This window comes from Lontra canadensis, unplaced genomic scaffold (assembly GCF_010015895.1).
Source record: "Lontra canadensis isolate GAN:19392208 unplaced genomic scaffold, GSC_riverotter_1.0 scaffold7, whole genome shotgun sequence".
In the NCBI taxonomy this organism is placed as follows: Eukaryota; Metazoa; Chordata; class Mammalia; order Carnivora; family Mustelidae; genus Lontra; species Lontra canadensis.
Window position 1 is genome coordinate 33,517,181 of NW_022631001.1, and position 143,880 is coordinate 33,661,060.

Here is a 143,880-nt window from a genome sequence, read left to right on the forward strand (position 1 = left end):
CTCAGGTCATGATCTGGCAGTTGTGAGATTGAGCCCTCCATCCAGCTCCTGGTGGGACAGCCTGGTGTGCTGAGAACCAGGATTGCCAGATTCAGATGCATCCGGGTATGTCTGGAGCAGTTTTTTTTTTTTGGCGGGGGGTGGGTGGGGGGGAGACCAGACAGCAGTCTGTTGTCAGAAGGGTTTCCCTATTAACACCTGGGAAAGGGTCCAGCCTGTGAATGTGGCTCGCATGGCCCTGACCCCGCCTCAGAGGGAGGAGCTCTATAATGGTGAGTGAATAAAAGCAGGGCAGCTTCACTAAATTTCTTTGGGAGTATCAAAACTTCTTCCTTGGCGTTCTCTGCAATAGTGACCCACAGAGGAGGGAAGGGATGGTGGAAAGATCCTCCACCCCCAACCCCCACCCCCATGATGGATAAGCCTGGGAAACAAACTGGACACAGCTGCCAAAGCTGTCAACAGAACCAACCTATGGAAAAGGAGGGTCTCTGAAGAGTTGTCTTAAGAACTGGCAGGATAGGAGTGCCTGGGTGCTTCATTTGGTGAAGCATCTGCCTTTGGCTCAGGTCATGATCTCAGGTTCCTGGGATGGAGTTCCCCGCTAAGTGGGGGAGTCTGCTTCTCTCTCTCCCTCTACGCTTTCCCCCTAGCTCATGCTCTCTCTCTCGTTCTCTCTCTCAAATAAATAAAATATTAAAAAAAAAAAACAATCAACCAACCCAAACCAAAACAAAAACAAAAAACCAACTAACCAAACTGGTCATGACTTCCAAGTTCAGTCTGATTGAGAACCAGTCACTAGCTAACCAAAAGGCAAGGGAGATCAGAGGACCAAAGTGGTAACTTAGCACCATTCCCAGATCCTCAGCTGAGGAGGGAGAACCTGGGAGGGGCAGGTGGGCTCAGCCAGGTGCCTGTGGCCCTCAGGTTCATAGGAAGGCCTGAGGTTAGAGGCAGGAAAACCCCGTGCAGAAGGGTAACCTCTACACAGGGGTTTAGCGAGGGGTCTGCATACAGAGACAAGGCTGTGAGGAGGAGGACCTGGCTTGGAGTCTGGCTTTGCTGGAAGCCTGCCATGTAATTAGCGCCGCTGCTCTTCAGACTTGTCCTTTCAGGCCCAGGAAGGTAACACCCTGATGTTACTAGCCCTTGAATGTTGTACAAATACTCATGGTTTCCTCCACCCTTCTTTCATCTTTGTCAATAGTCCCTCTATTAAATTATCTGTTAAATCAATTATCCCAGTATGAATGTACCATCCATTTGCTACTAGAACACTACTGATACAGGGCTATTCTGTTGATGGCACTGGGAAAGCCCCCTGGGACTCTGGTTCTCAGCAACCGGCTCTGGAGACAGGATGAGGCCGAGGTTTAAGTGGTGGACCCCTGCAGGGGAGTTGTGTGAGGAAGACACAACGGGTAAGGAGCGAGACTGATTTCATTGTCATACTTCAGAGATCCCTGTTAGGAATGGAATTTGGCTGTGCATTTAGGCAGGACACATCAGGATAGGTAGAGATTAGATAGATCCAGTTGGAAGCAGGGTGAGGTGGTGCTCTTAGGAGGCAGTGTAACTGTCCCTCAGAACAACGTACTGCTTAAAATATAACCCATGAGAAACTACACTAGCCATCAAGCACGCTTAGATACAGCCTTAAGAAAAACATGTACTGGCAACAGGCCTCTGGGGGAGAGGACGATAGATGTCCTTGAAGCCAAGCAGCTGGGGACGCCTGGCTCGCTCAGGGTGGAATGCCGCCTGCTTTATTTTCCCGTTATCTTCCCTTCCCCAGAGAGCACCTGCAGTTAGTCAGACAATCCTTCCATTTGGGCTTGCTCACTGTAGGTCATGTACTATGTGACCAGACATGTTTTGCCTTTCTCCTTACGTATCTACAAGACTCATGGTCAATGTCTAATTTATTCCGGCTTCTTTGTTGGTTGTTACCCACTTTCTAATAAATATGAGACCCAGGAGGAGTTCAGGGGACAGACTTTTCTACTGTTGCCTCCTGCTCCCTTTCTCTTGCAGCTGACTTGTTTGTGCCTCATTCTTCTCCCGTGCACCTTCTGGAAGTGGCAAGGCAGAAAAGCTAATGAAGCAAGACCACAGCCCAGGATTGTTGATCACCCAGATTTTATTCTACTTGCTCTCTGGAGAAGAGCTGAGCAGAAGGCTAGACTTGGGTTGGATGAGTGATTAAAGTTAGAGCTCTTGAGGAAGGAGTAGGGTGGGATGGCTGCTCCCTGATGCTGGAGTTCCTACATGGGGTCTGGCACTAGTGGGCCCCTCTGCAGATTTGGCAGAAGAAATGAAGATGCTTAGGGACGCCTGGTTGACCCAGTTGGTTAAGCATCTGCCTTCAGCTCAGGTCATGATTCCAGGGTCCTGGGATTGAGCCCTGCATCTGGCTCCCTGCTCAGTAGGGGATCTGTTCTCCCTCTGGCTGCTGCTCTCCCTTCTTGTGCGTGCTCTCTCTCTCTCTTTGACAAATAAACAGATAAAATCTTAAGAAGAGAGAGAGAGAAATGAAGATACTTACAAAACAGCATAGGGAGGACATTCTTCTCCACTGACTACAGAATATACTCTCATGGAAGGAATGTTTGAGAGAGACAGTACTGGAAATACTCAGAAAACCCAAGGGGTTGGGGAGGGTGGGCATGAGGAATTTTAAGACAGCTTTGTTATAAATTTAATAAATGCTGGAAAAGTGACAGGATTTAGAAAAGTTAATTTAAAAAAACACCACCCTGGAGCACTAAATCTGGTTTTATTTACCCAGGCCATGTGGTACTTCCCTTAGTAAACTAAAGAATTTATAGACATTGGAAATTGAGGTTTTATTGTGTAAACTTAGAACATTCAATCATGAATACATGACAGAAATAACGTGGAGGGAAATGGCTGCAGTATTATTCCTTTAAATTCTCCCAGGGCCTTTGCACATGCTGTTCCCAATGTCTGGAACCTTCTCATTCCTCAGGTCGGGGTTTCTTGTTATGCCCTGATATAATTCTTGTACTTTTCCTTTACAGAACTAGCACTATTGGAAGTCATGCTTTTTTTTTTTTTTAAGGATTTTATTTATTTGCCGAGAGAGACACACACATACACACACAGAGAGCACAAGCAGAAGGAGCAGCAGGCAGAGGGAGAAGCAGGCTCCGTGCCGAGGAAGGAGCCTGATGCGGGACTTGAAACCAGGACCCCAGGATCACGACCTGAGTGGAAGGCAGACGCTCAACCAACTGAGCCACCCAGACGCCTGGAAGTCATGCTTTCATGGGGTTGTTTGATCAGTGGCATTTTTTACTCCTTAGTCGATAAACCTCCATGAAGGCAAGGGCTGTGTTCTGATCACCATTGTTGCTCTAAAACCCAGGGCCTGACACCTGCCAGATGCTTACTAGGTATTTCACTGATGACTGCCTGAAGAACTTTTAAAGCATGCCAAGTTAAGACGGGCTTCCCAAGTAAGAGAAGGTAAAACATAACATAATTTTGGTAACCTGGGCCTATGTGGTCTGCATTTGTCCATGTGAAGACATTCTTCTGACACCATACTAGTAAAATGGGAGCATTTTATACCAGCATGGTAACTGCCTATACTGGGACTTGATGAGGTGAGGTAGTGAAGCCTTTACTTGGGTAGAATCCTGCCCTTGTAGCATGAAACACAAATAACTCCTTTGATTTCCCCCAAATTGCCAAAAAGCTTTCACTTGACTCAGAGGTCTTGGATCTTAGAATGGCTGCTACAACTATGCAAACATCATGGCGTCCTGACTGACCCGGAGAAGTTCTGAGAAGTTCTGCACTGTGTTGGTACTTTTCCTGCTTTCTTTGATGTGAGATTTTAGGCCTGTTATCATCTAGTTAATCATGAAAGTCTATGGCAGTTATATTTGGAAAGGAAGGCTACGCCTGGGCAGAGTTGTATGTGAGAGAAGAAACACCAGGGTCATTGGTCAGTGATTCTACGAAGCTGCTCAGTGTGGCCCATGGGAGGTGAGTGGACGTCTGTTATGGTGGCTTCGTTAAAAGCCATTTGTCATATGCCTTCTGACTTTAACTCTCCCTTCCTTCCATCTCCTTTCCTCCTCCCTTCCCTTCCTCCCTCCCTTCCTTCCTCCCTCCCTCTCTCTCTTTCCTTCTTTCAAGAACACTTACCATGAGATTTACAGTCTTGAAAGGTTTTTAAGCATATAGTACTATTATCTATAGGCACAATGTTGAACAGCAGCTCTCTAGAATTCTTCTGACTTGCATAACTGAAATTTTATATATGTTGATTAGCAATTTCCCATTTCCCCCTTCCCCTAGCCCCTGGCAACCACCATTCCATTTTTTGCTTCTATGAGTTTGACTATTTTAGATAACTCATATAGGTGGAATTATGCAGTATTTGTCCATCTGTGTCTGGTTTATGTCACCCAGCACAGTGTCCTTAAGGTTCATCCATGTTGTTATCCATGTCAGAATTTCCTTCTTTTAAAGTCTGAGTAATATTCCAGTGGATGTGTATATCATATGTTCTTCACCCATTCATCCCTTGATGGACATTTAGATTTTATCCGTATCTTGGCTATTGTGAATATTGCTGAAGTGCTAATATCTCTTGAGATCCTGATATCAATTATTTTGTAGAAGTGGGATTGTTGGATCATATGGTAAAAAACTCAGTAGCAACCCCCTTCCCACCACCAATAACCTGATTTTAAAAAGGGCTAAAGACTTAAATAGACATTTCTCCAAAAAAGACCTCCAAAAGGCCAACTGGTAAAATTGTTCAACATCACTAATCATCAAGGAAATGCAAATCAAAACTGGGGGGATTCTCTGGAATGTGATGGAGACATGAAATATGCAGATGGGCCAGTGACTGGGACTTCTCTTTCAGGGACAGTTGACAGATGATAGATACTGGTGACTTCCAAATGATTTATTTTTCTTTCTCAAAGGCTCAATCTTTAGAAAAATCATGAGTGATGGGAACTTCTGTCCACCTTGAGCTGTAAGGGGCTTGTCTAGTAATCTGTCCAAGATTTCTGCAGGTTTCTGGGAAGAGCTTCTGTGTCATAATGACTTTTGGATTCTCTTTCCTTGTTATGTGCTAAACCTTTTTTTCTTCTGGCAACTGCCTTCTTTTGTTTTCTGGGTCCTTTCAGGGTGGAACAGAACTCTTCCTTCTTTGTTCCCTCAGGGAACCTCTTAAGCAGCTTTGCCTGAAGGTTTGTGGAGAGTCAGATAGCTGACAAAGAGCCCTTTGCCCTGTTCACACTTAATGATGCAAAGCTGTGAAGTAACAGTTTTTTAAAAATTCAATTTTTGATTTTTTTGTTCTTTCACCTATTTTTTCAACTATTTTTTATTGTAGTAAAACATTTGGAACATAACATTTGCTATTTTTAACATGTACAATTTGACATGCATCATTCAATGGCATGAATTAGGTTCACAGTGTTGTGCAACCATCACAATTTTTAAAAATATTTTATTTATTTATTTGACAGAGACACAGTGAGAGAGGGAACACAAGCAGGGGGAGTAGGAGAGGGAGAAACAGGTTTCCCGCTGAGCAGGGAGCCTGATACAGGGTTCAGTCACAGGACGCTGGGATCATGACCTGAGCTGAAGGCAGAAGCTTAATGACTGAGACACCCAGGCATCCCAACCATCACAATTTTTAAGTTTTTGACTTCCCAAATCAAATTCTTTTCTTTGGAAGATTTATTTATTTATTTGAGAGAGAGAGAGAGCGCAGATGAGCAGGAGGAGGGGCAGAGGGAGAGAATCTCAGCAGACTTCTTGTCCCACTTGGGGCTTGATCTCATGACCCTGAGATTATGACCTGAGCTGAAATCAAGAGCCAGTAGCTCAACCAACTGAGCCACCTAGGTGCCCCTCCATTCAAATTCTCATACAGAGTCCTCCTTTCTCACCCAAGGTGTTATTATCTCTAGTGAGATCATAGTTAGGCTCATTCAAATGACAGGAATTCAGGAACTGGAAAAATCCCTATACTTCCCTCTGATAAAATTTCAGCTACTCCCATTCCTCCAGATGTTCCTGGTAGCACCCACGGAGCTGAGGGTGGATTGGGTGTTGAGTACTGTCTGGAGTTTAATGCTCAGCTGGTAAGCAGACACTGAGGGAAAGGATAGCTGCACACTCTTGCTCCTGGCTCAGCCTTTGACCTTGTCACTCACTGAATGGTTGGGCGGGCAGTTCCAAGCCAGGGATTAGGAAGAGGACAGCCTGAGTTAGCAGAATGCTAGAAGCTACAGGCAGGAGGGATCTTGGGAATGAGTATGACCTAAAGGGTGTGTGTGTGTGTGTGTGTGTGTGTGTGTGTGTGTGTATGCATGTGCAGGGGGTAATACGGAAGTCTGTATCTCTGGGAGACAGAGGTCACAGCCTCATCTGAGACTCTAGATTCTGCCCACCACCCTCTTACTCTTCCCAAATAATTCTAGAGGACCACAGTCATGCTAGAATTTGACATTTGACTTTCAAATTACAAGGTAAAAGATGAAGGGAGTTGGGGGGCAGATGATTTGGGGAGTTCCGACAATGGGTTAAATGTGCAAGGCTGTCTGAGGCTGTGACTTTCATTGTAGAAGTTCAACTGCAGAGTCTCACCAGAATGGTGCTATGGCTGATGGGGGAGTTTCGGAGAGTATGAAAGACACACAGAAATGGGAATGAGCTAGAGGTGAGCTGGAGCAATAGCTTAGGATTATCTTGTACAGAGTCCTGGAGAGAAGGCAGAGACAACATGCCATTCTTAGATGGGGAAGGGAACTGCTAATTGCCAGAGATCATGTGTCTATGAGCACATAGGCATGTCCTGGGGAGTGTCAGCCCCCTGACTACTAAGAGAGAGAGAGAGAGAGAGAGAGAGCATTCTGTGGCCATATGCTGGGGGCTCGAGCCTCAAACATCCACTAACTGACCCTCCTTACTGCAGTGCCAACAGGAGTGACTCTAAGCCCAAGGTCTCCAGTCACCCCCAGACTCAACACCAGTCCCACCCCTGAGCTCTCCTCTCTCCCTCTGCTTCCTGTCACAACAGCTCCATTTCCAAGACGGAGTGCATGTGCTCTGGGTCCAGGGCCCAGCTCTCATTCACACTAGTTTTTTGAAGTACTCAGTTTTGACTCTCTCCTTTCTAGAAACCCATTTCAGAAAGAAGGAACCAGCTGTTAACTGTAAGGGGACTCTTCTGCCAACTGTCCATCTCCAGCTTGCTCAGGGCTGATTGATGTCCAGAGACTTAAATTCCTGGGGGGAAGGGTATGAACTTCAAATTGGAGTGAGAGGCACTGGCATGGCACTGGCAAGGGGCCACAAGCCCCTTCTGTGCCCAGAGCCAGGAGCACTGCCTTGGGCACTCTTCTTCCAGCCTCCATGTACTCCTGATATACCTATTTCTGTCTGTTGTTAGACCATATACCATGATTTCAGTCCACTCAATGAGTAGAAGTCCCCAGGGCACTTTGGTTTGAAAACTGGGTGTATTTGATGAGGCTCTGTTAATGCACTCAGAAGCAAAGCCCCTTTCTCACTGTCCCCTGGGGGGAGATTTTGGCTTCTATAACCCAGGAGACTATAAAATGAGACAGAGAAATTGGGTATTTGGAGCCTGCTACGGCCATCTTGGATGTGGGTGTACGTTATGTAACAATCACCCAGAGGAGAGCATTAGTGGGGTGGAGGGTGGAGCCAGATCCCAAACACCTCTGGGTTGCCAAAAATGCTCGAATAACACCCACCCCCAGTGGTATTAGGACTCAGAGCACTGTTGGAGGTAATCCACAGCTCTGATCCCAGTGCTCTCCAGGGCGTTCAAGTCTGAATGACTGGAGCAGATGGGAAGAGAGCAGGAGAGGACTCAGGATGTCTGCCACTGGTGGCGGAAGCATGGAGAGAGACTGGTGGTGGGTCTGCTAGGGATGGGAGAGGGGGCTGTATGGGTAGCGACTAGTTACGTGGTATTCACATGGAACCGAGGCAATGGCAGGGATGGATTAAATCAATGGTCTTCAAAGTGGGTGTTAGGATGATCCACTGGCATGTAAAAGAAAAATTAAAGCTTCTATTTATATTTATGTTTGAGACTCAAAATAAAGAAATAAAGGTTCACCTTTACTTACTATGTGGATTGACATGGGCGCCATAACTCATCCCTTGCTTCTGGTGTCCACATCATGTAGTTAAGGTGTCCTCAGGGAAGAGGGGAGTTCTACTCCCCAGGAGAAGGGGTGCTCTCACTGGTTCAGTTGCTTTTAAGTGAATCCCGAAGTATGATGAATTATTTGTATCCCAGGTGGTAGAAAGATAGATTATATCATCTAATTATCATTTAACTAAGCTAATTCTCACGAAAGGAACAAGTGGCTTGAGAAGAGTACTGCAAAGACATCCACAGATTGAAAATAACACGAACAGTGTGAGCGAAATCAAACTCAGAAACATGGCAGGGCTAACAGTTTCCAACTACTCCTATGAGATCCATTATGATGTCTCTGAGAAGGGAGTAGACCAGAAAAAGCTGAAATTTACGAAAAAGACTGCTTGGAATAGGGATCTATATCACTGTAATTAACTAACCTAAGGGTATATTGGGCCCTGAGGTATTGGCTAATGATATAAATGCTCCATTCATAATCAACAAGACGTGTGAATTCTACATGACCAGAGCTTGAAGACAAATCTTTACAATTTTTAAAAAAAAATTAAAAAAAATTTATTTATTTGACAGACAGAGATCACAAGTAGGCAGAGAGGCAGACAGAGAGAGAGGAGGAAGCAGGCTCCCCGATGAGCAGAGAGCCCGATGTGGGGCTCGATCCCAGGACCCTGGGATCACGACCTGAGCCAAAGGCAGAGGCTTTAACTCACTGAGCCACCCAGATGCCCCATAATCTCTACAATTTTTTGAGGAGGAATATTCCAAGTCCTGCAGCACTTAGTTGTGTACTTTGTGAGCTATCATTAAATGCAATAGACATGTCTAAAAATCTCTTTTGAGCAAAATCCCTTTTACTTAATAGTAAAAGGCAAAATGTCAGTCAGTGTCATTGGGAAAAACCTCTGTTGTATTTGCCATTGTTAAGGGGGATGGAATTAGTACAGAGAGAAGAAAGTGATACCAACAAATGCGTTCTGTTGAAAGACACACAAGAAACACTATTGAAGATTTGAAGACAAGGTTTAGAACACCTGATGTGTGTACACATTGCTGACATGTTTTCCCTTACCCTTTTGCCATACTTTTCAATGATGACATTCATAAAGAAATACTTTTTGTAATCTACTAAAGGAAAGATGTTTACAACCTGAATGGCTTATAACATGCTGTGGGTTTTTTTTTCTTTTAAAGATAATTTCTACATTTGAGAGAGAGAGAGAGAGAGAGAGAGAGAGCACCAGCAGGGGGAGGGCCAGAGGGAGAGAATCTTCAAGCAGACTCCTCACTGAGCCCAGAGCTAGAAGCGGGGCTCAATCCCAGGACCCTGAGATCACGACTGAGCCAAAATCAAGAGTCGGACGCTAAACTGACTGAGCCACCCAGGCGCCCCAACACGCTATGGTTTTTATGTGTAAAAGGAACCACTGAGGGAGTGGCTGCCCTGACTGGAACACAAAACTGGGAGCTGGGAGCAGCGAGGGCCTACACACGAAACTCATCCACTGCATTACTCATTCATAAATTCTTGATTGTAATTGAAGTTGGAAGGGCACACAATACTATATGATGTCAATCACATGGCTAATTTGAACAAAATCTTAAGTACAGTAGCATCTTTACAATACTTCGTAATGAAATATGGAATGAGACTATGAAATCCTTCATATTACTCAAAGGTTTACTGATTATCTCAAGGTGAAGAACTTAAACACTGTGGAATTTAAGATGAGCTTAACAGAAGGACCAAGGATTCCAAATATGCTGACCTCTGACGTGTGCTGGCTTGTGACTGTCACAGATACATGCATACACATACACACAGAGAGTGTATCGTTTCAGATAAAGGTGATATTTTTGCCGTGAATATAATTGTGTTTTAAAGGAATCATGTTATAGGAAAAGACTTTTGAAAACTGATGTTTGGAACTGTTTCCATTATCATGTGATTTTAGTGCCAAAATAGGTGTGTCATCGTCACTGTATAGACTATTGGGTGTTGTATGTTAGTGATGAATCACTGAATTCTACTCCTGACACCAATATTGTATTCTGTGTTAACTAACTGGAATTTAAATAAAAATTTGAAAAGAAAAAAAGTAAAACAGAATATATATGTAGTCACGTCACTTAGCACAGTGGGCTAAGTGTCCAACTCTTGGTTTTAGCTGGGGGGTGTGATTTCAGGGTTGTGAAACCTGCTTGGGTTTCTTTCTACCTCTCCCCTCTTCCCAGTCCCTCAAATAAATAAATAAATAAATAGTCTTAAAAAATAGACGGTGTCAGCTATAGTCTTCATAATTAAGAAATACACTTTTAAATCCATTTTACTATCTTCCCAATGAAGAGTTTCAAGAGTTTAAAAAAAAAAAAAATCCCATCATTAAGGATAGTCACAAAAGCAACCGTTGAAAAAAACATCATGAGAACGTGGGCTTCACCAACAAAGAAGAGCTTTCTGGTGGAATCTCACATTTACAAAATCGGTAGATGGAATTTAAATGAGAATTATGATATACTAAGTGTAGTCAAAGAAAGAATTCTCCCACTTGTGTCTACTTATCTTTTGAGCTATCTTTTTTGGGGGGTGGGCAACAACAGCCTTAGGACTAAGTACTGACATTAACTGAACTTAAGAACATACTTTGTAGTTTCACGAGATATTAAACTAAGATTTATTAAGACCATTTTTAATCACGTTGCTCTCCCTCAACAGATTTTTGCTAATAACTTAAAAGTGAAAGGAAAAAGGTCTATTGTACCATTCATTAAACATGAAGTATTATCTAAACCACATTCTTTGACATCCATTTTAGGTATGCTGCATAATATATATTAATACAATTGCATGTGCATATCATTTATAAATAAGTAAACTGTAAATACCAGGCTGTGAGGGAGAAGGAATAAAACTGGGTGCTTAAGGGAGGCCACTTTGTGACAACAGTTGGCACAGGGAAGACACAGTGGGTGCTCACTAATGACTGGTTCCATCTCCTCCCTTGGTGACAAGTTTGATGGGAGAGATGATAAGGAGGGAGTCAAGGATGGCTCCCCAATAGGGCCTGGAGAGGAAGGTGGTGCTATCATTCACTAAGACTGGAAACACAGGAGCAGGAGCAGGTTATGGCACGTTCTTGGGAGGAAATTAGGAGTTTGAGTTTGGGACTACAAATCTCCAGTGGAGATGGCCCCCAGGAAGCTGGATTTGCCTCCTGCAGCTCTAGGACGTTCTGTGTCGGAGGTGAGGCTCAAAAGTCATTAGGGAGAAGGAGGTTGCTGAAACCATGAGACTGGGAAGGCCTGCAGAGTGATCGAGGAGACAGGCTGCGTAGGTACCTGGCGGAACACCACAATGAAAAGCCGGGCCTCCAAGGCCGAGAAGGTGTAGTCACCAAGGTATGCAGGAAATTTGGAGAGAAAGCGGCGGGCGCCAACTCTGGAAACTTTTGTACTCCAAGCGATCCAGAAAGGAAGGCGTGGTCAGCAGGCTCAAACCCTGGAGAGAGCAGAGGGGCTACAAGGCACCCGCTGGATTTAGCAACTAGGAGGTCAGTCGGGACTCGGAGGGGCAGGTGTACAAGCTGGAGAGCAGGGGGAAGGAGTGAGTATGGGAGTGTGAGCGCGTGTGTGTGTCTGTGTGTGTGTGTGCGCGCGCGCGCGCGCGTGCTGGGAGGGGCAGGAAGGTGATCCAAGGAACTAGGCTGACACCCGGCTGATGCTTGCGGGTTCGTTCAGCTACAGGGAGTAAGTCACCTGTTTGGGGGCCGTGACCCCAGACTCTCACCTTGGGAAACGTCATGGCGAGGGAGGAGGCTCGGGCAGGTCCAACCACGGCGGCGAGCGCTTTCTGGGCCCGGCGTGTGGCCGCGGAGGCGAGTTCGAGGAGTCGGGCTGGAGGCTGACCCCGGGCTGCGGCGGGCGCGCTTCCGGCCGGCGGGGGGACAGGGCGGCCACCGCGCCCCCGGCGCTCTCAAGTTTCCTGTTGGCAGCGCCGCCCGGGTGCCTCAGGTAGCGGCGGGCAGGCCTGGTTGGTGGGTGGCGGGCAGGCAGACCTGCGCGGCTGCGGCGGCCCGGCCCGCGCCCTTCTGCTGCCCGCTCGTCGCCTCTCCGCTCCGCGCCCAGGTAGGGCACCGACCCGGGCGGCGCGCGGCTGGCGGGCTTCTTCCGCGAGGAGGCGGCTCTCCTCTTCCCCGCGGGCCGGCGAGGGGCTCGGGGGTACAGGGGTGCGGGCGCTCCCGCGCCGCGGCGCTGCGCCAGCAGAACACTAGGTCCCCGCCCCCGCCGCGGGCTGCACCGCCAGTGCCCGCTCAGCCGGCTGGGGGCGCGGCCTGGCCCCGGCCGGGCCCGGACTGGCTGTGGTACCGGGCAGCCCGCTGCCATGCGGGGCAGCCCCTCCGCGGCGCTTGCGGTGCGCCTTGCCCGGCGTGGCCAACTGCCCTCCAGCCCCGCGGGCCGCCCCCTTCAGGCCCACGGCTGGGCCCTGGCCCCGGCCCCGGAGCCCGATGAGTGCGCTCGATGCTGCGCTGCTGACCTTGGGCCAGCGCCCCGCGGCCCCTGCTGCCCAGGACGGGAGCCCGAATCCCCGGAGGTCGGAACCTTGGCTCTGGGTTTCCCAGGCCACCCTGGCGGCGGCGCCAACCCCGGACTCAGCCCTGCCCTGGCTCTTCCCTGTGCTCCTGCCGCTGTCTCTGCGGTGGCCTGGGCTCCAGACTCCTCAGGTGAGCCAGTCTCATCTCATTTCCCTGGCGGCCTACGTTGGATTCGAGAGGTTTATAGAAATTAAGGGACCCGGGACAAGCTGCCCCTTAAGGTCCGGTACAAGTTTCTAGGTGTTTGACGTCCAGCCAGATGCCCACTGCTGGAGTCGGCTTTCCACCTAAAGGCAGGGGGATGGACAGAATGACAGGGTGTGCGTTCATTTGAGGCCTTCATCCTTACCTCTTTGGCTGCCTCCCAGCATGGGAGGTGTACTGGCCTATGAAAGTCTGCTTTCTGCCCTTGAACTTCCTGGTAGCTGCTTTGCCAGCAGAGTTCCTAATGGCTCCTCTTGCCTGGCAGAGGCCTCTGGGGGAAGTTTGGAGAGACCCTGGAGTAGGAGAGGCTTGCTAACTACAGTGTCATTTCCCCAAACTTTTAGGTCCTTGCATGTGTCTGGAAGCTTGGGGGTTACAAATTAGCAAAGGAGCCAGGTGAAAGCTGGAAGGAAGGAATTTTAGCATGGTCCTGAGCCTATGAGGTGGTGACTAACATTTGGCCAGCTTCAGGGCAAAGCTGATGGTGGCTGAAGCCCTTATGGGAGAAATTCCTCCCGTGGCTCTGCAGCATCTTGGCTGAATGGTAGTTGAGCTACTGAGTCAGAAAGACAGAGCTCCTATTAGCTCTCACCTCTCCAAGTATTGGCAGCAGGTTTGGAGTCATAAGCCTGGGCTGGCTATTACTCTGGGTGAAACTCTGAGGGGCTGGCTTGCTGTGAAGATGATGGAACTGGGCTGCCCTGTCTAAGAATCATGGAGTTTACATGAATGGGTTCCCGGGAGCCTCTTGGATCTCTTGGCCCCAGCCTCAGCACACCCTTAGTCCTTCTGAGATCCGAGATGATGGATGAGTAGCTTTCAGCTAGGTCAAAAAGTTCTTTGAGAGGTGCGGCCTCTTTTTCTTGTCCTGACACTGGGTAAATACATAGCTCTTCAAATGGCCTCAAAGTCAAACCCAGATCGTGAAAATATCACGGGCAGATAAAATATAGATAAAATATAACCATGGGATGAAGCAGGAAGATATCTTTTCTCCCCTAAAGCTCATTGGCCTTTCTGGTTCTTCTCCCAAATATATTAATCCCTTAGATCTTCTGTGTGCTAGCTGCATATGGAGGAGAGGAGACCTTGTCTTTGGGCTTTGATATATAAGGGGCCTGGGGCGTAGAAAGATGGGCTCATGGTCGGAACGCTGGCCGTGCAAAGTCAGCAAGAAGTATCAATCATGGAGGAGAAGGCCGTTTCTCCTGATCTGGTTTCACATTTAAACATGGTTTCCTTCTCTTTGCTCCCAAATAGGAGCTTGAGAGAGTGCCTGGCACATAATAGTGCTCCATAAGTAATGTTGAATAAAAGGATTCAGTGCCTAGATGAAACTTCACTTTTGGTTTCTTGTACCCGAAACCATGATGAAGATGACGTTGATAAATGATACTTATAAAACATATACTACGTGCCAGCTACTATTCTAAGTCTATTCTAGCATATTTACACATTCTAACTAACTTAATTGCCATGGCAACCTATAAGGTTGGTACTGTTATTATCCCCATTTTATAGGGAATAAAACCGAGCCAGAGAAACTGAGTAACTTGCTCAAGGTCATGCAACTAAGCCGTAAGACAGGATTCAAACCTAGGTAGTCTGGCTTGAGCCTATATACGTAACCATTTACTGTACTGACTTTTTTTTTTTTTTTAAGATTTTATTTATTTATTTGAGAGAGAGACAGTGAGAGAGAGCATGAGCGAGGAGAAAGTCAGAGGGAGAAGCAGACTCCCCATGGAGCTGGGAGCCCGATGTGGGACTCGATCCCGGGACTCTGGGATCATGACCTGAGCCGAAGGCAGTCGTCCAACCAACTGAGCCACCCAGGCGTCCCTACTGTACTGACTCATGAGATTGCCATAGATAGATTAATCACTTAACTTGTTCACTCATTCATTCATTCAATGATTATTTACTGATACCTACTGTTTTCTAGGCAGCAGGGAGATATAATAGTGAATGAGGTGGTCAAGGTCTGCCATGAAGCTGGTATTTAGCCATTAAGCCCCTTTGTCCCACTCCCATGAGAGTCATGCACATCTCAGAAAGATGAGAAGGAAAAATGAACCCTTAGAGACAAGCCCAAAGCATCCTTTCAGAGGAAGGGAGAGTATTATCTTCCTCGGTGAGACACAATTCGATTCCAGCCTTTCCTGTCCTGGTGTTTGTAAGGGATACGTAAGCGGTAAAAGTGAATGCAGTTTGGTCTCCTGGGCAGGAGATACAGGCCCTGGGCCTGGTAATCACAGCTTGCCTTAATTTTTGTTCAAAAAGGAAATAAGGCTTTGAGCTTGGGACCCATGCTCCTTAGTCCAAGGAGACTTCTAGGCCATGAGGAGCAGTGACATATTGGGCTCAAGATGGACTTGTGAGGTCATGAGCGAAGTTTGCCCTCCCAAGGCAGAGTTACAGTTGGCTCCTACACTGCCACAGTTCTGGAAGCTCTTCTATCTCTCTGGCTCTAGCAGGACCCTTGGCCATTGTCCCAACCTCTATTATCTTTTTTAAAAAATATTTTATTTATTTATTTGACAGAGATCACAAGTAGGCAGAGAAGCAGGCAGAGAGAGAGGAGGAAGCAGGCTCCCTGCCGAGCAGAGAGCCCGATGTAGGGCTTGATCCCAGGACCTGGGATCATGACCGGAGCCGAAGGCAGAGGCTTTAACCCACTGAGCCACTCAGGTACCCCCCAACCTCTATTATCTTGACTGAGCTGCTGCCCACCTCTGTCCAGACCAGATGGTGTGGATCTCACATCCATACCTTAGTGTCAGGAAGATCGCTTTCTCTATGCTGGAAAATGAAGGCTCAGGTGGAAGGCATTTTCCAAAGCCTGTGCCACAGATATTAATAGGTCTTTTTTCCTATGGTGGCAGTAGTGAGAGGCTTAAGTAAGTATGTTGGGCTCAACTAAGTCAAACAGCTTTCTTTACTAAAGGACTTCTGATGATGGGGCGTCTCGGTGGCTCAGTGGGTTAAGCCTCTGCCTTCGGCTCAGGTCATGATCTCAGGGTCCTGGGATCGAGCCCCACATCGGGCTCTCTGCTCGGCAGGGGCCCTGCTTCTCCCTTCTCTCTGCCTGCCTCTCTGTCTACTTGTGATCTCTCTCTCTGTCAAATAAATAAATAAAAATAAAAAAAAAATAAAGGACTTCTGATGTTTAGAATCTGCTAGTAGAAATTGTGCATGAATCTCCACAAGGGATTATGGTATGCAGTATTTTCCAAGCCTTCTGACCTTATATGTTCTACACACCACACTTTGGAAAGTGCTTCTTTAGACTGAGGCTGTCCATGGTCTGGTTACAGGTGCAGAATAGAATTCCCTGAACTGAATCCAGGTAGATTCTCAGATGTATGGGCTAGGATGCTCCCACTGCAGACCCCTATTGTACCTTCCCCTCCCCAAAACATTTCAGCAGAAGGACTCACTTGCCCTTCTTCCCTTCTGACAGAACCGTACTAAGGACCTGGATGTTTTTCCCTTATGCTTTAAGTTCGTTTAATTATCTAATGAATAATTATTACCCTCCCTCTAGGTTGCTTGTAGCTTGCTGATCTTACTGTTTGTGAAACAGCTGTGAGGACAGGTGGGTTGTAATCTCTGGGTAGCTAAAGCCCAGCGGCAGCCAGAGGATCATGTGTCAACCCTGTAATCCCACTCTGCACACACAGGAATCATTATGTGGGCTTGGGAAGGCGCAATCTCACGATTGGACACGAGGAGGTGACTCAGGTCCAAGTCAGTGCTAGCACTAGCCTCCTGGTAAACAACTGACCCATCCTTTCTGGGCTCTTGTCCCCAGGATTTCAACAGCATCACAGAAATAGCCGTTTTGCTCACGGTTACTTCTCAGACCCACACCATTTGTCTAAGTCACGGTACCGTTCTAAGCCTTGCTTTCAGAGGACTGCTTCTGTGGCTTGCTTGAGGCCACGCTGCCATCCCCAGGGAGAGCAGCAGCCGCGGTGGCCAGGGGGTCGAGGGCAGCCAGTGCCCAGAAGGCTCCTCAGAGCTGGAGGCCCACGTGGGAGTCAAGAGTGGCAGTAAGAGGAGGAGGATGGGGTGGGGGACGTCTGGTGGGTCAGGAGGGATGGCCTTCCATTCTGGTGCATGTGTGTGTGTGTGTGTGCGTGTGTGCGCATGCACTGCTGCACTCATGTTCTGGTAGAGCCTGTCAGGCTGCCCAGTCACCTGGGACGTCAGGTCTTTCAGGGAAGAAAGGAAGCAGAGGGACAAGGCATGCCAGACTTTCATCCTAAGCCTGCTCCTGTACCGAGGAGTCTCCTCTCCCGGAGTCCCTGTCCTTTCCCGGGAACCAGGGAGCAGGTCAGAGTCCTCCACTCTTTTAGAGGAGCAGGGGAAGGAGGAACTCTGTTGGCAACTGGGCTCAGCGCCTCCCTGTTGGTCCTGGGGTGCCTCCTGGGAGGCAGAAGGCCTGGGGGGCCTTCTGAGGGAAGGCGGGGGCAGGTTGTGGCCTAGGCTATCCCCTGGGTAAAATGAACCTGGTGGCCAGGCCAGGCCTGCGGCGGGGTTCGAATGGAAGCAGCCGAGGGGACGGTACGGCCGGTTCCTGCCGGGCTGTCAGGGGTCTGGTCCGCAGAGGGAAGCTGTGGCTTATCTTCTGTGTGCGGTCAGGAAGGCCAAATGCTCAGCTGGGTCGGGCAGCCTCGGCTTTAGCTTCTGGCTCCAGAGAGGGCCACGAACCCAGCCAGGACGCTGCACGCAGCAGCCGCGGAGAGTTGGCATCACCTGGGCCCTTTAGGACCTTTGGAAATTTTCCACTTACATTTTGTATTCATGGAAGAATTTCCAGCCCAGACGTTTCCTGCTCTTGCTCAAGGCTGCACACAGATATGCAAAGCAGAGACCTCCCACCCCAGCCGCAGCAGGCAGGACAGGCTAGCTGCTGTCACACTGACTCAGCTCAGCCTCCCGGGTGCACACGGCCCATGGCCCAAGCGTGTCACCCGTGTGGCGTCCTTGGGGCCAGCCATGGAGACTCCAGCAGCAGGCTCAGGTCTGTGTCATGGGTGCTGACGTGGGAGTGTGGCAAGAGCAAGAGATGGCTTCTTTTGTCAGGAGGGGATTTAAGGAGTCCTGTGCTTCCTTTCTGGAGGGGTTATAGTGCCATGAAAAGCTGTTTCTTGGCACTGGTGGCATTCTATAGCTTTCTAACCTTGGGCCACTTCTCCAAGCCCATCAGAGGGTGTCATTTGTAACAACGTGATAAGCTATACCCTAGCTGATTGGCTTTACAGTTAAGCCTGCAAAGCCGGTGGCTTCAACTGACAAACGGTTGACAAACGGTTGAAAACCAGGCTTGAAGAAGCAGCTGGAGCTGAGCCTCCGCTTAGCATCAACAGAGCTGGCTTTTCTGGGCATGTCTGCCCTGCCAGGTGTCTCTGGGTCTGCGAAGAGAGAAGAGCCATGGAGGGAGGGGTTGGCAGGTGGGAGCTGTCTGCCCAGGATGTCCAGAAGACAGGGTTATAACTGGCTCCTGGGGCCCACTGTCTTAGCCCGGCACCCCAGCTGGGTTCCTTGGTCCATACTGTGGTACGGAATGAAGTCTCCCCGACTTATTTAAGACACCGGTAGTAATTCTGCAGGAGATGGTTATGGGTTCTGCGACAAAAGGGATCTAGATGGGAAGTGTCCTCGGGCCTTTGATGTGTCTTGGGAATCCAGGGTGAGGAACTATGGGATGGAGCATCTCCCTGATAATTGACCACAAGACCTGTTTCACCAGCAACAAGTCGATCGACTTTTCATGGGACCCACTTTGGAAAAGGCTGATTTAAACTATGTAAAGAAAAGGGAAGATCTTATGTAGAAAGATACCTCCAGGAAAGTAGGTTTAGTTGACTTCAGCAAGGTAAAAATGCTTCGTGGAAAGACATGGCAGGATCTGGCAGAAGAGTCCTCAGACACGAAGGACGGCCCCCCTCCCCCTGGCCTGCCAACCCCATGCCCATTTCTGAGGAGGCCTGGTGGGCTGTGGCTGGTTCGTGCCTGGGTGTGTTTGTAGGGGTAAGGGCTAGGGGGTAGGAAGGTGGTGGTGGGCAGGTTCTGTCCAGGGCAAGAGCTAACACAGAGATGGGTCTCAATGGTATAATTCCCTTAGCTGGCCTGTCTCTGATGTGGGTTAAGTGGGAGAAGACCTTAATTACCAAAACCTGGGATGTAGAAGTTCACAATTTTTTTCCTATTTTCCTTTCTCTTTAAGAAACTCTTTAGGCTATTTTCTCTCTATCTTTTTTGTGTTTGTTAAAATGACATTATAACAGTGTTAGGGGCACCTGGGTGGCTCAGTCGGTTAAGCCTCTGACTCTTGATTTTGGCTCGGGTCAAGATCTCAGGGTCCTGAGATGGAACCCCCTCATCAGGCTCCCTGCTCAGCAGGGGTTCTGCCTCTTCCTACCCCTCTCCGCCCCCTCTCATGCACACACACTCTCTCTCTCTCTCTAAAATAGATAAGTAAATTTTTAAGAAATGGCATTATAACAACATTAGTGATAAAAATCAGATATTGCCTCACACACAGGCAATCCTGCCATCTGGTCATTTGAGTGTCTGTCCTGCAGTGATATGAAAATGCATCCCCTTAAGGATGCATTTTCATATCACTGTACTCAAAGCATGGGTAGAGTTTTATGTATTAATTTTTTCATGTACTGTCATTTCACAGCATTTTTATGTGATTGCACTTTCCTCATAATTATAATTTTGGTTGCTTAACTTTTTTTTTGTTTTCAAGTGAGCAAGCTCTCATTTGGACATTTTAAAGCTACATACAAATAGTGCAGGTAAACGTCTTTGCACTTTTCCTTCCTGCAGATTCTTTTCTTAGAAGCCATTTCTGGAAGTGGGTTTACTCTATCAAATGGCGTAGATGCTTGATGGCCCTTGCTGTCCCTTGCCTGGGGCCTGTTTGATGTCTACTTCGGAGATGCCCTGTGAGGTTTTGGAATTCTTTTTTTTTTTTTTTAAGATTTTATTTATTTATTTGACAGACAGAGATCACAAGTAGGCAGAGAGGCAGGCAGACAGAGAGAGGAGGAAGCAGGCTCCCCGCTGAGCAGAGAGCCCAATACTGGGCTCAGTCCCAGAACCCTGGGATCATGACCTGAGCCGAAGGCAGAGGCTTTAACCCACTGAGCCACCCAGGTGCCCCCGGTTTTGGAATTCTGTAGTTGACCCACAGCCTTAGGGTTGGGGGGACAGGGGTCCAGCTTTGTTCTCATCTACCAGTTCCTCCTGGCTCTAGTTCTTTGTCTTCCTCTCTATTTCTCTCCCGTCACCTTCCTCTCCAAGCCCCGTTCTGATGGTTTCCAGCTTCCCCTTCTGTCTGCTATCAGGATGTGGGCATCTTCACAGTTAGCTCTGGTCCCCTTCCTCCATGCAGGTCAGGCCTTTGCTGTTTTGCTTTCTGCCCCCACAGACTGGCACAGTTGTGTGCCAACTTCCTTCCTCCTCAGCAGTGCCCTCCCACTGAACACGCTGGAGGGGAGAGAGGCCCAGGAAAGGCATGGCCCTGTGGGTGGAGGGAAGGAGGAAATTGGCTTCACAACCAAGGGGACCACAGATGTACTTTGACAGGTGTTGCTAGCCTGCTTTCTTCTTCCTGTCTGTGTCATGAATGAGGCCCAGTGGCCACAGAGAAGACCAGAGCAGCAAGCCTCCCTGAGCTTTGGAAACCCCTCCGGTACCTAGAAATTACAGCACTTAGAACTGAGAGGGCCTTGGAGACTGCTTAGTCTTTATCTCACCGTGGAGAAAACTGTGAGGCCCAGAGAGTGACTGTCCTAAGGTTGCTCAGTGAGCCCCTCCTCCCCCGTAATTGCTTCCCCTCCTGGCGACACAGCATCTGGGTCCTGCCTTACCCTCAGCTTCCTCTCTCACTAACTAAACCACCTCTCTCTTTAAACCATCCTCAAAGAAACCATGGTAATAGGTAGACAGGATACTCCTTGTCCAGAGCTGCTCCGAGGGAAGGGGGCTCGTTGACTCGGGATGCAGTATTCACCCATTCCATAAATGTGATGCTGGGGACAGTGAGGAGACCTCTCTGATGCCCAGGTGGACAAGGAGAAGCTCCAGGGTGCGGTGGTTAAGAAGATAGACGTGGGAACCAGGTGCCTGGGTTCAAATCCCTGAGCAGAGGCTCAGAGAGGAAAGGGGGGGCGGGGCATGGCAAAGGCTGAGAACAGCACAAGTCTGCCCGCTTAATAAAAATGTTACCCGGGCACATTAGCTCTCTGTGCCTTCACTTTCTCATCTGTAAAATGTGAATAACAGGATTAACTGAATGAATAAATAGAAAGGGTTTGGCAGCGTGTACTTAATACGTCCTCTGTACAGGTGGAAAGAAAGGAACCACCCAGGTAATTTAGGCCACCTACTGATAGTAAGAAAGTAGTAGGCAGATAAGGCATGCTTCTTTGAGGAAGTGAGTTTTCACCTGGGCTGTGAAAGGTAAAGAGTATTCATGACTCTAGACCTTTCTTTTATTTGCCGTGTCTTGTTCAAAGTTCCGCAAAGTCTGGGAGATGGTAGAACCATGGCAGTAGACTGCTTCTTTTCAAAAAAAGGCCTACGTTGCATGTGAGGAAGAATGAAGCTGTGGATTCCCTTGAGCACTGTGGTCATCTAGTAGGACCTTAGGCTAGTCATTAGACCTTTGGGCTTTAGTCCTCCCCTCTGTGCAGGAGGGAGTGAGGTTTGGTCATTGCTGTTCCCAGACGGCCTCTGGATAGTCTGCAGAAGGGGAGCCTAAACTCTCTTCTTCCTTCCCTGTTGTGGAAACAAAGCCCGGAAAGGTGGGACTGCCCAGGTGCTGTGGGTTCCTTGAGTTCTGGAAAAAAGAATCACACATAGACAATTCATTCTTGGACTTCTGAATTTGCTTTCTCATGAAATGTGAGTGGTGCTACCCTCTTCACATCTAATGACTTATGAAGGTAGTTTTTTTTTTTTTTTAAGATTTATGTATTTATTTGATAGAGACAGAGAGTGGGTGGAGGGGCAGAGTGACAGGGAGAGAGAATCTTAAGCAGACTCCTTGCTAAGCATAGAGCCCAATGCGGAGCTCAGTCTCATGACCCGGAGATCAGGACCTGAGCCAAAACCAAGGCTCAGAAGTTTAATGGGATGTGCCACCGAGGCGCCCCATGGAGCTAGTTGTTAAAATTGGCCTGTTGAGTTTGTTCTGGGGAATTCCTGAACAAGACAACTGACCCCAAGGGCCAGGCCCTTATTTTAGTACCTTCTCCTCCCCCACCCCACTGACTCAGGCCACCCAGGAATTCAGGAAGGTTAACGCTTGTTTCTTTCTCTGCTAGCCGAGATGCCGCGCCAGTTTCCCAAGCTGAACATCTCTGAGGTGGATGAGCAGGTCCGGCTCCTGGCTGAGAAAGTGTTTGCTAAAGTGCTCCGGGAAGAGGACAGCAAAGATGCCCTGTCCCTTTTCACCGTCCCTGAGGACTGTCCCATCGGGCAGAAGGAGGCCAAGGAGAGGGAGCTGCAGAAGGAGCTCGCGGAGCAGAAGTCTGTGGAGACGGCGAAAAGGTCTGTCCCCACGGCCCAGCACCCATGTGCACAGTTGTGCAGTCCCTGGCAGGCTGTGGGTGTGTGTCCTGAGATGAGCTGGTCTCTCCCTGGGAGCTGAGTTTGTTTCTTAACCAAGTCCACTCAATTTACCACTCATTTCTTGAAGAAAGTTTCAGTGCCTGGGTTGAGTTGGAAAGATCAAGACCGCCATTTTCTCTGCTGCTGTTTGAATAACAAATCAGGTGCCTAAACACACATCATTTGCAAATGATATTTCCACGTTCTTACTGGAAATTTGAGGATTTCTTGGGAAACACCAATTTTACTTCTTTTCATCATTTGACAAATGCTTGGTGTTATTAAATGAGTCCATTTGCTATTTGCCAAGTGCTGTACTGGGCACTGGGGATCACTAAAGAACAAAATAGATACAGTCCCTGCTCTGTAGAGCTTACAGTTAGTTGGTCTAGACCATAATTAAGGAAGGGGACAAATTAGATAAAATATGGCAAGTTCTGATAAGGGCTGTATCAGTGAGGGTCTAACAAGAAAAAACAGAAGCCACGGAAGTACTGGAAATAGGATTTTAATGCCAGGATGGGTACGGAGGTGGTAGAGAACCGAGAAGACAAGCAGAGGACAGAGAGGTGGGCCAGAGACCAGAGACGGTAGGAAGCAGCTCCAGTCTAGGCTGGAGGGATGATGGGAAGAGGTGGTGTTGTTGGTGCCCAGGGCCCGGGGTGGAGAAGTTGGAACTGTGGTGGCCTTTTCATGGAAAATGAGCTAAGGAGGAGAGGCCACAGCTACGCAGATGCCTTGAAGACAGGAGATGCTTCCAAGGCAGAAATGGAAGCAGGAGATACCTGGCTTTAATCCTTCTGGCATCTTCCAGTTTCTCCCATTGGTTACCAGTCAGAAGCCAGCTGACACAAAGCTGGAAACAGGGGAAGATGAGGAGTGGATCTGAGGACAAACAGGCCTGGTGTGGGTGCTATGAAGTGGATGAACAAGGAGTTTAAGGACAGAGAGAGAGAGAGAGAGAGAGAGAGAGAAGGAGGGAAGAATCTCAGGCTAGAGGCAGTGTCAGGACACAGGTCAGACTGGCCTTGGGCTCCCTGAGAAGAAGTTTGGATCTTAGTTCAAGGGCGATGTGAAGTCCTCATCCTTTCAGTTTATCTCACGCAGCAGAGTGCGATTAAAGAAGAAAAGAGCTCCGAGAAAGCATCTGGTGGGGCTTTAGCTGGGTGCCTGCCCAGCCAGCACATGGCAGACCTCAGAGCTAACGAACACAGTGGATATTGAACCCTACCTGGGACCTCATCAGCAATCAGGTTCTTCCTAAGATACTTCCTTATTTTTAAAGGCAAGCCCCTTGCTTTCTTGGTAGTTGAGAATTTCAGTCTTACCTTAATGTAAGGTAAAGAAGTGAAAAGTTGAGTACTGGTATAAAGGCAAGAACAGAGTTTCACCATGCAAAAGAAGTGCTTTCCTCCCTCTGAGGGGCTCTGAGCCCCCAAACTGAAGGGGTAGAGGGTGCCATCTGTCAGCTGTGAGTGCCAGCCAGTGCTGGGTGAGGGGTGGTGGCTGTCGGCCCAGCAGTGTGCTCATCCCAGGAGGGTCAAGAAGAGCAGGACTGTGGAGACCTCTTCCCCCTTGCACTGGCTTAACAGAGGGCTGGCTTTAGGAACTGAATGGTGTGCAGGGCCCTCTGTGTTTTATGAATCGTGCATTTTAGACCCTTAATAATGAGAAGAGAAGTCCTGGCATTTTTTTTGTTATTAGGAATAGTGGGTTTCTGAGGCCGCTTTCCATTACAGAGTGACATCTGCAAAACGAGGTTGTTGTCTTCTTATCGATGCCCAGCCTAACAGCAAAATGGAAACCTTCTTACTCCGGTCCCCATGGTGCTCCAAGGTTTCCAGAAATTCTTCTGTAGGCTCCTCTCCAGAAATCATGTTCTGTCCCTCCTTACCAGGATCGGTGGTCTCAGTTTGCATCTCTCTGGAAGCTCCTTGAGATTGGCCTCTGGCTCCCACTGTATCCCCAGGATCCACCCCGGGACTTAGCCATGGTGGTGAGCAGTGGAGGGTGGCAGAGAAAAGATGTCCTGTTCTTTCACTGCTGCTGCAGATACTACATCAGAGCAGCTACAGCTCTCTGGACCCCTGTGTTCTGCCACTCACTAGAATTTTCTGTGACCTTGGAAAATTAGGAAAACTCTCTGTGCTCTAGTCCCTTCCTCTCCTATAAAGTGGGAATGGTAACAGTAGCTACTTTTGTGCGGTGTTGTGAGGAATGAGGGGATTGACATGGAAGGGGCTTAGAACAGTGCCTGGGTCACAGCAAGCCCCATGTCGCTGTTCATGGCTTGCCCGACTCCCTACCGAGGAGACAATGGCAGCAGATGCTCGGTGCTGGGCTGCTCAGTGAGCTTGCCTTCTTTAACCCCCACATCAAGCTGATTCTCTGGATATTCTTACTGAGTTCCATTTTGTAGATTAGGAAACTAGGGGTCAGAGAGGTGAAATTAACCTGCACGAGGATGTGTAGCAAGGAAGTGACAGAGCAGGGACTAGAACACATGTCTTTGGAATCTAGAACCCCAACTTTGATCACGAGGCTCTTCCATCCCTGGCCAGGGGTGAGGTCTTTGTTTCCACCTATAGATGCTGGAATGACATCTATACCCTCGCCAGGGTATAATTGCTGGCTTTTGAATGAAAGGAGGGGAAGCTGGGCCAAAGCTCCTCACTGCCCACTGGCTTTTCTCCCAAAGGTTGGACTGGTCCCTGCACTTACCGGTGGGAGATCCCAGTGGTGTTCAGAGTTGTACGTCCCTAATTCATCTTTCAGCTCGGCTGCTCAGTTCAGGCACCGTTATGCAAATATTCATATGTGAGCCGTCCCTGGAGGAACTCTCTCCCCAGCTTCCTCTTTCTTTCTGGTGCCTCCCTGACATTCTGAGGTATAAATGGTCATATGGAGCCATCCTGCAAGGAGCCCACAGGCCCGGAGCCAGCAGCACATCTCCAGATACCCTGAGTCTGTGGTTTTGTGTTTCGAACTGCGGCATGAGAAAGGGCATCCAGTTTGGAAGAAGCCCTTCCTCATCCTGGCTCCTCTGACAAGCCTGAATATTTCTGGCACTTGAGAAGGCCTTTCTTTACAACCATTGCCTTTTCCTCTCTTATTTAAAAAAGAAAAGAGAAGAGAAGAGAAGAAAAGAAAAGGACTATTGTAGGTCTCATGTAAGGGCATAAACTAAAACCAAGACGTAAACCAGCTTCTTGTAAAAGAAGAAAAACTGGACAGTGAGTAGGAAAGATGAGTAGCTGCGGCCTGGAGGCTGGCTGTCCAGGATGGCAGCAGCTCTAAGAGCAGAGCTGGGTTCAGGTATCTCCCTTCTAGGAGGGGGCCGACTCCAGGAGCCAGTGCTCTGGGCTGCTTCGAGAAGCTCTCCTTTTGCCGGCTAGACCAGATGAGGAGAGCAACAAGGGCAGCATGCCACAGGGTCCTGCCTCCTTAGGAAGATGACATTGGGACTGTTGGGAGTCCCAGGTCCCTGTTGGGTCTTGGGGGCAGGTCAAGGTGAGATGGTGGGGCAGACAATCTATGGAATCAAAGTTGGGGGGCAGAGAAAAGCAGACAGGAGAAGCGAGAGGTACCCAGAAGCTATCCCTTTGTCCACACGGAATCCTATCATCTCCCTAGTCAGAGCTCACCTACTCTGCGAAAGTACAAAGTTGCAACTTAGGGCAACACTGATGGCCACACGAAGAATATGCAGCCAAAATGTACATTAGTGCTCCCTAGCTCTCCTGTTTCTTCTTTTTATGCAGCTTTATTGAGATATAATTCCCATACCATACAATCTACCCATTTAATGTGTACAATTCACGTGTTTTATTATATTTGCAGACTTAGGCAACTATCCCCACAATCAACCGTAGATCATTTTTATCAGCCCCCAAAGAAACCCTGTCGTTTTCAGCCGTGATCGCCCCAATACTCCCATCCCATCTCTTATTTGTTCTTTACAGAGAGTTCTAATAACCTTGGTTGGCTTGTTTCTTATCCTGTGACAGATTTTAAGGGGGGAGATTAGAAGTGGGGAGGGGGATCTCCATGGGCAGGGGCGCAGAAGGGGCATGTGGCGATGTGAGCTCAGGCGTGGCAGTCAGTCCTGGGAGTTCGGATGACCGCCCTTCTCTGACTACGGAGTGGCCTCGGGGCGAGGCTCTTAACTGATCGGCCCCAGTTTCCTGATCTGCACGAGGATAATAAAGCACCTACTTTGCAAGAATTAAGTGAGCTAATACGCATGACTACTTAGGACAGTGCTTGGAACATCATCAGCGTTCTCGGTTTGGATTTGTCATCGTTATTACCTGACAGTCGACAGTGAAGGAGGAAGTCATGAAAAGCGACACAAGAATTCGAAGCACAGCAGTCTTGGGACAAAATGCCTCTAAGCTCATGACTGGGTAACACAACAATGACCATGAGTCATGGAGAGAATTTTAAATTGTGTTTAGCATGCATTGATTAAAATATAGGAATTATGAATTTCGTTAAAAAAAAAACCACACCATAACTGGCTATTTTTTTTTTAAATTGAGTTTAAGGGGACTAGATTTTGTCTGAAAAAAATAGCTTTCTAGAACAGCTACTTTCCCAAGTCAAATAGATAAACCAGTATTTGTTAGGAATTGAGCGTAGTATAGCTATGGTGTTACTAAATCATTCTGTTTAATGAAATTTCTAAAATCAGGGGTAGGTAACTTTTTAAATTCAGGGCTGTTAACAAAGGAGCTTCATTTATTTTTTAAAAAAGATTTTTAAAAATTTACTTATTTGAGAGAGAGAGAATCTTAAGCAGGCTCCATGCCCAGCATGGATCCCAACATGGGGCTCCATCTCAGGATCCTGAGATCAAGAACTGAGCTGAAATCAAGAGTCCGGTGCTCAAATGACAGAACCACCCAGGTGCCCCAAGGAGCTTCATTTAAAACAGTTTGATTCATTTGTTTTTCACGTTAGGAATAGAGAGTATTAGGTCTATTTTAAAAGATAGTAAAGATTGTACTTCATTTTGACCTCTGAGGTCTTTTGGGAGGAAGGGCAGCTGGGAAGGACTGGGGAGAGGGAAGAAGGGAGCAGGCAGGCAATGGAGACCCACATTTGGTCAGGAGGGAGCCAAGGGAGACAGTGACAGGTGAGGGCAGGTTATCAGAGGGAAGTAAAGATGGTCTTTATGCCTGACAAGCTTCAAGTGTGCAAACCAAAGCTATGCCACCTGGGCAGGCCACTGGCCACTTGGTGTGTGCAAAGAGTAAGAGCTGTCCACGGGGCCCAAGTGCCTGGCATCCTTTCTCAGTGCCCACCCCTCCTGGGCATGCACCATAGTCAACTGTATCTGCTTTCTCCTTTCTGGATAGACTGTGACCTCAGGTCCAAATCATTGCTCCCCTTTTTAGACCATGGGTCCCCACTTCCCCAGGAATCAGTGCAGTGATGGTGGAAGCAATGGGGGACAGTGGGGGATGCCTGTCCACCAATGGCATTCAGATTCACACTGGTAATCAATCTCCATGTTGTTTGGGACTATTGCCCCAAACTTTTCAAAGGGTAATTCTCATCCGGAGGGGTAGAGGCTGCCAGAGTGATCTGAGTGCGTGTGTGTGTGTGTGTGTGTGTGTGTGTGGTGGGGGGTTGTTCAAACAAGCCTGCCCATTCTGAGTGTTCTCCTCTCCCTCTGAGAAAGAGGTAGGGAGACTTCTCTGTCCCTGCTGCTTCACTGCTCTCAACGCCAGTCTGATCAGGTGTCTCTTGGGATCCCCAAATCTTCAGAGCATCTCACACACCAACTGTGTTGTGTGATGACAGCCTGTTGAGTGGTCTGGCCATCTATGCCATCATCAGCCAGACCCTAGAGTCTGGGGTAGAGTTTCTCTCTGTCTACCCCTGGGGCCTGGCACTTGGTACTTTATTGAGTAAAATGAGGTCTGCATGTGGCCCCCTGACTCACTGTACACAATTGAGAGCCTTCGGGGGAAGGTTTGTTCTGCTGACTGGCCCTGCCCCGAAACCCTCTGGACAGACCACACAGGCCAGCGTGCTTCAGAGGGTCCCTGGAAAGATGCTGGCTGTTCTCTAGAAGATCAAGGAGGGCCTTGAGGTCTTAACTTGGGTTTAGCATATGAACCAAATGTTGTTATAGAAAAGTTTTGGGGTGCCCCGGAGCTGAGGAGGTCTAAAGAGTGGGGCAGAGTAAGGGATGGGAACACAGTGAATGGCAGGGGCAGCCAAGGGCCATAGAGCTGGGATAGGAAAGGTACCAGATAGATGCTGAGAGGTGCTGTAATAGCAGCCCATGCGACCAGTTCACGTCCTTGTGTTGAGGGCCTGTTTGGGCAAGAAGGTCTCTGTGGCCCAGGAGGATCATCCATTTCCAAGAGGACAAAACTGCTCCTGGCCCTTTGGGCCCTCAGGCCTGGCCTGGAGCTGGTATCCTCACAGTCCCACACCCTGCCAGCTCTTTGGCAGGACTGAGTCTCTGCCAGGTGGATATGTGGGTGGGGGAAGGAGGGGGCCTGCCAGCTGTGACAGAGAGAGCTGGCTCACTCTGGTGCCCCAAGGGCTAGCACGAGGTACAACAGGTGGGACTGTGGACAGACAGATCTTGGCCCATCATAAGGAAGTGCTTTCTAACAGTGACAACAGATCATGTTTTGTTCACCTTGTTTGTGTGCTTAGCACTGGCCTGGCCCAGAGTAAGTGCTTGGTGAATATTTTTTGAATAAATGATTGATGGCTGATGTCTTGTTCAGAAATGTAATGAGCTGTTTGTCAGTGGAGGTGTTTAAGCAGAGGCTGCCTTAGTGAGGGGACTGGGATGTGTAGTTTAAAATCCTTTTCAGCCAAGACCATGGTTCTCTACTTCAGATAAAGCTTATGCCTCCTTCTTTTATTACTGTTATGCATGTGGGGCTTCAGATGGTCTTGAGAGGGAGAGAAAGACAGGTGTGGGGACACACACACACACACACACACACACACACACACACATTCAGTCACACAGTTGCTGCTCTCTACCTTCGTTGGCTGAGCCTTGGTTGGCTGGAATGGATGTTACATATGGGCCTATGGTAGACAGAATTTCTGAAATGCCCCCGCCATAGATGGTCTTCTCTAATCTCCAGACCCTCTGAACATGATTAGACTATAGAATATGGCACAGCAGCCTTACAGCCGCACAGAGCTGGTTTCTGCCAACCCCGTGCATGAGCATGGAAGTGGCTTCTTTCCTTGAGTCTCCAGATAAGAGCTCAGTGAAGCCAGAATCTTGAATTTGGCCTTTCGATACCCCAAGCATGGAGCCCAGCCAAACTCACCCAGACTTCTCACCTACAGAACTGTGAGCCAATTAAGGCTTGTGGCAATTTGTCATGCAACAATAGAAAATAAATACAGGGCCCTCTCCTTGGTCTCCATTTAGCTTTTCCAGTTTGCTGAGATACAAGCTTTGTGCTTGGCTCTGGTTACTCTAAGCCCTTGCCCCATCCATTGACAAACCTGTCCCTTGCGCCTATACAGTCGGAGCTCTCAGCCCAGGGATGTTCACCACTTGAAGGCCAAGCAGAGCCATAATGATGCCTTCAAGAAGAGTTCTTTAGGCAGCAAGGGGGTAATGGCTTCCCCACTGAGGCAGAAAAATGTGGATATTCCTAGGACAAGCCTGGTGGGCTCCTGGCTTAGGCAGCCTTCCAACTTCCTGAACGCAGCAGGCTTTATTACTTTTCTTACCTGTTACTCACCTCAGACATCATCTTGCTTCTGCTTGGTGAGACCAGCCCTTGGGCGGTGTTGGCTGAGGCATGGGGTTGGGGGGGTGGGGGAATGTTGGCAAAGAGATAAAAACCATGAGCTGGCAGGTATGTGAGTGACACAAACGCCAGAGTCTCATGGGATCCAGCTGAACTGGTCAGAATGTTAGAGGGGGCCCAGAGGCTACAGGGGCTCTTCCTGTAGGTGTGAACGTCCAGAAGATGCCAAAGTGTGAACTTTATTGCTCAAGGTGAATCTTGAGGAAACCACTGAGGAATGACTGACTGGCAAGAGTGGACATCTTCCTTGGGGCAGGATGCTTAGCTCAGCTCTTGGAGTGGGTGGATGGCAGGCTGGAGAGAACCTGAGCTGGAGGCTCCTGGAGTTCAGGCAGAGTTTCTGGAATGACTCAGTGCCTCTGTTGTGCAGGGCCATGGGCTGGGCAAAGTACAACTCCGGAAAAGGGGCTGCCTCTACTTTCCAGGTATAAACAGCCTGGCCCCAAACAAGGGATGACAACAGGTGGGCATATAAGGACCAGGGAGCCATGGCAAGTGGTAGGTGTGTAGACAGAGGAGGTCAATGTGGTTCCTGAAAAATTGGCAGTGGGTCTGTGAGGAGACCTGGCCAAGTGTCAGGAGAAAGATAACTGCTTCCAGGTGACTCATAAGGCCTCTTTGGAGATCAGGCGTTTTCCCACCCCTTCTGGGTATCATGGTGTCTGGAGAAGAGAGGGGTTCTACGGGCTCTGATGGGTCTCTGGGTCCTTTTCTGGTGGCTATGGGCCCTGGCTCTCCTGCTGGGCCCTCAGCTCATTCCTGGCATTGGATACTCCTGGGTGGCAGTGTTAGGGGACCGGGGTCATTAAAGACAGAAAAAGACAGGGAGAGGGGAGTGCTCATGGCTTTGCCTCATAGTTTCACTTTTAACTCCCTTCCTGGGGATCCTAGGACTTGGTGATGTCTTTAGTTAATGAGGAAGGTGAGTTTCATGAATCACTGCAAATAAGCATAAGCTTGTGGCCTTGTAAACCACCTGTGCCCACTTCCCCAAGAATTGGTGAAATCATCTTTCTGTGCTAAGGTGACAGGTCCAGAGGGCCCTGAACTTGATGCTGACCACTCTCTTTCCCATAATAGAGATACAGGTCTGTGCCTGCCCAGCAGTGGGAGCAGCCAGGATGGCCCATGTCTGGCTTGAGGAAGGAGCAGGGGTGACAGGATGGAGCAAGTTCTTCGGGAGGCTGAGGGCTAGCTGCCACCTTGCCGTGTGACCTTGGGCAAGCTCTCTTCTATTTCTGGGCCCCTGACTCCTTCATGAAAAAAAGAGGTGGGACTAGTGGGTGGTCATGCTCTCTCCTGGTTCCAGTTTCAAACTTTGTGAACTACAGGGTGGGTGTCGCCTGTGACCCTATTCACTGTCCTTCCTGAGCTGTTCACATGCTGGAACTTAGAGTTTGGGTGACTTGAACTGGTCGTTTGGTGTGAGACCCTGGCAGTGTGGTCTGTCCTCTGTCTCCCAAGACAGTTGCTTTCTCCAAGCTTCTGTGTGCTGTCCAAACAGACCAGGGCCATGCTCAGTGATCCCAGGGAGGGGTGTTTGGAGGGCTGTTCTGTATCTCAGGCGGTGACGTGTGTGAGAAGAAGGCATAATTAGCAACTTCTTCATGGTAGGGCCAGCACCAATGACGAATCAGGGGAAATTCTCCTGCCATGTACATAACAAAGACTATAACTTGCCCCAATTCCTGGCTGATGTTTCCCACTTTTCCTTGTCCTTGGCTTTTAGAAAGAAAAGTTTCAAGATGATTCGGTCCCAGTCCCTGTCTCTGCAAATGCCGACGCAGCAAGATTGGAAGGGCCCCCCGACAGCCAGTCCGGTCATGTCTCCCACGACTCCTGTGTTCCCTGGTGCCACTTCCCAGCCCACGCCGGTGCCATATGCCATGCCCGAGTTCCAGCGGGTCACCATCAGTGGAGATTACTGTGCCGGGGTAAGGCCTCTCCCGCTCCCCACTCTCTCCCTGCGCATGAAGGCCAGTGTGCCTGTGCAGAGGCCAGGGTCCTTGGGCCACTGGGGACATCCCTTGTGCTGAAGCCCGGTCCGTCTGCGGGGGGCCTGGGAGGTGGTGGGCAGGAGGCACAGGAGTCTGAAGACAAGGAGGGTCTTAGTGGAGGTTGTGAGGTGCAGGTGTGGCTAGGGCACTGCTCATCCCTGTGAGAGGGGCCGAGGGCTACGGGCTGGCATGCTGTGCCTGTGGCCTGCAAGTTCCTTGTGTTCTGTGGGTCCAGAAGGCTGTTCTCTGTCCCTGCAAGCCATGGAGGAAGATGCCAGCTCGGACCCTTGAGTGTTTCCAAATGTTGAGTGGACTCCACGTCCAGGCATTGACTTGTTCGTGTGGAATCAGTCATTGCCGGTTCAGCTCCTCCATGAGATTCGGCTCAGTATCATTAAATACAGGCTAGACCCTCCCAACCAGGAAGGGGGGTCCTGATGAGAAAGTGAACACATAACCAAGTCGGTTAGCTCAGTCACTGAAAATGTGCTAATTTTCCTGGTTGGATGATGCATTTTTATTGCTTCCTTCCTGAAGAGAAGTATCACTTAGTGCAGTTCTAAGTTTGGTTCTCTCTTCCTGGCCCTCAACCTGCTACCCGCACCTCCCCCTCCCCCCTCCTTCTTCTTCTCCTTCTTCTTCTTCCTCTTCCCCTTCTTCTTCTTTTTCTTCCCCTTCTTCTTCTTCTTCTTCTTCTTCTTCTTCTTCTTCTTCTTCTTCAGAGAGGGCGCACACACATGCAAGGTGGGGAGAGGGGCAGAGGGAAAGGGAGAGAGAGTTCCAAGCAGACTCCCTGCTGAGCGTGGAGCCCATTGTGATGTGGGACTCCATCTCACATCCCTGAGATCATGACCTGAGCTGAAGTCAAGAGTTGGACACTTAACTGACCATGCCACTCAGGCGCCCCTGAAATATTTTATTGTTTGAGGCTACCCTTGGTTTTGGCTTTCTTATGTGTATCTACAATTAATTGGGCATGTATAATTTGTTTATCTTTACATAAATGGTAGTTTACTATACACATCTTACTGAGTCTAGCTTTTTTCACTTAACAGTACATCTGGGAGATAATGCCATATCAATAGATAAAGAACATCCTTGTTCTTGTTCTTTCTTTCTTTCTTTCTCTTTCTCTTTCTTTCTTTCTTTCTTTCATTCTTTCTTTCTTTCTTTTTTTTTTTTACAAGTGCCTAATATTCTTCTGTGTGGGTATACCACACTTGAAATTCCTACGGATGGGAATTTTGTTGGATTGGACACAATCACAATGCAGGCCTTCTCTGAAGTCGCAGCCTCCTGACCAGGAGTCCTTGGTGTCGACCTGGCCTCTGACATGTGGGCAGGATGGGAGAAGGGGGAAATAGAAGCAGGCTGGCAGCCAGCTGAATGGGATGATGTTGGCCTGGTGCAGTAGCTAGCTTCTTTCCATCGGTCCCCTGGCACAGAGCCCCTGAAATGGACAGTTGGTCCCCAGAGAGCCATGAGCCATGAGAGATAGGCTGACCTTGCAGATCACCTTGACTCCCAGTGGGCCTGCTCCCAGGCATGGGGCCCGTGGTATCTTTGAGCTGGTTGGTGGCTGCTGGTCCACTGGGATCCTGAGCACCCTTTCTGATACCTTTAGCCATGGTCCGAGCCCCTTGCCCTGCTGAGTCCATTGGCTCTGCCAAGTGTTTGGCTTTGTCATCGGCGGGGACATATTTTTGTCTAAGGTTCTAAGATGTGTGTGTCTATTCACCTATTCCTGCTGCTCTCAGAAGCCATCCACTGGAAGGTCTAAAATGGAATTAACACACCCTTATGGGGACGCTTGGAAACAGGAAAGGAAAAGCTACTTTTTTTTTTTCTTTAAAGATTTTATTTATTTACTTATTTGGTAGAGATCACATGTAGGAAGAGAGGCAGGTGGTGGGGGAGGGGCAGGAAACAGGCTCCCCGCTGAGCAGAGAGCCTGATGTGGGGCTTGATCCCAGGACCCTGAGATCATGACCTGCGCCAAAGGCAGAGGCTTAACCCACTGAGCCACCCAGGCGCCCCAGGAAAAGCTACTTTCTTAACAAAAGCTAGGAGCAACACTGAGTGAAAGTATAAAAACATGCATGGGAAAGCTATGTACCAACTTCCTTCCTCTGAACCTGGAGTGGGGTGAAAGAGCTGGGAGGGGAGGGTTTTAGCTGTATCTGTGATGATTTATTTATTCAAATATATAAGAGATCTGGAATAGTCATGAAAAACATTAAAAGTTTTAGCTCTGGAAGGTAGACACATGGGTGTCTGTTGTATTATCTTCAGTGCTTGTCTGTGTATTTAAAATATTTTCGAACTAAAAGTGATTTTTATTTAAAGCAGTGAGGAAACTTCCAGGAACCCCTCTCCCCCGCCCTGTGCTCCACCAGCATCTTGGACCTCCCTCTGCTGTGGGTCACTTGTGTCCTGTTATGACTCTCTGTTTAGCTGCTTGTCTCCCCAGACATGTTTGGGTTTCTGCCACACACCTCCTTCCCAGACAGACGGGGTCGAAGGAGCCCACTGGAAGGTGGGCATGTATCTCTCTCTTCCATCATTGAGAAACAGGCAGCTCCGGGGAGACAGACCATGCTTAGTCAGATCAGAATCTGAAGTCTGACTTTGAAACTTCCGGCGAGTGATTTATCCTTGTTTCCCCCTCGGTAGGATGGGTTGCGGTGAGGACCCAAACAAAATCCAACACTTGGCCATACGTGCTTGTGGACTGGGTGAATTGGTGATTCACAGACGAGGCAGAAGCCAGGGGATGGCAAAGCAGCAGACTGAGCCTGAAGAGTTTTTATTTTCACCTCTGGGGGACCCCTGGTTTTTCGCAGATGAAAGTGGTGAGCCTCACCCTCATCAGGGATGTGGTCCAGGCCCTTTTCACACTCAGGGTGCATCAACAGGGCTGTGGCTTAACCAGCTGCATTTGAGGCCAGTCTTGGGGTTGCAGGCCGGAGCACTTCTGGATCTCCAGCAGCCCTCATTCTCCACCTGGGCCAGGGGTCCCCGGGCTCAGTCATTCACTAGGACACCTCGGACCCAGCCCAGAGGTGCCTAGGACTAGGATTTATTACAGTGATCGGATGCAGAGTGAAGTCAGCACAGGGAAAAGGTACAGACAGGAGAGTCTGGAGGAGCCCAGACGCCTCTCCCTGTGGCGTCAGCAGAACACACTTCATTCCTTCAGCATCGACTTGTGACATGTTCGAAGTATCGTCTACCCTGGAAGCTCATCAGAGACTCAGCACCCAAGGTTAATAACCTTGTCTTCCAGACTCCCAGAGAAAACCAGGTGTTTGGCATAAACCGTAGTGTTTGTGCAAACCACTGAGGCCGGATGAGCCACTCCTGTTAGTCAGCGAGTGGTGGGCATGACGCTGAAATGCAAGTTCTCAGCCGTCAGCTGAAAGCCAACTTCGCCGGAGATCTTGCTATGGACAGTGGTCTCAGTCCTGCTATGTGGACTCTTCTCTGCCCACCCCCTTCTGCAGATCACTGTGGAGGACTATGAGCAGGCTGCCAAGAGCCTGGCCAAGGCCTTGATGATACGGGAGAAGTATGCCAGGCTTGCCTACCACCGCTTCCCACGGACCACTGCCCGCTACCTGGGTCATCGGCGGGGAGACACTGTGCCTCCAGAAGAGGGTCTCCCAGGTAGGGCACTGTGGGTGTGGGACATGGGGGTCCTAAGAGGGGCACAGCTCAAGAGTTGGTCAGGACTTCTTACTGGCTGGATGTATTTGGCCCAGATGGTGTTTTAAGGAGAGGGCCCTGGTTTTGGCTTCCTACACCCATGTTTGCTGGTTCCCCCCAGCATTGCATCTGCATGCACTGTGTGCTCTGCCCTGGGTAGAACTGAGCTATAGAAGTTCAGAGAGAGGTGAAGGACAGTCCCTGAGCTTGATAGTCCCCCAGAGAGAGGCAGTCTCATCCTGGATATTTACAACAACACCATTAGACAGTAATGCTGAATTTGCTGACGGGGTGGGATAGAGTGGGGGGTAGATGCAGAGCGCATGCTCTGGGAGCAGGGAAAGTAGGCTCTGGAGTCGAACACACCTGCGTTCTGGTCTTAGCTCCATAACTTTCTTGGGCAAGGTATTTCTCCAAACCTCAGTTTCTCAGTCTGTTAAATGGGACTAATATCTCTGTCCTGGGTCTGTTCTGAGGATTGAATGAGAGAGTGCACGTGAAGTACTTAGTGCAGTATTGGCATGACTGAACACTCTGAGTGAGTGTTCAGTCAATGGTAGCTGCATTTATGCTGCAGAATTGGGGGAAAGAAGAGATCAGAGATAGGCAGGGTGGTTGGTGGGCGACTCTGGCCTGAGAAGGACCTAGGAGCAGTAGAGCCTGTAAGTTGGGTAAAATGAATGAAGACAACAAGAAGCCACCATCTACAAAGGTGGCACCGGAGGATCAGGCAAGAGCCTGCTGGTCTGTGCCTGTGCCCAGGACCCTGGCTGTCCTCTGGGTGTAATAGGTGCCAAGAGGTCTTCTGTCTGGGTTTTCCTTGAAGCTCTGAGACCTGGATGTTGAGCATCTGTGACTGCCTGGGACCCTGGTTAAATCTCAGCCCTTCTGGTTCCATTTCCCTGAGGCAAGACAATGTCGCCTGCCTTAGTCTTCGCAAGGGCCAACAGAATACCCAGGGGGCCTGGGAATGAGACTGGCAAGGCCGAGGCTGTGTCTTCCTGCAGACTCCTGGCACACCTTAGGGACTCCTGAGCTGGCCGGGGGCTGTGCCTAATGTGGGCACATGCTTTAGCCCCTGCGATGCCTCACATCTGCTCTGGGGTGGTCTGTTCCGAGCAGTGCCCGGGGGATACCCAGGCAGGTCACTTGGCCTTGGCTGCTTTCTTTGATGAAGAGTCCCAGGCTTCCCCCTGCCTGGGCTGGCAGCTGAGCAGCTGGACCCTGTGGAGGGTTGGCAGATCTACTGCCATCTAGCATAAGCTCTGTTCCTTGGCCGAAGGCAGAGCTTATCTAGAGTCAGGAGAAGTCATGAGAAGAGTGATGAGAATAATGTTGTCTAACTGATGGGTCAAGAATTACTGTTACAAAGCCCCTCTTATACCCACTTTTGCAGCCTTCACAACAGCTGGTGAAGGCAGGGGGTGTTAGTCTCAGATGAGCGGGGGCAGGACCAGAGAGGTGAGGTGCTTTGTTGAGTCTCATAGCTGGGAAATGGCCAAGAGGCATTTTCGGCTTCCTGTGGGCTAACAGCCCTGGGGACTGAGAGCTCTGTCCTTGCCATTCCCAGCTCTGCGGTGGGGTGTGGGTGGGTGGGTGGGGGTGGGGGGGGGATGGGCTGCCTATTCTGTGCTTATCTGGGGAGGAGGGGGACCCCCCTTCTATCTAGCCCCTTGGCTGCCCCAGGCTCAGGAAGATGTGGGAGGACAGGGACAATTATTCCCACTGGGCAGTCCCAGGTGCTGCCTGTTATTTTATTACAAGACACAGCGGCCCTTTCCAATGTGCCTGGTGTCCCTGTCATGTCCAGGAGGCTGAAGCTCATTTCAGTTAAATTAAAAACATTTACTGACTTGCCAGCCATGTGCCAGGGACTGTTCTAGGAAATGGGGATACAGTACTAAACAAGCCAAACAGATAGGTCACAAGATAAGTAAGTGGAATTATTGCCCATAGTGGCAAATGCCACAGAGACGATACAGAGGAGGAGGGATACAGGTGATGTCAGAGCAGGTAGGGGTGGCCGGGGTGACGAGGTTTTAGCTGAGATGATGAGGATAGTCCTCCCTGAGTAGGTGACTTCTGAGCTCACGTGAGCTCACGAGGTCAAGGGCACGTTGCCATCACTTAATCCTGTTTTGCAGATTTCCACCCTCCCCCTCTGCCCCAGGAAGATCCTTACTGTCTGGACAATGCTCCCCCAAACCTGGACTACCTGGTTCGCATGCGGGGGGGCATCCTCTTCGTGTATGATAACAAGAAGATGCTGGAGCGCCAGGAGCCCCACAGCCTGCCCTACCCCGACCTGGAGACCTACACTGTGGACATGAGCCACATCCTGGCTCTCATCACGGATGGCCCCACGTAAGCCCGCTCTCCCTGAGTCCACCTCTCTGCATGGCAGCTGTTCTGTAGGAAGGGGCTGTCAAAGGCCAATCAGGTCCCCCTTTTACTCCCGGCTTTCCTGCACTTAAATCACCCGCTTTCCCCCGTGCTTTGTGGGTTCCTGTAACAGTTTTCCATCACAGGCTGATGTGACAGGTACGACCTGTCTCTTCTGCATCCTGGAGCTGGAGCTTCTGCTCATCGGGGCCAACCTGTGCACCTTACAGTGGCGGTTCTCCCTTTCCCCAGGCAGGGCGGCAGCCTTGCCAAGATCCAGCCCAGGGCATCATAGATGGTGGAGGAGAGAAGACTGTTGCTTTGGTTGTTGGGTTTTCTGTGTGTCTGGAGGGGAGAGTGCAGGGAGCCTGGGAGCTTTGTGCCTTGACCCCCAAGATGCCCGCAGGCTCGGCTTGAGCTAAGCTGGCAGGCTGTTGTCTCCCTACATTGGGCCCCTCCCTTCTTGCTGAGCACTTCAGCTCATCAGTAAATGAGGTTTGGCAGGCCTGGCCCCTGAGCCAGGGTGTGGCTGTGCTGAGTGCCGGGCTGAGTGCTGGGCCAGGAGCCGGAAGGGGGCAGGGAAAGGGTGCGGTCACTGCCCAGGAACCTCTCTTGCCCTGCCTTCAGGGTTTGCTGGGAAAGCTGTGATGCCAGTTTCCAAGTGAGGAGAGTGGGTCCCAGGGGATTGGGCAGAGTGGGTCTCAGGCCTCACTCATCTGAGGGCAGAGCTAAGAACCGCTCTGGAGGCTTGCCGCTGCTGTGTGAGGAGGAGCTTTGCTGGAAAGCCTGGGGAGGGAGAGGAGGGGCAGGACCCTGGCTATTTTAGGAGGTTTGTGTGTGTGTGTGGGGGGGCTTATTCTATCCAAGAGGTTGTCCAGGCCAGTCCAGCAGGGAAAGGGACTAGGTGAGATGGCCTTTGAAATCCCTTCTGACTGCCTCTTCCTGCTTCCTCTGAGCTCTGCACTGGGGCTTGGCTCCGTCGCCATGATGACACTGTTTCAGGGTGGGCAGCTGCTCCTTATGAAAGGCCGAGTGATTTCATGCCAAGGGAGCTGCTGTTTGTTTGGGGGTCACAGGAAGGAGGGTGGCGTGACTTGTGGTTGAAGGTTCCTTGTGGCTGTGGCACATGGCCAGGTCCCTGGGCTGGGTGTGGGCCTGGAGCTGGCCAGGAGTGGTGAGCCTTCCCACCTTTGGCGGACTTTGCTGGCTGGCGGGAGCATTAGTCCCTGCAGAGGTTTCCATCCTAGTAACAAACATCTCTACAGTCCTCATCTGCTCAGGATACAAACACCTCCTCCGCTTGTCCTGAAACCTCAGAGTTGAAGGGTCTTCAGGTCTCGGGGTTTGGGGAAGGTCATTACGTCACAGGATGCTTCCTCCCCATGCCAAGTTTGGCTGTATTACTGAGTTTGGCTGTATTACTGAGATTCTGGGCAGAGGTGGAATTCCTTTTAAGGACTTAAAGGTGGCTGAGGATTGGTAGGAAGACAGAAGGAAGGAAGGGATAAGGAGGGAGACCTTTATCGAGCATCCTCTCTGCTCAGTCTTGGGTACTGCCATTTCCATATGTGTTCATGGGAAACAGAGGTTTGGGATAAATTGCCGAAGCTGGAAGTCAGAGAACCTGCACGAGGTCTCAGGGTCAGCTTTGCGATGCCCCAAATGGACTGTTCATTCCTGTCACAGGGCACAGTCCAGCTGGGTCTGCCGAAAGCTGGAATGGCCATGCCCCTCCCTGCTGCCCCCTGACCTTCCACCTGAGGGCCTGTCCCCACAGCCACCTGAGGCCTCCGAACTGAAGAGCTCCGTGCGACTTCTCCTCAGCTGTGATTTCTCCCCCTTCCCCACCCGCAGGAAAACATACTGTCACCGGCGACTGAACTTTCTGGAATCCAAGTTCAGCCTGCACGAGATGTTAAATGAAATGTCTGAGTTCAAAGAGTTGAAGAGTAACCCACACCGAGACTTCTATAACGTGAGAAAGGTGCGTCAATAGCCCACTACTGAGAGCCACCCCTCCCAGGTCCCCTCCCAAACCAGTGGGATGCCCTGAGTCAGTCTGGGGCTGGTCCCCTATGTGGCCTTCCTTGGCCAGAGGAGTGTGACATGTACGTGTGCAAGGAAGACTGGCGGGTTGCCTGCCTGCTGTCGGGCCACGCCTCAGACTGTACTTGGTGTGACTCTAGGTGGGAACTTTTGTCCATGTTCTGTATCTGTTGCAGTGGTACCCTGTGACTTGGAAAATACAGTACAGTCTGTTAATTGCTCCTAAGACTTGAGGCCAGACTCCTTTTAAGGTGGAGGATGTATTCATCATGGAGAGAAAAGGCTGTTAAAATCTCTTTGGACTTGGGAACTTGTGGTTTGCTTCCTTCTGGATCAGGAGTAGGGAAGGATCCCGTGTGCTCCTGTCTTGCCTCTCCCCTAGGGTACGTGAGCCTAGCCTGGGCTCGGGTGTGTGTGTTAAATAGTCCTGGCCTCCAGCTTTTCCATTTCTTCCACTAAACTAATATCACTGCTAAGCCTGGGGTGTTTGATGTTGAACGGGAGTCACTGCCTGTTCCCAAGAAGTTCCCAGCCCAGTCCTGTCAGTGTGAAGTGTTGTGGCGGGAGTGGCTTCCAGGAAGAGCCTAGAACTGAGCCGACTTGAAGAGTGCATAAGACTCAGCCTGGGCAGGGGCAGAGGGCAAGGGAATGGAAGGGATGGCATTCCAGGCAGAGGGCGCAGCTGAAGACCGAGAGGGAGAGAGTGCTGTGCCATGGGAGAGGACAGACTATGTCCAGTGGTGTGACAGGAGCTCAGGTGTGAGCGACAGTGTGGTGCTGGGCTGTGGGGAGAGTGAGGTGAGAGGTATGTGAGGTTCTGGACCATGTGGGGGCCCCTGGGTTTCTCAGAGGAAGCAGGGAGGGGCCATGGTCATACTCTGGGAGAGAAGCTCAGGGTGAAGGTAGGGATTAGGCTTTGCCTCGTGGCCCAACCTAGCTGACTCACAGTGGGCTCCTCATCTCTAGAGGGGCCTCTGTTGCAGATGTGACCCTTTGATGACTGCCCCTCCCCGGGGTCAGCTTTGAGAAGGGGGTGTTAGTCAGGGGAGGATATGGCTCATCTGTGGAACCCAGGCCTCCCTGACCTGATTGAGAACACTCAGCAGTAATGAACAGACCGCCTCCCCGAGGGTCACTTCTGTTAAGCCTCATGGGGTCTGGCATGGACTCCCACTTGGAAGGGACCTTCAGAGGGCGAGGTGGCTTCAGCTCATGGGCTGTGAGGCTTATGGAAATGTCTCAGGCGTTCCAGGTAGAGGTGAGGGGCTGTGTTAGAAATCAGCCACCTGGCATTCTCACCCCCGAGCTCTGTTTGCTCCTTCTCCGTGAGGCTTAGGTACTCAGGTAGGTGCTTCAAGGCACCATGCCAACTCCTCTCAGCTCTGCTGAAATGCACCAGGCCCAGGTAGGTGCCCGGGGAAGTTCCTTGCCTGGCCTGTGCACCCCAGCCCTCTGCATGAACACTCTGGTCCTGGCAGCTTCCCGCTTCCTGGGGCTAAAGGGGTCCTTGCTAACTGCACTGGCTCAGACACTGTTTGCTTCTGAGGTGGGGCCCCCATGGGTGTTCCTAGGCCCACTAGCTACTCTCTGGCTGTGATACAGGAGAGAGTCCTGGTTACCTACCCCTAGGTGTTCCCTGTCAGTCTGGGGGTAAATGTGTTCTCTGGATAGGGATGACCTTGACCCCTGTGCTGTGACTCATCGGCCTGTTCTCTGGCACCACAGCAGTCCATAAACATGGGCCCGGATCTGCTCCAAGTCAGGCCTCTGCCTGCCCTTCCCTGCATCCTGGTTGCTGGCTGCTTTATCTGGCCCTGGAAGCTTCTTCGGTGGGAAGAGAGCCGGTTTTCTGAAACTCAGGGTGGGCTGGGAGGGTGGCTCCATATTTCCAAGGTAGCTGTCAGTGGTGGGAGGGCAGGCTGGGGCCGTGCCCGGAGGCAGAGGCTGTGAGTGGCCACAGGTGTGTGGGGCTGGTCTTTGTGAATGTGTCTGTAGCATCACAACATCACAACACCGCACGGCTTAGGACACCACGTGGCCCGGCCGGCGGGACTGTGTAACTGAGACATTTGTTTTTTGCTCAGAGCTAAGAACCAGGGCCGAGTGTGTTTACTGCCGAGGACTTGGGTAAGATTGGGCTTTCTTCACGTCGGTTTAAGTGTCATATCAGGCAGAGCAAACCGGCTTCATCTTCTGTGCCTAACTTGACCAGTCGGCCGTGGCTACTCCCACAGCTTAGTGAAAATGCTGCATTTGGTTACTGATGTCTGACATGGCTGGGGGAATGGCCAGTGTTGGCTCAGGGACCGGGGACCAGGCAGCCCTGTTTGTAAACTGTCCTGTTGTGAAAGCCTGGACCCTATGTGAAAGCGGGAACACACTGGTATCTTCCGGTGAATTGAAAACATGGACATCCCATGACGGGCTCTTTTGCGTGTTCCTAAAATAATCACCTTGGACCTCTAAAGTTTGGATTGGATGCTTTCTGGATTGTCCAGTTGTTTTTCTCCCTCATCTTGTGACCTGTGGGGTAAGGACAGCCTGCAGCGTGTCACTGGTATGCGAGAGGACGGAAGCAGAAAACCCAGAATGTGCTATGTCATGCCGAGGTGGTTGAGTCCAGCTGTGTCCGGCTGAGCTAAGCCTGGCTGGCTACTTGGGCATCCCACAAGATCCCCGCCTGTCCCTGAGGTGACCAGATCCTTGCATGGTGCTTTGGGTGATGTTCTGGCTTTTGGTGCTTTGAGTGGTTTTATATCTTTAATGGCTAGTGGTCTGTCTCTCTTGTCGGAAGGGCAGGATGAATGGCAGGAAGGGCCCCGATGAGTCAGTGATGTGGCCAGTGACATGGGCTGGCAGGTATAATGTTCACAGAGATTCAGTAGATCAAATGTCCAGTGTGGCACGACTTGGAGATGCTGGCCAGCTGTGGACCACATTCTCTGGTCACAGGTCAGCGCCTGCCTATCCCAGCCCTGGCAGAGTGCCCAGTTGGCTGCAGCAGGAAGGAATAGCACAGTCCTGGCCTGGGAGGCTGTTGCCATCTCCCCGGGGACCTCTCTGAGGCCCCCTGGGCTCAGGCCCGGGGAGTCAGGATGCGCACTTCGACCTTAGGTCATCCCTCAGCCTGGCCAGGGCACCACTGCATCCGGGCTGCCCGCTGAAGGGAATGTTCCACGAGGGGTCAATGGGAAGAATGGCATTTTGTGGGGCATTTGGCGGGCCCTTGGGGTTACATGAGGATGTGGATATCATCATTTGTTCATTTGTCCATCCATTGATTCAACAAATAAGTCCTACTAGGCTCTGGGATAGGCGTTGGAGACTTAGATGCAACAGCTGAAGCCCCTGTGCTTTGAGGCCTGTGCTCCTGGTCTAGTGGCGGAGTCGACTAGTCTGTAGACTGAATTGGGAAGACATGTACGGTAATGGGAGCGTGTGTGCTAGCTTTCCTGGCTGGGCGGGGGAACAGCTGGTCAGTGTGCCGGGGTGATCAGGACTGGCTTCCAAGTGGAGGAGGTTGTAAGGGATCCCGCGTAGGTGGATGAGACTGGTGAGGGGCTAGAAGACCTGCCCAGAAGAGGAGACATGTGGGCCAAGGGACACAGTGCAGAGTAGCACAGTGCCTCGGGCCCCTGTTAGTGCTGGGTCATGGCGGGAGCACAGGCTGGGCAGCAGGAAGGAGGGAATTAAGGTTGGAAGTCAGCCTTGAACCCCAGGCGAAGGCATTTGGTCTTTCTCTTGAAGACTTGGGGGCCACTGATGACTCGTTAGCAGGGGAGTGGCCAGATCCCATCTACATCTTAGAAAGATCTCTGGCTACCATAACGAGGTTGAGAGGGCGGCAAAGCTAGAGGGAGGACCAGTTTCAAAGTCTAGAGGAGACTCCGGGGGGAGGGGTGCAGTTCCAGGTATTGGCGGGACTATGGGTGCTGAGGTTTCGCTCACCACTTTGAGGCTGGGACTCCCCGTCTCCTTGCCAGCGGACGTGGGGGTGGGGCTGGCTCACGGCTGGTGGCGCTGTGCTGCAGGTGGACACGCACATCCACGCGGCGGCCTGCATGAACCAGAAGCACCTGCTACGCTTCATCAAGCACACGTACCAGACCGAGCCTGACCGGACCGTGGCCGAGAAGCGGGGCCGCAAGATCACCCTGCGGCAGGTGTTCGACAGCCTGCACATGGACCCGTACGACCTCACCGTGGACTCCCTGGACGTCCATGCGGTGAGTGAGCCTCCCATCATCCTGGGTGGGTGCCCCGCCCCCAGGAAAGTGGCCCAGTGGCTGTACCTGGGAGACGCTGCAGCTCTGTGGCTTCCAGGCATGGAGAGGTGAAAGGGAATTTGGTCTCAGGGAATCACAGGGCCATGGGACAGGGGGAAAGGGTACGCGACCTGGAGTCAGACAGGTCCCAGTTCTAACTCCCCTTCTGCCAGCTGGGAGTTTTAGGCCCTTAAGCAATTCACTTACGCTTTTATTGCCTTGCTTATAAAATGGGGAATGCCATGTGCCTTGTTGACGGGACGGTTATTAAAAGACTAAATGATGGTGCAGAAGACAGTATGGAGTTTCCTAGGAAAAAAGTTAAATACAGAATTGCCATGTATTGCAGCAATTCCATTCCCAGGAATATACCCCGAAGAACTGAAAGCAGGGACAGACACACATACATGCACACCCAGGTGGACAGCAGCATTGTCTCCAATGAATGCAGGGACAGACACACATACATGCACACCCAGGTGGACAGCAGCATTGTCTCCAATGGCTGAAAGGGGGAAACAACCCCAGTGTCCATCAGTAGGTGAAAGGGCAAACAAGATGTGGTAAATGATTACAATGGAATATGATTCAGCCCTGAAAAGGAATAAAGTACTGATACTCTGATATGGATGAACCTTGAAAACATGACGCTAAGTCAAAAAAGGCAGACAGAAGAGGGCAGTTAATGTACGATTCACCTGTACGAGGCACGCAGAGTAGGCAAATTCATGGAGACAGAAAGGAGAGTGGTGGTTACCAGGGGCAGGAGGAAGGAGTCATGGGCAGTCATCGTTTAATGGGCACAGGGTTTCAGTTTTACGAGATAGAGAGTTCTGGAGACGCAGGGTGGTGATGGTTGCGCGATGTAATGAATGCATTTAATACCATTGAACTGTACACTTAAAAATGGTTAAGATGATAATTTTGCATTAGGTATATTTTACCACAATAAAAAAATCTTTGTTAAACAAAAAAAAAAAACATGGAATGAGGTGATGTGGAGAAGGTGCCTTACGAAGTCCAAGCAGTAACAGACACTGTGTTACTGACTGTTCAGTAGTCTGGTGTTTTCTGCTCACTCAGCCAGCTGGGCTCCTAGCCATGGTGCCTTGGAGCACTAGGTCCCTTGGTCCCCACAGAGGGCCCCACTAGAGGACCCCCAGGCTGGCTGAGTGAGGACACACGGCCTGGCTCCGGGACTTCCCACGGGCTCATGCAAGAACGGACAAAGAAGACATTGGTCAGCACGGCCACACATAAGGCCACCTCTTGAAGGCCTGGAGGGGGAGACGTGGGTGAATATGAACAATATGGCGACCTGCCTGGTGGTCTCCTCTCTCCAGGGTCGGCAGACCTTCCATCGCTTTGACAAGTTCAACTCCAAATACAACCCTGTAGGGGCCAGTGAGCTGCGTGACCTCTATTTGAAAACTGAGAACTACCTGGGAGGAGAGTACTTCGCTCGGATGGTCAAGGCGAGTGAGCCCTGGGCCTCTTCAAGCCTCCCGCCTGACCCAAGATGCCTGACAGCACCTGCCTGCGGAGGGTGGGGGCGCTGTAGGCCTCCTGTTTTCTCCTCCCCGAATCCCTGCAGGTCCACCATCCAGCGCGGGCATGTACCTAGGGTGCCCTGGCTACCAGCTCCTGAGCACGGGCGGGCTGGTGCTGCAGGTGCCCACCGCAGGCCGCAGGAGAGCAGGGTATCCTAGTGCTCACAGTGTCCGGGTCACCGCCCTGTCTGCAGCCTGACTTTGGCTGGGGGCATCTGGAGATGCTTCTGCTGCCTGGCCTGGTTATGCACAGCACCGTGCAGAGGCCTTCCCTCCCCCAAGAAGGAGCCTTTCCTGGGGTGAGGAGCAGTTACATGGCAGCTAGGGGGTGCAGATCAGGTTTCCCCAGCCTGGGAGCTGGTGACAGAGGAAGCTGCTGGATCCAGCAGCTGGCCTGCTCTTGGGCTGACCCGAGCTCTTCTTGGTGCTAGGAGGTGGCCAGGGAGCTGGAGGAGAGCAAATACCAGTACTCAGAGCCACGGCTTTCCATCTACGGCCGCAGTCCTGAGGAATGGCCCAACCTGGCCCGCTGGTTCATCCAGCACAAGGTCTACTCGCCCAACATGCGCTGGATCATCCAGGTGCCCCGGATCTAGTAAGTGAGGCGGCTTGCTGTCTGCTGTGCCCTCTGGGAGTCCACAGCCAAGTGAGGCGGCTTGCTGTCTGCTGTGCCCTCTGGGGACACAGCCCATCGCTCATGCGCTGCTGGGTCTGCACTATTCTGGTGGGGCTGGTGCTGGTGCCGGCTTGGGCCTCTCCTCCCTAGACATTGTCCCATAGCAAGGGGTAGTCGGCAAAGCTCCTTGTGTCACTTCAACCCTTGTTTGTTGACAAACAAGCCTGTGCAAGGCCTAGTAGGAACCACTACCCATCTTCTCACTGGGGTATGAGGGTGAGTGATCCTTTTGCCTGAGCCCCTGGGTGTGACCAACTTAGTGGTAGCCTACACTGCTGGCTCTCTCCATGGCTATGATTCAGATGACCACTGGCTTCTCCCATCTGGCTGGTGTGGGGCTCATGGTCCCTCAGTGGGCTGGGATATGCAGTGTAGGGGAAGTGAGCTGAGGGGCAGAGAGTCTGGATCACTGATAAATTGGTGAACTCATCTCTTAGACATTGGGTCAGCCTGAGTCCCCAGACCCCACGCCCAGCATGGCCTGTAGCCTGGGAAAGCTCTCGGGTGGGCGGGGTGGATGCTGAGCTTCAAACCAGTGCCTAGTGTTGCAGACCTTGCTGGGAGCTAGAGAGGAGAGGAAGGACATGTGTTCAAGCTGCATCTCTGGCTCTGCTCTGGGTGTTTATATGGGAACACAAGCTGCTTGAGAAAAGGATGGGGCTGTCCTCCCACAGGCCAAGGGGTTCACTTTAATTAGCAAGTCTCTGTTTTCCCCCAGTGACATATTTAGGGCAAAGAAGCTGCTGCCAAGCTTTGGGAAGATGCTGGAGAACATCTTCCTCCCCCTCTTTGAGGCCACAATCAACCCCCAAGATCACCAAGAGCTTCATCTTTTCCTCAAATATGTAAGTGTGGGTGGTGCTGCAGGCGATGTGCACAGCGATGGATGGGAGAGAGGATTCCAAGGGGGCTGGGTCAGACTTCCCTTCTCAGATCCTCTCTCACATGTGCTCCTGAATGGGCAAGAAACTGAATTTCTAAAATAATGAGTTTGCTCCATGTAGCGGAAGTCCCCTTCTCGTCAGGGGCAGCCCTGGGGTGTGGGTGGGGTGTCAGGGAGACAGCAGTAGGGAAAGACTGGGGTGGAGTCAGTTCCTGGCCCGGTGGGGCTGGAAAGACTGGTTCCTGTCCCCCGCAGCACCCAGCAGCTGCCCCAGGTCTTTAGAAATGCAGACATTTCAATGCTCCTGCTTTTACCTTGAAATAATGTTTCTCCCGTCTTGTTTGGTTGAGTACAGGAGCCCGACAACATATGTTTTTCTGACTAGTTACGGGAGAGGGAAAGAAGGAATGGAGAGGATACCCAGAAAAGGTATGAGTGGAGCAGGAGCTGATCCCTCCCTCTGGGTTCCCAGAGTGGAGGTGGCTGTCACAGTGAGAAGTGAGCCCAGAATGCCATGGAGGTTTTGGGCGTCTGACGGGGAAGAAGGAGAGAAGATTCCAGAGAGCTAAGTGGATGGGGGAGGGCTGTTGAGTCTGTGTTTGCGTTGAGTCTGCCAGGAATGGTTTAAACAGGCGGGGGGACATCACTGAATTTATGTTTTAGACAAACATCATTCTGGCTGTTGTGTGGAGAAAGGCCTGGAACAGAAGCTGGCTGGCGATGGGTGGAAAGGGGCAAGAACAGAGTCAGGGGCCCCACTCCAGCAGTGGAGAGAGATGCTGGGGGCTTCCTGCCGCGATAACAGCTCATGGTTGTTGAGTGTTTGGTGCCTGCTCCCGGGGTCCTCGCTACAACACGATCTCACTTCAGTCTCAGGACAACCTTATGTCACATCATTTTGTTGGTGTTAGTGCTAAGCGGAATCCTCACGTGCTTGCTGTGTGTAAAGCACTGTTAAGCACTCTCCATGGACCGTCTCATTTAATTCTCACAGCAGTCCTGTGAAGCTACTAGCGCCCGTTCACACAGGAGGAAAAGACAGGAAGCTAGGAGCTGGCCGAGCGGGCATTAGCAGGCGGGTGTCTGATCCCGAGCAGGGGTATCGTCCATGTGCTGCAGGGCCTCCCAAGTAGGAAAAGTGAAGCACAGGCGGATGGCAGGCTGGGGCCTCTGGGCACGAGGTGGGCATCGCTGTAGTATTGACAGGGCTTGGGCAAAGCCTGAAGGTGGGCTGAGGGAAGAGTCCAGGGTGCCTTCGGGGGTCACTACCACAAGTGGGGGAAGAGCAGGCTCGTGGAGCAGGAGTTGGGGGTCGGACATATCTTGTGCTTGGGGGCACTGCATCTGTGGGATACAGAGCTCGGGAGAGGGGCTGATGTTACCTCCATGCCAGGTCCTGGAGAGTCCAGATAGGGCATGGGGCTAGTGAGGGCAGGGCGGGGCTCCCTGGCCTCCCTGGCCCCCAGCCCCATCCAGGCCGTGCTGGGAGCTGTGGTGGCAGTCCTCTTACTGCCTTTGACATGTGTTTCTATGACAAAGAAGTCTCTGCCAAGGCCCTCATAGGTCCCTTGTTCCTCGAGACACCTACTGCCCATATAGGAATGGGAGGGACTGGCAGACCTGGCTGGGGCTCCCCAGTTTGGGCCAGCTGTGGAACAAGGTGGACAGTCTTCCAGAAGCCCCTTCAAAGTGCCGCTGTGGCTGAGAAGCTACAACTTTTGTGGGTTCACTTTGGTCAAGGTCTGGGACCAGGTGACCAGGAAGCCAGTGACTAAAGGCAAAGTTTGGGCCCCAGCTGAGGAGCAGCTGCTGTGGAAGGACAGAGGGCTCAGAGGGCAGAGTACCTCCCTCCTGGGGACCACAGCTCCGCCTTCCACAGGGCCCTCTTGGGTGGGACCCACCTTGACTTGTTTGTGAGGCATCTAGGCTGGTTTCCTGTGGGCCCAGATGTGCATCACAGGGGTGTCCTCGACTTACAGCCCCAGAGTCTAGACCTGGAGCCCATTTAGGCTCAGAGCCTGGTTGTCTTGCGAGGGTAAGCTCCCTGAGCATTTTGGGCCTGGTTTGTTCACAGACAAGACCTCCCTCACAGGGTGGCTCTGAGGGTTACCTTAGCTGTTGTGTGGTGAGTGCTTAGGGCCTGGCATATAGTAGGCTGATGGGAAACACCGGTCCCATTCCCCTCATAGCCACTGTCACTGCTGCTGATGGCCGTTTCTGCTAGCTACCCTGCGGTGCTCCTCCTTGGCACAGCAGAGAGGTGGGTGGTGGGTATGGCTTCCACTGGTCACTTGGTGCAGCCCAAGTTTTCCCTTGCCATCACCATGATCACACCAGGGTTTGGCACTCTCCAGGCTGGCCTCCTGGGTACATTCAGAAGCCATGGAGGGACGGGCTGTGGGCTTGTGCCCACTCCCTGTCCTGGGATGGACATGGCCTCAGGCTCCGCAGTCCCCAGCTGAGGTATGAGCCTGGGACGCCAGGATTTCAAGGCCTCTGGCAGCTCATCAGCCTCAACTTGAGACAGGACTGCTCCTCCCGCCCAGGTGACAGGGTTTGACAGCGTGGACGACGAGTCCAAGCACAGCGACCACATGTTCTCAGAGAAGAGCCCCAGCCCAGACGTCTGGACCAGCGAGCAGAACCCTCCGTACAGCTACTACCTGTACTACATGTACGCCAACATCATGGTGCTCAACAACCTCCGCAGGTGGGTGGGCCCGGCCCCGCACACGCCCGCGTGCCCCTTGCCTCACACCCCGTGACGCGCCTGGCACCCAACATGGGACTGTGGACACGATCGTACACAGTGCGGCCAAGCTGTACCTGTACACACGGGTGCATCTGCGTGCCCCCCAGCTCCTGTGTGTACCTGTCTGTTTCTGGCCTGACACAGACACGGGACGTGCCAACACACGCCCGTGTTCTTTCCACGATACCAGCGGTGTTCATGCACGATGTGTGTAACAAGTGTGTACCTTCTATGTGACAGGCGCTGTCCCGGGCACAGGACATGTAATAGGCAACACCACGGACTAAACCCATGCCCACATGGAGCTCCCGGCCAGTGGCCTCACCTGCACAGTCTCCCATCAGTGCACACACACACACACACACACACACAGGGCGACTCTGGCAGGAGTCGGGAGCCCAGGGCAGCCCACGCGGACCTGTTCATTCCCCCTTGCAAGTCTAGCCTCCCTCCTGCCCCCTGCTGGGCCATGGGGCCTCGCTGGCTCAGGCTAACCCAGTGTAGTCTGTGGGTAAGAAGGTTCTGGATGGACCGGGATTGAAAGGAGATGGCCCGGTGTTGGGGAGGGGCAGTCCAGACTGAGCTTCTGGAGGTAGGGGCTTGAGTTCTAGCTCTGCTGCTGACCTGCCCAGGGGTTCTTAATGCCTGACTCCACCCTCTGGGTTTAACCAGTTTTATGACCAAGAAGTTGGACTTGACGGTTTCTCATGGCCGTTGCTGCTCTGAAGGTCTGTGAGAGCCTGGGCTCCAAGGCCTGTTGAAGAGCAGAAGGTGAGGAATGAACGGGGACAGAGCAGGGTCTCTTTCCACCATTCCGTCCCTTATCTGTTCCCCATGGGTTTGGGGGGAGGGAGGTGGCATCCTCTGGTTCTGAAGATCCCTGGACCTGGCACTCTATATTTTGGGAGAGGTAGTTTCCAGAGTGCCCGTGACAGCTGTGTTGACTCTGCCATGGGCAAGTCTCTCCCCCTGGAGCAGGCCCTGAGCTAGGGGTATAGGCCCCAGGCCTGTGGGGCCCCTAGTAGGTTGAAGCAGGGGTCCTTGCTGACCAAGAGCCTCACTTCTGCAGGGAACGGGGCCTGAGCACTTTCCTGTTCCGGCCTCACTGTGGGGAGGCTGGCTCCATCACCCACCTGGTGTCTGCTTTCCTGACCGCTGACAACATTTCCCACGGGCTGCTCCTCAAGAAGGTAACCAGGCGACTCACGGAAGCCTACCCTGCAAGGCTGGTCCTGCTTTGGCCTCCCCTGGGGAGGAGTGGGATCACCTGGGCTCCTGTCTGCCCCTGAGAGGCTCTGGCCAGTGACGTTAAAAGGCTGGGGCTTTTTTCTGGGTCGGGCTGTCCATTGTCATCTTGGTTTCATATTTAATTATGAAAGGAATATAATCAAACACATTGCAATTTGGATTTTCCAAAAGATGGAGAAATGGGAAAAAAATCCTTATTGCTATTACTTCAAAAGAAATAGCCATTATTAGCTTTTTGGTATTTTAGAATTCTCATCTTTTTTACCAAAGCATATTTCTTTTCTTTCTTTCTTTCTTTCTTTTTTTTTTTTTATTAAAGCAGTTCTTTCTTTTCTTTCTTTTTTTTTTTTTAAAGATTTTATTTATTTATTTGACAGAGATCACAAGTATCACAAGTAGGCAGAGAGGCAGGCAGAGAGAGGGAAGCAGGCTCCCCGCTGGGCATTGAGCCCGATGCAGGGCTCGATCCCAGGACCGAGATTGTGACCTGAGCTGAAGGCAGAGGCTTAACCCACTGAGCCACCCAGGCGCCCCCCAAAAGCGTATTTCTAACATGCTTGTTATTATGAGCACAGGTTTTTTGTTTGTTTCTGCTCTTTGAATAAGCATTTTTCTGTGCTGCAACATAGTAGTTATGTTCATTCTAAAGGCAGTTAGAAGGATGGCCCACACAGCTTGGACAGTTTATAATTGATTCAACTAGTCTCCAATTGTTGGACAGGGTCCATCCAATTTTCCACTTGTGTAAATAATGCAGCTACGAACTCTGCCCATTTGGTCTTCTCCATAGTTTGGATCACTTCCATAAGAAGGATGTTTGCTCAGACTTTTCTTGTGCCCTGATCCTGGGGTGGGGGGTGTCCCAATTCCGTGAGGGGCAGGTAGTACATCAGAAAACCACTCTAGCCTGGTCAGGCCTGCCCCTTCCCATCTCTGAGGCGCTGGAGTGTTTACAGACTCAGCCTGTATGTTTGTGGTCAAAGCAGCAGAACCACCAAAGTGGGGATCTCTCGGGCCGACCCACTGGGGGAAGTGCCTGGGGGAGGGGGAGCAGAGTGTGGGTGGCCTGGGGGCAGCCTGGGGCCTTTCAGCTGCCTTCCTGCCCTGAGCTGGGTCTTGTTGGGAGCCAAGATGGGGCAGAGGGAAGCCCAGGAAGAGAGGGGAATGAGATGAACTTGCAGGGAGGGTGGGGTGTGTGGGGTCTGGGTGCCCTGCCTTTGGGGAACTCTGGGCTTGGTGAGGGAATTGCACAGACACCACCCAGACCCTGAGGCTCCTGCCTACCCTTCCTCCCTCCCCTCTCTGGCACTCATCACTGAGTTTGGTGGTTCTTTTGCAGAGTCCGGTGTTGCAGTATCTCTACTACCTTGCTCAGATCCCCATTGCCATGTCTCCTCTTAGCAACAACAGTCTGTTTCTTGAATATTCCAAAAACCCTCTGAGGGAATTCCTGCACAAGGGACTGCATGTTTCTCTCTCCACCGACGACCCCATGCAGTTCCACTACACAAAGGTGAGGATGTCAGGCGCCCCAGCAGGCCCCAGTCCTGGCCTGTCCCCCACACTGCAGGCCCTGGAGCGCAAACTCAGTTCTGCTTTTGGGGTGGGGCTTGGTGCCCAGTGAAGGCAAGAGGTAAGCTCCTGGTGAGCGAAAAGTGTTCCTTCCAGGAGCCCTGTCTTTGGAGTTCTTGGACCCTTGAAGGCCCAGTTTAATTTTTTGCCCTCTCAATTTTCCCTTTCTTTAGCATTTACTATCTCTGTGATCTTGGTTAAGTTACTTGATCTCTATCTTATTCTTCTTCACCTGTAGAACAGGGATGCAAATGTCTCTATGTCTACCTCTGTTTTATTGTGAGGATTCATAAGATAATGAACCATAGTCTATTTAATAGAGTGTCTGAATATAGCTAAACTAAAAAAGCTAACATTTGGTTAACATTATTATTATTAGAATACTTGGGATCTGCAGGGCAAGGGAAGAGGAAGGGAGAGATGAGGCCATGCCTGGGTACCAGCGAAATAGAAGTGCCTGAGTCTTCTAAGACAGGCTCTCCAAGCTTTGGGGCTCAGGACCCCTTTATACTCTTAAGACCTTAAAGACCTTCAGAAAGCTGTTGATTACATGTTATATCTAGTGATTTTTAAGTGTATTATAGAAACTAATGCGAAATTGAAAAATATTAACTCATTTAAAAATAGCTTTAATAACTCTATTACATGGTAACATAAAGAGCAATTTTTACGAAAATTAGTCACATTTTCCCAAAACAAACAAACAAACAAAATGGCATTGGGAATGGCATTGTTTTACATTTTTGCAACCCTCCTTAATGTCTGGCGTAATAGAAGACAGCAGGATTCTCGTATCTGCATCTGCATTCAATCTGTTATGATGCCTTGTTTTTATCAAAGCATATGATGAAAATCTTGCCTCACAAAGATAATGGTTGGAAGAGGGATGCCCTTTCAAAAGGCCTCGGGGACCCTGGATCTCACTTTGAGAACCGCTGCTCTTGGTTACAGAGGCAGTGGGGTGTCCATGAGCTTGTGACCAATGGCAGACATCTCAAATCCTAGGGGATAAAGTGAAAGCACAACTCAAACCTAAATCCCCTTGGATTACTGTCTCACCGTCTGATCATTTCTCATTCTCTGCTTGTCATACTTTATTCAGATTAACTTTGATTTTTGGACAATCTTCAGAAAGTGATGTGAAAAAGCAAGGCTACAGAGCACGTACTTAACATGTGCGTGACCAGGGAGACTGTCACAGGAGAGCAGAGGCAGGCATCCCTATGCCTGCCACAGGGCTTCAAGCATGTGCCGGTCAACAAATCCACGTGGAGGCGTTCTCTAAGACATCTCTCTTGGGAAACCTGCGAATCTGCCAAAAATGCTCTTAGGAGTTCATCATTTAAGGGGGTGGTGGGGTGGGAATGTTGTTCGGTTATCCAGGTGCCAGACTTTAAAGAAAAAGTAAAGCTGCAATGTCTGTCTGATGTTTCTAGCTTTGGAGATGTGTGAAGGATTGAAAGGGGATATCCTACTGTCTAATACATTTCCTTTCGGTGGGGGATCTAGGAAGCCCTTATGGAAGAATATGCGATTGCAGCTCAAGTGTGGAAGCTGAGCACGTGTGACCTGTGTGAAATTGCCAGGAACAGCGTGCTGCAGAGCGGACTGTCGCATCAGGTATGGGCGGTCACGGTGCTGTCCTCCGTCCCTCCTGTCCAACACACATATGGTGGGCGCCCGTGGCAGGCCTGGCACTTTCTAGGCGCTGAGATCCGTGAAGACAACAAGCAGTGTGTCTGTCACACTGAAACTCATGTCCTAGAGAAACCTGGGGAGGCTTCTGAATTTTCAGGGAAGCTCTTTGACCCTTTCAGACCTCTCCTCAAATGTGACCTCCTCTGAGAGGCTCTACCCGACCGCCGTTCTACAGTAGCCCCATACTTGCCATTAGTCTCTATCCCTTTGATCTGGTTTCCTTCAACATTTATTACTACTGACATCGTAATATGTAGTTACGTGTTTTGTCTTTCCTTCCAGAAGGTGAGTTCCATTACAGTAGTTCCATTGGGCTGTTTTGTTCAGCATTATATCCCTAGGGCCGAGAATAGGCACATAGTGCACACAGAAGACACTCGGTCTTTCTTGGATAGTGAATACTAGTACCTAGATTGAATAAAAAGTTGTAGGGATGGAACCTGGACATCAGTATTTTTACAGCTCCCAAGGGGATCTGATAGGGAGCCAGGTTTGAGAACATGGTGTCTTAGGCTCCCGGGGCCCTTCCCTGCGTGACATCACTGGTACAGGAAGAAGCTGCTTTGGTGCCGCTCTTATCGGATGCTGATGCAGAGCAGAGCTAACGGTTCAAGATTCAATTGTGCAGACCTGCTTCCTAAGACCGGGCCTCCCCAGAAACACCTGTTTGGCCCCCTCGGCTCTCAGGAGGGACTGAGTCTTCATGCCTTCATCTTGCCTTCTTAATTGCCAGCGGCACTGGGGAGAGGGTCTTATTATTGTCTCCTGATCAAGGAAAGCACATTCAGAAATGAAGGGAATGAATGTGGGTGTCAGGGCGACATCCTTGAGGACACAGAGGCTGGGAGAATTTTTAAGAACCCCATCGGGAACCATGTCCTGGTGGAGGATCAGGGGTACTGGTTTCATTTGGCATGGCCAATGTCAAAGCTGCCGTGTGGTTATAGAAATCAAACCTAAGGTTTATGGTTTCATTTGTACTTTTCTGGTTCCACAGGAGAAGCAAAAGTTTCTGGGACAAAATTATTATAAAGAAGGACCTGAAGGAAATGATATTCGAAAGACAAATGTTGCTCAGATCCGGATGGCGTTCCGATATGAGACCCTATGCAATGAGCTCAGCTTCCTGTCTGATGCCATGAAATCAGAAGAGATCACGGCTCTGACCCACTAGGTCCAGCAGTGGACATGCATCTTAACTTTTTGGTTTAATTTCAAGTCTGCTGAGATTAACAGTGGTCAACATACCAAACTAGGACAACTCTCCACGGAGAGGAGGCCTCTAAAGAGCTTGCAGACCAGTGATTTTGGTTGCACCGTTCACTTTAAGATCTAACATGCCCACTTCTGTTAGTATTTCTGAGTAATAGATGGTGACTCCTCCTTGGGGATCTGGGAGCTGGACACTTGTCTGTACTCATTCCAAATTTTCCAAATATTTCTCTTGAAACCGCTAGTGCTTGCACTGTTGGGGCCAGATCTTCCAAGGTCCAGTGCCTACTGACATGAGGTCTGTGTGGTTTTCTGCCAAAATCCTCTATAGACCCTGCAGGCTGGTTGGTAGTTGTTCATTTCAGCCTCTGGCTGGCTGGCTGCCTTAAACAAAACCAATTTCAAAGCTCCCTTTCATAAAGGAACTACTTTGAAAGAATTAAAATAGAAAACTTCCTTCTTGACAATTTGCATTTTTTATGAATTTCGTACACTGTTTTCTTTAGCCCTCCACCCTCCTTTCTATTTAGGAAGCCAAATGTGCACACCAAACCAATCGCTCCTATTCTGTGTCTTGGTTTTCTCACCTGGAAAGTGAGGGTTTGGACTAGGTGAGTGGTTTTCAGATGTTGTTCTGTGAATCCCCTCCAGGGCGGGGGGGAGGTTCTGGGCGCCGCCTTCTTCAAAGCAACTCTGCTGTCATCACTGTGACACTGGGCCTTCTACATATTTCCATTTGAACTCAGGACTGTGGAAAACATGGGATTAGATGATCTTGGTTCCAGTATTCTGATGGGAGCCCAATTACCATTGTATTTATGAAGAGTGAGGGCCAGGGAGGTGAAATCTGTTTGAGGTCACACAGATAAGTAACAGGAGCAGAACTAGTTTCCCCACTCCTTATCCAGTCCTTTCCCCACTATTCCATTAGATCTCACAGATGTTAGATTTTTTTTAATCACTATAACCTCTGCTTTTTTTTTTTTTTTTTTTTAAAGGTGAAATGTCTCCCTTCTCTAACATGCAGACTTCTTCAGAAGATATAGGTGGTCCCAGGGGCCAGGTAGAAAGCACTTTTTTTTTTTTTTAATTTAAAATCAATTGATTAACATATAGTGTATTATTAGTTTCACAGATAGAATTTAGTGATTCATCAGAAAGCATTTTTTAAGACCAATCTGAATTTAAGCTTTACCAATGTACTCTTCATCTGTGTTACTAGTGCCTGGTACTTAGTAGGTGCTCAATAAATGTACATTGAATGAATTTCTCTTTTGGCAACTTTTTAAGGACATGTGCTCCAAGTATTCAACAAGCTGCTCAAAGACCTTTCTGTCTATTTCTGTGGGCAAATGCAGATTATGAGAGGCCCTTCTGAATTATTATAGACTTAGAAGAACTCTATTTTTGCTTATGAAGATGCTTGACTTTAGATTGTCTTGTCCTGTGACTTTATAATGCTCATCCCTTCAACTGGTTAACTTAGCATACAGAACAGTAAATGTAGTCTTTTTATTAGGCAGACATGTGTGCTCTTCCAGCTAATGATGAAATTGACTGAAAACCTACATTTATCTTACACATTATTTTTGAAAAACCCCCATTTGTATACATTTGTCCTAACATAGCAATTATTGTACAGTTTTTCATTGTCATTTTATCTGTACCAAGTATTTATTTTTAATTATTAAATAAAGTCTGTTAGGACTGTGGCTCAATAATTTAAAGCTATTTCAAGTTAATACTATTTAAAGCAAAACAAAACAAATGAATAAACAAACAAAAAACAGAATCAGACCATTAAATACAGAGAACAAACAGATGTTTGCCAGAGGGAAGGGGTGGGAGGGTGGGTCACACAGGAAGGAGAGTGGGAGATACAGGTTTCCAGTTATGGAGTAAGTCACAGGAATAAAAGGCACAGCATAAGGAATATGGTCAGTGATACTGTAATAACATTGTATGGTGACAGATGGTGGCTGGCTGTACTTGTGACAAAGCATAATGTACAGAGAAACTTAATCACTACCTTGTACACCTGAACTAATGTAACACTGTGTGTCAACTATATTGAATAAAACATTAGAAAAAAGGGACATCATGAAAAGTTACCAGTAACTACTAACTTATCTTTCACTAAGACTCAGACATGGATGACTTTCACAGTAAATACAAATTTTAAACTGAAGTTCACTAGACCCAGAAGGTAAATCTTTACTATCTTTCTCCTCAAACGTCAGCCCTCTTATAGTTCCAGAGCAAAGCCACGTGTTCCTTTCCCCTGGATATTACTTTATTCAGGTAACACTTGTTCGATTTTACCTGTCCTGCAAACTTTTCAGATACCTTTTTCAATAGCACTTTGCATTTTTATCACATCTTTATACCTAATTGGCCTGGGGGGGGCGGTAAATCCCTACTTTCTTTTGTTTTCACAGTTGGAATCAAAGGCAAGTGTACACTAGCTCACGTTTCTAGAAGAAAAAATTTTGAGGCACGTATCCCTTACTCTAACAGGCTCAGGTTCATGTATGTGTTACTTCAGACTGCACTGTTGAAATGATTGATGATACTGCTCTTTGCCACATGAAAACAAATCACAGCTCCTGGGTTGGTATGTACTGAGGCCTGTCCTGGCCTTTACTTCCTCTTATCCCGGATTAAAACAGAGTTGCAAGCACATCCTTCTGGCTTCCTCTTTGTTTCTGAGCGCTGCCCTGGTGAAACAATATTCATCTTTTTTGGGGTTTTAGACACGACTGAAAGTGGAATGTTGGTAATATACCTAAGCATTCGATGCCTGACTATGACTATTATAAAGGACAAGTGTAACTAACTGCAATGAAAGGAACACTAATCAAAAAAAAACATAGTTTCTTGGAAATTTTAAAATCCTCAGCCTTTAAATAAGCATTTTATCAGAAAGATCAAGGATGCCGGAGAGTAAGGCTATACAGAGCTGCAAGATTATCAATATATTTCTGAGGAGGCTTTTATGTCTCTTGATACCAAAATGTGTACTTCTTCAAGATGATGTACATCAGCAAATTCAATGATAAACTACCATTCCTTCTTATAAAAGGCTTTCCTCTTCTCAGCACTAAGATTCTACCTTGCTTCTCTAATTATATTCTTTATAATCATTTTGAAAGTGATTTTACAAGGTAAACATCAAAACTAATTCAGGGTGGAGTATTTTATCTATTATTTTTTACTGTCCTACAGGGAAAAAGGCATGAGCGCAAATGAGTCTGTTGCCAACTATTTGTATTATATCGTCATTATGTTGCCCATCACAATGTGGGTGATCAGCTGACTTCCCTCATCTCCAGCTAGTTTTTTTAATTCCTGGGTAGACAAAGTAAGCCTGTCTTACTTTCTCTCATGAAGAAAAAAAACAGTTAAAAATGCAAATTCTTCAGACTGCCTTTTAATGAATCCAACTTTCCACTGTTAAAAATCATGGAACCAAAAGATATTTTCAAGCCGCCTTATAACCCAGATATATATTAGGTTTAAGGAAATTGAATCCAATTTGAAACGAATTTTAAAACACAGCACACAAACATTACAACTCCCCAGAGCACAATACAAAATGGTCCTCTAAGAAATATAAACATTTAGTATATAAGAATGTGAAACTATGTAAGAAAAAAGTTTCTCCAGTAAGCTAAAATTTACTTGCTAAAGATTATTTATTGCACAACATATCAGTTTGTTCTAAGAATAAAGCAGATACTATTATTCTCAACTTCTAAATTCAGTACCTAGTCAAACTAAATTTTCTCAAACTAAAGTTCTATAGCATTACAGTATGAGTAAACTTCTTGTTACTGAGTTAGGATAGGGAAAACTTCATAACTTATAAAACAAATTCCTTACAGTTCATGAAAACATTTCACAGATCCTACAAGGCACACATCATATCTCCTATTTTAGTAAGTGCATTTAAGTACTTCATATTTGGAAAAAAAGCTGTACAGAATACAAAAAGTGTACATTTCATCCATTAAACAAATTTACAACTTTTATGATTAGTTTTAATAGTAGAACCTACCTAACATTCACATCTAAAGAATTATCACCCAGTTTAATGGAGTGAGCAAAAAACTGTGCTCATTTATTTAATAAGACTAATAAAACACTTTCTATTTCACAGTAGATCAGTTAGTATCTTGGAGCTCATATTGGAAAGTAAAAAGGTTTGGGCAACATCAAGTCACTGGGCTTAATGCTAAATAATTCCTCGAAAGGTGAAGGATTCTGGGGGATAAGATCATTGGCTATACCTGGAAAGATCCAAAAACACGTACAGCAACTTGGCTCATTTTCAGAAACATTCTTTAATTAGGCAATCTGAGTTAGACTCAGCAAGTCTAATCCAAAAGGACAATTTAGAATCTTAAAGCTGGAAAAAGATCTCAGACAACATCTACCCTAAGGTTTTCCAAATATGTCCCATGGAATACTAAGACTTCATTGAGGAGAGTCAAAGTTCTGCAAATCTGACTTGAATTTAATTAAAACAATTAAAAAAATAATTTAAAAAACAACTCCTATCATATGACTACATTACTCACTAAATTTGAATATCCTGGATATTACCAATGCATTAATAAATGTTTTTATTGGTTGACTTTATAATATTTATTATGGTATATAAAGTTTACATAAGGAAATTTTTATCAATAAAATATGACTTTCATATAGAGGGGTGGGGTGTGTGTGTGTGTGTGTTCGGGGTACAGCATGTGTGTGTAGGGCTTCTGAGTAAGATTTTATCTGAAAAAAAAAAAAGAGGCTGTACTTCTGAAATAAAATAAGAAAATACTACGGATGAAATCTCAGTTTCTAAAGGAACCTACAAACCAGCAGAAGGGACTTTTTTAAGGTCACACAAACCATCAAGTGCATTGCCAGGTTGGTATGCTAGAGCCCCTGGTACGCTGCCTGTATAAACATCCATAGTGAGTGTTCAGCTATTTGATACCGAGCTGTCCCCATCATAAATGTCAACCTATTAGTTATCAATATTTTTTGGGTAAAATCAAGCTACCTTTGGTCAGACATTCTGACATTAAATAAATGAATTATTTAATTTGCATGCCTATTAAACCCCTAGTATCCAAAAATTCTGCCATCAATAAGCAGCAACTTAAATTGCATACTTTGGTATTTTGGAAAATAGTATCATAACTTACCAATAATAAGTCTGAAAAGTTACATGGAATTTAACACACCTTTTAAAGGAGACATCAGGTTCTAGTTTCATTATATGCTAAAATGTTAATGCTTAATATAAAACAAAAATTTTACCTTATAAGCAGAATTTAGTAAAAAAATGTAGTGTCACTGAAAAATCATAATTCCATTATGACTATACTCTCTGAGTATTTCAAAGTACCATGAAACAGCAGAAAGCCAATTTATCTCCTAATTTTCTCCATGTTTATGGTACATATGTTTAAAAGCCTACACCCTATTTTCTCTCTTAATAATATTAGAAATTTGAAGACTTGGAGACCTCAGAAAGATGCCTTCAAAGTTAAGAAAATAAAAGCACCATGAACCAATATTGAATGTTTTATCATAATTTGGAAATACAAAATTCAGGATCTGAATTGAAGAAAAATTTCCTTCTAAAACTCCAAGGTGCATGAACATTATCAAAAGCTACTTAGAGCAGTTTCCCCGCTGTGGGAAAGCATTTCCAGAATAGCCAAGAAGATTCCCCAGCAGAAATCCATTTATAAGGTAAAATCACGCCTCACCCAAATTATACAGCATGAAAAACAAACAAACAAAAAAGATTTGAGTAACAAACGTGTAGTTCCAAACACACTGCTAAAGTTATGAAACAACCGTGGATCATTTCAAGTAAAAATTATTAAAGGAGCAATAATTAACCACAAGGGGGCATACACACTCCTTAGATTCCAGCAGAAAGACTAATTTAAGTAGTAACATGCACTTTGATGTAGTCTACATTTTCAGTCACTTCAAATTTTCTCTCAGATGGCTACAACTTTTTGACATTCAAGGTTTATTTTAAACCTAACTAAATAGATTCCAGAATACTCCTGCCCTGAAAAATAGTGTTTCAGAAGCCTCTGGAAATGTTGCTGTTACCTCAGCAAAGAATTCAAGAGCAATTAGTTCTAATATATATTAGAACAGTAAATAATAGAAAAATATGGTCTAAAACAGTAGCAAATTTTAGTTTACTATAAATGGAAGACATGGAAAGTTTATCAAAAGAAATGGAACAAATTGTCAGAATAGCGAAAATAAGAGGGAAGGGAAAATTGATTTCTCTGTGTCTGTACCACAATATCCCTGCATTCTTCTTCCATGACCAAAACGTTTGTAGCTCATAATAGCAAAAGAAGACCTTCACCCCAAGGTCATGGCCTATGGGGCTGGCCTGCCTCATCGGCCATGTTAAGAATATAGTTAGCCATATCGTCTTCAGTGGGCGCATCTGATACCACCCAAGATTCATTTGCTCCAGTCATCTGCAGGCGACAAATAGGGCAATTCCTGTGTCGATCACTCCTATCAGAGAAGTCAAATAAAGAACAGTTTGTTTTCTTTTTCTTCTTTTAAAAAAAACCGGTGTGTTTGAAAAGTAATACACGTACAATGTACATGGTTTTAAAAAAAGTGAACAGCAATAAAAGTATACAGTGAAAAGTAAATCTCTTCTTTCCACCCCGATCTTTAATTCTTATCCCCAGGGGCAACTACTGTTAGTAGTTTCTTATATACTCTTCTAGGAAAAGACTAAGCATGATTAAACTTATGTGTGTGTGTGGGTTTTTATATATATATATATATATATATATATATATATATATATGCTTTTTTTTTTTTTTTAAACTTGTCAATATATCTTAAAGGCCATTATGTAGCAGTATATGTTAGAGCTATCTGTTCTTTTTAAACATAACACTGTATGGACAGGCCACAATTCATTTAATTAGTCTCCTGCAGAGGACATTTCAGTTTTCCCCTACCTTTTGCAGCTACAAACAAGGGAATGGAAGCATTCAAGGTTTAAAATAGAAGATGAACCTTATATGTAGAATAATTTTTCCAATAGGGAAAGAAATTATTATACATGATCACTTGAATGAGATTATGTTTTCTGAAGGGATTTTTTTTTTTTGTCTTGACAAATATTTTTTTGGAAATTTCAAAAATACCACATTTGAGCCAGAAACATGTCATGCAGGGAAAATGTTTTTCTCCTCATTTCTCAGTGAAATCTGAGACCAAAGTAATTAAATTATATCAATTGCTTTGGCTTTTGTACAAAAATTTAGAAATCTGTTCCAAAAACTAAATGTGAAAGCTAGAGCTGGCATATATTTTTCAGATTCATTTCTGGTTCCTCAGAGATATTTTATTATGATAATTATATGTTCTTTTCTGTGCATAAAAGTTACAATTTTGATGGTTAACTTCTGCTTCTGGCCAAAAGGGAACAGATTTATCTTCCCACTTAATTAAAACACTGGAAATAAACATGAAACAAGACTTTCAATACTGGACATCATCGACAACACAGGACAGTCATCCCTGAGGATGAGAAGCAAGAAGGTGAGCCCCAATCACTAGCTTATTGCCTTGAGAATCTTTAGGCTGTGCAGCAAGCAGGAGAAGCCCAGACGGAGACTGGCAGACTCTCTGAGTTGAAGAGACACAGCTGAGACTCTCAGGAGGCCAAGGCAGCTAGAGTTCACAGGGCAGAGTACTGAAGTACTTAAATGCAGAAAGCTGCACAAAGGGAGAATTCTGGAATCTACTGAAGTTCCCCCTAGAGTACAATTGCATGTAAGGAAACTACTTGAGGCTCAGGAACCATCCAAAAGGATTTGAAGGAAGAGTACCCAAAACTCACATAAGGTTTGGGATATTGCCTTCTCTCACCAGACAGACTGGAAAGCCTCCTAACTCCTGGAGCATTGAGCAGAGTGACTCTGAAGGGCCCTGCCTCATTAGTGGAGCATAATTAGCTCTCAACTAAACACTACTCTGGTCCTGTCTAATAAATCACAAAAGCAAGACCCAAAAGGATCAAACTGTTTCCAAGTTACTATATTCCAGAACAAAGCTCAAGGATATTTATAGGAATACAAAAATACCTAGTACCCAAAAAGGTAAAAATCACAATGTCTGGCACCCAGTCAAGAACTACCAGGCATTGGGTGGGAGTGGTGGGGAAGAACTACCAGGCATAAAAAGAAACAGAAAAATACAACCCCAAATAAAGAGGAAAAAAAAATCAATCAAAACCAATCCAGAGCAGACACAGATGTTAGAACAAGCAGGCAAGAAAATTAATGGTTATCATAACTGTATTCTCTGTGTTAAAAACACTGTAGGAAAGACCAAACATATGAAGTAGAGACATGGAAGATATTTTAAAAGCTCAAATCAAACTTACTGACAAAGTAAAAAATATATTGGATGGAACTAATGACAAGTTAGACATTGCAGAAAAAAAGATTGGTGAGTTGGAAAAGACAGACCAACTGTAACTATTCAAAATGAAATACAGAGAATATGACTTCAAAAAGGAAAATAGCAACAGTGAGCTGTGGGACAACTAGAAGTGGTCTAATATATGTGTAACTGGAGTCCAAGAAGAAGGGAGAGGACAGAAAAAATATTTAAGAAAATAATGGCTGAAAATTTTTCAAAACTGATGTTACAGTAAACCCACCAATCCAAGGAGCTCAATGAACCCTATGCACAAGGAACACGAAGAAAACTACTGGAAGGCATATCATAATTAAACTGCTCAAATCAATGATAAAGAAAAAACCTTTAAAAGCAGCCACAGGAAAAAGGGCAATATTACCAGGGGTGCCAGGATGGCTCAGTCAGTTAAGCCTCCAAATCTTAGTTTCAGCTCAGGTCATGATCTCAGGGTCCTGGGATTGAGCCCTACATTGGGCTGTGCTCAGCAGGGAGCCTGCTTGTCTCTCTCCCTTCCCCTCTGCCCCATGATTTCTCTCTCCCAAATAAATAAAATCTTAAAAAAAAAGAAAAAAAGATAACATTACCTACAGAGGAAAAAAGATTAGTGTGATAGCATATTTCTCATGGGAAACAAGGCAAGAAAAATGAGGGTGGAGCAACATCATTAAAGTACTGAAAGAAAAACAGTATCAGTCTAGAATTCTATAACCAGAAAAAAATATCTTTGAAAAAGGATGTTCAGACATTCAAGAAGGTCCTATGAAATCTACAGAAAAGCTATCAGAACTAGTAAATGGATTTAGTAAAAGTTCGTAGGATACAAGATTGATACACAAAAGTCTAATGTATTTCTATACACTAGCAACAAATGATCAGGAATTGAAATAAAAAATATATTTAAAATAGTATAAAATTTAAAATAATTAAGGATAAATCTGTCAAAGATATGCAATACTGAAAACTACAAAAATTGATGAGAGAAATGCAAGAAGACCTAAATAAATGGAGATGTATACTGTTTGTGGACTGAAAGACCCAATATTGTTAAGAAGTCAATACTTTCCAAATTGATCTATTTACTTAATGCAAAACCTTTATACGTTTTTTTGGTGGAAACAGAGATTGATTCTAAAACTCATTCTGAATACAAAAGAATCAGAATAAAATGACAAAGAAGAACAAACTAAAGAAGAATTCACAGTCCCTGATTTTAAGACTTAGATCTAGAAAGCTACATTAATCAAGGTAGTGTGGTATTGGTATGAAATAAACAGATCAATGGAACAGAACAGAGTCCAGAAATAGACCCATGTGTATTTCAACAACTGATTTCCAATAAAGGTGAAGGGGCAATTTAGTGAAGAAAAGAAAGTCTTTCCAACAAAACGTGCTAGAGCAACTGGATAGCCATAGGCAAAAAAAAAAAGAAATTTAATTGGTACCTCAAGCTATATACAAAAAAGTAACTCAAAATGGATCATAGACCTAAATGTAAAACCTAAAACTATCAAACTTCCCCAAAACAGAAGAAAATCCTTGTGACCTCGGGTTAGACAGATTTCTTAGATAAATCACTGTGCATAAATCGCAAACTGATAAACTGGACCTCATCAAAATTAAAAACTTTTACTCTTTCAGAGACATTCTTAAGAGAATGAAAAGACAAATCACAAAGTGGGAGAATATATTTGCCAGTCAAATATCTGATAAAGGACATGTATTCACAATACAGAAAGAACTCTAAAACTTAATATGAAAACAATCCAATAAAGAAATGGGCAAAAGATGTGAATGGACACTTCACCAAAGAAGACATACAGATTTAGCATATACAATGATGCTCAACGTCATCCGTCAGTAGGGAAAAACAGACTATAACTACCATGAGACAACACTACACATCTATTAGAATGGCTAAAATTAAAAGGACTGACCATACTTACCAGAGAGGTGGGGGTGGGGAATGGGTGAAATGGTGAAAGGGATTAAGAGTACACTTATCTTGATGAGTGTCGAGTAGAATATGAAACTGTTGAACTGCTATATTGCACATCTGAAACTAACACTGATGTTAACTATACTGGAATTAAAATTAAATAAAAAGAAAGAAAAAAAAAAGATTGACCCTATTAAGTATTGGCAAAGTTGTAGAGCAATTAGAACTCTCAGACATTGCTGGTGGGAGTGCAAAATGGTACTACCACTTTGGAAAACAGTTGGCAGTTTCTTAAAAAGTTAAACATATACCCACCACATGATCTAGACATTCTACTTCTAAGTATTTAACAACAACAACAAAAAACCAAAAACCAAAAACCCAAAATATATGTCTGTAAAAAGACTTGTCTACTAATGTACATAGCAGCTTCATTTGTAATAGCCAAAAATCAGAAACAACCCAATGTCCTTAACAGGTGACTAGATAAATAAACTGTGGTATATCATACAATGAATACTATTCAGCAACAAAAAAGGGAGCTTCTGTGGGGCACCTGGGTGGCTTAGTCATTTGAGCACCCAACTTTTGATTTTGGCTCAAGTTGTGATCTCAGGGTCATGGGATCAGGATTCTCTCATTTTCCCTCTCCCTCTGCCCCTCCTCCCACTCATGCTCTTTATCTCTCTCCAAAAATAAATAAATAAAATCCTAAAAGAAGGGGAAACTACTGGTAACATGCTACAACATGGATAAATCTCAAAATAATTACACTGAATGAAAAAAAAAGAGCACATGCTATATGATTTAATTTATAAAAATTCTAGAAAATCCAAATTAGTTTTGTAGTGACTGAAAGCAGATTAATCCTCATCTGGGGACTGGAAGGAAGGGCTGGGAAGGAGACTTTACAGTGAGGCACAGAGTCACTTTTGGGGTGATGAATTTGTTCATTATCTGAATTGTGATTTTTAAATGGGTGTGTACACATGTCAAAACGTATCAAATTGTACTTTAAACATATGTAGTTTATGGTATGTCAATTATAAAGTCATCTAAATGCTTCATTCTTATTTTGTAAAATAATGAACTTGACTAGCTGATCTCTAAAGTTCCCTCCACGTCCAATAATCAGTATTCAATGATTCATATTATTCCTTTTAATCAAAGATAGAGGAAAAATACAGAAATGAGGACAAAAACGAAGAAAGAGGGAAACTCGTGATTCTAGACTCAAGTCAGGCACAAATCTTAGACCAACAGTAAACTGCCAAAGCTAAGACACATTTCCACATTTTATAAACTTTAAATATAAAAGTATTTTTAAATAGAGAAGGAAGCATGTCATACAATTCAAAGTACTAAAGAACAAAATCTCTTATACTTAAATACAATATTTTTGTATTTTTTGGAGTTTACTCATATACACTTTCTCATTTGACCTTTGCCTATCCCACGACGGCAGCAGATAACTTACCATTTATCAATGCATTTCTGACAAAAGCTGTGAGCACAAGGCAGGATGAGGTCAGCTCGACCATCCATGCAGATACAACATTCCTCCTCATCAGTCAGCTGCTTCACCCTGCAATGTGAAAGCATAAATCTTCTCTGTTGTCATTATGCTTTAACTTTGTCTCCATTGCCTTAGAAAGGATTATCAAAAACCAATGTACTCTCAATATAAAGCAAAACATGACTCATGCAAAATCAGACTAAATTTTAGGGATAACAAATATATTTAGGGAAGAAGTACTAAGAGGGACAAATTTCTTAAAGAAAGTCTGGGTAATAGATAAATACTGTGAAGATCAAAAAGAATATACGAATAAAAACTGGAAATACTCAAGTCTTTCTGAAAATAATAGTCCATCTAAATCATATCACATTTATATAAATGAACTCAACTGACAGAAGATTTACTTGCCATGCAGGATACAAAGCTCTCTAAAATATGGACCTTGGCCTTGGACATTACCATGCTGATGCTGATAAAGGGCATATACATGAAAGAATAACTTAGTCTGAATAACTGGGGCTACACTTCCTATCTTTCTCTGTCCTTAGGGAGCTCTTTCATCTTGGGAAGAGATATTGAACCTTCTACTCCAGCCCCAGTGTACGGCACCCCCAAGTCAGCAGAGTGCCTTTGCATGTGGTATTTCCTTTTCCTGGAATATCCCTGTGAGTCTGGTAAACTCTAACGCTAGTAACTTAGCTCAGAATATCTTCTCTCCGCTCTCAAAACCAATATTTGCCTCAATTAAAGGACTTTAAAATATTGCATTAAAAAATATATTCCTAATTGGCTGCTAATTGATTGCTCTAGCTACAGACTCAAAGTTCTTTGAATACAGGCAGTTTGTCTTAGGTTCTCAATAAATGTTTCTTTTTTTTTTTTTTTTTTAAGATTTTATTTATTTGTCAGAGAGAGAGAGTACACACAAGCAGGCAGAGAGGCAGGCAGAGAGAGAGGAGGAAGCAGGCTCCCTGCCGAGCAAGGAGCCTGATGCGGGACTCGATCCCAGAACCCCAGGATCATGACCTGAGCCGAAGGCAGCGGCTTAACCAACTGAGCCACCCAGACGTCCCTCAATAAATGTTTCTTAAAGTGATTTTAATTTGCTTTTATCCTTCATGCTGTTCTATAATTTTTAGGTTTTCTTCATCAAGCATGTATCACTTTCATAATTATGCAAAAGTGAAATGTTTCAAAGTATAGTCACTAGACTATAAACTTCTTAAAGGCAGAAGTTATCTCTGACATGTTTTTATTCCCTACTGTGCTTGTACTACTATATACAAGACATTGAAATACCACTGTAGTTGGTGGGAATGCAAGCTGGTACAGCCACTCTGGAAACCAGTATGGAGGTTCCTCAAGATGTTAAGAATGGAGCTACTCTACAACCCAGCAATTGTACTACTAGGTATTTACCCCAAAGATACAGAGGTGGTTTAAAGAAGGGGCACAGGCACCCCAATGTTCATAGCAGCAATGTCCACAATAGACAAACTGTGGAAGGAGCCAAGATGCCCTTCAACAGATGAATGGATAAAGAAGAGGTAGTCCATATATACAATGGAATATTACTCAGCCATCAGAAAGGATGAATGCCCACCATTTGCATCGACATCGATGGACCTGGATGGGATTATGTTAAGTGAAGTAAGTCAAGCAGAGAAAGACAATTATCGTGTGGTTTCACTCATACGTGGAACATAACCAACAGCACAGAGGACCACAGGGGAAGGGAGGGAAATCCAAAGCAGGGGGTGGTATCAGAGAGGGAGATGAACTATGAGACACTATTGACCCTGAGAAACAATCTGAGAGTTTCAGAGGAGAGGAGGGTTGGGGGAGGGGATAACAGGGTGATGGGTATTGAGGAGGGCACGTGCTATGATGAGCACTGGGTATTATACTTAACTGATGAATCACTAATACTACATCAAAAGCTAATGATGTACTATACAGTGGCTAACTGAACACACACACACACACACACACACACACAAGAAATACCACTTTAAAATTTGTCATTTTGAACATAAAAAAGAATATAAGCAAATGTCAAATATGTAAGTAGTAAGTGCTAAGAAGGAACAAATGAGTATTAATGAGTATTTCAAATTTGTTGGAAAGATGAGGTTGAAAAGCGACATACCTTTGAGAGAGGACATTGTAGGTGAATAAACAAAGTTGTTGAGGTAGGAAAAAAAAATACTTCTGGAGTGTGTATGTAACAATCTGATCCCTGAATGTCAAAATATGTTTAAACTTATTCTTATTGGCAAACTAGAATCAGAGTTTGATCAAAAGAAAAGTGAACCCCCACTGAAATTGTATTTAGGAAGACTAATTGGGAATGCAGTATGGGACATTCTAGAGGGAGGAAAATCAATCAGATCCTTACTTCAGCAATTCACTTGGGAGATAGGGCCCAGTAAAGGGACATTACAAAAGACACATTGTCAGGATGTGGGTAATAGGTTAAACCTATGGGCAAAAGAAGGAAGACACTGAATCAAAGTGGGGAAACTGAATGAAACGTAGATGGACACGCATCTCATTTTCTAGATATATTCAGTTCAATGTTTCCACATCTCTTAGGTGCTACATTCTGGACCAGACCCAGATGAACTGGGTCTCTGCTTTTGAGCAGCTTATAATTTGTCTAAGGATGTGTCAGTAGCAGAGACTTAACTGAATCCAAAACGAGGGACAGAGTTCTGAAGGTTAGAAGGCTGTGAAGAAGAGCACTGCTCTGGACAGAACTAAAAGAAAGCACAGGAAACACAGAAGCAGCCAGCGGAAGCTGTACAATGTTCATTTGATTTCTTGATACCTTCCTAGCAGTACACTAACTAGAAGAAGGAAGGAGAAAGGGTCTTGCTCTAGTTGTCCTTGTTACACCACTTGTAGAATGGGATATTGAGTTCTATGGCCTCTACCCTGAAAGATATTTTGACAGATAAAGGATTTTCCAGGAAAGCTTCTGGGATAGGAAAGAGACCCATAGAACAAAGGCCAAAGGAAGTGGGGATGCTCATTGTGCAGAACAAAGGACCAGTGAGAATCTGATTAATGTTTTCAAATATTTGAAGGGCTGAAGAGAGAACAGATTTGTTTGGTGGGATCCAGAGGGCACTGCCACTTTAAAATAATGAAAAAAACAACAACAACAACAACAGTGAACTCTTACATATTACTACATGCCAGGCCCTGTTGTAAGCATTTTACATATCTTGACTCACTTAGTTCTCTCAAGAATCCTATGAAGCAGATATTGTTGTTATCATCCTCTCTTAAAAAAATGAGGAAAAAGAGGAAAAATAGTTTAATAACTTGTCCAAAGTCACACAGTTAGGAGTAGAGTCAGGATTTGAACACAGGCAATTTCGTTCTAGAGTCTGTGCTATGCTGCCTCAAGAGAGTCAGATTTTGGCTGTCCTGAGGAATATAATGCGAAAGGGAACATTTCACAGTGATTAGAGCCATCTGTGTAAGAAAAGGCTTGTGTCTGTGTGGGACTGAGTCCCATATACCTTCAGATGTTCAAGTACAAGCTGGACAAAATGTGACAAGACTACTACTCAAAGTCTTACTGGTGGATCAGCAGCAGTGACTCCATGTGGGAGCTTGACAGACTCTCAAGTTCCTCCTCGAAACCACTGAATACAAAGTTTAAGAAGCTCTGTGGTACAGTCCTTACTCATTGGAGAGTAATAATGCAGAGGTTAGGGGCATGGTTGTATTGCCAGCCTCATCTGAATGTGAATCTCGGCTAGGCTAATTTTTAGCCATGTCATTTATTTCTCTAATCCTCAGATTTTCTGAAATGGACCAGTAATTGTATCCCCTTTGGGGTTGTTGTGAGGATTTAATGAGTTTATATGTAAAGCACTCATCAAAATGCTTAATACACTGTAAGTACTCAATAAATGTAAACCATTAACAAAAACATGTATCAGATATTAAGACTAAACCAAATAAATATCCTTTAAAACACCTTCAACTTGAAAAGTCTGTTTTTCTATGAACTAGAGTATCAGGGTAGAACTCAAAACCAAAAACATACAAAGGCAAGAAGCAGCCCTAATCTACCAATGAGGCACTAAGTTTCCAGGGATAACACCCTTACCTCTTTCACTGAGATGACTACAAGAAAAAAGTATTACTTTCATTTGCTACCACACAGTTTAAATATCCTGGTAAGTCCTAGTCTCAGCTTTCAAGATACTTAAAACAAAACAAAACAAAACAATAACAACAACAACAACAACAACAACAAAAACTGCCATTCTGAACAGGGAGAGGAAGAAAAGCAGAAAATCAGACACCTGTCTGTGAAAGATTAACTTTACAAAATACAGAAAAGAAAACCCTAAAGACTGCCTATCATGTTCTAAAACTCACTTGGCATTTCAGTACCACTTGTACAGCCCAAACCCAGAAAACCAAACAATCCTATAATGATAAACAGAAAATGATAAATGGAGATACAGATTTACCACAATATAGTTTTGGAAACCAGTTGGCTAAGAATGGACCAGAAAATGCAACTGTAAATCAAGCAATAAAAGAGAAATTCTTGCTAAGCATATTCTTAATTTTAAGGTAAAAAATACTGTCAATACAGATTTTTGCTGTCCATTCAGGATGACAATAAGACAGGATGTCAACATGTCTGGACCCACGTAAGACTTTTTCCAATGAGGCATTTACAAATTTAAATTATGGTCATGGTTGTCAAATGGCAACAGGTGGAAGCTTTCACATGCCAAGAGCATTACAGAGAAGGAAAAGAAAGTTTAGATAGAACAATAATACATTAGGCCTGAGTAAACAAGCGCCATCAAAGAAAACTCTGGCTGACTTCATTTCCTTCTGGTAACTCAGTATATGCAGTTCGTACACCAACTACTTTTTCATTCCTGAATGGTCTGCCAATATTTACAATTTTTAATGCTCCAATTAGTCAGATATTTAAAAGGAAAACTGGAATGATTTTGCCAGATTCTTAGACCTAATTCCCTGAAGGGCTTTGACTGTCTAATAACATAAATACCTGTTATAAGAGAGATATTAATATCCTCTGTTATTAAATGCAAGCATGTAGAGTGGAGAGTGCATTCATGGAAACTGGGTTGAAAGAAACATTAGCTGGTGTGAGCCACTTTAATTTTTCTTTAATTTAGCACTCTAACAACATCCTGAAGCACAGAATAATCCAAAAGCTTATCTGGGATACAACACAACTGAGATAAAAAGTAATGTGATTCAGAAATCACAAGGGGACCAGCAAAAGTATTACTGTGATTTCAGTATTAGAAAACAAGAGAAATATGGTTCTTATGCATTCTATACCTTCCCATCCAAAGACTAGCCTGACAAGATGTTACAGATGATGAGTTTTCATCTTGGTCTTCAGAAGTGGAGCTCTGGGCCAATACTCCTGATGCTTGACTTGTGATGTCTTTATAAAGCTGAATAAACTGGTACAAATTCATGATCCGTGATGCTTCTACAATGCCAGTGCTTTTGTTGATCTAAACATAAAATTAAAAAAAAAAAAAGGAAAGAAAGAAAAAAAGTTCATAATTTCTCTGGCCATTTTTTAAAAGTTTTTATTTAAATTCCAGTTAGTGAGCATACAGTGAAATATTAGTGTCAGGTGTAGAATTTACTACAAACAACACCTGGCGCTTATCGCAAATGTCCTCCTTAATCTCCATCACCTAATTCACCCATCCCTCTTCTCTGGTCAATTTTTCCCAAAAAGGGGGAACAAATATTTAGTCAAACACCGTAGGAAATAAAAGCTTTCAAAGTCTGCAAATTACCTAACAAGAGAAAGAGTCTGAGCAAATGAAGTGGAGTTCAAAGTACTTGCACACATTTATCTCATTTGATGCTCAAAATAACCCTGTAGGGTTGATTAGGCATCACCCTGTTTAGAGTTGATGAAGTCAGATAACTCTCCCAGACCTAAAAAATGAATTTTAGAGATCAGTATTGACAATTCTTTTTAATTTCTTTTTTTTTTTAAAGATTTTATTTATTTATTTGACAGAGAGATATCACAAGCAGGCAGAGAGGCAGGCAGAGAGAGAGGAGGAAGCAGGCTCCCTGCTGAGCAGAGAGCCCGGTTCGGGCTCGATCCCAGGACTCCGAGATCATGACCTGAGCCAAAGGTAGCGGCTTAACCCACTGAGCCACCCAGGCGCCCCAATTCTTTTTAATTTCTTAAAGAATTTAACTAAAAGATTTATTTGAATCCAACACCCACATGCCATTCTACTATACTTGAAACAACTACTTGTTTTCTGGAATATCTTAAGTTCTAGTTTTTGCCAGAATTTCCAAACTAAAGCAAGAAAATTACATTAAAGTAAATGTTAACAAAAAGTGGTTGAGTTCTTCCCAGGAGGCTATTTTGCATTTTGGCGAGCACCCCTCTTTGCTTTGGCAAAAAATTCATTTAATACGAAGTGGAACCAGTGGCCTACAGATTGTACCTCTCCTCACTTGAGCTTACATTTTTTTTTTTTTTTCTTTAAAGATTGTTTTCATTTGACAGAGAGATAGAGTCAGAGAGCACAAGCTGGGGGAATGGCAGAGGGAGGGGGAGAGGCAGGCTCCCTGCTGAGCAAGGAGCCCAATGCAGGACTCAATCCCAGGCCCCTGGGATCATGACCTGAACCGAAGGCAGACACTTAACCAACTGAGCCACCCAGGCAAATCCCTGGAGCTTACATTCTTTTTTTTTTTTTTTTTAAGATTTTATTTATTTATTTGACAGACAGAGAGGCAGGCAGAGAGAGAGAGAGAGGGGGAAGCAGGCTCCCTGCTGAGCAGAGAGCCGGATACGGGACTTGATCCCAGGACCCTGGGATCATGACCTGAGCCAAAGGCAGAGGCTTTAAACCACTGAGCCACCCAGGCGCCCCTGAAGCTTACATTCTTAATGTGAGGAGATATTTGGGGCAAGTGTGAGGTAAGAGGTAAGGAGAGAAAATATTGCTTTCATAAGACTTAGGGAGTCATAGAGCGGGTCATATATTTTCTTTTGAAGTGATCAAAGTAAATAGGGTTGAAAGGGTACTGTTCTTGGAAGAACCTGAAGTAATCAGTGACAGACTAGCAATGTGAAAGACTCTGTTTGTTTTTTTTTTTAATTCATTTATATTATTATATGTAGTATGCTTTATTCTCCTTGCTTACAATATTCCATTGTGTAAATATGCTTCACTTTACTCATTATAATATTCAATTTCATATATATGTATAGTTATATACATATAGGAATGTGTAAGGGTGAAATTATTTCATCATACAGTGTTCATATGTTCAGCTTTATTAGATACTCTCAAGTATTTTTAAAAGTGATAACAAAATATACCCCCAGCAATAGTGTCTAAAAATTTGTATTGCCTCACGTTCTCACCAACACTTTGTGTTATTAATCTATTATTGTTATTATTCATTTTAGCCATTCATCATGTTATTTTATTTTCTTAGTTAACTCACTCCTTTGATCCTCTACTATGTTATTTTAGTAACTGCTATACAGTTTATTGCTTTATGCTTTATAGCCATGCATCTTTATCTCACCAGTCTACATTGATGTGATGGTATGACACTTCAGCTATGATAACCTTAAACAGTACACTTTCATTCTCCCCCTCCCTTTACTTTTATGCATTTGTTGGCATACATTTTCCCTTTGTGCAAGTTATAAACTCCGAACTACATTCATGTTATTTTTGTTTAAAAATCAATTATCTTTCAAAGAAACTTTAATAACAGAAAATATTCTTAAATTTTTGACATAGCTAACATTTTTAGTACTCATTGCCCATTGTGTAGGTATATATTTCCATCTAGCATGATTTTTCTTCTGCCTTAAGGACTTCCTTTTAGATTTCTTGCAGTGTGGGTCAGCTGGTTATGGGTTCTTTCACCTACTATATGCCAAATTTAGTCAAATTTGGAAAATTTTTGGTTATTTCTTCTTCAGATATTTTCTGTATCTTTTTTTTAAAGTGTTTCTTTTTTTTTTTTCTTTTTAAATTTCTTTTCAACGTAACAGTATTCATTGTTCCAGGTGGTGGGTATTAAGGAGGGCACGTATTGCATGGAGCACTGGGTGTGGTGCAAAGATTTCGTTTTTTTAGCACAGGGGATGGTAAGGAAGACTATGGGAACAGAAGCAATGAAATCTACTAAGTACATATCAAAGTTAACAGAACAAACAATATCAAAAAAAATTTACAAAGAAATGAATGCAAGAAGAGGGAGAGAAGGCCTTAAAATTGTGCAGAGTAGGTTCTGAAATGTGTTCATGGAACTGGGCATAGGGGAAGGTGAAGTAGATAGGTTACATATTTAAAAAATTTTATCAACATTTCAGTTTGGAATGAAAATAATAATAGTTGTAACTAACATGTATCAACTGTTTATTATTTGAGAAGGCAGTGAGAAAAAACTAAGAATCAATTATGAATCAGATTCTGTACTGTGAACATAAATCTCTAAAACTGAGGATATTTTGGGAAGGTAAAATCTATATGGAGATGCAAATATGTATGATTTTTTGTAATAAAAGATTATATGTGAGACAGAGGACAAAAATAGAGAATCAAAGGTGACAGGAAATCATAGAGGCCATTACAACAGACTTTCAGAGCTGAGGAAACTAGACGAGACTTCCTTTGGAACTGCAGAGTTTGGAAGAAATAAGGGAATAATTCCTATAAACTTGGTATTTAATAGCAAGATTGATCAAACTAAGCTACTATAATCATAGGATTCATGCAACGAATATTTACTGAGTACCCATTATATGGATATTATGCACATAACTATGTACTGTGTACACCGTTCTAGGCACTGGTGACCTAGTGTGTATAAACAAAATCCCTGCCCTCACGGAGGTTACACTATAGGCAGGAGAGACAAAGTACAGATCAGGTGAAATGGAAATAAGTGTTATGGAGGAAATTAAATGGAGAAGAAGATATACTGAAGGGTTGTAGGGAAGGCGTCACAGAGAAGGTGATATTTAAGAACTGGAAAAGGAGCAGGAATGAGTCATTTGAGTATCGGGGGAGAGATCATTCCAGGTTGGAAGAATATTTCGAAGTGTGAAGGCTGTCACACAGAAGTGCACTGGGTGAGGAACACAAGGAGTCCAGCCAGGAGTGCAAGGGGGCTGGACTAGAATGAGAGAGGGAATGAGAGTGGTAGAGGATAAGGGTGGGGGGACGAGGTGAAACAGAACATATAGGGCTTCGCTAATCATAGTAATAACTTTGGTTTTTATTATAAGTGCATGGAAAGTCACTGGAAAGTTCTGAGCCAAGGACTAATATGATTTGATTTCATTTCAGATTATATGTGGAACAGACTGGTTGCTGTGCTGAGATTAGACAGAATTATGGGGGCAAGGGCAGAAGCAGGGAGACCAGTTAGGGGGTTATTAGCATAAGCCTTGTGAGAGATGATGGTCGCTAACAATAGGGTAGTAGTAGTGGAGATAGTGACAACTGGCCAGATTCTGAATATATTTTGAAGAGAAACCCATCAGGATTCATTTATGGATTGACTGTGGGATAGGAGAAAAAAAGAGAAGACAAGGATGGCTGGTGCCAAGGTTTTGGTCTAAGTAACAAGATGGATGAAAATAATACAATTTATGAAGTTTCTTAATAGCCACCTTAGTCTATAATTTTAATTAACCCATTAATTTTTCTAATATTATTCCCACAAAATATTTCATTCAAACATCATTTAATTTTTTATAATGAATTAAATATTGTTTGAGGGTAATAATGATAGCCGATGACAGTCAAGAAAAGGTCTTTTTGTAAATACAGAAGGTTATAGTACAATTGTTTAGTTGCTTAAGATTAAGAAATTAGAAATTTCCTCTCAATCAGGTTTTCACATAGGATTTCAATTTTTTTCTAATGTTAACATCGACTTCTCATAGATTCTTTCAGTAAGAACCTAGGGAATGCAAATAAAACATTTCTTTGGAGTAGATCTAAAAATCAAGAAAAATTACACAAATGAGAACTCTGCCTGCCTACTGAGAGAGAGAGAATCTCAAGTAGACTCTGTCAGCGTGGAGCCTGATGCCGGGCATGATCCCATGACGCTGAGATCATAACCTGAGCCGAAACCAAAAGTCGGATGCTTAACTGACAGAGCACCCAGGCACCCCTGTATAGGTCTTTAATATTTGTGCTTTTCTATTTAGAGTCTTAGGAAAGCTGTTTAAGTGCATACAGATGTAATGGTTAGAGATACTGAGGTGAAAGGAATTTGACTAACAGTAAATTAACATCTTAAACATTAATTCTATGTTTGCCAAAGAGGAGCAACAGAATACCAAGGGATCGGAAGCCCGATATTCATATTCCCACAGCTCTCTACAGTTTATACTGGCGTCTTCAACATGAGCTGAGTACTTTATGAGGTAAAGAGGGAGAGAGAATGTAATTTAGGTATTATACTGTATCAGTCAACAAGGAAAACTTAAGCCTATCCCAGTCATTTAAAATGAGAGTACTTCTACAGATTTTTGTTCACTCAGCATATACTGAGTTCCTACCAGATGCAAAGCAGTACAGGCCATAAGAATAAAAGGATGAATCTAGACAGAGTTCCTGCCCTCGGGAACTTACTATCTACTAGGGGAGCTTAGAAACTAAATAATTTTATTCTTAGTGTAGAATTTAGTTTATGAAGTATAAATAAAATACTATTGGAGTTTGGAAGAGGCAAGAGAATTTCTATTAAGGAAGACTTTATGGATGAGATGGTATTTGAGTCGGACCTTTAGAGACATTAAGTCTAACCATGCAGGAATAAAAAGATATGGGAGAAACTATCACCTGATTACCCACAAGCCATTCCCACTTTTCATTGCCAGCAGAGCCCTGATTTTGTTTTTGTGTCTCTCACTCCCTGAAATGACTCGAGAGTCAGTCCTGGTTAGTCTAACCTAAACCAATCATGGTAATCGTAGCTCTTTGGTCAATGTATAAGAAGGGGACACGAGCTGATAGTGATCCAATGAACTGAGAAGAGGGATCTGCTAGGTCTTTGAATTAACCAATCTGGGAGCCACTTTGTATAAGGATTTCTTAAAAACTGAGAAAATACATAGTGTTCTTCTTTAAACTAGTGTAACAGGAGTTTTGTACAAGCTGACTTGTAACCGATAGCAATTTAAATGAGGGAGGAATGGACTCGCTGAAGGAACCAATGAGCAGAGGCTCATTTCCCACCGTGTGGGAAAGTAACAGCTATACAGCCTTTAATTAGTTAACCCTGGTGAGACTGGAGTGCAAAAGGTGATAGTGGTAACTGAAACAGAAAAAATAGTCTAGGTTGGTAGATTGTTTAGGACCTTGAATGTCAGGTTAAGCTGGGACTATTCTGTTGCCAGTGAAGAATTGTTGCTGGGTTTTAGCCAGGAAAGTGATCTGATGAGAGCTGTGCTTTAGAAAGGTTATCCTAGAATTAAGAGAAGAGTCTGGAAGTCTGGGATTAATCATAGAATCTAAAGTAATCTGGATGAGAAGAGAAGCCTGAACTATAGTTACAGCCCCCTACAGGGCATGGAATCTGTCTTATGGATAATCTGAAAGTGAAACCTGGTAGAGAGAAAATTACTGTGGAGAAGGCAAGAAAAGGAGCCAGAATGTCTGTTTTTCAGAAATAACCTTTAGGGCTAGAGTTCTTATAAATTCACCCTTGTGTCCTTTGAAGTTGACTTTCATATAATCCTGAACATTATGTGCTGTATAAATTTGCAGCTGTGGGATGATGGGAGTATGGGAGATACTGAGCCTGTCTGAATATATTTTACAGGTTTTTAGCTCACTTCTTCATTTCTTCTTTACTTTATTCTTTTGCAAAGTCAAAAGCTGAGGATTCCCAGAGTTCTTTAGAGAGTATGTGCATTAATAACACTGTAAAAAGAAAAAACCCTAATGAATTTAACATAAATATAAAATAAACCCAGTAACAAAAACAAGCAAAAAAAAAAAAAAACCCAGAAAATGGACAAAATATGCGGTTGGTATACAAGTTTCGAGTCTAGGAATCCAAGTATAAATAGCAAACAGGATGTTGGATCAAGTCGTTGGTATTTCAATGTGAGTTCTGTTACTATGATTTGTAACATATTATACACTGTATAAAGTTACACTGCTGCCCACACTAGTACCACATTAGCTACCTCTGTAATAAATAATACAAAAATTTTTAATGATGGTTCTCTGACAGCTATCATATTGCTCTTCAACGTTTGGATTTTAAAAATAATCAACATAAGGAAAACAGCATGGCAGTTCCTCAGAAAGTTGAAAATAGAACTACCCTACGACCCAACAATTGCACTACTGGGTATTTACCCTAAAGATGCAAATGTAGTGATCTGAAGGGGCACGTGCACCCGAATGTTTATAGCAGCAATGTCCACAATAGCTAAACTATGGAAAGAACCTAGATATCCATCAACAGATGAAAGGATAAAGAAGATGTGGTATATATATACAATGGAATACTATGCAGCCATCAAAAGAAATGAAATCTTGCCATTTGCGATGACGTGGATGGAACTAGAGGGTATTACGCTTAGCGAAATAAGTCAATCAGATAAAGACAACTATCATATGATCTCCCTGATATGAGGAAGTGGAGATGCAACATGGGGGGTCTGGGGGGTAGGAAAAGCATAAATGAAACAAGATGGGATTGGGAGGGAGACAAATCGCAGGAGACTCTTAATCTCACAAAACAAACTGAGGGTTGCCGGGGGGCGGGGTATGGAGAGGGTGGTGGGGTTATGGACATTGGGGAGGGTATGTGCTATGGTGAGTGCTGTGAAGTGTGTCAATCTGGCAATTCACAGACGTGTACCCCTGGGGCTAATAATACATTATATGTTTACAAAAAATAATCAACATAGGTAAATGTTTAGTGTGGATAGACCGAGCTAAATGGTATTAAACTATGTTGTGTATTCTCTCTAAATCAACTGTAAAATTTAACAAGTGCCATTCACCTTCAGGCACTTAGCCAAGTATGGAATTAACATCTCTCTGTCTTTGCTTCTCTAAACTCTTTAAAGTTCTTTTACTACTTAAGTTGATTAGAACATCTAATTTGATCAAATATCCATAATCAATCCTTCTACACTTAAAGCATAGTACTGGCAATCGACCCACTGGGAAAACATGGCATATTATTTGGGTAACCTCCAGGGTCCATGACACTAAAGTAAAAAAAATGTTCTTACCCAGTAGTTCTTTACAGATTGATCAGGAATGGAATTCAGGGCATTCATGAATGCTCAATTTATTATTTACATGCATATGGATGGTTTTATTGTTTGTTTTAGGGCAGGAGTTGGGGTAGGAGAAGGCCTAATAAAATGCATTCCTTCATTTTCAACAAAAGGTTTATGGCCTCAAAAAGATTAATTACCACCTCTCTAATCTACCCATTGGTGGATGAGTCTTACTCATACTCTATGACAGCTGCTATTATGTTTTTTAGCAATACTCAATCACCTAAGATTTAAAAACCAACTAAAAGACAGTACACTGATGGTGAAAAATCCAGTCTGTAACTAAAAATTTCTAAAAACAGAAATGAAAAATCACACAAAAACCAAAACACAAAACTAAAAATACTCAAATCTTTCTAATGGATTTTTAAATTATTAAGTGAATGAAGCTATTCTTCTTAAAAGAAATGATCTCCTAAGATAACTTTAATTTTTAGGGAGTCATCTTAGAGCTAAGTAGGGTATCACCTTAGGATTCCACAGCCAGCTAAAATCCGAAAAGAGAGGTAGAATGGTAAGAGGTTACTACCACCTCCTTTGATTATAAAAATCTCTGCTATATGGCAACTGTATAACCAATGAGATTCAAACAGTTAACTGGGAAGGCAATAACACTAACAAAACTGTGTTTTATAGAGTTTTACAAATAAATGTTAATAATTAACAAGTTATTAACATTTATTTCTACTATACTACACAATTAAATGTGGTTCTAATCACCAAAAGAATTTAAGTTCAGAGTTGGAAGTCTCTATCATTCTCACCTTGGTACAGACCACCCGTACAACGACTTTCCAAAAGGCAGAGGAATCAGACCCAGGTTGTACCTCAAAGAGAAGATGTTTTTCCTGGCCAGAAGCCACTTTAGCAGTTCTGCAAAGAGAAAACACATTTGCTAATTTTATGAAAAGTCTTATAAAACAATGGAGCTATGAAACCAGATTCAAGAAACACTTTAAAACAGAGAAAAAAATTTGAAGAAAATACAGAGACAGATAACAATAATGATCATAGTAGATTCTTAAACACTGGGATGGAAATGTTTTGATTATAAACATACAACTACGTTTTTAACATCAACAGCATAGCTGACAGAATATTTACAAATCTTTTTATGCCCTTTCTCAATGATTTTTACTTTATTTATTATTAATTCTTATTATTTAAGATTTTATTTATTTGAAAGAGAGAGAACGAGAGAGACAGCATGACACCGGGTAGGGTCAGAGGGAGAAGCAGACTCCCTGTTGAGCAGGAGGCCAATGTGGGACTCGATCCCAGGACTCCAGGATCACAACCTGAGCCATAGGCAGTTGCTCAACCAACTGAGCCACCCAGGTGCCTCTCTCCACGGCTTTTAAATGTTTAACAAAGACATCTAGAAAAAACATGCCCAAGGAATCAGGTACTTAGAGAAGAAATTTAGCTAGTTTCACTTATCTACATTTTGAGTATTGCCTTAGATGTATAAAGTATGAAAAAATCTTGCTCTTGGTTGAGTCCTAATTTAAACAACACACACCACTCTGAAAATTTTTTTTACAATTTGGGACTGGATCAAAGCAAATGATTTTGAGACACCTTAAATACAGCTTTGCTGTTTTCCTCTAGCAGAGTAATTTTAATTTAGAGAGCCATAGGATTCTAGCATAAAAATATAACTTTTAGAAGATTCAGTATCTTCTTATTAATGCCAATTTAAATTAGATCAAAGATATACTTAAGTATTGTGGCTCCCTTTTATCATTAGTCACATTTCTCTTTGAGCACCAGTGGCGATATCACTTTTGAACTAAACGATGTACAGCTAACTAGAGGCCAGTGACAATGAAGCAACTAACCCTAGGTAGCAAAGTCTGCCAGTGAAAGTAATTTATCTGCGCTAGTACCCAGCTATTTCTAGCTATCAAGCCATTCTTCTTCTGTATAGATTTAACTTTATAATTCTCAGGCAGCATTGCCCTTGTGAAACGCTCAAATATGACCCATGGAAATCAGTTTTAAGAACTAAATCCAGTCAATGTCCTACGCTAAACAAATAAAAGTAAGATATTCTTTACCATCATTTTTGTACTACACAGTAAGCTTAGCTTGTGTATCCTTTTACATGACATACTTATCTGGCATTTAAAGCCAAAAGGCAAAAATTTAAAGAACAGATGGTTTACGTATGTAAGTTCTAAGACTCTAAAGGGATGGCAAATGTTATTGACTACTCTTCATCAGAATCAAAACAATAAACTTAAAAAAGCATTCCATTCATGATACTATTAAATTCTTAATCCATTTTTACTCCTTAAGAATATGGTCCCAGAAGTAATGCCTCAAATATTACCATTTGGATAATTTAATAAGTAAATAAATAAATAAATAAATAAAATAAAATGCCAGAGTTTTGTGACTATATTTTTATTATAAAAGATCAGACAATACATAATTATACACAGTAAAATGTACAATCTCCCTTTCCTGCCTCCCTTTTCACCAATTTCCCAGAAACTTAGTGTGTATACTTAAGAGTTTATTTTCTATGAATTTATATGTATATTCATACAGGATCCATCCATATATCCATACAGGATTTCTTTCTCCTTTTTTTTTTTTAAATGAATGATATCCACTGTTTCTTTTTATTTTTTAAATTCTTTTTAAAAAAATTTAAATTCAATTAATTAACATTAATGTATTATTAGTTTCAGAGGAAATCTGATGTTTCTAAAATAAACTATCTTCTAAGATAACTAGCTTTTAAGACATTCTTTATTCTTCATGACTGGATAGTAACAGTAGATTCTATTTTAATAGCTTCTATAGAGATCAGTATAATAACTGATATAATAAAGGAAAAATTCACAAAGAAAAGGCACAGTTCTATTAGATATGTACTTTTAGAAGGCAGAGAAATTTAAATTCCATCTTAGAAATCTATTTAAGTGTTAAAGAGATTTGAAGATGGTATAGCTAATTAGAAAATATTAATTAAAAATACCTTATTCCTTGGTGGTGACAAATGAATTATTACTATTTATGTGTTTCTCTGGCAAAAATAATGCTCAGTGAACAAACACAGAAGATTTATTTATTAACTAGATGAATTGGCTGATGTATAGAAACCTGAGTGCCCTTTGACTATACCTGGAAGCTTTTTCTAGAGTGGTTAATTGGCTTATTCTCTTCTATTTTACATACCTTTAGTGCTTTCAAATAAGAATCGATTTATAAGCCTGTGTTTAAAATTCAATTTTAAGTTTGTTTGGTTCATTGTTCCTATATATGTTTTAAAATAACCACATAGCAGGTCTTACAGTAGGTACTCAATATATATTTGCTTGCTGCTACTGAAACATTCAGTCTTACCAATCAGTATTTCTGGTTACCTCTTACACAGTCATAGTATGTGGGGCATGTCAGATAGAAAAAATAAAATGAAAAAGAGCAAGCCTTACATATCATTAAGTTCTGCTACTCTCCCAAGAAATTCTTCATAAGTTAAGGAGCCACTTTCTCGAACCAATATGACATGTTTTGCTACTTTTTCTGGTAACTTGTTAAGAACCAACTGTGTCTGATCTGAAAATTGCTGTCCCATGATGAAAGGATGTCTTGAAATCCAGAAACAATGTTGCTTCACATAGTTATCTGTCAAATATATATAAAAGTTACTTTTATATACACTATAAAAACAGCAATATACTCATCACTTCAAGAAAATAAGAAAAACTAGGAATACCTTTAAGTGAGAGTTCAGTAGACTTAAATGTATCTAAGGTGGAATTTATTTAAATGACTATATATTTACTTTTTAATGATTTTTTAAAAAAAATTTTATTTACTTGTTTGACAGAGAAAGAGAGAGAGAGAGTACAAGCACAAGCAGGGGGACTGCAGCGGGAAAAGGAAAAGCAGGCTTCTCTCTTTTTTTTTTTTTGCCTTGAACACTAATGACCACAACCAGTGTTTATTGAACACTTGCTGTGTACCAGGCAGCCCTCGCAGCCACCCTGAGAGGTAGATGCTATCCCTCTAAATGTGGAGAACTGGGTGTAGAGTGTAGGAAACCCACCCAGAGCTGCAGAGAGGAAGTGGCACAGCAGGAACTCCCACCCAGACAAGGGAGCACCTTGCATTGGCAGGGAAACTGGCTTCGGTGGAGAAGCTCTTTCCCCACTCCAAGAAAAGCATAGAGGAGGTATCTTCAGAAACCTGCAGGCATGGGGACTTCCTGCCTCCTGGGGATAAAGGGAGAGGCAGCTCTGAAAGCAGGTGCCCCAGGTCTAACCTCATAGCCACTGTTGTTTTAAAGAGACCACCCCCAGAGACCCCCTCCAACCCCACTTCGCCCCAGGCCTCCCTCTGGGGCTTGATTCAAGGATCATGGGATTATGACCTGAGCAGAAGGCAGACGCTTATTGGACTGAGCCACCCAGGTGTCCCTAAATGACTATATATATATTTTTAAAAATGCATATATATATTTTAAATTAACATATAAAGTATTATTTGTTTCAGAAGTACAGGTCTGTGATTCATCAGTCTTACACATTTCACAGCCCTCACCACAGCACATACCCACCCCAGTGTCCATTGCCCAGACACCCCACCCTTCCCAACCCCTCTACTCAGGCAACCCTCAGTTTGTTTCCTGAGATTAAGAGCCTCTTATGATTTGTCTCCCTTGCTGGTCCCATCTTGTTTCATTTCTCCCTCCCTTCCTCTATGATCCTCTGTCTTGTTTCTCAAATTCCTCATATCTGTGAGATCATAATTGTCTTTCTCTGACTGACTTATTTTGCTCAGCATAATACCCTCTAGTTTCATCCACATCATTGCAAATGGCAAGATTTCATTTCTTTTGATGGCTGCATAGTATTCCATTGTGTATATATACTACATCTTCTTTATCATTCATCTGTTGATGGACCTCTAGGCTCTTTTCATAGTTTGGCTATTGTGGACATTGCTGCTATAAACATTGGGGTGCACACGCCCTTTCAGATCACTACATTTGTATCTTTGGGATAAATACCCAGTAGTGCAATTGCTGGGTCATAAGGTATACTGTTCATATTCTTGACCACTATGATATATGAAGATATATAATCATATATAATTACATCAGCCAGATAACATTTGTTGTTGAATTACTTTATTTGTAAATGTGCAGCTTACTTTTGATTGTAAAATATATGCAAATTAAACAGGTTTTTGGTTTGAAAACCTAAGAAAATTAAAATATTAGGTAATTTAAGCACCTCCCATTTTCTGCTTAGGAAAGAAAAAAAGACAGCATTTTTGCTTTTCAACTTTTCCAGGTGTTTTAAACTTAGAGTTTATAAAATTTGTTTTCTAGGTATGAAGGTGATATTCTAGTTAAAAGGCTAGATTACTACTTTAATAATCTACTATCAATATAGATCAATAAGTTGTTGAATTGACTTAAAAAAGTAATCACAAAACATTTATTGAACAACTAAAGTCTTGAAAGATGTAAGTCTATGAATTGTGGCTAGAGAAGAACTGAATGTGTTTATTCTACAAAGTTTTTTCCTTTGGTAAATAATGATTTATCAGAATATTAAGTATTGAGAATATGGTTAAAATAGAAAATAAAGTTTAGTATTTTTATCTATGCTGACTTATTCTGTAACTTAATATGAAAATCCCTGTTCATCACAAATACTACTACTAATAGTAAAAGCAGCGAATACTTTTGATCACTCCCATTGTGATCTTCTGAAGAGACAATCTTCTAAGTACTTTACATATATTCATGAACAGTCATTCAAATCCCCATAATTACCATTTCATAGATGAAGAAACAGGATAGTTAAGGAAACAAGCACAGAGAGGTTAAAATAACAAAGTCACATAGCTGATAGGGTTTTTTTTGTAATATAAAGTTAGAAGAAGAAAAAAGCAGGAGTGCCTGGGTGGCTCAGCTGATTGAGCTGCGACTCTTGATTTCAGTTGGGGTCATTTTCTCAGAGTGGTGAGATAAGCCCTGCTCCCCAGCGGGGACTCTGCTTGAGATTCTCTCTCCCTCTGCCCCTGCCCCTGCATGTGAGGGTACATGTTCACACGTGCATTATCTCTCTAAAATAAATAAATAAATATTTTTAAAAAGAGAAGAAAAAAGAATTACAATTAAAATGATCTGATTCCCCTCCCCAAGAAATTCCATTTTATCTACTTACCAAAAACTATCATTTTTATTGCACACAAATTAACGCTCATATAAAGCAGGTTAAATAGTAACAATTTTATAGGAAAAGTTTGCCAGGAAATCTGTGTTATTATTTAATTAAAACATAATAAAGGTCTAACTCTTTTTAATACCTATTCATATTTTATTGATTTATATTTTTTATTTATATTTTATTTAGTTACAATAAGTAAATAAAATTTATTTATATATTTTATTTATTTATATTTTTATACATATTTATGAAATGTGTTTAACTCTAAAATATAAAACCATTTACAATAAGAGTTTTCAGTAACCATAAATATGTAAATTTGCTTTTGGCATTAAAATTTAAGTTACTGTTCTTGAGATTTATTCTTTCAGTCACATTAAATAAAGGAAAAGTAAAATTATACCTAAAAAAGAAAACCCAACAATTACTGTTTTGAATCTGAACCTACTTGGCAACAATAAATATTACATTACAGAGATAAATGAAAGGAAGTCATTGAGGAAGACCCATGTCACCAAAAAAATCTCTGAAGGCGAAATTATGTATTTTAAATATAGCCAAGTGGATTCATAGCAACTGTATCCAAAGAGAAAGATCTTAGTTTAGAGATGGTCTCTAGGGTATTCAACATTAATTTCTGGTTTCATAGTCTAGTAAAATACCGAAGTCCCATGGTGTACACATTTATTTTTATTCTCAGTAAAGACAGTTTCCAAAAATAGACAAAATACCCCAAAACTTAACAAAAAACTTAAAGAGAACCATGTATAATTTGGAAAGTAGAAGAATGTTAAAATAAGTCTTTCCCAAGAAGGCAGTAACTTCACACTGACATACACCACACATATACATGCACATTTTGTCCTTATTTTTCTTGTTCTAACTCAAACGTATAAAATATAAATGTATAAAATGTGTAAAAACATCATCAGGAGTTGGGGTTGTAAACTGGTGTTGGTAAATGGCCTTTTTAAGGCCATGGAGATACAATAGTGAGCAAAAAAAAAAAAAAACCATGGTTCTTGCCATCATGGAGCATATGACAAAGCAGGGAAGAGACAACAATCACACCAATAAATAAATTATAAGATGAAAAAAGCTAAGCCAAACAAGTACAGGGTGCTACAAAAGCCTATAAAAGGGAGGTCTGACCTAGTGTTGTGTCAGGGAAATCCTTAGGCAAACATTTTACTTGAGATCAGTTAGCCAAATAGGGACAAAAGCATGGAGAGGAAAGGACATTTTAGGCAGAGGTTATAGGCAGAAGTCTAATGTATGAAGGAGCATGGTGCCTGAGAGTTAATAAAAAAGGCTAGAGTGACTCAAGTAGAGGGAGAGGGAGACCAGTACCAAGTGATGGTTTGTTTACCGTTTTACTGACGACCTGAAACAAGCCTGCAAGCCTGCCCATCGAAGTGGATGGCTAAAATTGGTCTGAATGAATGGTGTCCACTGAGTCCTAGGATCAAGATTGAAACTGATAATGATTTTCTGAAATGGAATAAGTTGTGTCATATATGACTAAAAGTTAAACCCTGAATGTTTTGAAAAGTCAACTGCACAAAAACACACAGATAAGATGTGCTTAAAAGCAATTAAAATATAAAGTGTGAAGGTTTCAGTCAAAATAAGTCAGCAGTAAAATAAGGACAAGATGATGTTAAAATAGCCCTAAACTCTTGCTAGAAGCAGATGTCCAGATCAAGACCCTAGTCCTATTGTGCTCTGTAATGGGTCTACCACAGTGAAGTACTGTAATCAGCCCTAGGCAGTTAAAAGTTTATTTATTTATTTATTTATTTATTTATTTATTTATTTATATTTTTAAGGCAGGGGCAGGTGAGGGAGGGACAGAAGAGGAGGGAAAATCTTAAGCAGGTTCCATGCCCAGTCCAGAGTCTGATGCAGGGCTTGATCTCACAAACCTGAGATCATGAGCTGAGCTGAAATAAAGAGTTGGCCGACTGGGCCACCCCAGGCACCCCTAGGCAGTCACATTTTTAAAGGGTATTAATCATTTTAACATAACTGGAAGAGTATACAAGATGTTATGGATCTAGAAAAGGGAAAAAAAAGTGACTTATTCTAGATAATAATTCAGTAACAACCAACTGGTTTGTTCTAACATTTGGAGATATTTCATGTAAAAGAGGAAGAAAGATTTATTTTATATAGTTACAGTGAAAAGAATGGCCAGTAAGTGTGAATTAGGCAAATTCAGGTCAAATAAAAAGTTCCTATCATCCACAATTATCCGGAGGTATTAAGGGCCCTGCTGTATGTCAGTTTGTTTTCATTGGAAGTGTGGAGGTGTTTAAAGATTAGAAGTTCATCTAATAAGTAAGTTTTAGAGAAGACTTTTGCTTGGGTGAGAAATAGAGTAGGTGACTTCTAACCTAGTATTTCATTCCCAAAGTGAAACCTAAATTCCCTCTAGCTTTCATGTACGAATCCAATCCAAATACTGTAAAAAATTCTAACTAACTAGGCTGAAAATTTTAAATTACACCTACACACTTAACAAAAAAAAAAATTAAACTTTTGAAACATATGATCTTAATATTTAAGAAAATATGTAATAATTTAACCAATGTGCCTATCAGACAGATATTTAAAAAGAAACCATGGTCACTTATTTATTGAGTTAGAAAATAGTCCCTTTGTTTCTGCATTGTTTTGATCTGATGGTCTAACTTTGAATAAGGTTTATAATTTGAGGCAGCATGTTAACTTTTTATCCTGTAATTGCAGTTGGTATCTGGGAAACCTAATCACTAACTCCTGTATTAAAAGGTGACACTATTTAGACGCTAAGAGAGCCTGGACAGTGGTTCTTAACCTGCTTCAGTGGACAGGGTCTGGAATTTACAATTCATTTTGAATACCATAGAATAATGATAATGATTAATTTTAATATGCATCAGTAGCATAAAAATATGGCTCTGTCATCTATATGCATTATAAAAACAAACCAAAGGGGCATGTTCACAAAAACAGTCTGTTGTGGCCACCCTCTAGCCACCCGCCACAGGTTTTCCAGTGTCCCTCTTTGGTGACTCGGCACATTCTTTTATAAAATAGCACATATCATCAGTTAGGTCACTTGACCATCCCTCTCTGTGGGCTTCCTGAGGACAGAAGCTGTGTTCTCTCTTCTGGTAGATACATAAACATACAATAAATGTTTATGAACGGACAAAATAAATATTGTTGACAGTATTTTTTATTATTGTTCACTTAGTATTCTTTTGACTTGCTAATTTGTTCATTCATCTATTAATCACTTGGAGAGAAGTTGAAATTTTAAAAATATAAGAAAAATATAAAATTGAAAAAATTGAAAAATGTATCACTAAATTAACATGTATATAAGTTGAGAAATATTCATTATTTGATATTATCAAATAATTACCTCTAGATCATGCAGTAATAGTATAGCATAGGAATATAATTTGCCAATTACTGACATAGAATTCAGCAAAAGATAAATCTCCAGTAAAAAGATTCAAAGAACTAGCAGGTCTCATACTACTATGCCACCTATAATTTTGTACTTTCTGGCAGGATATAAAAACACACCTTGCTTTATTGCACATGGCTTTACTGTGTTTCACGAATACTGCCTCTTACCTCCCACCCTCAAGTCGAAGGTGTGTGGCAACCCTGCATGGAGCAAATCTATTTGGAGCAAAAGCATTTGCTCACTTCATTTCTTGTAACATTTTAGTAATTCTTGCAATATTTCCAATTTTTTCATTATTATTTTATTAGTTATGATAATCTGTGATCAGTGATCTTTGAAGTTACTATTCTGATTGTTTTTGGGTGCCATGAACTGCACCCATATAAGATAGCAAACTTAATTGATAAATGTTATGTATATTCAGATTGCTCCACAGACTAGCTGTTTCCCCATCTCTTTCCTTCTACATTAGCCTCCCTATTCCCTGAGACACAACAATATTGAAATTAGGCCAGTTAATAACCCTACAACAGCCTCTAAGTGTTTAAGTGAAAGGAAGAGTCACTCATCTCACTTTAAGTCAAAAGCTAGAACTTATTAAGCTTAGTAAAGAAGGCATGCCAAAAGCTGAAATAGGCCAAAAGCTAGGCCTCTTGTACTAGTTAACCAAGTTATGAATGCAAAAGAAATGTTCTTGAAAGAAATTAAAAGTGCTACTCCAGGTTAAACACAAATGATAAGAAAGTGAAACAGCCTCACTGCTGATACAGAGAAAGTTTAAGTGGTCTAGATAGAGGATCCAACCAGCCACACCATTCCCTTAAGCCAGAGCCTAATCCAGAGCACAGCCCTAACCCCCTTCAATTCTACGAAGAAGGCTGTGTGTGGTGAGGAAGCTGCAGAAGAAAAGTCTGAAGTTAGCAGAAGTTGGTTCATGAGACTTAAGGAAAGAAGTCATCTCTGTTAACATTAAAGTGCAAGGTAAAGCAGCAAGTGCTGATACAGAAGCTGCAGGGAGTTATCCAGAAGATCTCAGATAAGACATGAGGGTGGCGGCACTAAACAACAGACATCCAGTGTAGATGAGACAGCCTTCTCCTGGAAGAAGATGTCAGCTAGGACTTTCATAGCTAGAGAGGGGAAGTCAATGCCTGGTTTCAAAGCTTCAAAGGACAGGCTGACTCTCTTATTAGGGGCTAGTGCAGTTAGTGACTTTATTTACTTTTTTAAGATTTTATTTATTTATTTGAGAGAGGAAGAGTGCAAGCAGGTGCAGCTGGCAGAGGGAGAGGGAGAAGGTCAATCCCAGGACCCTGGTATCATGATCTGAGTGGAAGGCAGACGGTTAAGCAACTGAGCCATCCAGGAGCCCCTGTAGTTGGTGACTTTAAATTGAAGCCAGTGCTCATTTACCATTTCAGTCATCCTACAGCCCTTAAGAATTATGCTCAATCTACTCTGCCTATGCTCTAAAAATGGAAGAATAAAGTCTGGATGACAGCACATCTGTTTACAATATGGCTTACTGAATATTTTAAGCCTACTGTAGAGAGGTACTACTCAGAAAAAAAGATTCCTTTCAAATTATTATTGCTCACTGACAAAGCATCTGGTCACCCAAGAGCTCTGATGAAGATGTACAGTGAGATTAATATTGTTTTCATGCCTGCTGACACAACATCCATTCTATAGCTCATGGATCAAGTAGTAATTTCAAGTCTTATTTGTTAACATTTTGTGAGGCTATAACCACCACAAGACAGCAATCCCTCTGATGGATCTGGGCAAAGTCAAATGAAAACCTTCTGGAAATGATTCACCATTCTAGATGCCATTAAGAACATTCATGATACATAGGAAGAGATAAAAATATCAATGTGAACAGTAGTTTGCAAGAAGTTGATTCTAGGGGCGCCTGGGTGGCTCAATGGGTTAAGCCTCTGACTTCAGCTCAGGTCATGATCCCAGGGTCCTGGGATCGAGCCTTGCATTGGGCTCTCTGCTCAGCAGGGAGCCTGCCTCCACCTCTCTCTCTACCTGCCTCTCTGCCTACTTGTGATCTCTGTCTGTCAAATAAATAAATAAAATCTTTAAATTTTTTTTTAAGATTTTATTTATTTATTTGACAGACAGAGATCACAAGTAGGCAGAGAGGCAGGCATAGAGAGAGAGAGGTGGAAGCAGGCTCCCCGCTGAGCAGAGAGCCCGATGCGGGGCTCGATCCCAGGACCCTGAGATCATGACCTGAGCGGAAGGCAGAGGCTTTAACCCACTGAGCCACCCAGGCGCCCCATAAATAAAATCTTTAAAAAAAAAAAAAAAAGAAGTTGATTCTAAAGGTCATGGATGATTTTGAGGGGTTCAAGCCTTTAGTGGAGGAGATAACGCAGATGTGGTGGAAAGAGCAAGAGAACGAGAATTAGAAGTAGAGCCTGAAGATGTGACTGAATTGCTCCAATCTCACGACAAAACTTCAATGGATGAGGAGTTCCTTCTCATGGATGAACAAAGGAAGTGGTTTCCTGAGATACAATCTATTTCTGGTGAAGATGTTGTGAAGACTGTTTAAATGAAAACAAAGGATTTAGAATATTACATAAACTTAAGCTGGTAAAGCAATGGTAGGATTTGAGAAGTCAATTTGAAAACTGACTCCAATTTTGAGAACATTACATGCTAGAGAGAAATCATTCATGAAAACAAGAGTCAATCAATGAGGCAAACTTCATTACTGTCTTAGTTTAAGAAATTGCCATAGCCATTCCAACCTTCAACCATCACCTTGACCAATTGATCGCCATCAACACTGACATAAGACCTTCCACCAGCAAAAAAAAAAAAAAAAAATTATCACTTGCTGGAAGCTCAGATGATGGTTAGCGTTTTTTAGCAATAAAGTATTTTTTAAATTAAGGCATACACTTTTTTTTTTTAGACATAATGCTGTTGCACTTAATAGACTACAGTATAGCATAAACGTAATTTTTATATGCACTGGGAAACCAAAAAATTCATTTGACTCGCTTTACTGCAATATTTGCTTTACTGTGGTGGTCTGTTACTGAACCTGCAATATCTCCAAGGTATGCCTGTAATGTGCTTTCAAAAAACCAGGATTGAAGGATTTTCTAAGTAAAGAATAAATGTTATTTTGAAACTCATAAGAATATCAAGAATTCCAAAAATGCCACATTCTCTAGTGGGTGGTAAGATACACGTGATCACTTCTTTTTCTAACAAATGAATTGTTGTAGTTCAAATATTCATTACAAAGATATAAAAATCACATCCTGGGTAACTGGCAAAACAAAAAAAACGAAACAAAGCAAAAAGCTCCATGAATGTTTAAACCATATCCATTCATAAAAGGATTAAAGCAAAGCTAAGAAGCCTAAAAGTACAGTAAAATGACTATGTGACAAGTACTGTAGAACTTAGCAAACCTCTCTGAAACCTGTTCTCCATGAATTTTTGTATTTACTTCTTTATTTACAAAAATATTTATAATTGAAATAATCATCAACTACATTCATTGTTAAGTTAGCTTTAACATCAGTGGTAAAAACTAAGTTCTAAAAACTAGATCCTTAAGGGTACTATTTATTTTACTACTCACTGCTTAATCAAATTCTAGATCTGTAACCAGATATCAGCTGGTCTGCAAGACAAGAAATTAATAGCAGCTATTAACAGGTTCATAAGGAAACAATTAGACCAGTTACTATAGGAGCTGGAATACTTTTTCTGGGCTCAAAGATATTTTTTTTTTTTTTTTAAGATTTTATTTGTTTACGTGACAGAGAGAGAGAGAGATCACAAGTAGGCAGAGAGGCAGGCAGAGAGAGGGGGAAACAGTCTCCCCACTGAGCAGAGAGCCCTATGCGGGGCTCCATCCCAGGACCCTGAGATCATGACCCGAGCCGAAGGCAGAGGCTTAACCCACTGAGCCACCCAGGTGCCCCTCAAAGATCTTAAGAAAAAAAAAAAAATTAAAGAAAGAAAAACTACCAAAAGAGAGTACTTGAGATTAAGACTATGGATTTCTGATAGCACTGCTGTGCTTGTTAAATACATTTCATATTTAGAAAAACACACTAACTAGACTTGTAAGAACTCTCTCTGGACCTCCCCTGCCTTTTTGGGAGAAGGGGAACAGAAGTGTGTTAAGTGTTTAGACATGAAGTAAGAAGGATCAGGCTACACAGTTCACTTATACCAAATGACAACACATTTTGAAACCTAGGATCATATTCTGGAGGAAACCACTAAGAAACCACAGTCAGGGAGAATCAAAGTGAAGGACAAAAATCCATACTACTTTTGAGTTTTCAATTCAGAAAGCATCATTTCTTAGGAGTGACTTCAGTATAGAAGTTACTGATTTAGGATTGTTGATCCATGGCACCTCATAGCCCAGATGAAATTCTGAATGGACAGAGAAGAGCAGAAAAATAACTTTATGCAGAAGATCTAAGACTTACAAACCATAATAAGTGTTGTTAAGGCAGCTTTATAAATATACCAGAGGAAAGAACTAAATCATTTGGCAACATGAAATAGGACAGGGCTGGAATATGAACGTAGACTGAAATTTAATAAAAGGGCTAGGGATAAATTTGAATAACAGCAGTAAATCCACATTTGGTAACACAATACACATAAAAGATTAAATCACTGCAAACGCTAACACAGAAGGCTTCCTTTCCGAGAATAGTTAGTACAATTATTAGCAAGATAACTTTTTGTCTCCGATCGGGCCGAGGTAGCTGGTTCGATCAGGCAAGCCCTTTGGGAGGACGGGCAGTGTAAGGTAATTTAGCAACCGGGGGCCGGCTAAGCAGACCCACTGGCCATTTCTGAGCTATCGCCCGAGGCAAGGGTTTCTAATCTGGAGTGTCCAGTGCGGCAGGGACACACAGGTTTCTGTAGCATCGGTGTGTTTGCTAAGCACACCCGCCACCCTCTGGCCATCCTAGCCGCCTGTGCCCCTCCTCAAGCGCACCTGCACTTTTAACCAACAGCTACATCCGCTGTCCCACCGACTGCGCCGGCGGCAATATTCAAAAGCGGTTTCCGGCTCGAGGAGGACACACTTTCTCCTGGTTCCCCAGAATCACCCTTCCTACCGGACAAGACATCTGCAGCCCCGGTCACTGGAAACTGGTTGGGGAGATAGCGTCCGCGGAAGGGCCTCCCAAGCCAGCGTTGCGCCCTAAGCCGAGGCCTAGGAAGGGTGGCGGGGCCAGGCCTGTTTCCCCAATGAAGAGCCTCTCGGCAGCTGAGGACTGGCGGATGTCTCTCTTCCCAGCCCTAGGGTCTTGGAGCAACAAGGAAGGGAAATGGCGAAAGGACGGCACTGGGCAGCTCACCCCAGGTTCAAGGCATCGCGCTTCCGGCGGTGGCAGCTCCGCCTCAGCCCGCCGCTCAGACCCGCAGGCGGCGGGGACACCGCCTCAGCCTGCGACCGGGTCGCACCTCAGTGACGCAGCAGCTCTGCCCCTGCCCCCCCTCCCAGCCTGTTGCCTGGAAACGGTGGCCAACCTCTCAGGACTGTCCTTTGCTCCCGCTCTCTCGTGCCGCTTTGTCTGAGAACCTTCGACCCCCGAGCCCCATGAGGCCATCTGCGTGGGGAGGGTGGCGGCCCAGAAGGGGGCGGGTGAAGCCTCGCCTGGCAGGTTCCTTGAGGCGCGGCCCTGTGAGGTGGACTTGCCTCTGGCCTGGCCAGCTGCCGCCTCTCCTGGAGACATCTCCCCAGCAGCTGTCGAGGGCCCAGCTGTTGACAAAGGCCGCACTGTAAATCCCGGTTTGGACCGGGGTTGGAGTCCAAACCCCGCCTTATTAGGCCTCCAACCTCCCACTGGTCATAGCTACACAAAGGTAATCTTGTTACTTTACCCGGAGTGGGCCGATTATACTCACCTAGCTGCAGTTAAGAAGCGTAGAAGACTAGAAAAAATTAAAATTCTAGAAAACCAATTTATACAGTAGAAGACTGGGAAGTATTTAGCACAGGGTCCCCATCTCACAGATGGCATCTCATAGGTGGCAGCGATTATTATGAACACATGCTGGTGATACTGTTGCTGTCCGTTAAGCACGTATAGTATGTGTGTGTGTGTGTGTGTGTGTGTGTGTGTGTGTGTGTATACACACACACATATATGTATATGTATGTATATGTATATATGTATACACACACACACACACACACACAAATAGTATGTTGTGGGCCACACACTATATATAGGTCACCTTCCAGGCATTGCTCTTGTTTAAATAGTTTGCTCAAAGTTACATAGCCAGTAAACAGCAGAACAAGGATTTAAACTCAGATTTAAAGGATTTATGGTAGATTAAACTAAATTAAGCTACTTAGCAGCTAATTTAAACTATTCATAATTCTTAATGTTTGGGCACCTGTCCTTCAGTCATTTGTAGATTTATCCTGTGAAGAATTAATCCTGCCCTCTAATAATGGATAATATTTATTGATCATTAGAACAAGACCTATTCTAAGTACTTTAAAGGTATTAATTTAAACCTCATAGCAATCCTATGAGGTAGGTATTATTAATACCTTCATTTTACAGTTGAAGAAACAGGAAAATCAATTAAATTCTCTGAATTCTAAAACTCATAGACAACAGGATAAGAAAAAAACCTCAGTTACTTTGGATTTGGCAAAGATTTCTTAAATATGGCACAAAAAGCATAAACCATAGAAGGGAGAAAATTAACAAATTTTACTTTATCAGAATTAAAACTTCTTTTCAAAACATACTTAAGTAAAAAGGCAAGCCATAGAGTGGGAGAAGGTATTTGCAAAGCATATATTAGATGAGTTCTATCAGAATATATAAAGAACTTGTAATTACAAGTCAGTAAGCAAAGAACCAAATTTTTTAAATTGGCCATCAAATTTAAACAAGACACCTAATCGGGGCACCTGGATGGCTCAGTGGGTTAAAGCCTCTGCTTTCGGCTCAGGTTGTGGTCCCGGAGTCCTGGGATCGAACCCCGCATTGGGCGCTCTGCTCGGCGAGGAGCCTGCTTCCCCGCCTCTCTCTCTGCCTGCCTCTCTGCCTACTTGTGATCTCTGTCTGTAAATAGATAAATAAAATCTTTTAAAAAAAGGACACCTCATTGATGAAGATATATTGATGACAAACACATGAGAAGATGCTTAGCATCATTAGTCATCAGGGAAATGCAAAGTAGAAGTACCATGAGGTATCACCATGCACCCTGGTCACAGAATGTCTAAAATTAAAAAGGCTGATCATACAAATTTGTTGACAAGGATGTGGAACAATTGGAATTTTAATCATGTAACTATTTTGGAAAGTTGGACCATTTCTTAAAGTGGAAATTTGGCCATTTCTTTAAAAGCTAAACATAACACCTACCATATGATACAGCCACTCCACTCCTAGGTATTTACCCACAAAGACTATAAATATTCATTTCAGCATTATTTGTGATAGGTCCAAACTAGAAACAACCCAAATACCCATCAACTGGTGAATGGAAACAAATTGTGGTATAACTAACTATACAATGGAATACTACTTGACAATAAGAAGGGATGAACAAATGATAGACTCAGAATAGATTTCTGAGTGAAAGAAGCCAGGCAAAAAAGAATACATACTGTGTGATTCCATTGATTTAAAATTCTAGAAAATCCAATTTATAGTGATAAAAGATCAGTGGGATGGGAGGGATGAAAAATGAGGTGTTGAGATGGATGGGAGGGCAGTATCACAAAGGGGAAACATTTTGTAATGATGGACATGTTAATTTTCTTGATTGTAGTGATGGTTTCACAGATGAATACATATGTCAGAACTTCTCAAATTGTATATTTTTATCATACGCAGTTTATTATATGCAAATTATACCTCATAAATTTAGAAGGGAAAAACAACCTATTTAAATTTTAAAAGGCTTTATATTATAGCCTAATCTGAGCCTGGGAGTCAGAATATCCCTGCATTGCTTTAAAATTCAAGTAGTCCTTTTTATATTTCATAGAGAGTGTAGTGAAGATTGCACTATAGGAGAGATTACAAGATTAAAATACTTAAAAATTAGTATTATTATCAACATCTCTAAATAATTTATTCTCATCATAAGAGCTTTTCCCCCTGAATTTGCCAAAGCGTAATGATTTAATTAAAATAATAAAACCTTAAGACAGTAATAAAGATTATCTTAAACATTGTAATAGAAGAGATTAGAAATTCTGAGATAGGAATTACGAAATCATTTTGTAGCAGGCTAAGGAAACCTTTGTTTTTTCTACGTATAAAAAAGGTGTAGGAAAGTGTTTGTAGGGAATAGTAAATATAAATAGCAAGAGTTATGGAAGAAGAAACCACTAAGTTAATTCTTTTATAAGAGGAATGGATCCTTTTGCAACGAATCTTATAATTTGTAATATGTATTCAGATTTTCATATTTTACATAGGTATTTACCCATTAAAATACAGAGGCTTCAGGATGCCTGGCTGGTTCAGTTGGCTAAGTGGCTTCCTTTGGCTCAGCTCATGATCCCAGGGTTCTGGGATAGAGTCCTGCATGAGGCTCTCTGCTCAGTGGGAAGTCTGCTTGTCCCTCTCCCTCTGCCTGCTGCTCCCTCTGCTTGTGCTCTTTCTCTGTCAAATAAATAAACAAAACCTTTAAAAAAAATACAGAGGCTTCGATAAAATTGTAGTAAACACAGCCCTGTCGTGAAGACCAGGAAAATTTGAGAGACTTTTGAAACTCTTTTTCTAGGAAAGTATGTTGAATGCTTCCTGCTTTTTGTAAGGTTATTAAACATCTGTGACAGGACCGTGGGAAAATATGAGGAAGGACCTGAGTGATTTTGGATTATAAACTTTTTAAATTTCCTTTATTTATTCATAAAATCATGAAGTTAAAAGAACTAATACATCATTTAGTCCAACATTCTTCCTTTGTAGATGAGGAAACTAAGCTCCAAAGATGACAAGTGATTCACCTAAGGAGCACAGAGCAAATTAACTAAACTGGATCCAGATTTCCTGGCCACTAGAGTAGTGCTTTTCCTCAATACATTACTGCTTTTAATTATATTAGTGTAGAATACAGAGGAAAAACTGGCTACCTGTAATTAAGATTAGAGCTTCATCGTATTCTAGGATGATGCATTTTGAGCTTTTTAAAAAAATTTATATATTTTTTAAAGATCTTATTTATTTGACAGAGAGAGAGATCAGAAGTAGGCAGAGAGGCAGGCAGAGAGACAGGGGGGAAGCAGGCTCCCTGCTGAGCAGAGAGCCCCATGTGGGGCTTGATCCCGGGACCCTGAGATCATGACCTGAGTCGGAGGCAGAGGCTTAACCCACTGAGCCACCCAGGTGCCCCCCTTTTGAGGCTTTTATGTCTTTTCTGGTTGTTTCTTCTCAAACTCTGTCCTCAGTTTTCTGCTTTTATTTTTGAAAATTTGAGGAACTCAGGCACTCATAACTTCAATTATCATCTGTATTCAGATAATTTCCTAATCAACATTGCCTGTTGTTATCCTTCATCAGTGTTCTAATCCTGTATTTCTGTATTTATATAGAGTATCTCCCAGAGGAATGAATATACTACAGTAATGGGCACCTGAATTCAACAACCTCCTTATCAAAGGAGCTTCAGTATTCCTTCTGGTCTCCCAGACTAAAACTTATGAAGAGATTTCTTTCTGTCTCCTAAAGCATTCTGTCATGCTGTCCTGTACTTTCTTTATAATTTCTTCTAGTTTTATTTTTTTAATCCTTTTTTTTTTGATAGAAAAGAAAGAAATGGAACTCGTGGGCATGAGCTGAAACCACTATGCACAGAATTTTTCTAAACAGTCTCCATTGTGCTCTTAAATTCTTTCAACTGATGAATCAGACCCATCCAGATTATGTAGGATAATCTCCCTTACTTAAAGTCACTTGACTATGGACTTCATTGCATAGACAAAATACCTTCACAGCAACACTTAGATTAGAGTTCTTAGTGTGTGCCAGGTACCAAAAGTATTCTATATGTATTATCTCATGTAAACCTCACAATAGCCCTAAAAGATAGATATCAATATCATCTCAATTATATAGAAAACAGTCCTACAAAGGTTAAATAAATTGCCCAAGGTCACGTAGCTCATAAATGGTAGAGCAGGGATTCAAATCCACTATCTGATTTCAGAACCACAAGTTTTAGCTACTTCATTATATTTCTACTATTGAGCTTAACCCATTCCATATTACCATCTCAATATAAGTTCCTTGGTATCTGACAGATAGATTAGTATAACAACATCTTAGCCAATCAACTTATTCTGAAACATATTTATTCGGTCCATCTTGTATCTTGCTGCCAAACTAAGCAACTTAAAACATTGCCTTTATTAAGTCTATACCATAAAGTTGCTGATGTTCAGTATTAGGCCAGAACATATCAAGAAAATGGAACCCAGTGTTTGGGAACTTATTTTAAATGGATGATTTTACCATCCCATTGCCTCAAAGATCTACCTGGATTTTGAGGAGAGTCATTCTATATACTGCCTACCCCCATTATTACCATGTCATTTCAAACCACCTCCTAACACTCTCCCCCACAATCCTTTATTGCTATGGCCTGTGGTCACTGATCTCTGCAACTCTTTTTTTTTTTTTTTTTTTATTTTTTTTTTTATTTTTTATAAACATATATATATATATATTTTTTCCCCCAGGGGTACAGGTCTGTGAATCTCCACGTTTACAAACTTCACAGCACTCACCATAGCACATACCCTACCCAATGTCCATAACCCCCCCCAACCCCCCTCTGCCCAGCAACCCTCAGTTTGTTTTGTGAGATTAAGAGTCACTTATGGTTTGTCTCCCTCCCAATCCCAACTTGTTTCATTTACTCTTCTCCTACCACATTAACCCCCCATGTTGCATCTCCTCTCCCTCATATCAGGGAGATCATATGATAGTTGTCTTTCTCCGATTGACTTATTTCGCTAAGCATGATACCCTCTAGTTCCATCCATGTTGTTGCAAATGGCAAGATTTCATTTCTTTTGATGGCTGCATAGTATTCCATTGTATATATATACCACATCTTCTTTATCCATTCGTCTGTTGATGGACATCTAGGTTCTTTCCATAGTTTGGCTATTGTAGACATTGCTGCTATAAACATTCGGGTGCACGTGCCCCTTCGGATCACTACGTTTGTATCTTTAGGGTAAATACCCAGCAGTGCAATTGCTGGGTCATAGGGTAGTTCTATTTTCAACATTTTGAGGAACCTCCATGCTGTTTTCCAGAGTGGTTGCACCAGCTTGCATTCCCACCAACAATGTAGGAGGGTTCCCCTCTCTCCGCATCCTCGCCAGCATCTGTCATTTCCGGACTTGTTAATTTTAGCCATTCTGACTGGTGTGAGGTGGTATCTCATTGTGGTTTTGATTTGTATTTCCCTGATGCCGAGTGATATGGAGCACTTTTTCATGTGTCTGTTGGCCATCTGGATGTCTTCTTTGCAGAAATGTCTGTTCATGTCTTCTGCCCATTTCTTGATTGGATTATTTGTTCTTTGGGTGTTGAGTTTGCTAAGTTCTTTATAGATTTTGGACACTAGCCCTTTATCTGATATGTCGTTTGCAAATATCTTCTCCCATTCTGTCAGTTGTCTTTTGGTTTTGTTAACTGTTTCCTTTGCTGTGCAAAAGCTTTTGATCTTGATAAAATCCCAATAGTTCATTTTTGCCCTTGCTTCCCTTGCCTTTGGCGATGTTCCTAGGAAGATGTTGCTGCGGCTGAGGTCGAAGAGGTTGCTGCCTGTGTTCTCCTCAAGGATGTTGATGGATTCCTTTCTCACATTGAGGTCCTTCATCCATTTTGAGTCTATTTTCGTGTGTGGTGTAAGGAAATGATCCAATTTCATTTTTCTGCATGTGGCTGTCCAATTTTCCCAACACCATTTATTGAAGAGGCTGTCTTTTTTTCCATTGGACATTCTTTCCTGCTTTGTCGAAGATTAGTTGACCATAGAGTTGAGGGTCTATTTCTGGGCTCTCTATTCTGTTCCATTGATCTATGTGTCTGTTTTTGTGCCAGTACCATGCTGTCTTGATGATGACAGCTTTGTAATAGAGCTTGAAGTCCGGAATTGTGATGCCACCAACTCTGGCTTTCTTTTTCAATATTCCTTTGGCTATTCGCGGTCTTTTCTGGTTCCATATAAATTTTAGGATTATTTGTTCCATTTCTTTGAAAAAAATGGATGGTACTTTGATAGGAATTGCATTAAATGTGTAGATTGCTTTAGGTAGCATAGACATTTTCACAATATTTATTCTTCCAATCCAGGAGCATGGAACATTTTTCCATTTCTTTGTGTCTTCCTCAATTTCTTTCATGAGTACTTTATAGTTTTCTGTGTATAGATTCTTAGTCTCTTTGGTTAGGTTTATTCCTAGGTATCTTATAGTTTTGGGTGCAATTGTAAATGGGATGGACTCCTTAATTTCTCTTTCTTCTGTCTTATTGTTGGTGTAGAGAAATGCGACTGATTTCTGTGCATTGATTTTATATCCTGACACATTACTGAATTCCTGTACAAGTTCTAGCAGTTTTGGAGTGGAGTCTTTTGGGTTTTCCACATATAGTATCATATCATCTGCGAAGAGTGATAGTTTGACTTCTTCTTTGCCGATTTGGATGCCTTTAATTTCTTTTTGTTGTCTGATTGCTGAGGCTAGGACTTCTAGTACTATGTTGAATAGCAGTGGTGATAACGGACATCCCTGCCGTGTTCCTGACCTTAGCGGAAAAGCTTTCAGTTTTTCTCCATTGAGAATGATATTTGCGATGGGTTTTTCATAGATGGCTTTGATAATATTGAGGTATGTGCCCTCTATCCCTACACTTTGAAGAGTTTTGATCAGGAAGGGATGCTGTACTTTGTCAAATGCTTTTCAGCATCTATGGAGAGTATCATATGGTTCCTGTTTTTTCTTTTATTAATGTGTTGTATCACATTGATTGATTTGCGGATGTTGAACCAACCTTGCAGCCCTGGAATAAATCCCACTTGGTCGTGGTGAATAATCCTTTTAATGTACTGTTGAATCCTATTGGCTAGTATTTTGGTGAGAATTTTTGCATCTGTGTTCATCAAGGATATTGGTCTGTAGTTCTCTTTTTTGATGGGATCCTTGTCTGGTTTGGGGATCAAGGTGAGGCTGGCCTCATAAAATGAGTTTGGAAGTTTTCCTTCCATTTCTATTTTTTGGAACAGTCTCAGGAGAATAGGAATTAGTTCTTCTTTAAATGTTTGGTAGAATTCCCCCGGGAAGCCGTCTGGCCCTGGGCTTTTGTTTGTTTGGAGATTTTTGATGACTGTTTCAATCTCCTTACTGGTTATGGGTCTGTTCAGGCTTTCTATTTCTTCCAGGTTCAGTTGTGGTAGTTTATATGTCTCTAGGAATGCATCCATTTCTTCCAGATTGTCAAATTTGTTGGCATAGAGTTGCTCATAATATGTTCTTATAATTGTCTGTATTTCTTTGGTGTTAGTTGTGATCTCTCCTCTTTCATTCATGATTTTATTTATTTGGGTCCTTTCTCTTCTCTTTTTGATAAGTCTGGCCAGGGGCTTATCAATCTTATTAATTCTTTCAAAGAACCAGCTCCTAGTTTCGTTGATTTGTTCTATTGTTTTTTTGGTTTCTATTTCATTGATTTCTGCTCTGATCTTTATGATTTCTCTTCTCCTGCTGGGTTTAGGGTTTCTTTCTTGTTCTTTCTCCAGCTCCTTTAGGTGTAGGGTTAGGTTGTGTACTTGAGACCTTTCTTGTTTCTTGAGAAAGGCTTGTACCGCTATATATTTTCCTCTCAGGACTGCCTTTGTTGTGTCCCACAGATTTTGAACTGTTGTATTTTCATTATCATTTGTTTCCATGAATTTTTTCAATTCTTCTTTAATTTCCTGGTTGACCCATTCATTCTTTAGAAGGATGCTGTTTAGTCGCCATATATTTGGGTTCTTTCCAAATTTCCTCTTGCGATTGAGTTCTAGCTTCAGAGCATTGTGGTCTGAAAATATGCAGGGAATGATCCCAATTTTTTGATAACAGTTAAGACCTGATTTAGAACCAAGGATGTGATCTATTCTGGAGAATGTTCCATGTGCACTAGAGAAGAATGTGTATTCTGTTGCTTTGGGATGAAATGTTCTGAATATATCTGTGATGTCCATCTGGTCCAGTGTGTCATTTAAGGCCTTTATTTCCTTGTTGATCTTTTGCTTGGATGATCTGTCCATTTCAGTGAGGGGAGTGTTAAAGTCCCCTACTATTATTGTATGATTGTCGATGTGTTTCTTTGATTTTGTTATTAATTGGTTTATATAGTTGGCTGCTCCCACGTTAGGGGCATAGATATTTACAATTGTTAGATCTTCTTGTTGGACAGATCCTTTGAGTATGATATAGTGTCCATCTTCATCTCTTATTATAGTCTTTGGTTTAAAATCTAAGTGATCTGATATAAGGATTGCCACTCCTGCTTTCTTCTGATGTCCATTAGCATGGTAAATTCTTTTCCACCCCCTCACTTTAAATCTGAAAGTGTCTTCGGGTTTAAAATGAGTTTCTTGTAGGCAACATATAGATGGGTTTTGTTTTTTTATCCATTCTGATACCCTGTGTCTTTTGATTGGGGCATTTAGCCCATTAACATTCAGGGTAACTATTGAGAGATATGAATTTAGTGCCATTGTATTGCCTGTAAGGTGACTGCTATTGTATATTGTTTCTGTTCCTTTCTGATCTACTACTTTTAGGTTCTCTCTTTGCTTAGAGGACCCCTTTCAATATTTCCTGTAGCGCTGGCTTGGTGTTTGCAAATTCTTTCAGTTTTTGTTTGTCCTGGAAGCTTTTAATCTCTCCTTCTATTTTCAATGATAGCCTAGCTGGATATAGTATTCTTGGCTGCATGTTTTTCTCGTTTAGTACTCTGAATATATCATGCCAGCTCTTTCTGGCCTGCCAGGTCTCTGTGGATAAGTCTGCTGCCAATCTAATATTTTTACCATTGTATGTTACAGACTTCTTCTCCCGGGCTGCTTTCAGGATTTTCTCTTTGTCACTAAGACTTGTAAATTTGACTATTAGGTGACGGGGTGTGGACCTATTCTTATTGATTTTGAGTGGGGTTCTCTGAACCTCCTGGATTTTGATGCTTGTTCCCTTTGCCATATTGGGGAAATTCTCTCCAATAATTCTCTCCAATATACCTTCTGCTCCCCTCTCTCTTTCTTCTTCTTCTGGAATCCCAATTATTCTAATGTTGTTTCGTCTTATGGTGTCACTTATCTCTCGAATTCTGCCCTCGTGGTCCAGTAGTTGTTTGTCCCTCTTTTGTTCAGCTTCCTTATTCTCTGTCATTTGGTCTTCTATATCGCTAATTCTTTCTTCTGCCTCATTTATCCTAGCCGTGAGAGCCTCCATTTTTGATTGCACCTCATTAATAGCTTTTTTTATTTCAACTTGATTAGATTTTAGTTCTTTTATTTCTCCAGAAAGGGCTTTTATTTCTCCCGAGAGGGTTTCTCTAATATCTTCCATGCCTTTTTCGAGCCCAGCTAGAACCTTGAGAATCGTCATTCTGAACTCTAAATCTGACATATTACCAATGTCTGTGTTGATTAGGTCCTTAGCCTTTGGTACTGCCTCTTGTTCTTTTTTTTGTGGTGAATTTTTCCGCCTTGTCATTTTGTCCAGATAAGAGTATATGAAGGAGTAAGTAAAATACTAAAAGGGTGGCAACAACCCCAGGAAAATATGCTTTAGCCAAATCAGAAGAGATCCCAAATCGTGAGGGGGGGGGGGAAGGGGATAAAAAGAGGTTCAGAAAGAAAAAAATAAAATAAAATAAAAAAGAAAAAAGAAACAAATAAAAAAAAGAAAACCAATAATGAAAAAAATATAAAAAGGAAAAAATATATATATATTGGGTAAACTAGTTAAAAAACGTTAAAAAAGAAAAGGGTAAAAGTTTAAAAAAATTTAGCAGAAGAAGAGAAAAAAATTGAAAAAGAAAAAAAAATTAAATTAACTGCAAGGCTAAAGAATCATGGGGAGAAAGCCATGAGTTCCGTGCTTTGCTTTCTCCTCCTCTGGAATTCCGCTGCTCTCCTTGGTATTGAAACCGCACTCCTCGTAAGTGAACTTGGTCCTGGCTGGGTTTCTTGTTGATCTTCTGGGGGAGGGGCCTGTTGTAGTGATTTTCAAGTGTCTTTGCCCCAGGCGGAGTCGCACCGCCCTTACCAGGGGCCGGGCTGAGTAATCCGCTCGGGTTTGCTTTCGGGAGCTTTTGTTCCCTGAGCGCTTTCCGTAGAGTCCGGAGGACGGGAAGGAAGATGGCGGCCTCCCAGTCTCCGGCCCGGAGGAGCCGAGAGCTCGGTGTCCCACTCCTCAGTGCGCCCTCAGGGAACAGCGCCCAATTACTCCCGTCTGCCTGGCCTCCGGCTGCGCTCCGAGCTCACCGAGCCTGCGACCGGTTCAAGGTAAGCCCGAGCTGTGAGCTCACTCCTCGGCTCCGTCTCTGTAGCCGGCTTCCCTGTTCTAATACCTGCGAGCTCTGCGACACTCAGACACCCCGATCCTTCTGTGACCCTGCGGGACCTGAGGCCACACTGGCCCCGCGTGGGCTTCACCCCAGTTAAGCCTCTGGAGCGATGTCCCTCAGCGGAACAGACTTTTAAAAGTCCCGATTTTATGCTCCGTTGCTCCGCCGCTTGCCGGGAGCCGGCCCCTCCCCCCCGGGGTCTGTCTTCCCGTCCCTTTGGATTCACTTCTCCGCCAGTCCTACCTTTCAGCAAGTGGTTGATTTTCTGTTTCTAGAATTGCTGTTCTTCTCTTCGATCTCCCGTTGGATTTGTAGGTGTTTGCAATCTTTAGATAAGCTATCTAGCTGATCTCCCGCAACCTGAAGTAGTCTCAGCTGCTACTTCTCCGCCATCTTGACTCCTCCTGATCTCTGCAACTCTTTATAGTTCACTCTCCTTTGGCATACCTCATCTTCACTCACTCCAAACTAGCTTCCTCTCTCCCTTAGCTACCTCAGTTCGACCTCAGGAATTCCCATTCTCCTGCCAACAACTCCTCTGTCCTTACTTGCTTTTCCTTTGAACACTTTCTGCCGTACTGAAATCAGAGGAATCTACTTCTCTGACAACCTTTTTTGGCTAGGAGACAAGTTAACATTCTCTTCCCTAGCTGTCACATCAGTGCTGTAATACTATCAATCGGCCGCCTCTCCTTTAAAATCTTCTAGCTGGAAGTCTGTTTTTTTGTTTGTTTTTTCCCTAAGCCAGGTAGGCCTAATAACTGCAGAGCAAAGAAGTCATGTCTCTCCTTATGCAAGTGCAAAACTCAAACTTTACCTTTATCAGGTATAACACAAGGAAAGATCAAGCCAGTGAATACTGACAGGGCCAGGGGAAATGAAGTCAGAAGGTTCAAGAACAACAAAGAGAATACTTGCTCCAAGCCTGGGAGCTATCCACCTTGGTCTTTTGGGTCCTTGTTGCCACAGACAGACCAATGGGAAATGACAAAGTTTTCTCCCAGAGACAAAAACCCGGGTCAGTTTATCACTCTGCTACATGGAAAACAAGGACTAGAAGCAGCAAGTTCATAATTATATTTCCCAGGTTATCTAAAATATGTCCTTTACAGGTAATAAATTTGTACTCTCGGGGCGCCTGGTTGACTCAGTGGGTTAAAGCCTCTGCGTTCGGCTCGGGTCATGATCCCAGGGTCCTGGGATGGAGCCCCACATTGGGCTCTCTGCTCCTTGGAGAACCTGCTTCCTCCTCCTCTCTCTTCGCCTGCCTCTCTTGCCTACTTCTGATCTCTGTCTGTCAAATAAATAAATAAAATCTTTGAAAAAAAATTGTACTCTCACTACTTTTTGATTGTTATAGTTGAAATTTCTTTTAATTGAGAATAGTCCTTCTCCCCCTCCTTTTTTCATACTAATACCTTATTGCAGAAACTGGGTGTATTGGGGTTCACCAGAGAAACAGAATAACTAGGAGATATATACTAAGAGATTTATTGCAAAGAATTGGCTTATTCAGGGGCGCCTGGGCGGCTCAGTGGTTAAAGCCTCTGCCTTCAGCTCAGGTCATGATCTCAGGTTCCTGGGATCGAGCCCCACATCAGGCTCTCTGCTCAGCAGGGAGCCTGCTTCCTCCTCTCTCTCTGCCTGCCTCTCTGACTACTTGTGATTTCTGTCTGTCAAATAAATAAAATCTTAAAAAAAAAAGAATTGGCTTACTCAGTTTCGAGTGCTGGTAAGACAAGATAGAAATGGAACTCGTGGGCATGAGCTGAAACCACTATGCACAGAATTTTTCTAAACAGTCTCCATTGTGCTCTTAAATTCTTTCAACTGATGAATCAGACCCATCCGGATTATGTAGGATAATCTCCCTTACTTAAAGTCACTTGACTATGGACTTCATTGCATAGACAAAATACCTTCACAGCAACACTTAGATTAGTGTTTGCTTGAAATAACTAGGGACTAAAGTCTAGCCACCTTGACATGTACAGACTATCACATTAGGTCAGTTGTTGTATAGACTATTCCTACATTCTGGATTTATGTGTTTTCTTCCTTGTAATGCCATTTGCTTTGTCCCCTCCACCCCCATTTTCTAGAAATGAAGTTTGGCTTTAGAGGTTTGATTAGATTCAGACTCCATCAGACTCTTCTGGCAAGAATACTTTATAGGTGCTACTGTGTGCTTCATGTTACATCAGGAAGCCCACAATATCTGCTTGTCCCACTTTAAGACTGATCATTGGGGTTCTCATCAATATTTTATCTAATAATTGTATCTATTAGGATGGTAGTCTGGATCCATTTTATTAGGAATTACAAAATGGTGACTCTCTAATTATTTATCAGTGTCATTTCTGTTAAAAAAAAACAACAACAAAACAACTTTTCAATGAACTAGGGCTATTTGGTTACCTTGAAATACTGTCCATACAGGAAAGTCAAGAAAAATGCCAAATTCTTTACTTTTAAGGACTTGGTACCTAATTACTAGCAATCATGTCCAATGTGTGGAATTTAAATTTTTTTTAGTATAACTATAAATTTGTGGGTTTTATATATTTGATCAATTGCACTTAGTATTACTTTTGTTGTGTAGTTCCATCTTTAGCCAACTGTAATCATATCATATTATCTTTTTGACAAGACAACTTTCTTGCATTCTGGTCCCTTCCTGGCTTATCCTCTATCTTCTAGACCTGGAATGAGCCATTCCTCCAAGGAGTTCTGGATCCTTTCAATGAGAAATGATATTTAGAGACTACATTCTGGTTTCTAGATATATTTCATAGCTTTAGATTGTCATTACTTCTAGTCCTTTTCAAAGGACAGAGTTAGGGAATATATATCTTTTGTTTGTTTTTTGGGAATATATATGTTTGAAAAGAAAGTAACAATTTAGAGTTCATACTGTTATTCCTAAATTAAATTTAATATTACAGGGTTTTAAATATAACACTGATTTTAATAGTTTTATCTCTTTAATCTCACATTGAAAATATTATTACCTAATAACATTAAGTAATCATTTATATTATAAGGTGTAGAAAATAGATTCAAAATAAAAATAACAGTATTACTACTGACTATTTGGTTACTGAGTAAAGTTTACATGTACTTACTGCTCTATTTGCCCTTAAAATATGTATTGCTAAAATATAGAGTCAAAATAGCTGTGTTCTAGGCCCTTGGAATAATTCTTTTTTTAGTGGTTCCTCAGTTTGTTTTTTTATTTTTAGAAATTACTTAAGTTTACTTCACTTTTGAAATGTTAAAGTTTTCACTGTTTCCAAAGTTAGAACTACATAATAAGGCATATTTGGAGAAGTATCATGCCTATTTCCAGTCCTCTACCCTGTTACCTCATTTTCTTATATTTAAACATTTTGGTCTTTCTTTACAAGAGTTTTGCAAATATAATATAAAAATATAAAATTTAGAATATAAACAAATACATACAAACAAAATTTAAAATATAAACAAATACATACACACACAAATAAAAATGGAAGTAAAAATATGTTTGTGCTTTCCACACCATTCCTACAGAAAGTATAGTGCTCGGTGACTTCTTTTTTTTTCACTTAATGATATATCCTGAAGATCACTTAGTAATTAGAGTAATTAAAGAATATATATTTTAGAGATTTACCTCATTTTTTGACAACTACATAGAATTCCAACATATGGATTTATCATAGTTTCTTCAACTAAACCCCTTTTGATGAACATGATTGATTTTACCCATTGAGTTGAACAGTGAATGATCTTTTATGTAAGTAATTTCCCTTTTTTTTGCCAGGTATTACCAAAGTGCTCTCTAGGGGAAGAATTCTCAGCAGCAATGTATGAGAGTGCTCTGTGCACCTGGGTCAGAAGAATATTCTGTCACATTTTTTAATTTGTGCCAATCTGTAAAAATGGTATAGCAGGAATTAGTTTAAATTTTCATTTTTCTTATTATGAGTGATAGTGAGCTGATTTCTTATGTTTAAGAGCCATTTTCATTTTTATTGTGAATTGTCTATTCTTTTGTCTATTTTCCGCAGTGGGTTAAATTTTTTTGTGTGTTTAAGAGCTCTTCATGTATTAAATATTTTAGCCCTTTTCTATGTTTTAAATAGCAGGTACCTTTCCCCACTTTATCACTTGTCTTTTGACTTTGGGATTTGGGGCCATGCAAACTTTTTTATTTTTATGTGGTCAGATTTTTCAAAATATATGAATAGTCTAGGCTTCATAAAGATATCAATCATGTCCTTATTGCTTCTGGATTTTGCATGATAGTTAGGAAGATTTTCTTTTCTTCTAGATTATAAAGGAATGCACCCATATTTTCTTCTAGTAGTTATAAGGTTTCATTTTTTACATTTATTTTTTTAAAGATTTTATTTATTTATTTATTTATTTATTTATTTATTTATCAGAGACAGACAGAAAGCACAAGCAGGCAGAGTGGCAGAGAGAGGCATAGAGAGAAGCAGACTCCCCACTGAGCAAGGAGCCCAATGTGGGACTCAATCCCAGGACCCCGGGACTATGACCCAAGCCAAAGGCAGCAGCTTAACTGACTGAGCCTCCCAGGCATCCCTCATTTATTACATTTAAATCTTTGACCCATCTGGGATTTATCCTGGCATACTATGTGAAAGGTAGATCTGATTTTATCCTTTTTACTAAGTGATTCTCCATTTGTTCCAATACAATTTAGTCCATCTTTCCCCCTCCTATCTTATTTGTCCCCTTTTAAAAACCATATATTGGGTGGCCCAGTTGGTTAGTCTTCTTCCTTTGGCTCGGGTCATTCAAGTCCCATGTCAGGATCCTTGCTCAGCGGGGAGCCTACTTTCCCTCTGCCTACCGCTCCCCCTCCTTGTGCTCTCTTTCTCTTTCTCTGACAAATAAATAAAATCTTTAAAAAATAAAATTAAAACCATATATTGCATTCTTATACAAATTTAGGTCTATTTGTGAGATGTCTTTTCTGTATACTGGTCTTTTCATGCACTAGTGCTAGTGCACTTGTTTTGATTATAGATATTTTATAAAACATTTTAATATCTCATAGGGATAACTTCTCCCTCTATTGCTCTTTTTTTTTTCTTTTTTACTCTTTGGAAGAGAGTTCATCTGAAGGGAAAAGGAAGTCAGGCCATTATGAATGACCATGTAATAAAGCCTCAGATGGGGAGTAAATCCTTAGATGAGTTAAATGGAACAAGGCAATTTTGACTAAATTTTGTCCATGAACCAATTCCCATGAAACTAAATCTAAGTCACAGATTTATAGAGGGATGCTCGTAAAAACTGCAAAGCTGTCTGCACTAAAATGACAGTATATTAGCTTATGATAAGTACTGCTATAGTCCAATGCGGGGCTGGATCCCAGGACCCTGATGTCATGACCTGAGCCCAAACCAAGAATTAGCCACTTAACCAACTGAGCCACCCAGGCACCACTGCTGTGTCCATTTCTAATGGAGTTAAGTACAAATGGAACAAGAAGTACTAATTCTTATCTTGTCATACACTAGGATTGGTAGATAAAATACATAATATTCAGTTAAATTTGAATTTCAGTAAACAAATAATTTTTTAGTGTAAGTATGCCTCAAGTATGCCTACTTCACATGTATATGGGATATACTTACAACAAAATATTATTTGTTATTGACTGAAATTCAGACTTAATTGGATTTTTCTGGTATTTATTTATTTTTTTTCCTGGTATTTATTTTGCTAAATCCCACAAACCTAACTAGACACATTTCTTAACTTTAGGAGCTCAAGGATTCCAGTGCATCAGCACTAGTGTCAGGCAATGGTAACTGCAGTAATACCTGGCAGAGATGATGGTGCCTGAAGGTTTTTGTGGTAACTGAAGGGAAAGGCAGCAGTCTCTAGTAGACAAGTCATCATCTGGTGAAGCAACACTGTTACTTGGTAGGTGCGACCTAGAATATATGCAGGGAAACAACAGAAGAATTTGGCATAGTCAGTGGTTCCTTGCGAGTGTGGCAGTTCCCAGAGGGTATAGAAGAAGGGCTTAGCAGAGGCAGTGGTACCTGGTAGCTGTGGTGATACCTATAGGAGATAGTCATGATGTTTGGTGGGAAAGAAAGTAACAAGCAGACGTGGTGAATGCATCTAGTAGAAGATATGATAATACTCACTGGAGTGTAATTAGGCCAAGAGCAGTGGGAAGAAACTTAATGCCATGTAAAAGGTGACCATAGTTGCTTGTGAGCACATCTGAGTGTCCTACTTCTGGAATAACCCAGAGTTACTTTTTTTCAAGAAGCAGGATTCTGCTTTAACAGACCTAGAGAAATGCAGGTTACGTAGGTGCTTCCCAAGTCATCATTCTGGTAAAAGAGAATAAAGGAAATATAGGCATTGTAATAAGGGTAATTATGTTTGACCCTACCCAGACTTGGTTGATATCAGCCAATAACCTCCAGTTCAGGGCTCTCTGTAGAAATTTTGAGCATAGGGCTTTAAACCTGGAGGCTTAAGTAGGATCCCGAAAGAGAAGGACACAATAAGAACCACAAGTCCACTTACCTAGCCACAAAAATAAAGTGGAAGTGATAGACAAGGATGGATACCTGGCCTCTAGGGACCAGGCCCTGCCAGGGTCTGAGACAGAAAGCAGACCATTGAGTGCTAGGGATAGTACTGGGCTTTAAAACAAAATAACTCTACCTACCAGTGAAATGTGATCCAGAAGAGATCTTGGCTATTACCGATTGGGTTAGTACTCCCTTTCCTATGGGGGAGTGGTATTAAGAAGGGGACATATAGAAGTGGGAGCAAGGATGGGAATATTCTCTTGCTTATATTAAAGATTGAGTTGTTCCCCAACTCTGGTTGCCACCACATGACTTTTTCCTCTCGCAGATGCAGGGGACCCAGCTTACTCTAAGTGTTATTAAAGTGAAATTTGATGGAGTATTTTGATACTTTGACTTACCTGCACTGGGGTGTCAGAAACAGGGCAAGATCCCCCACAGGCAAAGCCATGTTTCAGTCCAAATTGGGATCAGGTTTGCTTCTTCAGATACTAGTCAATACCCATGGTAAGTCCACATGGTCTCTGTTGTCTACTAACAGCATACACCTTGTGCCATCCTCTCTAGATTTACAACTCAAACATATTTTCCGACTTGATCTAATTAAATTGAGACATCGCCTGCCCATAGTTCTACTACATAGAAATTTCTGTTACATTTTTCCACTTAATAGTGTATCTTTAATAGATTTTCTTTGTTTTTGTTTTTTAAATTAAATTTAGAATTTTAATTCTAGTATAGTTAACATACAGTGTTATATTAGTTACAGGTATAGAATATAGGATTCAGCAATTCTATACATTGCTCAGTGCTCATCATGATAAGTGTACTCTTTAATCTCCATCTCCTATTCCACCCATCCCCCTGCCCACCTCTCCTCTGGTCACCATCGGTTTGTTCTCTATAGTTAAGAGTCTGTTTCTTGGTCTCTCTCTCTTTTTTCCTTTGGTCATTTGCTTTGTTTCTTAAATTCCACATATGAGTGAAATACTCTGGTATTTATCTTTCTGACTGGCATTTTCACTTAGAGTTATACCCTCCAGATCCAACCATATTGTTGTAAATGACAAGATTTCATTCTTTTTTATAGCTGAAAAATATTCTAATACACACACGCACACACACACACACACACACACACACACGCACACTGTATCTTCTTTATCCATTCATCTACTGATGGACAATTGGGCTGTTTCCATAATTTGGCTATTGTAAATAATGCTATAAAAAATAGGGATGGTGCAGGGTGCTTGGGTGGCTCAGTCGTTAAACATCTCCCTTCAGTTCAGGTCATGATCCCAGGGTCCTGGGATTGATCCCCGCATTAGGCTTCCTGCTCGGTGGGAAACCTGTTTCTCCTTATCCCACTCCCCCACTTGTGGTCCCTCTTTCACTGTGTGTCTCTCTATCAAACAAACAAATAAAAATCTTAAAAAAAAAAAAAAGGGATGGTGTAGGTATCCCCTGAGTTAGTGGTTTTTTTTTTTTTTTTTTGTATTTTTGAGTAAATACCAGTCATGTGATTACTGGGTATTTTTAACTTTTTGAGGAACCTCCATACTGTTTTCCACAGTGACTGCACCAGTTTACATTCCCAGCAGTGCCCAAGGGCTCCTTTTTATCCACATCCTTGCCAATACTTGTATTTCTTGCGTTTTTGATTTTAGCCATTCTGACAGGAGTGAGGCGATACCTCATTGTAGTTTTGATTTACATTTCCCTGACGATGAGTGCTGTTGAGCATCTTTTCATGTGTCTATTGGCCATCTGTGTGTCTCTTTCAGAGAAATATCTGTGAGTGTCTTCTGCCCATTTTTATTTTATTTTATTTTTTTAAAGACTCTATTTCTTTATTTGACAGACAGAAATCACAAGTAGACAGAGAGGCAGGTAGAGAGAGGTGAGGAAGTAGGCTCCCAGCTGAGCAGAGAGCCCAATGCGGGGCTCGATCCCAGGACCCTGAGATCATGACCCGAGCCGAAGGCAGAGGCTTTAACCCACTGAGCCACCCAGGCGCCCCCTGCCCATTTTAAAATTGGATTTTTGGGGGGGGGGTTGGTGTTGAGTTGTGTAAGTTTTTTATATATTTTGGATACTGTTTACTGATATGTCATTTGTAAATATCTCCTCCCATTTAGTAGGTTGCATTTTAGTTTTACTGATTGTTTCCTTCTCTGTACAGAGACTTTTTATTTTGGTGTAGTCCCAATAATTTATTTTTGCTTTTTTCCCCCTTGCCTCAGGAGACATATCTAGAAAATTGTTGCTATGGCTAATGTTAGAGAAAGTGTTGCCTGTACTCTCTTATAGGATTTTATGGTTTCAGTTCTCACTTAGGTCTTTTTTTCTTTTTTTTAAGATTGTTTGTCAGAGAGAAAAAAAGAGAGAGAGAGCGCACAAGCAGAGGGAGAAGCAGGCAGAGGGAGAAGCAGGCTTCTGATGAGGATTCCCATGTGGTACTTGATCCCAGGACCCTGGGATCTTGACCTGAGTCGAAGGCAGACACTTAACTGACTGAGCCACCTAGGCGTCCCTCACATTTAGGTCTTTAATCTATTTTGCACTTATTTTTGTGTATGGTGAGAAAGTGGTCCAGTTTCATTCTTTTTTTTTTTTTTTTTTTTTTAAAGATTTTATTTATTTATTTGACAGAGAGAGATCACAGTAGACAGAGGCAGGCAGAGAGAGAGAGAGGGAAGCAGGCTCCCTGCTGAGCAGAGAGCCCCATATGGGACTCGATCCCAGAACCCTGAGATCATGACCTGAGCTGAAGGCAGCGGCTTAACCCGCTGAGCCACCCAGGCGCCCCTCCAGTTTCATTCTTTTGCATGTAGCTCTCCTGTTTTCCCAATACTATTTGTTAAAGAGACTGTCTTTTTCCCATTGTATATTCTTTCCTCCTTTGTTGAAGATTAATTGGCCATATAACTGTGGGTTTATTTCTGAATTTTCTGTTCTGCTCCATTGATCTATGTGTCTATTTTTTTAAAGATTTTATTTCTTTATTTGACAGACAGAGATCACAAGTAGGCAGAGAGGCAGGCAGAGAGAGAGGAGGAAGCAGGCTGTCCATGGAGCAGAGAACCCGATGCGGGGCTCGATCCCAGGACCCTGAGATCATGACCTGAGCCGAAGGCAGAGGCTTTAATCCACTGAGCCACCCAGGTACCCCTATGTGTCTATTTTTATTCAAGTACCGTACTGTTTTGATTATTACAGCTTTGTAATATAATTTAAAGAAGAGTGGAATTATGATACCTCTGGTTTTGTTTTTCCAAGATTATTTTGACTATTCAGGGTCTTTTGTGGTTCCATACAAATTTTAGGATTGTTTGTTCTAATTCTGTGAAAAATGCTATTGGTATTTTGATAGGGATTATATTAAATGTGTAGATTCCTTTGGGTAATATAGATATCATAACAATATTTGTTCTTCTAACCTATGAGTATGGAATATTTTTCCCTTTCTTTGTGTCATCTTGAACTTCATCATTGTTTTATAGTTTTCAGAGTACAGGGCTTTTACCTCCTTAGTTAAGTTTATCCCTAGATATTTTATTGGTTTCGGTGAAATTGTAACTGGGATTGTTATTTTATTGCACTTTTTGCTGCTTCATTATTAGTGTATAGGAATGCAACAGGTTTTTCTACAATGATTTTGTATCCTGTGACTTCACTGAATTCACTTATCAGTTTTAATAGTCTTTTGGTGGAGTATTTAGGTTTTTCTATATATAGTATATCATCTGTAAATAGTGAAAGTTTTACCTCTTTATTACCAATTTGGATGCATTTTATTTATTTTTCTTGTCTGATTGCCGTGGCTAGAACTCCAGTACTACGTTGAATAAGAATGATGTTCTTGTCTTGTTCCTGACTTTATGGGAAAAGCTCTTAGTTTTTCCCTATTGAATATGATGTTAGCTATGGGTTTACATATAAGACCTTTATTATGTTGAGGTATAGTCCCTCTAAACCTGCTTTGTTGAGTGCTTTTATCATGAATGTATGTTGTACTTTGTTAAATGCTTTTTTTTTTTGTATCTATTGCAACGATTATATGGTTTGTATTCTTTCTCTTATGGGTGTGATGTATTATGGTGGTTGATTTGCAAATATATACAGATAGATAGATAGATAGTTGTATCTATCTATCTATCTATCTATCTATCTATCTATCTGTATATACTTGCAAATCAATGGAACATTTTCCAGAACAGATCACATATTAGGCCACAAAATAAACCTCAACAAATTAAAAAATATTAAGTCATTCCATGCATCTTTTCTGACCACAACACCATGAAACTGGATAGCAACCATAAGAAAAAAATCTAGAAGAAGCACAAGTACATGCAGGTTAAATAACATGCAACTTACTAAACATGAATTGGTCAACCAAGAAATCAAAAAAGAAATTTAAAAAAATTACATTTAAGTTTAAGTATTGCTACTCTGGCTTTCTTTTGATGTCTGTTTGCTTGATAAATGTTTCTCCATCCCCTCACTTTCAATCTGCAGGTGTCTTTATTTTTTTTTTTAAAGATTTTTTTTTATTTATTTATGACAGAGAGCGATCACAAGTAGGCAGAGAGGCAGGCAGAGAGAGTGAGAGGGAAGCAGGCTCCCCACTGAGCAGAGAGCCCGATGCGGGACTCGATCCCAGGACCCTGAGATCATGACCTGAGCCGAAGGCAGAGGCTTAACCCACTGAGCCACCCAGGCGCCCTGCAGGTGTCTTTAGATCTAAAATGAATCTCTTGTAGGCAATATATAATGTTTTTTGTTTTGTTTTGTTTTGTTTTGTTTTTTTGTCAACTCTGTCCCTCTGTGTCTTTTGATTGGAGCATTTAGCCCATTTACATTCAAAGTAACTATTGATAGATATGTACTTACTGCCATTTTGTTATTTGTTTTGTGGTTGTTTTTCTAATTTGTGTGTGTATGTGTGTGTGTGATACTTTCTTGCTCTCCTTCATGGTTTGTTGGCTTTCTTTAGTGAATACTTGGTTTCTTTTCTCTTTATTTTTTTTTGCATATCTATTACTGGTTTTTGATTTGTGGTTACCATTTGGTTTGTATAAAACATCTGAATATAGCAGTATATATTAAGTTGATGGTTGCTTAAGTTTGAACCCATTCTTTACTCCTCTCCTCCCCATATTTTAGGTATATGGTGTCATATTTTGCATCATTTTATTTTATGAATCCCTTGACCGACTTTTACATATACACTTGTTCTTACTGCTTTTGTGTTTTTTACATCTCATACTCTCACTTATGGTCTTTCTTTTCCACTCAAAGTCCCTGTTAATATTTCTTATAGGACTGGTTTAGTGGTCATAAACTCTTTTAGCTCTTCTTTATCTTGGAAACTCTTTATTTTTCCTTCTATTCTGACTGATAACCTTGCTGGATAGAGTATTCTTGGCTGCAGCACTTTGACTATGTCTTGCTACTCCCTTCTGGCTGGTTTCTGCTGAAAAATTTGCAGATAACCTTATAGATATTTCCCCTTGTATGTAACATCTTCTTTTCTCTTGCTTCTTTTTAATAGATTCTTTTAAAAAACCTAGTAATGGAGATTAACATAATATGATTTTAAGATATTTTGTTATGATACAGGAGTTTTATGCAATTTGTAATATCTTAGTCTTTGCTATTACTATTATGATTTATGATGTTGACTTTTGCTGAAATGATGATCTTTAGAGATAAAAGAATATGTATATGGAGTTTTCTATTAGGACTTTTCATATTCATAGAGATTTTTACTTTTAATTGATTTTTTCTTTTTTTTATGATAAAAAAGACATTGATCAGAATGTCTTCAACTTAGCTAAAGACCAAATCCAAAAAAATAAGAACACAATTGGAGTAGTAAAAAATAAAAGTGTGGAAATATTCCAAAGGGGATCTAACTTCTAGAAAATGTTTGTATTAAGTATGTAGAATTCCAGATTGCCCGGAAAACATCCTAGATTTCAAAGACTAAAATAAAAATCTAGAGATCAGGAAACCAACGTTTTGTTAATATTTATTGGCTTTGTGGTTGTTGAGGCACCTCAGCTTTCTTTGACTTCACCACAGTTCAAAACACATTTTTGTTTAATTGTTTAATTGTTTAATTTAATTTGTTTAATTGTTTTTTTAATTGTTTAATTGTTTAATTTAATTGTTAAATACTAAATGAGATTGCTCATAGCAGTGAGTCAGTAGCCTACTCAGAGTAAAGTTCAAATACAATTGCCTTTATGTATTCTTCTGGTTTGTTCACAACTGCATTCTATACTAAAGGTAAAACATCAAGATGAACAATATTTAGGTAGACAGAAGCAGTTGGCCCTATAGTGAATGATCCTAACACTTAGTATAGATAGCTGGATAAAGGTAAGACTCAGAACTCATGAAATCCCAAAGAATATATGCATTCATTCATTTAACAACTTTCACTGAGAACCAACTAAGTAGTGCTAGCTTAGCATGTACTACACAAGTGCTAGAGATAAGAGGAAAAAATAAAATATGTATACAACTTACAATAATACAATGTAGCATTATATAAACAAATTGCAAAGAAAAGGAATGAAAAAGATTCATTAATGTGGTGGGAGGCAGCCTTCTAAAATGGCTCCCAGTGATCCCTGCCTTCTGGTATTTATGGTCTTGCATAATCTCCTCCCCTTAAGTGTGGTCTGGATGTAGTACAGCTTGTAATTAATAGAATAATTGCTAAAGTAATGGGATGTCACATCCAAGATTAGATCTAAAATATGATTTCCTTCTTGCTGTTACCCTCTATCTTTGGCTCTTTCTCTAGCTGGCTTTGATGAAGGAAATTGGCATTTTCTGAGCTGCCCCAATGGAGAGTTCCACATGGGAAAGTACTGAGGGCAAACTCTGGCCAACAGTAAAAAAAGAACTAAATCTTGCCAACAATAATATGAATGAACTTGGAATTGATTCCTTTCGAATAGATCCTTGAGATGAATACAGCCCTGGCCAATATTTTGATTGCAACTCTGTGAGGCTAGATTCTTGAACTTCACTGCAGAAAAGCCCATTATCTCCATGATCATGCTTGCCTGTAGCAGTGGCTGAAGTAGCATAAAGTTGGTTCTTCTGTCTCCTTGCTCATGTGGTCATGCATTATTTGGTAGAACTTATTTGATTTCAGAAGTCCAACTATAGACAGTCTGGGAAGAGTAGTTTCAGTTTTTCACCCTCTCCAGTTTAGGAAGGCACACACTTGACTGAAATGGATGCTGAATGTCAACTTACCATATCTCCTTAGTATAGTAATGTGTTTAGATTTGCTTCTGGAAAAAAAATGGGGAGCCCTCAAAGGTCCAAGGAATGGCATAATAAGTTCTGCATCTGAGAAAATTCATTTATGTAGTGTAAGAGGGTGGACTGTAGGTGTGACAGAGAGCTTGCTGAGACTGGAAACAGAGCAAGAGTATAGAAGAAAAGTGATAAGAGCTTGAACTCAGGTTTGGGAAATAGCAAGGAGAGGTCAGAGAATGTGTAAGACAAAATAAATTGAATTCATTCCAATACAATTAATATCTAATGCCACCATTTAAACTCTGTCCCTTAATTCATGTACCCTGAGTGATACTACTCTAGGGATTTTTTTTTTTCTAATGTAATGATAGTACTCTAGGAATAATCCTTACTTACTGTATTATCAAATCTAATAATTCTTTATCCTTTATTAAGTTTAAGTCTCCATGATTCAGGCTTGGAGTGATGCTGAAGTGAAAGAAATACAGCACAACAACCAAAATTAACTTCAAAATCATCCCGTTTTTCCTGTTTCTCAAAAACTATGATCATACATATGCCACAACAAAGTTTGTAATAATTTCCTTCCGACCCTTATCTACTTCCATCACGCGCCCAACGACTCTGGGGCATTACCTTCCATAAATATTCCCAATCTCTCTTGACATCTACCCTCCTGTGATTCTTTCTTTACCTCATTTCCCTTTTATCCCTGTCTCTTTCTCATTCCTAAGGTTAACTTAGATTCTCTCCAGCAAAGTAAGCCTTTCCTTTTTTGAGAGGGAGATGCAGGGAAAATTAGACTGGCAATTGGAGAAGAAAAGTTTGCATGTTAGTGTTTGTCTTGCCACAGTTTTCACTGTCAACTATTAGATATTTTTCATCATTTTTTTTACCTCCAAACTAATTTCTCCTTTTTCCCTACCAAAACACTTGCATGTTAATGCCTTGAAAAAACTTTATCTTTAGTCCTGCCTTTCCCCAAATCTAAAAATTTACCTGTCTTCTAGATACTTCCACCCAGATATTTTGTTTCTGTACCAGAAACAACACATTCTCAAGCCAAGATTATTATCTTCTAATCTCAAATATACTTTCTTTCTCCTCATACCCTAACTGGGCTAGTGAAATAACTATTTGTGTAGTTGCCCAAGTTGAAAACTCCACTGTCATTTTTGAGTTACTTTGGTATCTCATCAATGAGCCAGTATTTCTAGCTAGTCTCTGAAATATCTCTGGAATCCATTTTCTGTCCTATCTGCGTTGCCATAGTCCAAACCCTTATCATTTCACATTGGCATGCTTTGTCTTACTGTCTCTAATCCCTCTTTTCTATAGTTCAGCAATTCCCATTCACTGATCCTGGGGCCAGCTAGATCAGAGTCTCTGGGATTTTTTTTTCCTTTTGTTTATTTGTTTGCTTCAGTACAGCTATCTAGGTCCTAAACATGAAAAAAAAAAAAAATGATTCTTTGGGCTGGGTTGGGGGCCCGTGATTTTGAGCTTTTACAAATCTCCATTGTTTGATGATCAGCTAGGTCTAGGTGTGCCTTAACAATTTCTTTAGTCCATATTTTACACCACTACTACTAGAATCATTTCGGAATCCCCCAAATCTTATTATGTCTCTGATGACTTTAGTGCCATGATATTTTCTGTTGCCCATCAGGAGCCTAGGAATGAAAACACTGCAGTACTTGTCACTTGCATATCTTCCCAGCTTCATTTTTCCCCCATCTCTTCCCTATTACCATGAAACCTTAGCCTGCAGCCATAATATATAACTAGTTATCTGGACCTAAATTATGGCTTTTAGTATAGTTAGATTCAAAGTACTGTGAGTTGCAAATTGTCTCTCTTTCCTTCCAGATTTGGAACTCTTTCTTTGCTTAATGGTAATGGTATGTGTATGTAGTGGGCAAGGCTGGGGTAGGGGGATAGAATGTGGAAGGAGAGACTATTGGGAGGGTAGAAGGATTTAGATCCCAATGGTAGGACTTGTTTACTTGCTCTCAGCATGTCTACTTTATCCTAAAATGTTATCTTAAGTACAGCTCAGAGAATTATTTTCTCTAGTTGATTGGCAAAGGACACTCCTTTGATTGGTATTTATCAATGAGTAAATCGTCACTGGTAAAATGAGGAAAATAAGGTCCATGTAGTCAGCTTTTTAAAAAACTAGACTTACTTATTGACTTCTTTATTCTGATTTTTATATCCTTGCTCTTTGCTATCTTTTGTAAAATGATAGAAATGGAAGTATAATTTTCAATGTCTTTATCTGAAAACATTAAAAAGTTAAAAAACCTATTTTGACCCCTAACTTTAAAAAAGAATCATTGGTCTATAAAATTAGAAACTACTGGGACTGCTATTACCTGGGTGTCTGGGAGAGGGCCCAGTAACAATTTTTCTTTGTTCAATGGAGAATAAAGTGAATTTGATTAGGAAGAAGGAGACTTTTAGACCAGGGTGTACTTCTAGCTATCTATGACATTTGACTTCATTTTTTTAACTTTGTAAAGAATTTTGAGAAACTTATCTTTGACCCTTGTGAGACTTATATTTTCTGACCATATGAGCTGGACCAGGTAAGTCTTTGCTGAAGTTGGTGACTACATCAATGAGGGAACAGTTCTTTTTTTTTTTTTTTTTAAGATTTTTATTTATTTATTTGACAGACAGAGATCACAAGTAGGCAGAAAGGCAGGCAGAGAGAGAGGGGAAAGCAGGCTCCCTTCTGAGCAGAGAGCCTGATGCAGGGCTCGATCCCAGGACCCTGGGATCATGACCTGAGCTGAAGGCAGAGGCTTTAACCCACTGAGCCACCCAGGTGCCCCGAGGGAACAGTTCTTAAAGGTTTTTAGTGGTTCTCCTTTTTCTTTGTTATTGCAAATGGATTTAAGAAAAATTCCCTGAAGTTGGGATGGGAGTCCTGAGTTATTATTCTTACTTGTTTTTGGCATGTGACTGATTTCAAGCTTACGTACTGGAATAGCTGACATCTCTATATTGTCATTTACAGAAGAAGTGTTGTGGTGTTGGGAAAGGAGTATGGGCTCTGTGGTCATTCTGACTTGGGATTAAATCCTACCTTTTGGTGCTTAAGTGGACCTGTGACCAAAGAAAAGTGATTTAACTCCTCTAAATCCAATTTCTACCTAATAAAAAAAAACGACAGTAATAATTCTTCTCAGGGGAAACATAATGATTAAATAGGACAACATGTGAAAATGACTACCATGGGGTGCCTGGGTGGCTCAGATGGTTGAGCATCTGCCTTTGGCTCAGGTCATGATCCCAGGGTTCTGGGATCAAGTGCTGCATCAGTCTCCCTGCTCAACGGGGAGTCTATTTCTCCCTTTCCCTCTACAGTTCCCCCTGCTTGTGCTCCCTTGCTCTGTCAAATAAGTAAATAAAATCTTAAAAAAAAAAAAAAAAAAGAAGACTACCACTTAGTAGGTACTCAGTAAACATTTTTCCTTTCTTTCCTTCCTCTCCTTTTTTTTTTTTTTTTTAAGATTTTACTTTTTTATTTGACAGACAGAGATCACAAGTAGGCAGAGAGAGGGGGGAAGCAGGTTCCCTGCTGAGCAGAGCACCTGATGCGGGGCTAAGGGAGAGGCTTTAACCCACTCAGCCACCCAGGTGCCCCTCTTCCTCTCCTTCTTTTCTCCTTTCCTTTCTTCCATAATAATGACAATTACATTTCATCAGTATGTTTGCAATGGGCACCTGGGCTATCTAGTGGATAGGTGGTTTTTCTCCTTCCCTCTTCCTCCTCCTGAGTAGAGCATATACCTGTCTAAATTAATAGTAGATGATAATATCCTGACATATAGTAGATGTCCACAAGATGGCAGATCTAGTGTGGAAGATCTGATTATTTTTCAGCTAACATACATAGAAGGAAGGCCATTACTTAGGCTCTTTCTGCTTTTTTTTCTTCACATCCTAAGAACTAGATGAAGCTGATAAAACTTAAGAAATGACAAACCAGAATTTCAGACTCACAGACCTCAGTGCCAGGAAGACTGTGAGTGAGTGAAATGGGCTAGATGTGAAGGAACAGGGAATAGTATTACGAGATCCACAGGGCACCTTTAGTTTGGCATGAAGATGCAATAGAGCATGGAAGACTGTGGTAAACTGAAGCAAGTGGAGCCCTCTTAAAGGGGACAGGCACTGCTTAGTCTGAGATAATTATCGCTGTGGGGGAATATGGGCTCTCTATCTCCAGATCTTCCCATTTTTTCAAGGGAACCAGGAATATAAATATGTGAAAACTTGTTGACTTTTTAAAAAGATTTTATTTTTAAGTAATCTCTGCACCCAATGGGGGGCTTGAACTCACAACCCCGAGATCAAGAGTCACATGCTCTACTGATTGAACCAGGCAGGCACCTTTTGATTTTTCATTCTAGGCAACTAAGCTAAAATTTAAGATAATACTCTGTGGGCCAACTGCAAAAGACTGTGACAGCAGTTCATGGCCTATGAGCCTAAAGGATCATGGGGCTAGCTAGCTGTGGTGTCACTGGTGAGGGGAAGATGATGTTAGTGGTCCAAAATGGAAAACCAGAGAGGGAAAGAGAAAGCTAGAGAAATAGGACAAATAACAATCCTGCATCCTCAGATCCCTGTGAACTCTGAAAATGGATTGTAATGTAGGACCCAAATGCTAAGTAAAGGACTGCTTATGTGCGTGTTACTTGACTGACTTAAAATAAGACCACTTGAAGCAAGAATAGCCCAATATGGTGATATATGTCCTACGTGTTTTATAAATGTTTGTTTTTCAAAAACCAAAATTGTCCCTCTTTTGTTTTGCAAAAAACAGATTACTTCAATTTTGTGTGAAACGTATAATGTATCTATGTAAATAAGAGAGCAAAGAAATTTTCTGAATACTTTTATTTTTTTGACACAAATATCTCTGTATCTCTTGGGATTTTTTTGCTGATAAAGGAGAGCTGGTGATATATTTGTTAATGACATTTTAAAAATGTGCTTCAGTGTATAGAGGTAATAATGTACTTTTTAGGTATATTAATAATAAATTAAGGTTATAATGGCTGCCCATGTTAGAGAAAATAGTGAATAGATTAGTCTTAGTAAAAAATTAGTTTTACAAGAAGATAAGCTAGGGGTATTAAAACTGAAAAAATTAGCTTCATACATTTTACTGTATACAAGTTTTTGATAAATAACATTCAATTATAGAATGTAATACCTTACCCAGCACCTGACATATTCAATAAATGTTTGTCAAATTTTACTGCTTTTTAATACAGTAATTTTCCTCAGTAATTTCTCAGATAAAACTCGATAAAAGTAAAAAATTATATTAGATTTGTTTTGGTTCCTTATAAAAGTGTATACTTCTAGAGGAAATAGCAGCAAGAAAAAGAAAAGAAAAGTGTGTGTGTATTCTAAAAAGTGATTCCAACTCAGATTATTTAAAGATGACTACTTTGACCCTATCTGTTGTTATAGTCCCTGCTGACAATATGCTGGCAACATCCTTGGGCTCATTCTTTTTTCTCTACTTATTTTGGCTTTACAGAGATCAGGTCTCAAGTCATGGGAATCTCCCTGGCCTTTAGCTGCTAAACTTTTCTTTCCTTCTTTTGTTCTTGCCTGGCTCAGAAGAGCATGCCAGATGATGTGTATTACGTTTCCAGAGTAAAGAAAGGATCTGGCCTGTGGAATCAATAGAGAAAGCATTGGTCTAGGTGGTTTCTTGGTTTTCAACTCACCTATTTTCAGCCAACCAAGAAGCCTCTTTATAAATGTGTTCTGATTAGCTGTTTTAGGTCCCTGTGCTTTGCGCAGCTCCTTTCTCCCACAGAGATATTATTAGGACATAGCCAGGCTAGAAAGGCTGTCGGAAGCTTTGGAGGTAGGAGGATAGGATCCAGAAAGGATTGCAGTAAGAAAAAGGGAATTTCATTTGGTGAACTCCATAGTCCAAAGGTAGCCCTGAGTTGATTCCATTTAGGAACCAAGGGTGGACTTTCTTGTTTGGTTCTCCAGCCCTTTAAGTTTCCTCATCTGGGGCCAGGATATGTATCAGGAAAGAAATCAACCTTGGTGTGTCCTCTCATTTCTTTCTCTTCTAAACTTCAGCTTCCAGGCATCGTACTGTAGTTTTGGGTGGACTCTTGGGCTCTTCTGGCTTTTTATCTGTTTTCTTTGATTCCTCATTAGAGTTGCTATCATCAGCCTTCTCCTCCTTTACTACTTTGGTTTCAATCATTTCCTTCTGCTGATTCTTGTTTGTAAAAGGAAAGTTCTTCACATACCTACAGGCATAATTATAAAATTAAAGTGAGAGATTTATATGTAACACATATGGCAATAGATAACACTTTGTCATAGCCCGTATTAGCACAGTACACTGGATACCTTTATTTCAGAGAGATTCGAACACATGCACACTCAAATACATTAATGCATCCCCACTTTAGTGGATTCATTTTGATGAGACAGTAAGTTTGCAGGCCATACATGAGGCTGACCTCATAACCCTCCCACCAAGAACAAAGAATTGAGAATCAGAACAAAACCTATATTTTCCCTCTAGATGTCAGTCTGTTCTTTTTATCTCTTGACTTTCAAAGGGGTTGCACTGACCTGTTTGTAAAGGCTGGGTGACATGTGAGAGCTGAAATAGTAGGAAAGATTGGGTGGTGGGAGGAAAGGTGAGATGAGGGAGAAAATTTACAATATAAGAAGACTATCATTTCTGTTTTGACCAAGAAAATGCTAACAACAACCTTAGAAAAACACAAGATACGGATGTGACATAGATTATAAGGCCAACAATGTGCCAATAAACCCACCTTTTGACGTAGCAAATTGCCAGACCAGCTGCAGCTGCAAAGAAGAGGAGTGCAAGCACTAGCAGAGCCGTGGGGACACCTGGAGGAAACAGACACATGGCCTATTGGTCCTTCACTTATGCATTGTTTTATGTTGCTCTTCTTCTTCTTCTTTTTTTTTTTAATTTTTAAATTTTTTATTTACATAAAATATATTATTTGTTTCAGGGGTACAGGTCTGTGATTCATCAGTCTTACACAATTCACAGTGCTCACCATAGCACATACCCTCCCCAATGTCCATCATTCAGCCACCCCATCCGTCCCCTCCAGCAACCCTCAGTTTGTTCCTGAGATTAAGGATCTCTTATGGTTTGCCGCCCTCTCTGCTTTCATCTTGTTTCATTTTTTCCCTCTTTTCCCTTATGATCCTCTGCCTTGCTTCTCAAATTCCACATACAAATGAGATCATATAATTGTCTTTCTCTGATTGACCTATTTCACTTAGCATAATATACTCTAGTTCCATTCATGTTGTTGCAAATGGCAAGATTTTAATTTTTTGATGGCTGCATAGTATTTCATTGTATATATATGCCACATCTTCTTTATCTATTCATCTGTTGATGGACATTTAGGTTCTTTCCAAAGCTTGGCTAATGTGGACATTGCTGCTATAAACATTCGGGTGCATGTGCCCCTTCGGATCATTACATTTGTATCTTTGTATCTCCTGAGTAAATACCCAGTAGTGCAATTGCTGGGTCATAGAGTAGCTCTATTTTCAACTTTTTTTTTAAAAGATTTTATTTATTTATTTGACAGACAGAAATCACAAGTAGGCAGAGGCAGACAGATAGAGAGGAGGAAGCAGGCTCCCTGCCGAGCAGAGAGCCTGATGTGGGGCTTGATCCCAGGACCCTGAGATCATGACCTGAGCTAAAGGCAGAGGCTTTAACCCACTGAGCCGCCCAGGTGCCCCTATTTTCAACTTTTTGAGGAACCTCCACACTGTTTTCCAGAGTGGCTGCACCAGCTTGCATTCCCGCCAACAGTGTAGGAGGGTTCCCCTCTCTCCGCATCCTTGCCAACAACTGTCGTTTCCTGACTGAATCATTTTAGCCATTCTGACTGGTGTTAGGTGGTATCTCACTGTGTTTTTGATTTGTATTTCCCTGATATTGAGTAATATTGAGCACTTTTACATATGTCTGTTGGCCATTTCGATGTCTTCTTTGGAAAAATGTCTGTTCATGTCTTCTGCCCATTTTTTGATTGGGTTATTTGTTCTTTGGATGTTGAGTTTGTTAAGTTCTTTGTAGATTTTGGATACTAGCCCTTTATCTGATATGTCATTTGCAAATATCCTCTCCCATTCTGTTGTTTGTCTTTTGGTTTTGTTCTGGGTTTTTTTTGCTGTGCAAAAAGCTTTTTATCTTGATGAAGTTCCAATAGTTCATTTTTGCCCTTGCTTCCCTTGCCTTTGGTGATGTTTCTAGGAAGAAGTTGCTGCGGCTGAGGTCGAAGAGGTTGCTGCCTCTTCCTCAAGGATTTGAGGATTTTGATGGATTCCTGTCACACATTTAGGTCTTTCATCCATTTTGAGTCTATTTTTGTTTGTGGTGTAAGGAAATGATCCAGTTTCATTCTTCTGCATGTGGTTGTCCAATTTTCCCAATACCATTTATTGAAGAGACTGTCTTTTTTCCACTGGACATTCTTTCCTGCTTTGTCAAAGATTAGTTGACCATAGAGTTGAGGGTCTATTTCTGGGCTTTCTGTTCTGTTTTATTGATCTATGTGTCTGTTTTTGTGCCAGTACCATACTGTCTTGATGATGACAGCTTTGTAATAGCGCTTGAAGTCCAGGGTTATGATGCCACCAGCTTTGGTTTTGTTTTTCAACATTCCTCTGGCTATTCAGGGTCTTTTCTGGTTCTATACAAATTTTAGGATTATTTGTTCCATTTCTGTGAATAAAGTTGATGGTATTTTGATAGGGATTGTTCTAAATGTGTAGATTGCTCTAGGTTGCATAGACCTTTTCACAATATCTGTTCTTCCAGTCCATGAGCATGGAATGTTTTTCCATTTCTTTGTGTTGCTCTTCTAATGATTCTTTATACAGATCCAGACAACAGATAATGCAGGAGAAAATCCTTCTCTGTGACCACAAAGGGGCTACTTAGAATGTTGGGCCCACATCTGTTTCTTTGCTTCTTGCCTATAGAAATCCTTGGCCTTGCCTCGCATCCTCTCTATATTCTATAAATTGCAATATGATGAAGTCCATTTCCTCTCTGTGACCTTGAGATGATATGTTGGAGCTAATTAAATGTAAACCCTTCCTTTTAAATAAGACGAACTTTTAAATCATAGGCGTTTAAGGTATATATTTTAAAAAGAACTTTGATGTATTAATAGATAGTGATTTATTTTTAAAAGGCTTTGAGTTTTTAAAAGTGAAGCTATTTCATGCTATGCAGCCATCAAAAGAAATGAAATCTTGCCATTTGCAATGACGTGGATGGAACTAGAGGATATTATGCCGAGCGAAATAAGTCAATCAGAGAAAGACAATTATCATATGATCTCTCTGATATGAGGAATTTGAGAGGCAGGGTGGAGGGGTTGTGGGGGGTAGGGAAGGAAAAAGTGGAACAAGATGGGATCGGGAGAGAGACAAACCATAAGAAACTCTTAATCTCAGGAAGCAAACTGAGGGTTGTTGGGGAGGGTGGGGGCTAGGGATAGGGTGACTGGGTTATGGACACTGGGGAGGGTATGTGCTATGGTGAGTGGTGTGAAATGTGTAAGCCTGATGTTTCACAGACCTGTACCCCTGGGGCAAATAATACATTATATGTGAACAAAAAAAAAGTGAAGCTATTTTATACTCACGATTTTTTGTTTAATAATTAATGTTTTTTAGAGCCCTCAAGTTCTACGACTTTATGAAAATTGAGTTTGCGTTAAGGTTTTACTTGTATTTGGCAGGTCCTGAGTGCCTACTCTGGAGAAAACATGGTTTTTATGTACTGTCTGTTATACACAAACACACAAACACACACATGCAATGCAAACATAGAAAGCTTTTACCTCCAAACCCAATGGCCCCATTCTTGAATGCCGCTTTATTTTCGATATATGACTTAGTTTCTGTTGCTGTAGCTATGGTGCTAGTTTCCATAAAACCTTCCGTTACACAAATCAATTTTCTTTTCCGTTTAGTAGAAGTGGAAGCCTGAGCAGAAGTAGGAGCAAGAGTAGGTGTAGCAGAGTAAGGTACATCAGTAGCTGAAGCGGAGTATGCACTGTCACTGACAGTTTCTGTTGTGTATGTTGTCTCTTCACTATTGAATATGGGATCGTTGGTGGTGATAATTTCTGGAAGGCATGAGTTAATCCAAATATCTGTTGGGGGAGGGAAAAATAAGGTAACAAGTAAATATTAAAACAGTCTCCTAACTTTTATTCCTGCCTCTAGTCTTAGTCCTCTCTAATCCTCTTACAGTGCAGCCAGAATGATCTTACAAAAATACAGATCTAATCATATCACTTCCTTCCTTAAAATTCTTCAGTGGCTGCCTCTATTGCATGACCTATAACGCCCCCTGTGATCTGTCCCCTGCTGACATGGCTAGCCTTATCTGATCAGTTTGTCTTTCTTCTTACCTTCTCAGATTTCTTCTGTTCTTTGATACTCTTTCTTTCATATCCAAGGCTTTGACCATGTCTTTTTGCCCCTTCTTTACTTAGCTCTTACTTATCCTTCAAGTCTCAGATTGAATGTCTCTTTAATAGGCAGATTTGATGACTAGATTGTGTCCCTAGGCATGTTTTTATACCTCATTCTACTTCCCTTGTCAAGGTTCTCATTGTACTGCTCTGTACTGGACTGATCTCCCTGGAAGCAGGAACCCTGCCTGTCTTAGTCATCATGGTGTGCTTTCTGTGCCTAGCACAGAGTTCATGCTCAATCAATAATTAATGAATTAAGAAAGGATGGAGAAACAACAGGATGGAAGGAGTAAATGAGGACACCAAATATACACACACATGACAATATACACTTCAGGACAAAGATTCAAAAAAAAACAAAACAGATTTCTCTGTGCTCTTCAAAATAAAAAAATTTTTTAAGGAGGGGAGCAGAGAAGGGATATAGATTTGCTTTTCAATCTGTTGAACGTGATAGAGAGGAAACAACATTTTTTGAGCATCTTATCTGAGTCAATCATGACACTTCATTTAATGATTTTATTCAACTCTCATTTTATAGGAGGAGACTGAAGTTTAGTGAAACTGAATAACTTGCCCAAATTCACATAGGTGGTAAATGACAGAGCCATGTAACATATTATAGTATGAGTTTGCATCTATTTTAAATTCCTACTTATTTCTGGCAGTAGGTAACATCAGCTGGACTGTTAGTTAAGAAGAAAAAGTTATTCCATTCATTTTTGAAAAATACAATAAATTACCAATCAAGGTCATGGATACTACTGATAAAACATTTTGACTGCACACATTCAGAATTTTATAATTTTTTTTTTACTTTGGAAACATCTCTATTCAAACACATATCATCCTTGACTTTTGCCTTGAACTTTTAGTTTCATTTCTTATTCTTGAGCACATGCTAAGTTTTTCCTTCAAAAAATGAAAATTTTTAATATCAGGGGAAAGAAACACTGAATATAATAGACCACATTGGGAACTGAAAACACAGAGACATAGAGTAAAGTTTCAATTTCCAGGACAGACGTATTTTGATAAAGGTAAGAGGAAATCACTGGGGATTCACAGAGGAGATGGTATGGAGGGTTAATATGTTTGTTCAACAAATATTTGTTGAGCCCCAACTATGTGCCAAACACTGTTCTAAGTGCTAAGGTCATGGTACAAAGAAGACAGAGTCCTTACTTTTAAGGGGCCTATATGCTAATGGAAAGATATATTACAAAAAAAAAAAAAAAAGGCCAGGATGCCTAGGTGGCTCAGTTAAGTGTCTAACTCTTGATTTCTGCTCAGGTCATGATCTCAGAGTTTTGAGATTGCTCCATGCCAGGCATGGAGTGTGCTTAGGATTCCCTCTCTTCCTCTCCTTCTGCACCATCCCCTGACCCTCTTCATCTCTCCTAAAAAGAAAAAAAAAGTCAGAAATTTTAGAGGATGATAAATGTTAAGAAGAAATTAAAATAGGATAAAGATTAAACCAATAGGGGTGGGGAATATGAGATGGATACTTTGACTAGGATGATGAAAGTGGAGAGGTGATACTTAAGCTGAGACCTAAATGATAAAAAGTAGCTAATCATTGAAGATCTCTGGCAAAAGCATTCCAAGTAAAGAGAACAGGAAGTTCAAGAGTCCAAAGTTGAATGAACTCAGTGTGTTTGATGAATAAAAGACCGCTATGGCTGGAACACAGCAGTAGCTCCTCTAGTATGGAAGAGGGAATAGAACATTCCAGTCAAAGGAATAGCATGATGCAAGAATCCAGAAGTTTGAAAATGTTGTCATACCAAATAAGGACAAGGAGTACAGTGTGGTTGGAGAGTAGGGTGTGTGTATGATTGGGAGTGTGAAAGACTGCAAGCAGAAGATGACTGGTAAGATAGACTGGAGCCAGAGTCTTGAGATTCATAATTGCCGTGTTAAAGCATTTGGAATGTATTTTGTAGGAGATGGAATTTTCAACTGGGTCCACAAATCTCCCAACTAATATATAGGAGTTCTCATACATGCTCACTTTTATGTGTAAGAGGCTTCATAATTTACATCATATTCTCAAATAAGAAGTCACCCAAGGGCTGTGGAGCAGAGAAGTAATGTAATTATCAGTGGAGGCATGTGGAGGATGAAAGGCAGTGGGGAGAGAGTACAGTCCGGGAACAAGAAAGGAGATTATTACAATTGCAAAGAACTAGAGGAATCTAGAAGTACCTGGAATCCTAAAACTTAGATCTTAGAGATCTCCTAGGAAAGAGTGATTTTGAACTCTGGCTACACATTGGAATCATCTGTGGAGCTTTTAAAAAAACACTGATGCCCAGGACCCAACCTGGGCCTGGTATGTTATTGATGTATAGTAATCACCATGGAAGGTGCTATGTGGAAGTAGTATTACTTAAGGTTTAAAGCTTGGCTCTTTCCCTTATTGACTATGACCATAGCAAAATACATGCTAAGCATTCAGTTATTTCTCCTGGAAAATATAAATGATACATTTGTGTTATTTCACTGAGGATTAATGAGATAATAAATGTGTGGGGCTTAGCATAATGTATGGGCATGATAGATAGGCTCTATCTAAGAATTCGTTTCCTTTGCCTCTCTGTTTATTAAATGTAGCCCAGAGAGCCACAGTGTGAGGGAGAAACAGCAGTCTGATCCTGTGATCCCTATTGGGTTGAGGGCACACCTAGAAGTGTTAGGACCTAGCTCTTCTTCCCCTCCAAACTATGAATATAATTTCTTTAAAATGTGCCAAGTACTCTGACATTAAACACAGAGTGTGTTTGGACTCCAAGAGGAAAGATAGGAGTAAGGGGTATGCGAAGCCTTCTTGAAGAGGCTGGCATTTGAAAATTGAGTAGAATAGCAGTTAGTTAAGTGGGGAGGAAGATAGGCATTGTGGCAGAGGAACGGCATGAAACAGATGGTGCGTGCATGAAACAGATGGTGCGTGCCGAGCTGTCAAGGCACTTTGGTCTGGTCTCCCAAAGCTTACAAAGATAGCAATTAAAAAAGACAATTAGGATAAGGTGTTAGGGTCAGGTTTAGGGTTATTTTAATCCCCAGACCTCACAAGATAGCTATAAAAAAAAGGTTACAAAAACAAAGAAACAGGGTAAGTTTAGGAGTAGAGTTTGGATAAGGGTTAGGTTAACTCTGACCCTCACAAAGATGGCAAACAGAAGCAGGTGAGCCCAGTTTATTTGAAAATGATAATATAACCACACAGATTTGTGAATTTTTCTAGTCACATTTGCACATAGTTGTTTGCTTGTTTTTGTTTTTGTTTTTGTTTTTGCACATAGTTTTTTCGACAGTACACTGTTAGAGGGCTATCTTCTGGGGACTGAAATAAATGCAAAGAAATATCAAATTTCACTCAATAGGTTCATTATTCCTAATAATGTTTGTTTTATAATTTTGAAGCTATTATAGGATAAGAAAGTATATTACTATGGGAACTAAGATCTTCTGTGTAAGGAAAAAAAGATGCAAGTGTAAAACAAACTAAGAAAAATTTGAATTGTTAAATTTGAGTTGGAAATATCAATACAAATTCATAATTTTTAGATATATGTATGTATGTGTAAATATATGGTTAGCTATTCACTAAAAATACTGAGAAGCAATTAAAACTCCTTTGGTAATGAGAATTACTTGAATTCAGATCTTGGTTTCTACTTAACATTTTCCATTATAAAGAACCTGGGCTTCTTGGAGAAATAAATGGCTGATTCCACCAGGGGCAGAGAAAGTACAAAGTAAGTCTGGGACATGCTATTATTATGTTAGAAAGGAATTGCTCCAATACTAATGGAATAAAGGGCACAAAGGTCAACTGCGGGGGAGAGGGGCTCCTACTCATCAAATTTGAGACAATTTGAGCATCAGAAAGAATAGAAGGATAATAATTGTAAAGTTGATAACATGTTGAACACACAGAATAAGTAAAATGTCATGTGTCCATAGTAGTATAAGGAGGAGGGAAGTGTGCATGCGTGTGTGTTTGTGTGTGTGTGTGTGTGTGTGAGAGAGAGAGAAATTCTTCTTTATCAAAGAATGCCAACTAACAAATGCAGAAGGAAGATTTAGAAAGTCACCATCTTGTACCTAGTAGTTTAAGCAGCCATTGGTAATTATTCCTGGAATCAGTTATTATACGTAGGGCCACAAGATGGTGGGGGTCAGAATATTTGCATGTGCCAAAATATCACAGTGTAGATTACCTACTCATTACAAGGGGGAAAACATGTCTTTATGAGTTCATTTAGAAAGGTCTAGCATCTTATTGAAATGATCAAAGTTAGCATATTAGTAATGGGACATACTGGTATTAAGTGACTTTTGTTGAGAAGTGATCTAAAGTACACAGAATCATCTATGAAGTCTTTTTTTTTTTTTTAATTATCAGTTAGCTACTATATAGTACATCATTACTTTTTGATGTAGTCTTTTTGCCAAAAATATTGAACAAGAGTTGAATCAAGTCTCCAGATCTAACTTCAATTATACAGGAAATATAGGGGATGGAAGTACAAGTTAAATGAAACCATGAGGAAACACTCAAATCCAAGTCCTCTTCCTGTGACCCCATTTTGTGAAGTCCAGAGGACTGGGTATCATATCATCACACTGACAGGTAGGAGGAAGGCAAGAAAGTTAAAACACCAGGTCATTTGTCAGGCATGAGCTGGCTATGAGTGATACAGGCATGTGAACCACCAATTCCCTAGCCAAAAGTGGTGGGCAGAAGAGGCAGAGGAGAAGAGGATAATGGTGAAGCAAATGTTGGAAGAAGCTTTATGTTCCAGTCTTGACCCTACCACCAACTGAACAAGCCAGATCTCCAGTCTGAGCTATCATTTCATACATGCAATGAGGAAAGAGGACAAAGTGTCTTTGGAGTCCCTTTCTAGATCAAAGCCTCCTGATTCAGAGAACTGCTTGGACCCTTTGTTGCCTTTGTGCAACATAATGTTGCTAGTTTACGTAAGATCTCTTGGATCTTAGAGTATGACTTTGGAATCTATCCTTGTATGTGACCACTTAGCTGTCTGACCTTTAGAAGGTCAGATTTATGAGTAGGTGTGAAGGGTAATAAATCAGCAGAGGTTCTTATGATAAACTGAGAACAAGTATTTAGTGAAGGAAAAACTTTCTGAGATGTTCCTTAGGTAGAGCACTTGGGTTAAAATGGTTGTGGTCTCCAAGCAAGGTTAAAAGAACAACTGTGTGACCAAGAGCAAACCAATTCTATTTTCTAGCTTTAACTCCTTTCTTCATAAAATGATCTTAAACCATGAAGATGTCAGGTGTACCATCTGAATTTCTTCTCTAAAAATAATGAAGGTTAAAAGAAAGAGCATGGTTTGAGAGTTAGACCTCTGTTAAAATCTTCATAGTAGTGAGAACTTAGACAAATGTACTTATATCCTCTGAGCTTAATTTCCCCCTCTACAAAATGGGGGTGACAAAGTGTACTTTAGAGAAAGATTGTCAAGTTTCAGTGTGATAACTCAGTACATTGCTTTGTCTAGAGTGGAAATTTCCTTACCTTATAAGATGGAGGGGCGTGGGTAATGGAGCCTCCTGGGATACTCTCTCCCTATATTGCCATTTAGTCATACTTTCCCTAACTTTTTCCTCTGAGGGGCACATGGCCACCTCTAGCTTGGTCACCGAGGCATTCTTGGGAGTATTAAATGACCATCACCATGATTTCTTCAGTGCTGTTCAGGGTTACTCTTCTCAGACGGATCATAGAGCTAGAGAAAACATGCAGAGGCTGTAGATTTGACTTACCAGATGAGTTGTAACAGTAGGCCAAAAACTTTTTGCTGACTGAATTTCTCCAAATCAGGACACCTGTCCCATTCTTCCCACACTTGGGGTTCGGCAGAATCCGAGGGATGACTAAGAACTTATCTGCAACCCATCCATAGCTATAACAGAATACACATTATTTGAATGGATACATTTATTTCTATTGCACAACAAGAACACAGCGCTGAAAGAGCTCCATCAGTGTTTATGAATCTAGTTGTTTCTCACCTGCAAGTCTCAAAGCCAAACCTCCATGCTGCTTCAACCTGGTCTTTACTGGCCAAAGTTAGTCCCATTAGCCTACAGGCCTCCTGGGCTTCTGCAAAATTCAGCTGCTGGGCTGCCCTTTTGTTCACAAGGGTGACCCCCATAATTCTGCATGGCCCTGAGGTGGAAAGTTCTGCAAAGGAATCACAGAAACCCTTAATTTGCTGCTGTCCTTGTTCCCAGCCTTTAGGCTCTTCTTCCTAGTAGAACATTATTGTCTTGATACAGCAATGAAGCCCTTGTGGCTGAGACTGAAGTTTAGAAATAATGGAACATAAGCCAGGCATTTTCCACAAGGTAAATTCTGCTGGCTTAGCTGGGTCCTTGCTCTTGTCCAAGCTTTACCTCTCATCAGATTGGAGTCTATCATGCCCCACTGCATAGTTGCCTCGTTCCTTATGTGGAGGCTTTGGCTACCAGTTCCTGGGGTTAGGTCTAGGTGATGCAGTTGTGGCAAACCTTTTTGGAGTCTATAAAATAAAAGGTCTGAGACTTTGAGAAAGATAGAATTCGGGGCTCTGGTTAATAGAAAACCAATGTGGCTTGGGAATACCACTATTTCTGAGATGGGCTGAAAAATGTTGCACTTGGTATAACAGAATGTGAGCCTTCTCAGTCTCAGGTCTTCTCTGACCATTGGGGGGCAGGCTTACTCTGAAGTTCCTGGAGGAACTGGGCAGTAAACTTTGCATGGTGAGGAAACTAAATTAAGAAAGTTGAGTTTTAGAGTTAGACCTGTATTTAAATCTGGCCTATGTCACTTGCTGGCTCTGTGATCTTAGGCTAGTTACTTCATCTCTTTGAGCCTCAGTTTCTTTATTTATAAAATTGAGAAAGTAACAGCATCTATATTATAGGGTAATGAGAGTTGAAAGAGTTAATTCAAATAAAAATGTTTAGCATAGTGCCTGCCGCATAGTAGATGCTCAGCAAATAAAAAATAACATCACTATGTTCTCTTCAAAGCTTTTTGGTTTTAGTCAGCTTATGATTGATCTCCCTGGGGAAGCTGAAGCAGTTGAACAGACATTTTGTAAATATATTTTACTCAAAAGTTAATGAATCCAATAATTCTTTTGATCCCCTTTCTTGATTCTGGGATTTATAGACCTGTATGAAATTGCAAAGTTGTATCACATTCAGGTACATCATTCCTATCAGGCTTTATCCACAAGAGTCTGTAAGAGGACATTACAATCTTCTAAGAAGTTGCTTGTACACAGATCTGTGCATTGGATGCCCAGTTAAATGCTTTGACCACTTCCTAGGTTGGTATTTAAAGTTTCTTCTTGCAAACGTTAAAGGAACATTTCTAAGTCTTCCACTGACCTTGCAATGCTCTGGACCAGGGGGCAGGAAGAGGGGATATGTATACGATGTATAATAATTACAGATGGCTTTATTTGCTTCCAGACCTTGCTCTCGCCAAAAGAGACACTAGAGTGCCAATACCCCATATTAGTATTTGTGACAAAACAGCCTCTTATGACTATGCACTAACACTAATACCTATACCAATACTAGTATTAATACTAATGCTAGTATTAATTCTAACATCTATCATCTGTTTATGTTGCTCTGGGCCAAACCCTGTGTCCTTTAATAGAAAGTGGAAGCTCAGGAAGATTAAATAACTTTCCCAAGCCCAAGGATATACACCAAAGACATAGGACAGATTGGGGGCACAAACCCAATTATGACTGATCCTAAAACTGCAGTTCTTAACTAGGACATTATTCTGTTTCCTGCTGTATTATAGGGGAGATGAACACACACCCACACCCACACATGCACACTATACAACTAGAACTGGACTCTCCAAACACACGTTTTCCCTGGAATTTGGCTTATTTAATCCATGAGCTTGCTATTGCTCAAATCCCATGGCTGCAAAGAAGGTTTTAATAAACCTTACACTATCAAGTGGTCTTGCTACTTTTTCATCAAAACTTATTTTAATAAACCTTACACTATCAAGTGGTCTTGCTACTTTTTCATCAAAACTTATTTTTACCTTAAAGTTATCATTTAGAGTAATGATAGACCTATTCTGGGCAATAGACCTAGCCTTGATTATTTTGTCTGTTATTAATTGGCTCTGGGACCTTGGGCAAGGTAGTGTTCTCATCTATAAAATGGAGATGGTTATATCTTCTTCACAGAATTTTTGTCAGAATAGATAACTTGTACCTAGCAGGGTCTCCATCATAGGTAGTCAACAAATAGTGGTCATTTTTATGCTTTCCTATTTCATTAAAAGACAAAAAGAAGGAGCTGGAATCCAAGAGCTATTCTACTAATCTCTTCCTTAAGATTTAAAAAATATATATTTTATTTATTTGACAGAGAGATAGAGAGAGAGCACAAGTAGGCAGAGTGGCAGACAGAGGGAGAGGGAGAAGCAGGCTCTCTGCTGAGCAGGGAGCCTGATGTGGGGCTTGATCCCAGGACCATGGAATCATGACCTGAGCCAAAGGCAACTGCTTAACTGAGAGAGCCACCCAGGTGCCCTTCCTTAAAATTTTATTTTTCCCTTAAAATTTTTTTAGGAAACAGCAGGCATAGTAGAAATACCCTATGCTTAGGATCAGACAGGGCTGGAATTCAAACCCAAGCTTTATTATTTACCATCTATATGGCATTAGGCAAGTCACTTGGCCTTACTTGAGCCTGTTTCTTCATCTATAAAATTCTTCTTAGAAGATTAAGTGAAATTTTATATATTACATATATAAAAATTATATATATAATATATGTAATATAAAATAGTTTAATTTCCTTAGGAAATTTTTGCCATCATCAAAGATGGTCTAAAGAATGCGATGGATTGGGGAGGGTATGTGCTATGGTGAGGGCTTTGAAATGTGTAAACCTGATGATTCACAGACCTGTACCCCTGGGGCAAGTAATACATTATATGTTAATAAAAATAATTTAAAAAAAGAAAAAAGAAAGAATGCAATGGAATCATTGTCATAGAACAATTTTGAGTTCTACTTAAACATAAAGTTTGAGTAATGGCAGCATTGTGGGGAAAAGTGAATAATATCTCCAGAGGAATTTCAAAGAGGACAAAACTAACTTGAAAGTAACAGTTCTGGTATTTGAAAAAAATCAATTATGTAACTGTAACCTCTCATAAAATTAAATATAGCAATAAATGAAGCAACTCGGGATATCTGATTCCAAAATATTTTATATCACAGAGCATCTTCCAGCATAGGAACACACAATTTTCTTTTTAAAGTGCTCAAATTTTCATTTGCCTGGAGCTGTAATTGAGTGATTTGTGGTTACAATTTTTTTGCCTACATTGCACAATGAGGTTACTGGTTGGGCATTACAAAAGCCCAGAAATCACTTGAAGTCATTCCTTTGGTAGGGAGCTAATGACTAATTTTCAAACCTACATTCTCACAGGTTTTTTTTCCAGTTAATTGGCTATTTATTTCATATTAAAAACATATATGCAGTATAGTAAAATTGAAATTAAAATAATTATGCTGGACAATTATTGCTGACACTTCCAAAAACATAAAACAGATCAATATTTAGCGAAAGTTGGCCATTTTCCCCAAGCTTAAAATTCATTACAATCATGGTTTGTTTCTGCAGTGAAACACTTTTAAAAACAAATGATCTTTCCTCAATGTTTTGATTCAAGATATTCCCATTAAAAAAGATTCCATAACCAAAAATGAAAGTCAAGATAACATAAAGGTAAATGTGAATCATTTTGGTGAAGCCAGCAATATGATGAAAACATTTCTGGCAGAGTAATCCTACCAACTAGATCTTCTGTTGACATTGAGGATAACCCCTATTCCCAGCACTCCACACTTAAGAATTTGGTAGGCTTAGGACAATTTGCAAGATCTTGCCTTGCCTCAGGTTGAAAATCTGGTAAGAAACGTACCTTCTACACGGAGAGATGTGACCAGGAGCCTTGTGGTCCAGATGGAGGCGAGAAGCAACACCAGGCTGAAGCATTTGGCCATTATGCCAACCCTTTCTGAGCCAGAGAAACACCCTGGATGGTCAGTGGCTGTAATGGAAGCAGACAATCACCAGTCTGGATGGAGACTTCTGGAAATATATTGGAGCCCCACTGTTCCACTTCATAACCGAGACATCCGGATTTCCCTGCTTTCAAGCTTCTGACTTGGTCACTGGGGGAAATGAGTGACGTCCCTTAAATGCCCAGGCTGTACTTTGTGGATTGCTTTCTGGAAAATTTAGCTAATGCTGACTCAGAAAACAGACAAATGAGGAAGGCAGATAGCACAGCATGAACTGCTGGAGGTTTCCCCAATTCCCATATTCCCTGCCACCTCCCACTTCCCTCACCAACTCATTCTCACACAATTCATTGTTATTACCTGTGGAGCCTATTCATTTATATACTCCTAGGAGTGTCCATCTCTAAAGGAGATTGAGCATGGGTTGTGCTTCCTTTCTTCCCACAGTCAGTGATTTTTTTTTTTTTTTCCTCCAGCTGCTTATCTTTGTGATCTGGGGAGGAATGATGCCAAGGCTCATGAAAGCAAATGCCCATTTAAATACTGAGTGCAGGGTGTTTATGCCTCCCTTTTCTTTTATGCACTTGAAATTTCTACACCACTCTAACTGATTCTTTCTTCAAAAAACAAGACATACAGTTCATATTTAGAAAACACAGCTGGGGGACAATTCATGAAATTTTAGTCATTTTTCATTTTACAAAGGGTTTTTGACTTTATAATAGTAATCAACATAGAGGTCCTTTATATGATAACTTTCTCCTTAAAAACTTCTCTTGTGTTCTGATAGACCAAAATTCAGTTTAGATTTCCCCTTTCTTCTTTGATGAATGTGAGGTTTATCTGTACTATATATGAGCAGACTGCACTCTCTTTCCCAGCTGGATATCCAGTGGTTTGTCTGCTATGGTAATTTTGGAATTCTGGCTTGCGAATAATGCTTTGAACAATGGCTTATGAGTTTTCTCCAAAATGAGTCATTTATAGGAATAGTGTATGGACAACAATTTCTTTTCTGTACAGGTGGTATCAGTCATAAAATTAGATATCTGTACAGAAAATACTCATAATGAAAGAAGAAATTTGCTCTGTACCTAGGTAACTTGCAAGAGACCAGGGGATAACTCTTAAATATCTCTACTATTTAAATATCTATAGACCTCATTACTTGGATGAGCACAAGCTGCAGGCTACAGGTACCTCAGAAACATATGTGATCTATCACCATGGAACCTGGTAGACAAGAAGGCAGGAATCATGTCTTTTTATCATTATCCTTAATGCCTAACACCATGCGTGAAAGAAAGTTAGCCTTTAAGTATTTGCTAAAGTAT

The 143,880-nt window shown here is 42.5% G+C and overlaps 3 protein-coding genes across 12 annotated transcripts; 1 reads left to right on the forward strand and 2 right to left on the reverse strand.

Annotated features, from left to right (window-relative positions):
* The first annotated feature begins 11,786 nt into the window (after positions 1–11,786).
* On the forward strand, positions 11,787–57,036 carry AMPD3 (adenosine monophosphate deaminase 3). 8 transcript variants are annotated; one of them, XM_032853464.1, is made up of 15 exons: positions 11,787–11,804; positions 22,347–22,572; positions 32,170–32,374; positions 35,941–36,103; positions 38,287–38,506; positions 40,379–40,508; positions 44,602–44,796; positions 46,179–46,310; positions 46,817–46,980; positions 47,780–47,906; positions 50,491–50,654; positions 51,766–51,886; positions 53,284–53,457; positions 55,026–55,136; positions 56,212–57,036. In XM_032853464.1, exons 2-15 carry the CDS (start codon positions 22,352–22,354, stop codon positions 56,386–56,388), a joined length of 2,304 nt encoding a protein of 767 aa, XP_032709355.1. In that variant the 5' UTR covers positions 11,787–11,804; positions 22,347–22,351; the 3' UTR covers positions 56,389–57,036. The 8 variants fall into 8 exon arrangements, with proteins under 8 accessions (XP_032709355.1, XP_032709351.1, XP_032709353.1 ...); XM_032853460.1 differs by lacking the exon at positions 11,787–11,804 and adding an exon at positions 11,862–11,947; XM_032853462.1 differs by lacking the exon at positions 11,787–11,804 and adding an exon at positions 11,971–12,211.
* Positions 57,037–59,902: 2,866 nt separating this feature from the next.
* On the reverse strand, positions 59,903–96,833 carry RNF141 (ring finger protein 141). Of its 2 annotated transcripts, none has more exons than XM_032853468.1 (6): positions 96,749–96,833; positions 85,166–85,358; positions 82,484–82,592; positions 73,721–73,902; positions 68,327–68,434; positions 59,903–62,981 (listed from the first exon to the last, which is right to left on the reverse strand). In XM_032853468.1, the coding sequence occupies exons 2-6, from the start codon at positions 85,306–85,308 to the stop codon at positions 62,831–62,833; spliced, it is 693 nt and encodes a 230-aa protein (XP_032709359.1). In that variant the 5' UTR covers positions 85,309–85,358; positions 96,749–96,833; the 3' UTR covers positions 59,903–62,830. The 2 variants fall into 2 exon arrangements, with proteins under 2 accessions (XP_032709359.1, XP_032709360.1); XM_032853469.1 differs by lacking the exon at positions 96,749–96,833 and adding an exon at positions 96,506–96,642.
* Positions 96,834–126,769: 29,936 nt separating this feature from the next.
* LYVE1 (lymphatic vessel endothelial hyaluronan receptor 1) lies at positions 126,770–143,003 on the reverse strand. 2 transcript variants are annotated; one of them, XM_032853471.1, is made up of 7 exons: positions 142,907–143,003; positions 142,444–142,572; positions 138,489–138,660; positions 138,240–138,379; positions 131,796–132,110; positions 128,718–128,796; positions 126,770–128,177 (listed from the first exon to the last, which is right to left on the reverse strand). In XM_032853471.1, the coding sequence occupies exons 2-7, from the start codon at positions 142,523–142,525 to the stop codon at positions 127,991–127,993; spliced, it is 975 nt and encodes a 324-aa protein (XP_032709362.1). In that variant the 5' UTR covers positions 142,526–142,572; positions 142,907–143,003; the 3' UTR covers positions 126,770–127,990. The 2 variants fall into 2 exon arrangements, with proteins under 2 accessions (XP_032709362.1, XP_032709361.1); XM_032853470.1 differs by lacking the exon at positions 142,907–143,003 and having other exon boundaries at positions 142,444–142,861.
* Between the last annotated feature and the right edge of the window lie 877 nt (positions 143,004–143,880).

Excerpts from the sequence above, each read along its gene's own strand:
- AMPD3 (XM_032853459.1), top strand. The coding sequence starts at position 18,001 with ATGGAGACTCCAGCAGCAGGCTCAG. Across the intron at positions 46,981-47,779 it reads ATCCAGGTGCCCCGGATCTA|TGACATATTTAGGGCAAAGA; the intron begins GTAAGTGAGGCG and ends GTTTTCCCCCAG. Across the intron at positions 47,907-50,490 it reads TTCATCTTTTCCTCAAATAT|GTGACAGGGTTTGACAGCGT; the intron begins GTAAGTGTGGGT and ends CCTCCCGCCCAG.
- LYVE1 (XM_032853471.1), bottom strand. The coding sequence starts at position 142,525 with ATGGCCAAATGCTTCAGCCTGGTGTTGCTTCTCGCCTCCATCTGGACC. Across the intron at positions 138,661-142,443 it reads CACATCTCTCCGTGTAGAAG|AACTTTCCACCTCAGGGCCA; the intron begins GTACGTTTCTTA and ends ATTCCTTTGCAG. Across the intron at positions 128,797-131,795 it reads TGGGGCCATTGGGTTTGGAG|GTGTCCCCACGGCTCTGCTA; the intron begins GTAAAAGCTTTC and ends TGTTTCCTCCAG.
- RNF141 (XM_032853468.1), bottom strand. The coding sequence starts at position 85,308 with ATGGGACAGCAATTTTCAGATCAGACACAGTTGGTTCTTAACAAGTTA. Across the intron at positions 73,903-82,483 it reads TACGGGTGGTCTGTACCAAG|ATCAACAAAAGCACTGGCAT; the intron begins GTGAGAATGATA and ends TTTTATGTTTAG. Across the intron at positions 62,982-68,326 it reads CAGAAATGCATTGATAAATG|GAGTGATCGACACAGGAATT; the intron begins GTAAGTTATCTG and ends CTTCTCTGATAG.